Below are 144179 nucleotides of genomic sequence, written 5' to 3'. Positions count from 1 at the left end.
CAAAACATTGAAATGTAGGATCCATGGAAAGGAAACTCCCCAGATTTAAATCTCATTGAAAACCTGTGGTCAATCCTCAAAAAGCAGGTGGACAAATAAAAACACAGAAATAAGCTCCAAGTACTGATTAGACATGAATGGGCTGTCATCACTCAGGATTTGGCCCAGTAGCTGATATTCAGCATGTCAGGGCTAATTACAGACAGTGTCGCAATCTGGTGTCTGGGGCCCACAGGAGGAATTGATCCTCGGGGCCCACCCTACAGCAATATGCAAATACCTGTTAGCCGTTATCCTTGTTATAGTGGAGCGTCGATTGTAAATCACAGACGGCTCCTGCACATCTACTGTGCACATACTATAACTGGGATGTACAATTACGGTAGTTGGCATTAAAGGGGTTCTTTGGTTAAAACAAGTTATCACCAATCCATGGGATCCACAGGATCGGTGATCACTTATTGATCGTTTGGGTCCGAACATAGGAAAACGCACCTACCAGAAGAATGTGGAAGTTTTATCCCTGACAGGACACTTATCCCCATTTTAAAATGCAGAGGCAGGTGGGACGTCTGACCGCAGCTCCATTCATTCTCTTTGGGGCTTCCAGAAAAAAAACAAGAACCGCCACTGAGGGAATGAATGGATCAGTTGTTAAGTTGCACATGAACCTCAGTCTAATGGTGATAAAAGCTCCACATTCTACCAATCGGTGTGGGTCCCAGCAGTCAGACCCCCACTGATCAATAATTTATCACCTATCCTGTGCAGAGGTGATTACTTGTTTTCCCTGGAGAGCCCCTGTAAGTGCATTTGGTTCCAAGTATTTAATCACTAATGGAAATAAAAAATCTTCTCCTAACTAATATCAGAGAGAACAAATGACCGCCATACACAACACAATCCACTATACCAACACCAATAGTACCACATACAAGGGAGAAATACTGCCACACCATGACTGGAGTACATATTACCACCACATAGTGACCGAATAATACTACATACAAGGGAGAAATACCACCACACCATGACCAGACCACATATTACCACCACATAGTGACTGAATAATACTACATAGAAGGGAGAGACTTTGCATAAATTAGATATATATTGTTGATAAACGTGTAAAAACTTATGAAATGCCTATAATTGTATCCAGTAACCATATAAACATCTAACTAAAATAACTAAAAACACCAAAGCAGCAAACTTTGTGAAAACACAAAGTTTGGCGTTGAATGTACATCACACTGCCTCAAGAACTGTCCCTGGTGCTGAAGTGACTTGTTTGAAGGATCTGTTGTGTGTCGTGCACTTCCCATTAAGCAAGCAAATAACTTAAATGATGGCAGGTAATTATATAGTAAACTTGATGACTAGATAGAAAAGTGGTGGTAAGGTAATTACATTATTGTATAATAGATTAATAATAATAAACACAAGAAAGAGATGTAAAGTCGGCCCAACTGGGAAAAAGGATAATGGACTGAATTCCAAGGATAAAGGGCAGAATGTGTGCAAATATAATTAATTCCTCTAATAGTACAGAGGTATATATTGTCCTCTATTGGCTGTACATGTGTAACAATAGGCTGTCATCTTAGTGATCAAGGTGTTCTATGTTGGAAGCAGATATTTTGTATAAATGGTGGAGGTGTTGAAAATACAGTCACTTTAAAGTAATTTTATTGACATTATAGAGGATGTTTATAAGTGCAGGATACAAAGCACAATATAAGTTTGTGTATTGGAAAATATGGTCAATGTAGAGGAAGTTGGGACAAATATTTTAAAGCACCACTCCTGCGTTTTTTTTTATTGCAGCGCTGGAGTGGTGCTACCAACCTAGATCCCTGCCATATTCATCTGTTCTCAACGTCGCTCCGGTCATCTTCTATAGGTTGTGACATGCCGGATTGCTCCAGTGTTTGCTGGGCGAGCCAAAAGTCACTACTCAATGTAAGTCTACGAGAGCAAGAACAAGGCCAGAACAAGGATCTCATAGATTTACATTGAGAGCTTGTGACCGTTACTTCTGACTTCCGGTCACTGAGAAGTTGAGGTTAGAAGATGGCGGCGTGGGACCAGAGTGGCGCCAGGCACATTCCCCAATATTGGACCACATACAAGCAGATAGTATCGGGGGGCAGACCGCTGCTAGCAGGGAGCAGGCCATGCTCCTGATCTGTCACGTAACGTCCCATAAGGGAGAGAGAGCAGTGAGGAGCAGCTGCAGCGTCACACAGAATTTCAGGTAGTATGAGGATGGAAAAAAGCACAATTCATGTTATCCTAATAGTTTTTGAAGGTATGGCCATTACAATAACCTTTTATCTCCCCAGAGTACCCCTTTAAATGCTGCTATCCAGAGGTGTATCTAGCTCTTCTAGCACCTGGGGCAAGAATTCAGCTTGGCGCCCCTTCCCCCTGAGCACATATATGATTTGCACACTTAGTCATGTGCGGACGAGCTGCTCTCCATAATTCGATCAATGTTCAATGAAAAACTTAGAGAAGCAGGGCTTCATTTTATAATTAAAGAGCCTGTCCAAGTTTGAGATGAAAGTCTGCAGTCACTCTATGTGACTGTAGGCCTTTGAATTCTCACAGTGCATGCATTCCACACTTTTAGGATTCTCCCTTGCAGGTGGTAAGAGTGGAGGGTCATGTCAGCACAAGTATGCAATTTGTATACTTCTGGCCACATTCCAACTAGACGTGTCCAGCCCCACTCAATTCATTTTCATTGAGTGAGGCCACGCATGTGTAATCGGCTTATGACCGCATGTAACATACCTGGCGGCGTCCTTGCATAGTGGTCCATCTCCCACTGTGCAAGAGCGCGCACTTGATCTCCTGTCCAGAATGTCTCTCTGGCTTCCCTCCATGCTGTCTGTTTGTGTCTGTTTCTGCTGCTTAAGGGCGGCGCCCGATCACTTCCTGCTTTTTGTACCTGCTGTGGGTCACACCCCTTGTGCGTCCTCAGCCTATTGCTGTCTGTCACCTGGTATATAGCTCAGCTGCTCCAATCAATCCCTGCCTGAGCATAGTGTTTCATTCAGTGTGTGCTTGCACTCTGAAGGTGCCAGGTCCTGTTCTGTGTTCTCTTGTCTGCCTATCCTGGAGGCTGTATTTCCAGGCCTGTCTGAACACGCTCCTAGCCTGTTCCTCCTGCCTTCTAGGGGCCGATTACCTAGACCCGCTCCTGTATCTTGTCTGTCCTGTCTGAACACGCTCCTAGCCTGTTCCTCCCGCCTTCTAGGGGCCGATTACCTAGACCCGCTCCTGTATCTTGTCTGTCCTGTCTGAACTCGCTCCTTGCCTGTTCGTCCTGCCTCTCTGGGGGCCGTATTCCCAGACCCGCTCCTGTATTCCGCTGCAGTGCCGGTCTCCTCCGTACACTCAGTTCCAGTCTGAACTCTCTCCTATCCTTTACCTGTTTTGCCTCTATGTCCGTTCCCTTCCTTTTTCTGCAGAGTCTGAACTCGTACCTAACTCCTGCTTGTTGTCTCTGTACTCCCGTTTGTGAGTTTGTGGTCCACTCGCTACTTCACTGCAAGTACCCTGTGGGTATCTGGCTCTGCCTTTCCCTTCCTGTCTGTTCCATGTGAACAGAGCCCTGTCCCCCCTGCTCAGCCTTGCCTGCTCTGACTCCTTTGCTCACCGCTCCGGCGGTTCTAGCCTGCTCTGACTCCTTTGCTCACCGCTCCGGCGGTTCTAGCCTGCTCTGACTCCTTTGCTCACCGCTCCGGCGGTTCTAGCCTGCTCTGACTCCTTTGCTCACCGCTCCGGCGGTTCTAGCCTGCTCTGACTCCTTTGCTCACCGCTCCGGCGGTTCTAGCCTGCTCTGACTCCTTTGCTCACCGCTCCGGCGGTTCTAGCCTGCTCTGACTCCTTTGCTCACCGCTCTGGCGGTTCTAGCCTGCTCTGACTCCTTTGCTCACCGCTCCGGCGGTTCTAGACTGCTCTGACTCCTTTGCTCACCGCTCCGGCGGTTGTAGCCTGCTCTGACTCCTTTGCTCACCGCTCCGGTGGTTCTAGCCTGCTCTGACTCCTTTGCTCACCGCTCCGGCGGTTCTAGCCTGCTCTGACTCCTTTGCTCACCGCTCCGGCGGTTCTAGCCTGCTCTGACTCCTTTGCTCGCTGCTCTGGCAGCCTTGCTCTGCTCTGACCCTTTTGCTCACTGCTCCGGCAGTCTTGCTCCGCTCTTATCCTTTTGCTCACTGCTCCGGCAGTCTTTCTCCACTTTTGCTCACCGCTCCAGGCGGTCTCGTCCTGCTTTACTCTTGCTCACTGCTCCGGCAGTCTCGCTCAGCTCTGACCCTTTGCTCACCGCTCCTGGCGGCCTTGTCCTGCTCTACTCTTGCTCACCGCTCCACGCGGTCTTGTCCTGCCCTGTTCTCGCTCACCTCTCTGGGCGGCCTCACTCTGCTGTGTTTGTCCGCCACATCTGCGGTTCTGTTCCTGAGTCCCAGTGTGTACTGGGTCCTATCCCGCCAGTGTCCCTACCTGCTAGTGCCTCCCTGTCTGCACTCTAGCTGTGCTTGCCTGTACCCCTCTGCCTGTATTGTTCCTGAGTCCCAGTGTGTACTGGGTCCTATCCCGCCTGTGTTCCTACCTGCTAGTGCCTCCCTGTCTGCACTCTAGCTGTGCTTGCCTGTACCCCCCTGCCTGCATACCCGCCTGCCTGCATACCAGTCGTGCCTGCCTATACCCACCAGTCTGTGCGCCAGCCTAACCAGCCTGTTCCTGTATTCCCCTGTGTGGGTCAACAGCCGTGTCCGGGGTCTGTCCTGGAGTAGCACCTGGTCCCTCTGCTCGGTTCCTCCTTGGTGCACTGGCGTCGTATGCCGTCGTGCGACCCTGGTCGGATCGGGTGAATACCTAGTTACGCCCCTCCAGGCATTCACTCTCCGGCACGGTCCAGTGGAATCACACGCACACGCCGCTCAGCCCGGGCGTGTGCATTACACCGCATGTATGTAAATCGCCGGCACAAGAGAATCCACATTTACCCCTCTGTCCTCATGCTGTCTCCTCTCACGTCCTCCATGCTAACCATATTCTCTCCTCACATATATACCCCCTCACTCTCCATACTTCCTCCTCACACATCCCCCCGACTCCCCATACTGTGTCCACACACATCCCATCACTCTCGCTCCCCATACTGTGTCCGCACACATTCCATCACCCTCGTTCCCTATACTGTGTCCGCATACATTTTTCCCTTCGCTACTCATAGTGTGCCCGCACCCATCTCCCCACTCACCATACTGTGTCTGCAACCACCCTCCACTCGCTCGCCACAGAATAAATATCCCCCCTCCATACAGAATAAACCCCCCCTTCATACAGAATAAATCCCCCTGTCCATACAGAATAAATCCCCTCCTCCACACAGAATAAATCCCCCCTCCACACAAAATAAATCCCCCCTCCACACAGCATAAATCCCCCCTCCACACAGCATAAATCCCCCCTCCACACAGAATAAATCCCCCCTCCTCACAGAATAAATCCCCCCTCCACACAGAAAAAATCCCCCCTCCATACAGAAAAAAATCCCCCCCTCTCCTATGCTAACTCCAAATTTTTGGAGAAAATGGATCATACAATTTGTTGTGCAATTTCACCTGATTTCACCGATACCCCATATGTGTGGTTGAAAACTACTGTTTGGGCACTTGGCAGGGCTCGTACTGTATGTGAAGGAGCACCATTTGACTTTTGGAGTGCAAAATTGGCTGGAATCAATAGCGGGTGACATGTTGCGTTTTCAGAACCCCTGATGTGCCTAAACACTAGAAACCCCCCACAAGTGACCCCATTTTGGAATCTACACCCCTCAAGGAATTTTTCTAGAGGTGTAATGAGCACCTTGAACTCACAGGTGTTTCACAGAATTTTATAATATTGAACCATGAAAAGGGAAAAATACATTTTGCCCACAAAAATGTTGCTTTAGCCCCAGATTGTTCATTTTCACAAGGGTAACAGGAGAAAATGGATCACACAATTTGCTGTGCAATTTCTACTGAGTACACCGATACCCTATATGTGGTGGAAAAGTAATGTTTGGATGCATGACACAGCTCAGAAGGGAAGGAGCACCGTTTGACTTTTGAAGTGCAAAATTACCTAGAATAAATAGGGGACGCCATGTCACGTTTGTAGAGCCCTGATGTGCTTAGACACTGAAAACTCCCCCAAAAGTGACCCCATTTTGGAAACTATGCCCCTCGAGGAATTTATCTAGAGGTGTGGGGAGCACCTTGAACCCACAGATGCTTCACAGAACATAGGACCTTGAAAGTTAAAAATTATGTTTTTTCCCAAAAAAATGTTGTTTTAGCCCCAAATTTTTGCATCTTCACAAGGGTAACAAGAGAAAATGGACCACATAATTAGTTGTGTAATTTCTCCTGAGTACAGCAATACCCTATATGCGGTAAAAAATGGATTTTCAAGCACAGTGCAAAGCTCAGAAGGGAAGGAGCGCCATATCGGAGTGCAGATGAGCCTGAAATGGTTTGCGGGTGCCATGTCACATTGGCAGAGCCTCTGAGGTGTCAGAACAGCAGGACCCTCCATAAGTGACCCCATTTTGCAAAGTACACCTCTTAATGAAATCTTATAGCAGTGCGGTGAGCATATTGACACCACATGTGTTTTGCAAAATTTTATACCATTGCACGGTGAAGAAAAAATAATTACATTTTTATGACTAAAATGTTGTTTTAGCCCCAGATTTTACATTTTCACAAGGGGAAATATGTAAAAATTACCACATAATTTGTTACACAATTTCTTGTGAACATGGCAATATCCCATCTGTGGAAGCACGGTACTGTGTGGCCAGACGGTGAGACTTAAGAGGGAAGAAGCGCTATTTGACTTTTGGAGAATAGATTTTCCTAGAATAGTTTGCAGACTCCATTTGCAGAGCCCCTAAGTGCCAGTAGAGCAGAAAAGTCCTTCAATTGATCCAACTTTGGAAATTACACCCCTCTGAGAATTCATCTACGGGTGTAGTGATGATTTTGACTACATGCATGTTTTTCAGAAACAAGCAGCAATGAATGTTGCAGAGTGAAAATGCAAATATGCCATTGTAGTGCCCAGCTTGTGCTTCTGGAGACACGCACCCTGTAAATTAATTGGGCTCTCCTCGCTACAGTAATGTCAAACATGTGGACGCTAACTGTAGTTTAGGCACACTGTGGGGCTCAGGAGGAGGGGGCATAAGGAATTGGAAGTGTAGATTTCGCTGCATTGCTTTTGGGGTCCGAGGAGCCATGTCACTTTTTCAGAGCCTTTGTGCTACCAGTAATGTGGAAGCCTCCTATATTTGTGATAACAGATGATGAACCTAAGTGGGGACTTGTTTTTTTGTAACTTGATTAGAAGCTTTCATTGGTGGCATTTTGAGGTACAGAACATTTTGGATCAGTTCACATTTATCCCGAGCTCTATGCTGAGCACTTACATCCGCGTTTCTGGAGAGGATATACAGTAGCAACAAGAAACTGCAACTTCAGGAGCTGTGCCAGCTTCAACGGATTGAATACCACGCCACCGACACTCATAGGATTTAATTCAGGAACCACAGGGTGCTGAGGACGACATGTGTGGACGCAATGGAGAAGAGTCAGTTGTCGTCAATTACATGTGGATTTTATTCGCAAAGAAGACATGGAATATGCTCTGAGGAAACTGGATGATGCAAAGTTTTGTTCTTATGAAGGGCTCTTACGTTAATGTCTGTGCTTAAAGACATGCTGATGGACTGCCCCCAATAATAAGTGGAGAAGGATGATGTTAGAACCTTGCTGTTAGGTTTTTTTTCCTTTGCTGGTCACATGACCTTGTTGGCCTATTTAATCCTGCTCCGCCCTTCTGGCTTTGCTGGACTTCATTGTATATCTACTTTCTAGCTAGCCTGTGCTCTGTATCTAACTCTGTTAGTTTGCTTGGTCTACGGACCTCTATGTTCTATCTATTTTGTTTGTTCGTCTGTCTGCTACTATTTCTGTTAGGAGGTGTCCCATATTCCTCCCAGTCCTTAGTACTTGTAGGGATTCCCTCCCCACATCTATAGGTCTCCGTACAGACTAGATTAGGACTTTAGCAGGTCTGATCGCAGGATCAGGTTCCCTGTTACATCGTAGGGATTCAGCTGAGTCCTATAGTAGGGACAGATCTCCTCTCTTTCCTTAGCTTTGGTAGCAGAACATAACAGTAAGTCCAGCCAGCAAATTCTCTAAGGAAAGATTTTTCTGTTCCATCATGGTGTCGGTTCAGGATTTGGCTCATCGCCTGCAGGGACTCTCTCTGGAGGTGGCCGAGCTCCGTCAGCACGTGAGTAACTGTCCTGGAGCACATTTCTTGGAGCCTAAGGTATGTTTGCCGGATTTATTTTTTGGTGAACACCGAGAATTTTTTTCATTTAAAAATGCTTGCTTATTGTATTTTCGTTTGAGACCTAAGTCCTCTGGGGATGAATCCCAGCGCGTAGGGTTCATAATGTCACTTTTGCGCAAAGAGCCTCAGGAGTGGGCCTTTTCTTTGCAACCTAGTGATTCATGCTTCAGATCAGTGGATAGTTTTTTTTCTGCTTTGGGACTATTATATGATGATCCTGACCGTGTCGCATCAGCTGAGACTGAGTTGAGACGTTTAAAACAAGGATCGGGTAATGTGGAAAAATATTGTACACATTTTCGTCGTTGGTCCACTCAAACAGGGTGGAACGATTCTGCTCTGAAAAGTCTATTTCTTGCTGGGCTCAGTGAAAGGGTTAAAGACCTGCTAATTGCTTATCCTACACCTGAGGATTTGCAACAGGCTATGCAATTAGCTATACGGGTGGATAGAAGACTGCGTGCTAGGGTTAATGAGAGCAAATCCTCTGCTATGTCAGTTTCTGGTTATGATAATGTGTGTACTAACAGTGGTGAACCGATGGAGATTGGATCGGTGGCACCTCGCTCTCAAGAAAAAGACCGTCGTTTTTCGGAAGGCTTGTGTTTCTATTGCGGAAAATCTGGTCATTTGATTAAAGGCTGTGAGCTTCGTATGAAGAAAGAAAAAAAATGGTCAGTCACGCCCGTATTGCCTGTTTAAATTCCAAGGGTATATTTTTAGCTGCTTCCACGATTGCTCAGGAAAAATTAATGGAATTTCGGGTGTTTGTTGATTGCGGGTCTACACTAAATGTAATTGATGGGGGATTCGTGGAAAAACTCAATTTAAAACCTGAACCTTTATCATCCCCCATTGCTGTGGTTTCTGTGGATGGCTCCCCTTTGAAGAATATTACTCTCAAGGTCAGTGAATTTCCTCTCACTATTAATGGTGTTCACCATGAGAAATTGGATTTGGTAGTGTTGAATAACTTGCCTTCTCCAGTAATATTGGGTTTGCCCTGGTTAAAATTTCACAATCCTGTACTGGATTGGTCTACCAGTGAAATTAAATCCTGGAGCCATAAATGTTATGACAAGTGTTGTAACGGGCGTATTGCAGCTTTGGATAGGGGAGAATTGCCTGTTCCTATTCAGGATTTTTGGAGAGTTTTTTCTGAGAAAGAATCGCAGGTTTTGCCTCCCCATAGAGACTATGATTGCTCTATTGAATTTGTCCCTGGAGCGACTCTTCCTAAAAGTCGTTTATTTAACCTTACTATTCCTGAGAGGAAGGCTTTGGAGGAATACATACAGACAACTTTGGCCGCCGGTCACATTAGGCCCTCTAAGTCTCCTGTGGCGGTTGGATTTTTTTTTGTAAAAAAAAAGGACGGCGGTTTACGTCCTTGTCTAGATTTTCGTGAGATTAACAAAATTACGGTACGCAATCCTTACCCACTGCCATTGATTCCTGATCTGTTTAACCAGTTATTGGGGGCCAAGTGGTTCTCTAAAATTGACCTTAAGGGGGCATACAATCTGTTGCGCATGAAGGAGGGTGATGAATGGAAGACTGCTTTTAACACTCCTGTGGGTCATTTTGAGAATCTGGTTATGCCTTTTGGTCTTACTAATGCTCCTGCATTTTTTCAGAATCTGATTAATGACATCCTTAGACCTTTGATCGGTAAAAATGTGGTTGTGTATTTGGATGACATTTTGATTTATTCGCCAGATCTGGAGTCTCATTGGCGGAGCGTGCGTGAGGTATTACAGTTATTAATGGACAATTCGCTTTTTGCTAAGCTGGAGAAATGTGAGTTCGCTGTACAGAGAATTAGTTTTTTGGGCTACATTATCTCCAGCAAAGGTTTTGAGATGGATCCGGTTAAGGTTCAGGCTGTGCAGGAATGGCCTAGGCCTATTGGTTTGAAATCGATACAGAGGTTTTTGGGTTTCGCCAATTACTATAGAAAATTCATAAAAAAATTTTCTAGTATTGTCAAACCTCTGACTGATCTCACCAGGAAAGGTGCTGATGCGGTTCAGTGGTCTTCTGAGGCCATTGAAGCTTTTGTGTATCTCAAGGAGAGGTTCACCTCTGCTCCCATCCTTATGCAGCCTGATGTTACTAGGCCGTTTTTGGTTGAGGTTGATGCTTCCTCTGTGGGGGTTGGCGCAGTATTGTCTCAGGATAACGGGGATGGATTACATCCCTGTGCCTTTTTTTCAAAAAAATTTTCGGAGACTGAATTGAATTACGATGTTGGTAATCGGGAATTATTGGCTATTAAACTCGCATTTGAACACTGGCGCCACTTCTTGGAAGGTGCGGAATTTCCCGTTCAGGTTCTTACGGATCATAAAAATCTGATATATCTTGATGCTGCCAAGCGCCTGAATGCCCGTCAGGCTAGGTGGGCACTGTTTTTCTCGCGGTTTAATTTCTCCGTTACTTACATCCCTGGTACTAAGAATGTTAAGGCGGATGCCTTGTCTCGCAGTTTTTCTCCCATAGTCGGTGCTGAGAAAGAGGAAAACATTTTACAAGAAGGTGTTGTGATAGCTGCTTTAGACTCCGTTTTGGAAGATGAGATTCTTAAAGCTCAGGAGAATGCCCCATCTAACACTCCTCATGGGAGGTTGTTTGTGCCTGGGACCTTTAGGAGAGATTTGTTTGTTGAGTGTCACGAATCTCGGTTGGCAGGTCATCCCGGAATCTCTGAGACCAAGAGACTGATGGGTCGCAGTTTTTGGTGGCCTGGATGGCAGAAGGAAGTCATTAAGTGGGTGCGCCAATGTACTATATGTGCTAGATCTAAGTCCTCACATACTCCTGCTGCGGGGTTGCTTTGTCCTTTGGAGGTCCCCAGTGCTCCTTGGACACATTTGGCTATGGACTTTATAACTGACCTTCCCCCCTCTGAGGGTTTTACTGTCATCTGGGTGGTCGTGGACCGTTTTAGCAAGATGTGTCACTTGGTTCCCTTCGTCAAACTGCCCTGCGCTAAAACTCTCGCTAAGACCTTTGTCAAAGAAATTGTCAGACTTCATGGCGTTCCTACTGACATTGTTTCTGATAGGGGTCCTCAGTTCGTGGCTCGTTTTTGGCGTGCCTTTTGTGACAGGTTGGGAATTCATTTGTCGTTTTCGTCCGGATATCATCCTGAATCTAATGGCCAGACAGAAAGGAAAAACCAGGATGTTGAGCAGTTCTTGCGTTGTTTTGTGGCAGACAATCAAGAGGGGTGGTCTGAGTTTCTGCCACTTGCCGAATTTGCTCTGAACAATCATACATCTTCTTCTGCTGGTTGTTCGCCTTTTTTTTGTTGTTCTGGGAGACATCCGTCGTTTGGGTCGTTCTCCAAGTTGGGATCTGCCGTGCCTGAGGAGGAGAATTTTTCCGGTGATTTGGAAAGAGTTTGGACGGATGTGCGTGGTAATCTTCAGGAGGCCAACAGAAAATCTAAAGACTACTTTGATAGGAAACGACAGGAGGTTTTGTTCGCTGTTGGTGACATGGTTTGGTTGTCCTCTAGGAATCTGCGGTTGAGGATTCCTTCTAAGAAATTGGGTCCCAAGTTTGTAGGGCCCTTTAAGGTGCTTCAGGTTGTCAACCAATCTGCTGTTAGGTTGGAGGTTCCTACCTCCTGGAGAATTAATCCGGTCTTTCATGTCTCTCTGTTAAAAAAAGCTGTTGTGTCGGATGGTGACGCCTCTGCCTCTGTTCCTCCGGTGGTGGAGGACGGGGAATATGAAATTTCTCGCATCCTTGACTCTAGACGGTATAGAGGTAGTTTGCAGTATCTTGTGGCCTGGAAAGGTTTCGGACCCGAGGATAACTCTTGGGTGAGGTCAGATGATGTTTCCGCGTCCAGACTTATCAGAGCGTTTCACAGGAGATTTCCTGATAAGCCTGGTCCTAGGGGATCCGGAGGATCCTCTTAGAAGGGGGGGGTACTGTTAGAACCTTGCTGTTAGGTTTTTTTTCCTTTGCTGGTCACATGACCTTGTTGGCCTATTTAATCCTGCTCCGCCCTTCTGGCTTTGCTGGACTTCATTGTATATCTACTTTCTAGCTAGCCTGTGCTCTGTATCTAACTCTGTTAGTTTGCTTGGTCTACGGACCTCTATGTTCTATCTATTTTGTTTGTTCGTCTGTCTGCTACTATTTCTGTTAGGAGGTGTCCCATATTCCTCCCAGTCCTTAGTACTTGTAGGGATTCCCTCCCCACATCTATAGGTCTCCGTACAGACTAGATTAGGACTTTAGCAGGTCTGATCGCAGGATCAGGTTCCCTGTTACATCGTAGGGATTCAGCTGAGTCCTATAGTAGGGACAGATCTCCTCTCTTTCCTTAGCTTTGGTAGCAGAACATAACAGATGATTGGGATCCTATCATGTCTGGCTAATTAAGATGGGGGAGCATTGTGATGAAACAGCTTCTTATCTTAATCAGTCAGATGTCTAAATTTGTTAAGCCAAGAGAAATACACTATTGTGTTTGTGTTGACTTGTGTTAAATATTAATTACGGATATTCATTTTTTTATTCTGAATCATACATTGCATAAGATTGCATCAGCCACCGTGCTAGGGTTTTTAGCTGACATCACAAAGTGCTATTTTTGGCTCAGTGCCATATATGATGAACAGATGCTATGAGAGGGCTACATAACCCCTGTAAGACATAAAGAGGGGCTCGCTGGCCATTTCACAGGACACTGGATGAGGATCTACGCTGGCTGAGGAAACAGCTGCCGATGTAGGCCCAAGGATATACGTGCTTTACCCGGACATGTGCTTGACACAGATGGACGGGAGATATCCTTCAGGACCCAAGGAAAGATGGACACTCATGAATCAATCACTTTGTAACTATTTCACCTATTTTATGTAACTACTGCAATTGTTCTTTTTAACGGATAATCCAAGAATAAACCGCTACATTTTTTTATAAGAATATCGTGATATATATTCTTTAATCAATCACATCTGATAAGAAGTCCTCTATAAAAATATACGTAAATAAGTATTTTTAACAACTTGTGAATGCATGTGTATTTCTGTGGCTGGTCAAGAAGGACATACTATTATGTGTATAAACCTGAATGTTGACCTCTCTTCGTCTGGAAACAATAATGTTTGTTAATATGCTAATTACATATTATACTAATGCCAGCTAGATGTTGATTTACAAGAACCCCCAACTATACTAACTCTCAAACAATGAGACCTGAGCCCTGTAGAATAATACCCTCCCTAATCCTTGACCTGCGGATGTGTGCTTGAAAGAACAACTGTAACTATTTAAGAGACATATGCCTCTGTAGCAGGGAGAATTGAAAGAGAGAATCAAAGAACAGTCAAACTCTTCAGGACATCAGCTTGGTAGCATGGCTCGATCCAGAGAGACCCAGATTTGGAATCTACATGATTCTGGCCTAAGGGTACACGGTCCTGACTGGAAGTATAAGGATCTGCTCCATTTACCATCTGAGAACCCATGGATTCATTTGGGGAGACCAGGTAGGGACGATGACGTCACCTGGCCCTACAGATATGTTGTTTGGGGTTGCCAGGTGGGACCCTCCAGTCGCCTGGAACCCATGGAGACATTCGGAGAAGCCAGATTGGGACCAGCTGGTCATCTGGCCATATGGAAACTCTCAGAGAGACCAGGGTGAGACCCTGGGGTGTCCTGGCCTTTTACCTCAGTGGACTGTCAGCTTCCTAAGCTTGCCACTACCTCCTCTCTGTGGGGGCCCACCAAAAGTGGGGGGGGCCACTGGTTGAGGTAGTTGGCCCTGGAAGTCCCAAAGTCGCAGCTGTTCTATTCTCGGCGGGCCAGCGAAAGGGTGAGACTGTGTAATGTTGTACCATGTTAGGTATTTGCTGGGACTGTTCTAGTTCTATTTGTTTATTGTCCGTTTTGTGGTTCAATAAAGTATTGCCACACTTAGGCTCATGGAAGACCCCAGTTCTTTACATACGTGATTCCAATGAAACCCCGCGAGGGATCCATTCACTAATGAGGCAGCAAAGATACTCTGGACTCTTTGTGGCTTCTGTTCTGCGGTATCCGGCTTTTAAGAGGTGCACAAAACTGTGGCCGACCGCGCTTTTATGAAGACAGAAACCCCCGGATCATAGGTCAGATGGCGTCTAAAGTGTCTCCATCTGCCTCATTAAAGGGAAACTTCTGCTCGGGGTTCCATCTGAATCACGTGTTTCAGAGATTTACACGGAAACCCCGGTGTAAGCGCTCAACGTAGAACGCAGGATAAATGTGAGCTTTGGGAGGCAGAATGAACAAATCAACAGCAGGTGAAGAATTGGTTTTATTTATTTTTAATGCTGTTTTGCGTGCAGTATAAGTGATTAGACAACTTGATTTTTTGGGTCGGTAAGATTACAGCGATACCAGATTTATATAGTTCTTTTAGGTTTTGCTACTATAACATGCTAAAAAAGAACTTTAAAAAAAAAAAAAAAAGTTTTTACATCACCATATTTGGAGAGCTATAATTTTTCTGTATTTCTGCCGACAGTCATGTGAGGGCTTGTTTTTTGCAGGATGAGTTGGGGTTTTTATTGGTACCATTTTTAAGCACATAATATTTTTTGATCACTTTCTATTCAGATTTATGGGAGGCAGAATGGACAAAACCAAGCGATTTAGATTGGGTTTTTTTTTCTTTTCTTTTATGCCGTTCACCATGTGATAAGACGGCTTTATTCTTTGGGTCAGTACAATTACAGCAATAGCACATTTATATAATTTTTTTAATGTTTTGCCGCTTCTACACAATAAAAACTATTTTATAGAAAAAATATTGTTTTTGTATTGCTGTATTCTGAGAGCTATAGATTTTTTATTTTTCTACTGATGGAGGTCTTGTCTGTTTTTAGGAACAAGATGACGTTTTCAGCTATACCATTTTTAATTATATTCGACTTCTTGATCGCGTTTTATTCTACTTTTTTGGTGGTATAATGCAAATGCATAGTTTTTTGCCACTTTTTTTTTTTTTTACACTGTTCACTGTAGGGGTTAACTAGTGTGACAGTAGTTTTATGGATTGGGCTGTTCAGGATGCAGGGATATCAAATATTATATTATATGTTATATTTTTTGTTCTTTATTTTGTGTTTTGTATTGTTTTTTTTTTTATAATTTTTTCAATCTTTCTCTTAACTTTTTTTACTTAGTCCCTCTATGGGATTTTAGCTTTTATTAGTCTGCGCACTGATCTCATGCATTGCAATACACATGTACTGCAATGCATAAGACCTGTGAGATTACACAGGCAGAACACCTGTTAGACCCTGCGTACTTATTTATTTTACTCACTTATATAGCGCCATTAATTCCACAGCGCTTTACTGACATTATCGGCACTGTCCCCATTGTGGCTCACAATCTAAATTCCCTATCAGTATGTCTTTGGAGTGTCGGAGAAAACCGGAGAACCCGGAGGAAACCCACACAAACATGGGGAGAACATACAAACTCCTTGCAGATGTTGTCCTTAGTCGGATTTGAACTCAGGACTCCAGCGCTGCAAGGCTGCAGTGCTAACCACTGAACCACTATGCTGCGTATGGCTGGGTCTAACAGGCCACCATACCTGGCACAAAAGGATGTCATTGTTTGACCTTTGGGTGCCATGACAACCATCGGCTCCCCATAATTTCCTCGCAGGGGTGCCAATGGAATGAGAGAGGGAGCCCCCCTCCCTCTTACAGCCTTCTAAATGCCATGATAGCTATCGATATTTGCATCTGTAGGGTTAATTAGCCAGGGGCCTGCTGTTACAGCAGGGGCTCGGCTGTCAGCTATGCTGAGTTCCCGATGGTGATTTGCTGGGAAGTGCTCATTAAGTGACTGATCACAGCGATCAGAGAGCGGGGACCGCTGTAATTGGTCTCCACATCTCTAGCCAACAGACAAAAAAGCAGTGCTCCACAGTGTAGAAGTATGGGGTAAATAAAATAACTGTCAGAGTAAGCGGACCCTCTCTCCTTAGCGAGAAATACTGATCACAGACAGAACTCTATCTGAAAGCTGGAAAAGAGTGGGTCAACTGCTGCTCCTCCTTGTGCAGGTTATGCACGATGGCAACTGCAGTTAGCGCTGTAGAGTGTAGAAGAAACATTAGGGACCACTGACTGCTGTTGGTAAAGATGATGGCTCATAGGTAGAAGTACAGTTATAAGGCCACTACTCCACTATCAGTATTTGGTAATTATTCGGTCAGTATTTTTTCTCAGGAGGGGGAGCCAAAACCAGGAGTGGAACAATCAGAGAAAAGGTATAATAGAAACAAGTCACCAATTCTGCATTTATCACCCACTACTGGTTTTCGCTCCCACTCCTGAGAAAAAATACTGACCAAATATTGATTATTGGGCCAAGGACTAAGCCGGATGATCATAAGGCCTGATGAAGGCACCCGTATGGTGCTGAAATGTGTAGAATCAATAAAGTGACCATACTTCTTCCTATGAGCCATCATATTTTCCAACAGTGTTCAGTGGTTCTTTGTTTTTTTCTACATTCTTTTGACACCCAAGAAAATATCTTCATTAATTAACATTTTGCCTGTATTTAGTGTCTTCCCTAAAAACATAAAGTACAATTATGTCAATGAGACTAAGCTAAACCAAACCTCACACAACAGATGAAAGGCTAGGGGGCCAATTCATCAAGACTGGCATAGCGCATGCTCGCACTACACCAGTGTTGGTGGAGCAGAAGGTACCAAATTCATTAAGAGGTGCATACCACTTAATAAATTTGGCGCCTCTTCTGAGTGGTGTGCACCTCCCTGAGTCGCGCCAGAAATACTATTCCAGTCTTTGACGCATTTTAATGATACAAAATGCAGGTACGTTTGATGAATTTGATGGGTGGGTGTGACTACTTCTTTGACTGGAGTGAGGTTTCTGGTGTAGTGAACGGAGGCGCACGCCACTTGTCGGATCTCCAGATTTATGAAGAGGCTTGCACCTCTTCATGAATCAGGAGCGTCTCATTCCAGCACACCCCTTCATTAAGACCGGTCGAGAACAACGCTGGTCTTGATGAATCGGGCCCTGATATATACAGAAGTGAATGTAAATAACATCCCTTCTACAGAAGTATACAGCAGTTACAAATGGTTTACTACCTGACTATAAAATGATGTGACGTACCCTGTGTCCACCACAACATTCACAATATTGGAGTCAAGAACAGAATTCCATGTGGTGTATTGGACCATACCACTGGGGATATGTATGGCAATAGTAGTCACATGCGGGAATAGGCATTTTCTCTGCACCGAAGGGGAAATCTCAGCAGGGTGATGGAAAAGATTGGACTGTGTTATCTGTCACACTCTATTGAGGATCTGTGCGCTATTTAGGCAGGTTTCCTTGGCTGGAATACAGAGTTTCTGAAGAAACAGGGTGATTACCAACAGCAGGTAGACTCGGTGGTCTCACAGTGGCGGTCCACAAAGTGTATAATTTGCTGCTTTTCTTCTATAAACAAATAATTATAGAACATACAAGCAACCGAAAGCCTGAATCAAGAATACCTGGATCTGACTGATATTTTAATGTAATGTTTCTTGCAGGCTGAGTGAATTAACTTCTAAAATGCGGTTGTGCCAATTTTCTAGAAAAGGAGCTTCCCAAGATGGAAATGACTTCTTAAATCCCTCCGGTTAACCCTTCAAGTACCATTTCACGTTATGGATTGTAATATTCCATTGATTTGCAAGGTTAGAGAAAAACAACAGATGTGCTGTAAAGTATGCTATGCTGTGAAAAAGGCAGATGGCAAAACAGCGCTCATCATGTATGCAGTGCAATAATCCGCCATCGTTCCTGCTATCTATTAGCCCTCACATTCAGAAGCTGCTTCGTAGGACTGGATCATGTTTGCTCAAAATTCCATCTATATGTGTCCAGCGTCTGAGACAAATATTCTAATGGAGGTTTAGAATATTGTCCAGGCCTCAGTCACTGTCTCCATGCTTTGTATCGACATGAGAATCTAAGCAGGTGGCCACGTGTTCATTTTCTGACTCCCCCACAGTTTTTGCGCAGAACACAAAGTACAAATGATGAAGTGACATATGGCATTAAAATAGGAAATCCTTAGTGATATCATCACATAACGTTATTGAATTTTATTACTAGAAGACAACATAGGATCAGGTCTGCTCTCTCAGGTGAAGGCTGACTATCTCTACTGTTCAGCCGATGGATTGTTCGGTGGGATGGCCCCTTGATTTAGCCATACATCTCATGTCCTGTTTATCTAAATACTAGATGGTGGCCCGATTCTAACGCATCGGGTATTCTAGAATATGTATGCAGCCGACCGGGCGCGACTGAACAGCGAAGCAGTATTTAAATGGGGTGTGCACTACTTTAAATTAACCCCCCAATTTATCCCCCCGGGGCCCCTAATGAATTTTGGAGGACCGGGGAGCGAGGCCGCTGGTCGGGGTACTTTTGCTGCGAGCAGCCGGGAGATGAAAGGCTAGCACAGGGTGAGCGAGTGAGCGTGTGAGGGAGATGACCAGCTAGCACAGGGTGAGCGGGTGAGTGTGTGAGGGTGAGCGTGTGAGGGTGAGCGTGTGAGGGTGTGCGTGAGGGTGAGCGTGTGGAGGTGTGCGTGTGTGCATGTGAGCATGTGAGGGTGACCGTGTGAGGGTGTGAGGGTGAGCGTGTGAGGGTGTGCATGTGAGGGTGTGCATGTGAGGGTGAGCGTGTGAGGGTGAGCGTGTGAGGGTGAGCATGTGAGGGTGAGCGTGTGAGGGTGAGCATGTGAGGGTGTGAGTGTGTGAGGGTGAGCGTGGGAGCGTGTGAGGGTGAGCGTGTGAGGGTGAGCGTGGGAGCGTGTGAGGGTGAGCGGGTGAGAGTGTGAGTGTGTGAGGGTGAGCGTGTGAGGGTGAGCGTGAGCGGGTGAGGGTGAGCGTGTGGTCGTGAGCGTGTGAGGGTGAGCGTGTGAGGGTGAGCGTGTGAGGGAGAGCGTGTGAGGGAGAGCGTGTGAGGGTGAGCGTGTGAGGTGAGATTGTGAGGTTGAGCATGTGAGGGTGAGCGTGTGAGGATGAGGGTGTCAGTGAGAGGATGAGTGTGTGGGGGTGAGGGTGTGAGGGTGAGCGTGTGGTCGTGAGCCTGTGAGGGTGAGCGGGTGAGCACGTGAGGGTGAGCATGTGAGGATGAGCGTGTGAGGGTGACGGTGTGAGCGTCTGAGGGTGTGCGGGTGAGGGTGAGAGTGTGAGCGTCTGTGGGTGTGCGTGTGAGCGGGTGAGGGTGAGTGTGTGAGGGTGAGCATGTGAGAGCGTGTGAGGGTGAGCGTGTGAGGGTGAGCGTGTGAGGGTGAGTGTGTGCGTGTGAGCGTGTGAGGGTGAGCGTGTGAGGGTGTGCATGTGAGGGTGTGCGTGTGAGGGTGTGCATGTGAGGGTGTGCGTGTGAGGGTGTGCGTGTGAGGGTGAGCGTGTGAGGTTGAGCGTGTGAGGGTGAGCGGGTAAGGGTGTGAGGGTGAGCGTGTGAGCGTCTGTGGGTGTGCGTGTGAACGGGTGAGGGTGAGCGTGTGAGAGTCAGCATGTGAGGGTGAGAGCGGCTGAGGGTGTGCGTGTGAGGGGGTGAGGGTGAGCGTGTGAGAGTGAGCGTGTGAGCGTCTGAGGGTGTGCGTGTGAGCGGGTGAGCAGGTGAGGGTGAGCGTGAGAGCGTGAGAGGGTGAGCGTGAGAGGGTGAGCGTGAGAGGGTGAGCGTGAGAGGGTGAGCGTGTGAGGGTGACCGTGTGAGGGTGAGCGTGTGTGCATGTGAGGGTGTGCATGTGAGGGTGAGCGTGTGAGGGTGAGCGTGTGAGGGTGAGCATGTGAGGGTGAGCGTGTGAGGGTGAGCATGTGAGGGTGTGAGTGTGAGCGTGTGAGGGTGAGAGTGGGCGCGTGTGAGGGTGAGGGTGGGAGCGTGTGAGGGTGAGCGTGGGAGCGTGTGAGGGTGAGCGGGTGAGAGTGTGAGTGTGTGAGGGTGAGCATGTGAGGGTGAGAGCGTGTGGTCGTGAACGTGTGAGGGTGAGGGTGAGCGTGTGAGGGTGAGCGTGTGAGGGAGAGCGTGTGAGGGAGAGCGTGTGAGGTGAGATTGTGAAGTTGAGCATGTGAGGGTGAGTGTGTGAGGGTGAGCGTGTGAGGATGAGGGTGTCAGTGAAAGGATGAGTGTGTGGGGGTGAGCGTGTGAGGGTGAGCGTGTGGTCGTGAGCCTGTCAGGGTGAGCGGGTGAGCACGTGAGGGTGAGCATGTGAGGATGAGCGTGTGAGGGTGACGGTGTGAGCGTCTGAGGGTGTGCGGGTGAGGGTGAGAGTGTGAGCGTCTGTGGATGTGCGTGTGAGCGGGTGAGGGTGAGTGTGTGAGGGTGAGCGTGTGACAGCGTCTGAGGGTGAGCGTGTGAGGGTGAGCGTGTGAGAGTGAGGGTGTGCGTGTGAGGGTGAGCGTGTGAGGGTGAGCGTGTGAGGGTGTGCATGTGAGGGTGTGCATGTGAGGGTGTGCATGTGAGGGTGAGCGTGTGAGGGTGAGCATGTGAGGGTGAGCGTGTGAGGGTGAGCATGTGAGGGTGTGAGTGTGAGCATGTGAGGGTGAGCGTGGGCGCGTGTGAGGGTGAGGGTGGGAGCGTGGGAGGGTGAGCGTGGGAGCGTGTGAGGGTGAGCGGGTGAGAGTGTGAGTGTGTGAGGGTGAGCGTGTGAGAGTGAGCGTGAGAGCGTGTGGTCGTGAGCGTGTGAGGGTGAGCGTGTGAGGGAGAGCGTGTGAGGGTGAGCGTGTGAGGTGAGATTGTGAAGTTGAGCATGTGAGGGTGAGGGTGTGAGGGTGAGCGTGTGAGGATGAGGGTGTCCGTGAGAGGATGAGTGTGTGGGGGTGAGCGTGTGAGGGTGAGCGTGTGGTCGTGAGCCTGTGAGGGTGAGCGGGTGAGCACGTGAGGGTGAGCATGTGAGGATGAGCGTGTGAGGGTGACGGTGTGAGCGTCTGAGGGTGTGCGGGTGAGGGTGAGAGTGTGAGCGTCTGTGGGTGTGCGTGTGAGCGGGTGAGTGTGTGAGGGTGAGCGTGTGACAGCGTCTGAGGGTGAGCGTGTGAGGGTGAGCGTGTGAGAGTGAGCGTGTGAGGGTGTGCGTGTGAGGGTGAGCGTGTGAGAGTGAGCGTGTGAGGGTGTGCATGTGAGCGTGTGAGGGTGAGCGTGTGAGGGTGAGCGTGTGAGGGTGAGCATGTGAGGGTGTGAGTGTGAGCGTGTGAGGGTGAGCGTGGGCGCGTGTGAGGGTGGGAGCGTGTGAGGGTGAGCGTGGGAGCGTGTGAGGGTGAGCGGGTGAGAGTGTGAGTGTGTGAGGGTGAGCGTGAGAGCGTGTGGTCGTGAGCGTGTGAGGGTGAGCGTGTGAGGGAGAGCGTGTGAGGGTGAGCGTGTGAGGTGAGATTGTGAAGTTGAGCATGTGAGGGTGAGTGTGTGAGGGTGAGCGTGTGAGGATGAGGGTGTCAGTGAGAGGATGAGTGTGTGGGGGTGAGCGTGTGAGGGTGAGCGTGTGGTCGTGAGCCTGTGAGGGTGAGCGGGTGAGCACGTGAGGGTGAGCATGTGAGGATGAGCGTGTGAGGGTGACGGTGTGAGCGTCTGAGGGTGTGCGGGTGAGGGTGAGAGTGTGAGCGTCTGTGGGTGTGCGTGTGAGCGGGTGAGGGTGAGTGTGTGAGGGTGAGCGTGTGAGAGCGTGTGAGGGTGAGCGTGTGAGGGTGAGCGTGTGAGGGTGAGCATGTGAAGGTGAGCGTGTGAGGGTGAGCGTGTGAGGGTGTGCGTGTGAGGGTGAGCGTGTGAGGGTGAGCGTGTGAGGGTGTGCATGTGAGGGTGTGCGTGTGAGGGTGTGCATGTGAGGGTCTGCGTGTGAGGGTGTGCATGTGAGGGTGAGCGTGTGAGGGTGAGCGTGTGAGGGTGAGCGGGTAAGGGTGTGAGGGTGAGCGTGTGAGAGTGTGAGCGTCTGTGGGTGTGCGTGTGAGCGGGTGAGGGTGAGCGTGTGAGAGTCAGCATGTGAGGGTGAGAGCGGCTGAGGGTGTGCGTGTGAGGGGGTGAGGGTGAGCGTGTGAGGGTGAGCGTGTGAGCGTCTGAGGGTGTGCGTGTGAGTGGGTGAGCAGGTGAGGGTGAGCGTGAGAGCGTGAGAGGGTGAGCGTGAGAGGGTGAGCGTGAGAGGGTGAGCGTGTGAGGGTGAGCGTGTGAGCATGTGAGGGTGACCGTGTGAGGGTGTGAGGGTGAGCGTGTGAGGGTGTGCATGTGAGGGTGTGCATGTGAGGGTGAGCGTGTGAGGGTGAACGTGTGAGGGTGAGCATGTGAGGGTGAGCGTGTGAGGGTGAGCATGTGAGGGTGTGAGTGTGAGTGTGTGAGGGTGAGCGTGTGAGGGTGACCGTGAGAGCGTGTGGTCGTGAGCGTGTGAAGGTGAGCGTGTGAGGGTGAGCGTGTGAGGGTGAGCGTGTGAGGGAGAGCGTGTGAGGGTGAGCGTGTGAGGTGAGATTGTGAAGTTGAGCATGTGAGGGTGAGTGTGTGAGGGTGAGCGTGTGAGGATGAGGGTGTCAGTGAGAGGATGAGTGTGTGGGGGTGAGCGTGTGAGGGTGAGCGTGTGGTCGTGAGCCTGTGAGGGTGAGCGGGTGAGCACGTGAGGGTGAGCATGTGAGGATGAGCGTGTGAGGGTGACGGTGTGAGCGTCTGAGGGTGTGCGGGTGAGGGTGAGAGTGTGAGCGTCTGTGGGTGTGCGTGTGAGCGGGTGAGGGTGTGAGGGTGAGCGTGTGAGAGCGTCTGAGGGTGAGCGTGTGAGGGTGAGCGTGTGAAGGTGAGCGTGTGAGGGTGTGCGTGTGAGGGTGAGCGTGTGAGGGTGTGCATGTGAGGGTGTGTGTGTGAGGGTGTGCATGTGAGGGTGTGCGTGTGAGCGTGTGAGGGTGAGCGTGAGAGGGTGAGCGTGTGAAGGTGAGCGTGTGAGGGTGTGCATGTGAGGGTGAGCGTGTGAGGGTGAGCGTGTGAGGGTGTGCATGTGAGGGTGTGCGTGTGAGGGTGTGCATGTGAGGGTGTGCGTGTGAGGGTGAGCGTGTGAGGGTGAGCGGGTAAGGGTGTGAGGGTGAGCGTGTGAGAGTGTGAGCGTCTGTGGGTGTGCGGGTGAGCGGGTGAGGGTGAGCGTGTGAGAGTCAGCGTGTGAGGGTGAGAGCGGCTGAGGGTGTGCGTGTGAGGGGGTGAGGGTGAGCGTCTGAGGGTGTGCGTGTGAGTGGGTGAGCAGGTGAGGGTGAGCATGAGAGCGTGAGAGGGTGAGTGTGAGCGTGAGAGGGTGAGCGTGTGAGGGTGATCGTGTGAGGGTGTGCGTGTGAGGGTGAGCGTGTGAGGATGAGCGTTGGAGGGTGAGCGTTTGAGGGTGAGCGTGAGCGTGTGAGGGTGATCGTGTGAGAGTGAGGGTGAGCGGGTAAGGGTGAGCGTGTGAGGGTGAGGGTGTGCGTGTGAGGGTGAGCGTGTGAGGGTGATCGTGTGAGGGTGAGAGTGTGAGGGTGAGCGGGTAAGGGTGAGCGTGTGAGGGTGAGAGGGTGAGGGTGTGCGTGTGAGAGTGAGCGTGTGAGGGTGAGCGTGTGAGGGTGAGCGGGTAAGGGTGAGCGTGTGAGGGTGAGAGGGTGAGGGTGTGCGTGTGAGAGTGAGCGTGTGAGGGTGAGCGTGTGAGGGTGATCGCGTGAGGGTGAGCGTGTGAGGGTGATCGTGTGAGGGTGAGCGTGTGAGGGTGAGAGTGAGCGTGTGCGTGTGAGGGTGTGCATGTGAGGGTGTGCATGTGAGTGTGTGCATGTGAGTGTGTGCATGTGAGGGTGAGCGTGTGAGGGTGAGCGTGTGAGGGTGAGCGTGTGAGGGTGAGCGGGTGAGGGTGTGAGGGTGAGCGTGTGAGGGTGAGCATGTGAAGGTGAGCGTGTGAGGGTGAGCGTGTGAGAGGGTGGGAGGGTGAGCGTGTGAGGGTGAGCGGGTGAGGGTGAGCGGGTGAGCATGTGAGGGTGAGCGTTTGAGCGTGAGAGTGTTAGGGTGAGTGTGTGAGGGTGAGGGTATGCGTGTGAGGGTGAGCGTGTGGAGGTGTGTGTGTGAGGGTGAGCGTGTGAGGGTGACGGTGTGAGGATGAGTGTGTGAGGATGAGTGTGTGAGGATGAGTGTGTGAGGGTGTGCGTGTGAGGGTGTGCGTGTGAGCGGGTGTGAGCGTGTGAGGGTGAGCATGGGAGCCTGTGAGGGTGAGTGTGGGAGCGTGTGAGGGTGAGCATGAGCGTCTGAGGGTGAGCGTGGGAGGGTGAGCGTGGGAGAGTGTGAGGGTGAGCGTGTGAGGGTGAGCATGTGAGGGTGAGCGTCTGGGGGTGAGCGTCTGAGGGTGAGCGTGTGAGGATGAGGGTGAGTGTGTGGGCGTGAGCGTGAGCGTGTGAGGGTGAGCGCGTGAGGGTGTGAGGGTGAGCGTGGGAGCGTGTGAGGGTGAGCGTGGGAGCGTGTGAGGGTGAGCGTGGGAGCGGGTGAGGGTGAGCGGGTGAGCATGTGAGGGTGAGCGTTTGAGCGTGAGCGTGTTAGGGTGAGTGTGTGAGGGTGAGGGTATGCGTGTGAGGGTGAGCGTGTGGAGGTGTGCGTGTGAGGGTGAGCGTGTGAGGGTGACGGTGTGAGGATGAGTGTGTGAGGATGAGTGTGTGAGGATGAGTGTGTGAGGGTGTGCGTGTGAGGGTGTGCGTGTGAGCGGGTGCGGGTGTGAGCGTGTGTGCATGTGAGCCTGTGAGGGTGAGTGTGGGAGCGTGTGAGGGTGAGCATGAGCGTCTGAGGGTGAGCGTGGGAGGGTGAGCGTGGGAGCGTGTGAGGGTGAGCGTGTGAGGGTGAGCGTCTGAGGGTGAGCGAGTGAGGGTGAGCGTCTGGGGTGAGCGTCTGAGGGTGAGCGTGTGAGGATGAGGGTGAGTGTGTGGGCGTGAGCGTGAGCGTGTGAGGGTGAGCGCGTGAGGGTGTGAGGGTGAGCGTGGGAGCGTGTGAGGGTGAGCGTGGGAGCGTGTGAGGGTGAGGATGAGCATGTGAGGGTGACAGTGTGAGCATGAGTGGGTGAGGGTGTGAGGGTGAGAGTGTGAGCGTCTGTGGGTGTGCGTGTGAGGGTGAGCGTGTGAGGGCGAGAGTGTAAATTTGGCGCCAATATCGCTGACTGGTCGCAGCCGGCGGCATCGCCGCTGACCTCCATGCGGCTACCGTCGGGAGATCAGCGGCTAGGGCCGCTGATCTCCCAACAGCAAGTGTGAAGGGAGGACCGGGGAGCGGCGATGCCTAGGCCGCCGGTCGGGGTACTTCTGCTGCGAGCAGCCGGGAGTTGACCGGCTAGCGCCGGTCAACTCCCGGCTGCATCGCCGCTGACCTCCCTGCGGCAGATGAGCCGCTAACGGCCGCCATCTTGTTCTGAAATCCCGCATCGCTGATTGGCCGCGGCCGGACCAATCAGCGACGTGGGATTTCCTGGACAGAAGGACAGACAGACAGACAGACAGGATAAGACAATTATATATATTAGATACAGAAGCCATAGCAAAAAACAATAGATTACTGGCCACTTGGTATATTGTAATCCATCCATCCATCCATCCATGCATGTGTAGGTGAGTCTCTTGATTGTGTTTTCACATCACAATGGCCCCTGACAAGACGTCTCCAGAGTCAAGACTCTAAAGCAGGGGTCAGGAACCTTTTTGGCTGAGAGAGCCATGACCACTACATATTTTAAAATGTAATTCAGTGAGAGCCATACAATATTTTGAAAATTAAATACAAGTAAATGTGTGCATTTTATGCAAGACCAACACTTTTAAAGTACAATAAGTCTCTGAATTCTTTTTAATAACATTGTTATGCTGTTGCTAACCAATGATGAATAAAGTACTTCTTACCATTAATGTGACTTCTGGTGCTGCATGGTTTTGCTGATGGCTTTGTAGTCTGGTTGATACGTGGTGAGGTTGAGCTTCTGCAGGCGTTGAGACTTCCATCCGTTAAACGTGATCGTAGGTTGGTCTTAATGTTCTTTAGATGTGAGAAAGACTGCTCACATGCATACGTAGAGCCAAACATTGTCAGTACAGCAATACTCACACGCTGCAGTGTGTGGTATGTGATGGGAAGTGCGTTCCAAGTATTTGACAATCAGCTGGTCCGCGGGTTGAAGTTTTTTCATTTCTCGCCACTTGTGTTTGCTCGCCAACTCTGCTTGCTGTCGTGCAAGTCTTTCCAAATCTTCATTCAGTGACTTGAACTTATTCACTCACATGTCCGAGGCCTTCAGGTCAGCAGCTTGTAGCTCAAAATCTCTGACGGAGACACTGGGGATGTAACTCAGGTCGGCGCTGTCCACTGCACACTCGTGTGGATGGGTGATGAACTTAAAAAGACGAGTGCGGTCACGAAATTCTCCAAGACTCGCTTTGAATGACTGCAGGAGACTAGATGTGAAGCCCGCTAGCTGCTGAAGATCAAGATGTTGAGCAGGGTCACTTGCTGTGCATGAATCTTTAAATTTTCCCAGTTTTTCAAAGTGTAGTAAACGACCTGTTTCAATGTCGGCGATGAAGAGTTCTAGCTTGTTTTCAAATGCAAACACTGCTTGCTGAAGGGATAAGGCTATGTGCCCACGATGCAGAAATGAAGCAGAAAATTTCTGCAGCATTTCTGCATCTCCCTGGCAGAAAAAAATGCATGCAGATTGTGCATGCGTTTTTCCTGCAGAATACATGCGGATCCACATGCGTTTCCGCATGCGGACTGACAAGCACTTTCCAGGCGATAGCATCACTTGGAAAGTGCTTGACAACTAGGTCACACTGTATAAATCCATGCAAACAGCATGGATTTATACAGTGTGAACCGTAAAACTTAAAACAAATAAAGCTATACTCACCCCCCGAGGCCCCGGCGTGGCTGCAGCGCTGCTTCCTGGCTGGCTCCCGGCTGCCGGCATATCGTGAGACAGAGCGGTGAAGGGCCTGCGGTCACATGACTGTGACGTCACCGAAGGTCCTTCAGCGCTGCTGGCATTCAGAGAGAAGACGCCGGACAGGTGAGTATAAACTTTATTTGTTATTTATTTTTTTACAGGTACAATGGTACCCAGGTCTGGATGAGAGTCTCCTCTCCTCCAGAACTGGGTACCATCCGCACATAGAGACGCATAGAAGCCGCTTGTAAAAATGTACAGTCGCGGTTTCTATGCGTTTCAATGCAAGTCAATGGCGGGAGTTCCGCTGCGCTTCCGCAAAATTAAATGACATGCTGCGGATTTTTGTACGCAGCATAAACGCTGCGGAAAAATTTTTCCGCAGCATGTGCATATGACGCGCCCCTGGGCCTGTGTCGCGCTGCGGTGCGCACGCGGGCGCTTACCCGGAGCCGGATCCGTGGAGGGTTGTAATCTCGTGGCGGTGACCCGGTCCGTGCCCAGGGAGTCAAACTAGACGGCAGTCTATTAGTAGTAAATAGTTGATGACTACGCCACCCGTTGAGTGCAGCCAGGAAGCTGCTGCTGCAGGGCAGACCGCTGAGGCCGGTGGTAGGATTGTGCAGCGTGATAGTATAACCCCCAACGGGAGGGGTATGGCCTCAGGGCAGCCGACGTGGATGATGGGGGTAGCAGGAACCACTCAGAGACGGTACGGTGTAGTTCAGGGTCTTTACTGGTAACAACGACAGACCCTCCCGGAGTACTTGCTAGCAAACGGGGCCTGGTCAGTCTTTGAGCAGATGGGATCTCCCCTGGCCAGGCGTAGTTGTAGGCCTCCCAAACTGACTGTACTCTTCTGGCTACCTTGCTAGAAGCTGATGTAAGTAGCCCACGTCCCTGAGTGTACCGTGTGGTGCTCACCCGTATGGCCGGTGACTCGGGGCCTTCTAATGGCTTCCGCTCCACGATGGCGGTGCTGGTCCCACGCGTGTGACCGTGCCTTCGGGCTTCTGGGCCAGAGGACCTGAAATCCCCTGCCCGACGGATTCTGCTGCTGGGTAGGAGTTAGTCCCCACAGCCTCGGACTCCGGGTCCGGTAAAGAATCTTCTTAGTCAGGGCGAGCTCTGTAGCTGCCAGCCCCTGACTCCTTGTAACTCTGCTGTTTCCTATGCTGCTTCTCTTCTCCACTCTCCTTGTCTGACTCACCCTGCCTCAGCCCCGGGTTTATACAGGGGAAGTTCTTCCCCTCCCAAGACTGGGCAGGAGGTGTGGCATGCACAGGATCCCTGACCAAAGGACCTCCCACCTGCTCTCAGACATAATATCTCTATCACTGTGGCAACCAGACCCCTGGGGTGTCACATTCCCCCCTAGTGAAATTTAGTACTCCGGGACTAAACACATTTAGAAAAACATAACAAAGTATAACAATAACAATACTATAAGAAAAACACATAAGATGGTTACGGCGTGTCCACAACCGGATGCAGTCTTTGAAGAAAAGCAAAGGTGTCCATTTCACCAACACAGGGAGACGTAACCAGGTAGGGGTCTGTCCTACCCCGAGTCCTTAACAGTCTCTAGTCCATCCTGGGTTACGCTCCAACTATATACAAGGATTCCCGGTAAATCCACCAAGGTTTCCTAAAAATAACTAGAAACACAAAATTATACACAAGCAACAAGACACAGAAAAACATAAATAAAACAATTTATACACTTTAAATTCTCCAGCGTGCGGGTAACTGGCCTCTAGTGGCCCGAGTGGACCTACGGAGCTGACTGTCTGGCCCTGAACTACAGGGTGTAGGAGCTGTCAAGGGTAAACTGGGCAGCTGTCTACCGGCTCTTTGTCTCACTAGGGGTACGGCAGGCTCACTATAAGCAGAGGGTTGATTCTCCTGTTCTGCTTGTGTGGAGTCTTCTGCCTCCTGGACCGGCTGTTCTTCCAGCTCTACCCGTTGCTCCGTAGGTTCTTGGGATGATGGTTGGAGGAAGGTGAGTACGGGTACCACAACTGCACCATTGACTTGAGTCCAAGACTGAGGAAAGTCCCCGAGCACGGTACTAACCATATCTTCCCTTTCTTCCACGGGTCGATGGTCTTCTTGTTCCTCTTCAGGGTTCCTCAGTTGTTCGGGACACTTCTTCAGGTGGTCCCGGGATACAATGGCTGTGGTTTCCCCTCCGTCTTTACTGATGGTACAGACCTTCGGGTTCTCGTGGCTTGAGGGCAGTACGGTGTACGGGTCCTTCTCCCACTGGTCGTCCAACTTGTGGAGCCGTCTCTTCCTCTTCAAGACCTGCTCTCCGGGTACCAGGGGAACAGCGGGAGCATACTGGTTGTAAGTTTTCTCTTGTCTTTCCCTAGCCTGACAGAGACTTCGCTCCACGCTCTCCTGTACTCTCCGGTACTGCTGCTGCCTCTCTGTGTCCCAGTCTGTTTCTGGTGAAGTGTCCTCGGGGGTCAGGACTCCCATTTCCAGGTCAACAGGTAACTTACCAGGTCTTGCCCTCATTAGGTAAGCCGGGGTACAGTTGGTGGAACCTACCGGGATGTGGTTGTATAGGTCCACCAGATCGGGCAACTTTTCAGGCCATAGACTGCGTTCTTCCAGGGGCAACGTTTTTAGAAGATCCATTACCACCTGGTTCATTTTTTCACAAAGTCCATTAGTCTGCGGATGGTAGGGTGTCGTCCTTATCTTCCGGCAGCCATACAGATTGCAGAATTCCTGAAAGACCTCCGCTTCAAAGGCAGGTCCCTGGTCCGTCAGCACTTGGTCCGGGTACCCGTGTGGACGGCAGAAGTGCTGCTGGAAGGCTCTAGCTGCTGTTTGAGCCGTTAAGTCCTTGACGGGGACGACAACCAAGAACCGGGAGTAATGATCCACGATGGTTAACGCGTAGACGTAGCCACTTCTGCTTGGGGTCAGTTTTACATGATCCAAGGCTACCAGTTCCAACGGTTGCCGGGTGACGATGAACTGCAGGGGAGTCTTCTGGCTGGCTCGGTCCTTCCTTCTCAGGTTGCACGGGCCACAATCTCTGCACCACTTCTCGATGGTTCCCCTCATGCCTACCCAGTGGAACCGCTCGCGCAGCAGGAACTCCAGCTTTTTCCACCCAAAGTGTCCAGCTCCGTCGTGGTATGCCTCCATCACCATGGCTGCGTCTCTTCGTGGCACCACTACTTGCCAGAGTAATTCATGCGTCCGGGAGTTAACCATTCTGCGGCACAACTTCCCTTTGTAAAGGAACAGTCGACTCTTCTCTGCCCATAGTTGTTTGGCTTCCTCCGGAGCGTCTGGTTCAAGGCGAGCCTCCGGCCGAGTCAGCATCTCCTTCACCAGTCGGACGGCAGGGTCGCTGTCTTGCGTTTCCGCCCAGTTGTAGTGGAGTAAGGGGTTCAACGTAGCAGCCTGCTTACTCCTTACCCGGTGGGAATACTGAATAGTCCCATGACGGTGGAACGCAGGGAGTTCAACTTCTTCCAGTCCCTCCGGATCTTCTCCTCCGTCCGGCAGGTTGGGCATCCTGGACAGGGCGTCCGCGTTGGTATTGGAGCGTCCTGCCCGGTATTTAATTGTGAACTCGTAGTTGGACAGACGGGCCATCCACCTCTGCTCCAGGGCACCGAGTCTTGCCGTGTCCAGGTGTGTCAGCGGGTTGTTATCCGTGTACACGGTGAACCGGGAAGAAGCGAGGTAATGCTTAAAGCGCTCAGTGATTGCCCATACTACGGCCAGGAACTCTAACTTAAATGAGCTGTAATTCTCGGGGTTCCTTTCGGTGGGTCGCAGTTTTCGGCTGGCGTAGGCGATTACTCGTTCCTTCCCCTGCTGGATCTGGGACAGTACGGCTCCTAGCCCGATGTTACTGGCGTCGGTGTAGAGGATAAAGGGCTGGCTATAATCCGGGTACGCCAGGATTTCGTCCCCCGTGAGGGCCATCTTCAGCTGGCGGAAGGACTCTTCTTCCAGCTCTTCCCATTTGAAGGGCGGCATCTGGTTCTTGGCCTTCCGGGACTGGCCTATCAGGAGGTCCTGCATAGGTGCTGCCTTTTTGGTGAAACCGGGAATAAACCTTCGGTAGTAGCCTACCAACCCGAGGAACTGCCGCACTTCTTTTACGCTGGAGGGGCTTGGCCATCCCTTAATTGCGGTGATCTTATCGGGGTCGGGAGCCACTCCGTCAGCGCTCACCACGTGTCCCAGGTACTGCACCTTTGGTTTCAGGAGGTGACACTTGGAGGGTTTCACCTTTAGGCCGTAACTCGCCAGAGCCTCGAACACTTCCGCCAGGTGTTTCAGGTGGTCCTCATACGTCTTGGAATATACGATGACATCGTCCAGGTACAACAGGACCGTCTCGAAGTTTCTGTGGCCCAGACAACACTCCATTAGGCGTTGGAAGGTTCCTGGTGCGTTGCAGAGTCCGAACGGCATGCAGGTGAACTCGCTAAGTCCCATCGGGGTGGTGAATGCGGTCTTCTCCCGGTCCGCCTCTGCTACAGGAACCTGCCAGTACCCGCTAGTGAGATCCAAGGTAGAGAAGAAGTTAGCAGATCTTAAAGCAGCCAATGACTCCTCTATCCTTGGTAAGGGGTACGCATCCTTGTGTGTGATACGGTTGATTTTCCGGTAATCTACACACATCCTCATGGTGTTGTCTTTCTTTTTGACTAAAACTAATGGGGCTGCCCAGGGGCTACAACTATCCCGGATTACCCCAGCCTCCTTCATATCTCTAAGCATCCCCTTGGCGTGTTGGTAATGTGCAGGGGGTACGGGTCGATACCTCTCTTTTATGGGAGGATGATCTCCCGTGGGGATGCGATGTTCTACCCCCTTGACTCGCCCGAAGTCTAACGGGTGTTTACTAAACACTCTCTCATACTCTTGAACCACCCGATAGACTCCTTGTTTCTGATGTGAGGGAGTGGAGTCAGTACCCAAATGTAGTTGCTGACACCAGTCCTCCATGTCTTTCTTAGAGCCGTTACCTTCCTCCGGGTGAGATGGAGGCAAGGGTTCCACAGATTGTATAGAACTTTGATTAGTGGTATATAATTTGGCTAGCGTGGCATACCGGGGCAGGTACACTTCCCTCTCCCCGATATTTATTATGCGAATGGGCACCCTCCCATGGCGTACATTGACCACCCCCCGTGCTGTCAAAATGGTGGGCCTACTGTCTGAGTAAACTGGTTCTACCATTGCCTGGTAATCTCTACCTCTCAGACCAATAGCTGCCCGGCACCAAATCATCATTTCACTTTTTGGGGGCATGGCAATAGGAAAAGGGTCACACATTCTTACGCTACCAATCTCACCGCCGGAGAGTTCCACTTGTTGCCGTTGCATCAGTGCCCGGATCTCTTTCTGGAGCACCCGCTGCTCGCCGGAGCTGGCATTCTTGGCAACCTGCTGTAAAAGGAAAATCACCTCTGCAAGACAATTTTCAATTACATTAGTTCCTAGAGTTATTTTTGGGTGACTCTCATGTTTATCGATATCTACAATGATCAGTCCCTGTGCGGCCAGTTCGACTCTACCAATTTTGATGGTCACCTCTTTAAATCCGATCTGTGGCACGGGCTGACCATTGCTGGCGATGATACTCAAGTCGTCGTCGGGGTAGCGGGTAATATCCGAGTCATTCCAGTACTGCTTGAAGAGCACGTACGGGATGGTGGTGACCTGTGACCCGGTGTCCAGTAGGGCACTCATGGGAATGCCATCCAGTACCACAGGCAAGACTGGACGTCCTCCCACATATCTGTCGCGCCAGTTCGATGGGCCTGGTGATCTTTTTCCTGGGGGTTGGCCCTCTACCCCAGGTTGTGCCCGTTTAAAGAACAGTACCTTGCCATATGTCCGGGTTGATTGCAGCGGCGGCAGATGGGTCGTCCGTCCTCACTGTATCGGTCACTGGGTCTTCCTCTGGCCGGTGGGGTCCTCCTTGGTCGACGCCACGGGATGTCCTCCGGTCCGGATGCCAGCTGGATCTTCCCTGGGGTGGAAACCTGTAAAGACTGCACAGTTCGGGTTAGCGCAGCAACGCTCTTAGCTAGCTCTTGGACCTGATGGTGTAGGTCTGGAGCCGGGTCATTGTCCAAAGCCTGCGCATCAGCTCCCACAGGCCCTGCTGACAAGGGCGCCGCCTCCTGGTAGTAAGTGGTAGTGGGGCGTCTGTGGGTCGCAACGCCACCTGGTGCCGGTTCTCGGAGCACCCGGATGGCTCTGTCCTTGAACTGTGCAAAGTCCAGATGAGGATCCTGTAAGGCCATTGCCCGCAACTGGGTTCGGTGGGCATTGCAATATAAACCCTCTATAAATTGTTCAGTCAACAGCCTGTCCTCGTTTCCCACCCCATCAGGGTCGGTCTGCTTTATGGCCCTCAGGGCCTCTTGTAGGTTTAGTGCATAGTCCCTTATACTCTCATGCGCTCGCTGCTTGCACCCGTAGAATCTAAGCTTAATCTCGGCTGAGGTGCGGGTATCAAAGGTGTCCTTCAGCCGGGTTAGTATCCCTGCGACAGTCTTCCTCCCAGGTGGCCAGGATTTTACTTCCCTTTTGGCTGCCCCGGTTAGTTGGGCCACCAGGATGCTCACTTTTTGCTCTTCTGTGAGGGGGTACACCTGGAAGAGGCTATCCAGCTTTTCTCTAAAGTCATGCAGGGTATGTGACTCCCCTGAGTACTGGGGTAGCCAAGCTGCTCCCGGGATATAGGGCATGGTGAAGGACATAACTGCAGCAGCGGTAGCGCTGGCGGGGGTTGAGGCAGTGAAGCTCTCCTCCGTATCCGACATCTTCCTCCCCCCTAGTGGACCGTGGCCTACCTTGCGATGATCCTCTTCCGTAGGCCGCGGCTCCGCAGTGGATCGTCAGGGTTGAGGACCTTCCGTCGCGCTCCTGTGACGTCGGCGTCTGCTGGGCTCCTTCCAGGACCTTACGCAACGTCCGGACGTGAGGCGGGGCTTCAGTTCTCGCGCGCTTTCGGAGTCCACGCCCCTCTTCTTCCCGCGCGGCGTCCTCAAGATGGCGTCCAATGGCGGGAAAACTCCACGGATGGCGGGAAGAAGGTCGAAGATGGCGCCGGATGGCGGGAAAACTTCGCGGATGGCGGGAAGAAGGTAGAAGATGGCGCCGGATGGCGGGAAACCTTCACCACTGGTAAGTTTGAACAGTCTTTGCTTTTCAGGCACGCAGTACCCGGTGGTTGCGGGCACGAAATCCTGCCGACTACGCCAAAGTTGACGCGCCCCTGGGCCTGTGTCGCGCTGCGGTGCGCACGCGGGCGCTTACCCGGAGCCGGATCCGTGGAGGGTTGTAATCTCGTGGCAGTGACCCGGTCCGTGCCCAGGGAGTCAAACTAGACGGCAGTCTATTAGTAGTAAATAGTTGATGACTACGCCACCCGTTGAGTGCAGCCAGGAAGCTGCTGCTGCAGGGCAGACCGCTGAGGCCGGTGGTAGGATTGTGCAGCGTGATAGTATAACCCCCAACGGGAGGGGTATGGCCTCAGGGCAGCCGACGTGGATGATGGGGGTAGCAGGAACCACTCAGAGACGGTACGGTGTAGTTCAGGGTCTTTACTGGTAACAACGACAGACCCTCCCGGAGTACTTGCTAGCAAACGGGGCCTGGTCAGTCTTTGAGCAGATGGGATCTCCCCTGGCCAGGCGTAGTTGTAGGCCTCCCAAACTGACTGTACTCTTCTGGCTACCTTGCTAGAAGCTGATGTAAGTAGCCCACGTCCCTGAGTGTACCGTGTGGTGCTCACCCGTATGGCCGGTGACTCGGGGCCTTCTAATGGCTTCCGCTCCACGATGGCGGTGCTGGTCCCACGCGTGTGACCGTGCCTTCGGGCTTCTGGGCCAGAGGACCTGAAATCCCCTGCCCGACGGATTCTGCTGCTGGGTAGGAGTTAGTCCCCACAGCCTCGGACTCCGGGTCCGGTAAAGAATCTTCTTAGTCAGGGCGAGCTCTGTAGCTGCCAGCCCCTGACTCCTTGTAACTCTGCTGTTTCCTATGCTGCTTCTCTTCTCCACTCTCCTTGTCTGACTCACCCTGCCTCAGCCCCGGGTTTATACAGGGGAAGTTCTTCCCCTCCCAAGACTGGGCAGGAGGTGTGGCATGCACAGGATCCCTGACCAAAGGACCTCCCACCTGCTCTCAGACATAATATCTCTATCACTGTGGCAACCAGACCCCTGGGGTGTCACACATAGAACATGCGGAATCCCCTTGGGGACCATGGGGTGCGGATTACCTAGCGTTTTACAAGCGTTTCCGCTGCAGAAATTCCGCAGCATAAACGCTTGAAAAACGCTACGTGGGCACACAGCCTAAGACTGTATTTCCAACGCCTTGCATTTTCACATTGAGCTGGTTCAGATGTTCAGTCATGTCCACGAGATAGTAGAACTTCAGGAGCCACTCAGTGTTAGCTAACTCAGGATGCTCGACGTTTTTCATTTCAAGAAAAGTCCAGATTTGGCTCAGACAAGCCGCAAAACGGCTGAGCACCTTCCCTCTTGACAACTAAAGCACATTGCTGTGCAGCAGCAGTGTTTTAGGCTATGTGCCCACCATGTAGAAATGAAGCAGAACATTTCTGCAGCATTTCTGCATCTCCCTGGCAGAAAAAACGCATGCAGATTGTGCATGCGTTTTTCCTGCAGAATACATGCGGATCCACATGCGGATTCACATGCGTTTCCGCATGCAGATTGACAAGCGCTTTCCAGGCGATAGCATCACTTGGAAAGTGCTTGACAACTAGGTCACACTGTATAAATCCATGCAAACGGCATGGATTTATACAGTGTGACCGTAAAAATAAAAAAAATAAAGCTATACTCACCCCCGATGCCCCGGCGTGTGCTGCAGCGCTCCTCCTGGCTTCTTCCGGGTTGCCCGCACATCGCGAGACAGCTTGCGGTCACATGACCGCGACGTCATCTCAGGTCCTGGAAGGAGAAGCGCTGCCGGCAAGCAGAGAGAAGCCGCCGGACAGGTGAATATAAACTTTATTTATTATTTTAATTTTTTTTTACAGGTACAATGGTACCCAGGTCTGGATGAGAGTCTCCTCTCCTCCAGAACTGGGTACCATCCGCACATAGAGACGCATAAAATCCGCTTGTACAAATGTACAGACACGGATTCTATGCGTCTCAATACAAGTCAATGGCGGCGCTTCCGCTGCGCTTCGGCAAAATTAATGAACATGCTGCGGATTTATTTGCGCTGCAGAAACGCTGCGGAAAAATCCGCAGCATGTGCATTGACATTGCGGAATGCCATTGGGGACCATGGGGTGCGGATTACCATGCGTTTTTGATGCGTTTCCGCTGCGGAAATTCCGCAGCATAAACGCATGAAAAACGCATCGTGTGCACGCAGCCTGAAACTGGCGATCATTTAAAGCTCGGGCAACAATAAAGTTGACCACCTGAATGGCCAGCGACATCACCTTACCAACCTGCTCGCCACACATCTGAGCACAAAGCGCCTCCTGATGTAGGATGCAGTGAAAACTTAGGATAGGTCTCTTTTCTTATTCACGAAGAAGCGCTACGAATCCTCTGTTTTTCCCCACCATGCATGGAGCACCATAAGTACACACCGAAATAAGTTTATCCATTGGTAGATTTTTTTCTTTAGCGAGCTCAGTGAAAGACTTGAATAAATTCTCCCCTCTTGTTGTCCCTTTCATAGGCAAAACAGCAAGACTTTCCTCACATAGTGTGTCACGGACAGCATACCTTGCAATCACGCTGAACTGGGATAAATGGCTTAAGTCTGTTGACTCATCCAAAGCGAGAGAAAAGAATGGTGCTGCACTTATGTCCTTCACTTGTGTTACCTCAATTTGATTTGCCATCATGATGGTACGATCGTGAACAGTTCTTGCCGACAGAGGCATGTCTTTTATTTGGTTGATTATCTTGTCTTTATCCGAAAAGTCGTCAAAAAGTTCATTGGCAACATCAAGCATGAATGTTTTGGCATACTCTCCATCTGTGAATGGCTTTCCGTTTCTCAGAATTGCTAAAGCACCAGCAAAGCTAGCCGAATTCCAGTCACCTTGTTGGGTCCAAACACGGAGTTGCTGCTGACTAGCTTGCACTCTGCACAGTAGTTCTTGACATGCTTTCTTCCTGCTGTTCCCCGCAGGATATTTCAATGCAAATGTAGTATGGCATGTGTCGAAGTGCCGCTTTATATTTGACGGTTTCATCGGTACAATTTTATCATTGCATATTAGACACACTGCAGAACCTGCTCTCTCCACAAAGGTGAATTCTTCTGTCCATTCCTGCTGAAACGTACGATACTCCTCATCTTTTTTTCTTTTAGCCATCTTCTTCAATAAAAGGGTTTCTGCAATTAGCTAGCCGACTACTTGATTAAAAGGAGGGAAGTTTACTTCCATATGCTGGAGGTGTCCCTGGCTGATTCCATGTGGGGAACAGAGATGGCGTCTTTGCTCTTCAGGCGAAGGGCAAACTGTACCCCCGCAGTACTGTGTATATAGGCAACTGGCATCCCCCTAATTGACTGGTGGTATGAAGTAAGCGTGTTACCTGTATTCAGGCACTCTCTGACTGACTGATGCGGCTGCTGATTCTTGCCAGTGGAGTTTAAAATGGCGCCGCTGCTTCTGATCCACACCACAGGAAGCCGTCACCCCTATAAGGCGCCCGCTCTCCTGACAGCTAGAGCGGCGCTTGAGCGAGCGGAGCTCAGTTGCTGCTACGCTGGGGTGAGGAGAACGATGGCTGACAGCACGGGAACTCCCCATACCTGCTGGTGAGCTCGTCTCCGGTCTGCGCTTAATGATGACTCACCCAAGCATAGCAGCAACTGAGCGCCATTTTAAACTGTCAGTGGCGATGTCAGTGGCAGGTAGAGTGATCACTCATCTGGGAGCCAGATGAAGCCTTCATAAGAGTCACATCTGGCTCGCGAGCTATAGCTTTCGACCCCTGCTCTAAAGGATTGTCTATGTGTTCTTGGATTCAGCGAGTTCACAGCTGACAGCGGTGCTGGATATTTGTCACTTTTATGTATCTAATGTGTCTTGCACTCGGTATTACTTGTCATTCACCGCGTCTCTGGTTCTAACCTTTGTGTTTCTTTACAAGAGTTCGAGATACGGATCAGATCATCTGCATGAGACATTACTGATGACCAAATTATATCTTGTTACTGTCCTACAAATTAATTGTTTTTTTTTAACATAAAAAAAAGAGGGAACTATATATAACAAGTCCCCACTCCCTTTTTAGCTGTTAGTAATCTAAACAATAGGGAGAGGTTTCGTGGCTGCAATAGTGGTAGGGTTTCCCACTGCACCATCATCAGTGATTATACACTAAATACCAAGGCCAAAGAGATAGGAAATATAATTGCATGTGCAGCATTGTCCTCCTTCCCCCCTTTCCCACAATGGCAGCAACATTGCCCCTTTCCATTCCTTCCCACTGGCAGGATTATTTTCCCTATTTACTTCTCCTCCATTGGTAGCAGCACTGTCTCCTTTCTGACTTAAAGGGAACTTGTCACCAGCTTTTGAGTCTCTGAACAAATACCACCCCCTTATCTGCTCCTGTTCTGCAGTCCACAAACATGTATATTATCTCCTGACTCCCCCTGTATATCCCCAAAAATACCATTTTGATTGCAGGACGTGTCATCCACGACAATCAAAGTCTGAGGGCAGCAATTAGGAGCAGAGAGGAGGCACAGACGCCGCATCAATGACCCCCATCGCACCGGACCATCCTCATTTACATACAGTGTGGGAGCAATTACAATGATATTTTTGGGATTATACAAAGGGAGCCAGGAGATGATAGACATGTTTGTGGACTGCGGTACAGGAGCAGATAAAGGGGGTGGCATTTGTTCAGAGACTCAAAAGTTGGTGACAGGTTCCCTTTAATACTTCTGCCCCACAGCAGTAGTGCTGTCCCCCTTTTTACTCCTCCACAACTGGCAGCTTCAATGCCCTCTTTCCCACCCCTTCTCCACTGGCAGCAGCCCCCTTCCCTCACTAACAGTAGCCTTGTTCTTGTAACCACTCATTTGCCTAATAGCAGCTCCCTTCTACACCACTGGCAGCAGCATTTTACCCCCTACCTACCCACTCCTCCCCCACTGGCAGCAGCATTTTACCCCCTACCTACCCACTCCTCCCCCACTGGCAGCAAAATTTTACCCCCTACCTACCCACTCCTCCCCCACTGGCAGCAGCATTTAACCCCCTACCTACCGACTCCTCCCCCACTGGCAGCAGCATTCGCGACCAAACCACCTTTTCTTACTGACAGCAGTGCTTTCCCCCTTCCAGTGCTGGATGTGGAGTAAGGCTATGTTCCCACATGTTGTGTTTTTCAGCATTTTTTGCTGCAGATTTTTATGCAAATTTTCAGCTGCGTTTTGCAGTACCAGCAAAGTCTATGAGAAACCAGAATTCTCTGTTCACACATCTTGTTTTTTTTTTGCAGCGTATTTTGTGGCTTGGTTGGGTTTTTGGAAAATAGAGCATGTCATTTCTTTCAGCGTTTTTTCAGCATTTTTTTAGCGTTTTTTCACCCATAGGAAGTAATGGGTGGTGAAAAAAATGCACCTGCGTTTTTTCAGCGTTTTTGATGGCAAAATAGAATGTTTTTTTTTTATATACAGAACTTTATGTACATGCATAAATACAGAAGGACAGTGAAAAAAACGCTGAAAAAAATGCATGAAAAATGCAACAAAAAACATACCAAACCTGCGTTTTTGACGCAGCTGTTTTCCTGCCAGAGAAAAGTTTGCAGCAGATTTCTGACGTAAAAAAACACGTGTGTGAACATAACTTAGTGTCAGGGTAGCTTTCTAAGCTCTACTCTTAGCTCTTCTGCAGTACATTTATAGCCTCCAGAATCCCGCTGCACTGCTGGCTGAACGGCCTGCGCACTAATGCTGACGGGACCATAATATCCCTGCAGATCCTTCTCCCCTTTTAGTCTTGGAAACAACACTGATAATGCAGGGCATTAGGCTATGTTCACATGCAGCGTATTTTTCTGCAGCTAAACCTGCTCCCTTGGCAGTGAAAATGCTGCGTTCAAAACGCCTGTTTTTGGCAATGTTTTTGTAGCAGGTGAAATGATTTTCTGGCCAGCTTAGGAATGAGTGTTCTCGGCAGCACATCGTCCCTGGTGGGGAGAATCCACTGTGGACCTGCCTCGCACTTGTTGTCCCCAGTCGGCTTTAGGAATGAGTGTTCTCGGCAGCACATCGTCCCTGGTGGGGACCCCACTTCACCACTCAACACTACACCACTCCTGTCCTGTAGGGGGTTTAAATGCACCAGGGTGCTGCCCCGTCCCGGGATAGAGGAGATGGGGGGAACCAAAGATAGGGGGAACCAAGTAGTGGGTGAGGGTGGAGGAAACACTTACAGGAAGCACTTAGAGAATCATATATAATATACGGCCCGCTTTAGTTCAAGGTCCTTGATTGTGGTCTTCTGTCAGGGTCCAGCAAGAGTCTGCAGCTGGCTGAAGATTCACGGTCCTCGTTCTCTGGCCTTGAGACGAGGAGTGGGTCAGAATTAACCAGTGTCTCTACCCGGTCAGGGTCCTGTCCTAAGAAGGCCTTGGAGGGGAGCAGAGGAGATAGGCTCCACAGGCAAAAGGATCCCAGGGGGATACGGATGGAGCGGAGTCGCCACCTGTATTCTTCACTCTGGCTTAGCCAGAGGGATTCCTGCAGCAAGAGGGTTGACCGGCCCCCGATATCTGACTGTGTACTTCACTTCACTGTTGGAAAAGCCCGGTGGCTTAGTGGATCCTAGGAAGGAACACAAGCGGGAGGAGAAAAGAAGGAGAGGAACACACCAGCGAGGTCTTGACAGGTGCTCCCGATCTACCTGGGAAGTGTTGAACCCCCTACCCGGTGGCCGCAGTACGCCGTGTGTAGCAGAGAGAAGCTTTGCGGCTGAAAGTTCATCTAAAGTGAGTAAAGAACCGGATGACTTCATTCACCGCCTCTGCTTGTTTATTCCTGCGCGGCACTGCACCCACCATTCCTCCACACAGTTCATCACTCCCTGCCCTGAGGCCTACTCCGCCTGTGGGGAGTAGTACCAACCGAGCTGCCAGAACATCAGCCTCAGAGGACTGTTGCAGCGCTGGTGGCCTTCACCAGGAACCACAGGTGGCGTAGTCGAACAACCACTCATCCAAAAGCCCATTTTTTATGTGACAGCCCTGGGCACGGAACGGGTCAAGGCCACGACTGCTTTCCCCCACAACATCTGCAAGGCCCGGCTCCGAGTATCCCCCCTAGCTCAGGGAGGGCGTCACAACTTGGCATAGTCGGCAGAGTTGCGTGCCCGCAGCAACGGAAGAAGTTAATCCCCATTGTCGCCGGGTACTGTGCGCCTTTCACAAAAAAACTGTCGTTACACACTCAAGGTGGCGCCCGCCCAAGAAGAACGGACGCCATTATGTGCAAAAACAACAGCAACCTAAGACCTCCCATCGTGGGCCTGGCTCCCCAATGGCGCCAAAAGGGCCGACCACCCCCTCCAGCAGAGACTGTCCGTATAGTAGTGTACGTCAAGACGGATGGGACGTCCCAAGGAATGCCCGTCAGCCAGCTGCCCAGGAGCCGCCCCAAAAGAAGGAGGAGAAACAGACCGCACCCTGCAGCAGAGATGAACGCAGCCAAGGAGATGTCCTCCATCGCTGGCCCACCAGCTGCCACCTCCCTCACTATGGAGGGAATCCACCTGACCGCGGAGGAGGCAGACTTCCTCCGCGGTGAAACGCAGGATCTGACCCGGAGGGTCGAAGAGGCCCAAAGACTGGCCGCCGCAGAATGGAGGGAAGAAGTGCTGCGGAAGATCGAGGCCGGCCGCCAGAGCTCGTCGCGCATGACCATTGCGGCCTCAGCCCAGGCGGAGGAAGCCCAGGAAGCCCTGTGCAGCCCAAGAGCGGGTAAGGACGAAACCCCTATCCCGGGCGCGGGACGCACTGAAGCCCTCCTAGATCTCCTGCCGTGACCGCTGTCCCCGGGCGCCATCGTTAGGGAGCAACTCCTGGCTCCGGAGGCCGAGGCCCAAGCCACCGCCACTCCCGGAAGTCTGCTATGCCTCCCGACTCCCGGTCCAGAAATGCCTGCACTCTCCTGGGTGTACACCTGCCCCAACCCGGACTGGTCCGCACCAATAGAGGGCCCGCAACAACCCCTGCTATTGCTGCTGCCCGCACCTCCGATCACCTGCTCAGCGGCCGAAGAGTTTGCCTGGGACAACCGGGGGGGCGACCTGATGGGCTTCCCCCGGGAGACCCAGTCCGAAGCACGGAGGCGGGAGGAGACTTGCCGTAGGGAGCTCCTCCAGCTCGAGAAGGAGCGGCGAGAGAGGAGGATCCGCTGTGAGCGCCTGGAGGTGCGCACCAAGGCTGCCAAATCACAGGCCAGTCAGGCGGAGGCCACCCGTCCAAGCCCCCGGGAAGAAGGCCTTATCGTGCGCTTCCACCAGGAGGCAGGATGGGGCTTCATTCGTAGCCCACAGTTCAACCGGGACATCTTTATCAACCGGCGGGACGTCGAGCCGCGGCTGGAGCAGGGCCACCCTGGCCGGAACCTCTACCCGGGCGATCTGGTGTCTTACACCTGCCACCACGGGGAGCGTGGCTGGTATGCCCTGGATGTCCACAGGGTATTCAAGGAAGATGCCCCCACGCACCTAGTTACAGAGGACCGGTCAGGCTCCGTCGGAAAGGATGAGCCATTTCCCCGGTGGGGATACCACTGTTAAGCAGCCACGGGAGATGCACCTGCCAATTGTTTGAGCTGTTATTTGTTTTTGAACCCGGTTCATTTAAAACAAACATTTGTCCCTGTGGACGCTGAGCAAGAGACAGACTAACTTTGTATATAGTTTGCACCTATTTAGGTGCCCCCTATTGGTTTTATGTAAAACCATCTCTACCTCTGACCTCAGAAGCAAAACCTGTCTGGTTGTGGCTCTACCGGAGGTCCAACTCGGGATCTCCATGCCCTGCAGCCACCCCAGGGCCTACGTTGAGGGTTTTGGGCAGGTCCCTCATGCTGCTGAACTAGCACTTTTCTACCGGAATAATGTCTCTTTAATGTTTTATATATTTATACTATATATATCCTGCAACGTTAAAAGTATCTGAGCCTCCCATAAAGGGAAGATTGTTTTCTTGTTTGCAAAAGCATTTAAAAAAAAAAATGTTTGAATGTCTGTACCTATACTTTACTCTATTGCAGCCCGCGGACGTGCTGTGTTTCACTGGGGGGGAATGTGGTGCCCCTGAGGGTTCAGTCGCCACAGGGGTACTGCACCTCAGATAGAGGTGTGGTATCTCCTCTCCCAGGTAAGGATGGATCATCACTCAGGACCCCACTTCAAAACTCAACACTACACCACTCCTGTCCTGTAGGGAGTTTAAATGCACCAGGGTGCTGCTGACGCGCCCCCTGGGACATATTCCTTTTTGAGGGGAATACCCGGCACCGGATCAGATGGGGGGTTGTAGTCTCCGAGCGGCTGTGACCCGGCCCCGTGCCCAGGGCGTCAAGCTCAGTGTTATGTGGCAGTCCTACAGATGTTATTAAGAGTTCTTTTGTGTCGACTACGCCACCCGTTGTGATGCGGTCACTGGGGCCGCCGCTGCAGCAGGTTCCGCTGAGGCTGATGGTGGATGCGCAGCTTGGTGGGATAACCCCCAACGGGAGGGGTATAGCCTCAGAGGGGACAGGCGCAGAGGATGGGGGTTGTGGTGGTGTAGTGCGGACGGCAGTGAAGACAGAGTCGGGTTGTGCAGTTAAGGGTGTTTACTTACTGCAGATGTTGTACTGGTCACTCCAGCTGCTAGTGACCACCCGAGCCGTGCTGCGTCCACCAGGTCCTGGATCCAGCCAACCCCCAAACAAGTCCGGAGCGTGGCCCTGAGCTCTCTTTCTGTCCCGTTCTCTGGCCGTCCCCACCAGTAATCCACCTAGGTCCAGCTCCCTCGGGCCTTCTGTCGGGACACCCTTGGCCCTGGGTTCCCTGACCCTTCATGTGGTGTGCCTTCGGGGTGGATGTGATGGGTGACCGTGGCAGACGCTGCCCACGGTCTCCGGTCTCTGGCTGGGGAATGTTTTTACCCCCACCAGCTTGGGTTCCGGTACCCTGATGCCGACTCTTCACCCGGTGCTTTTAGTTGGGATCTCAGAGTCCTTCTCTTCTGTGCTCTGGGTCTCTCTCTTTTCTCCTCTCTCACTCTGGGTCTTTGTCTTTCTTCTCTCCTCTGCTCCTGACTTGTTCTCTGCAGCTGACTGACTCTCTGCATCTGATCCTCTGCATCTGACCCTGATCTTAGTTGGTGCCCACCTTATATACACCCTCTATGTGTGAGCTCAGGTGACCAGCACCCAATGAGCTCCTAACTTTACCCAGGCTGCTCCCCCTATCTGCCCCTACACTACTTGGGATGTACCACCCCCCTCCCACTCCAGCCAGGAACAGACTCGGTCGTACCTGCACATTTCTAAGTGGGAGTACCGTCGGTCTGCTCCTCGGAAATGGGATGTGTGTAGTGCATGCAGCCTACCGAGCTCAGTTCCACACTCCATCCTTGCCCGGGAGTGGAATATCACACCTCTGGGTTGAGGTGCAATACTCCTGTAGCAGCCGAATCCTCAGGGTGCTACATTCCCCCCTGGTAAATCACAGCACGTCCTCGGGCTGTAAAGACAAAAAACATCACCAAAACATACAAATTTTTCATATGAACATATAAAACATACAAAACATTATATATATATAAAACTTTTCATATAAACATTCTCGTCGTCTCTTGTTTCAGGTTCCTCCTCCGGACACTGTGCAACGTGTGTCCTGGAAAAGTGCGACAGTCTCTTAGAAAAACTGGTTTTCCTATAAAACCGGTAGGGGGCGCTTTAGGACGCGCAACTATATACAGGGAAGTTGGCCGCTCTCAATCCTCGGCCAGGTAGAGGGAAGGGAATGGCTGCTCACAGTCCTCAGCCTGTGGGATTAAGGGGTTAACGGGTAAACAGTTCACTCAGCTGGTCCCAACGGGGACTATATATAAGTATCAACAGTTTCTTTGGTACCCGGTCGGGTAACTATTTACATCCACTGCTCTGCCGCCCTCAACGGCGTCTTCCTCCTGCTCTTTCTTTGTGGACAGTTTCAGTTTCAGACCCGTTCGGGCACGTATGCTGGGCAAATAGATTTTCTCCCAGATGCGGCACTCTTGGTTTTATGGGCGCGGTGGTGGCGGCGCCCGGGTTGCCCAGGCCTTGCGGCCAGGCCTGGGGCACCTGGAAGGTGAAGGGCACCGTTAGGACGGCGGCACCCTGGGCTACCTGGCCTTGCGACCAGGCCGGAGGCTCCGCAGAGGTAGGGGGCGCTGTTGGTGTTGCGACGCCCGGGAATTCTAGGCCCTGCGACCAGGCTGGTGGTACTTCCTGCTTGGTCACGCTCGGGGTCGAGGCGTGTGACGTCACAGGGGTCGCGGCGGCGGCTTCCGGTTGGGGCCTAGTCTGCGTCGGTGACATGGCGTTTTCGGGCACAGCAGGGGGACTTTCGGGCTCTGCGACGGGGAGCTGGGGCAGGTAAGCGGTGTCACGGCTTGGGGTATAGGCGTCCCCTTTACCTGCCTCCATGCGTTCGGCTCCCTCCTCGGCGCCGTCTCCGGCCTTGGGTCCTCCCGCGCCATCCTCAGAGGCGGTCTCCTTCCTCATCTCGGCTGGCGTGCTCCGGGTCTTGGTTTCAGCTTGCGTCTTGGTTTCAGCTTGCTGGGCCATCTCCCGGCTCCATTCCGCCAATATCTCGCGCTGTACCCGGGCCATCCTCCGTGCGAGGCCCTCCAGGGCAGTCTGTGCACACTCCCGGTCTCGGGGGAGCTGTGCAAGGACCTCCACTAGGCCTAGTGGGGTCGTGGTGTCCAGCAGGCTCCTGACCAACGGGTCGGTGCTGCTCTGCTCTTCTTCCAGCAGGCTCCTGGCCAGCGGGCCGGTGCTGCTCTGCTCTCCCTCCTCTGTTTCTAGCAGGCTCCTGGCCAACGGGCCGGTGCTGCTCTGCTTTCTCGCCATCTCCGGGTGCGCTCGCTCCAGACTGCTCCAGGCGGCACCCATCTTCGCTCTTTTCTTTCGTCTCCTCCCACTTCGAGGGCGGTCCCGGGGCAACTCGGTGACTGTCAGCTCCAGGGGTAGTTCTTTCACGCTGACAGACACCTCTAGCATCACAGTCTCTGTTGGTGGGGGCGGTTTCCACTTTTGGCGCCATTTTCTGTCCCGGCCCACGATGGGAGGCGGCCTCTCGCCCTCCTTTGGCACGCCCATAATGGCGTCCGCTGCTCTTCCAAGGCGGGAAATCTTCGGATTTGGCGGGAAGCGTCGCCCAGTGGCGGGAAACTCTGCAGATGGCGGGAACAAGCTGGAAATGGCGGACAATCGGCGGGAAACGACCTGTGATGGGGTCCGATGGCGTGGACCCTCCGGAACCGGCGGGAGACTTCTTTCTGAGGTAAACTGGCACTTTTCTTCAGGCACGCAGTACCCGGTTGTTGTGGGCACGTAATCCTGCCGACTACGCCAAAGTTGACGCGCCCCCTGGGACATATTCCTTTTTGAGGGGAATACCCGGCACCGGATCAGATGGGGGGTTGTAGTCTCCGAGCGGCTGTGACCCGGCCCCGTGCCCAGGGCGTCAAGCTCAGTGTTATGTGGCAGTCCTACAGATGTTATTAAGAGTTCTTTTGTGTCGACTACGCCACCCGTTGTGATGCGGTCACTGGGGCCGCCGCTGCAGCAGGTTCCGCTGAGGCTGATGGTGGATGCGCAGCTTGGTGGGATAACCCCCAACGGGAGGGGTATAGCCTCAGAGGGGACAGGCGCAGAGGATGGGGGTTGTGGTGGTGTAGTGCGGACGGCAGTGAAGACAGAGTCGGGTTGTGCAGTTAAGGGTGTTTACTTACTGCAGATGTTGTACTGGTCACTCCAGCTGCTAGTGACCACCCGAGCCGTGCTGCGTCCACCAGGTCCTGGATCCAGCCAACCCCCAAACAAGTCCGGAGCGTGGCCCTGAGCTCTCTTTCTGTCCCGTTCTCTGGCCGTCCCCACCAGTAATCCACCTAGGTCCAGCTCCCTCGGGCCTTCTGTCGGGACACCCTTGGCCCTGGGTTCCCTGACCCTTCATGTGGTGTGCCTTCGGGGTGGATGTGATGGGTGACCGTGGCAGACGCTGCCCACGGTCTCCGGTCTCTGGCTGGGGAATGTTTTTACCCCCACCAGCTTGGGTTCCGGTACCCTGATGCCGACTCTTCACCCGGTGCTTTTAGTTGGGATCTCAGAGTCCTTCTCTTCTGTGCTCTGGGTCTCTCTCTTTTCTCCTCTCTCACTCTGGGTCTTTGTCTTTCTTCTCTCCTCTGCTCCTGACTTGTTCTCTGCAGCTGACTGACTCTCTGCATCTGATCCTCTGCATCTGACCCTGATCTTAGTTGGTGCCCACCTTATATACACCCTCTATGTGTGAGCTCAGGTGACCAGCACCCAATGAGCTCCTAACTTTACCCAGGCTGCTCCCCCTATCTGCCCCTACACTACTTGGGATGTACCACCCCCCTCCCACTCCAGCCAGGAACAGACTCGGTCGTACCTGCACATTTCTAAGTGGGAGTACCGTCGGTCTGCTCCTCGGAAATGGGATGTGTGTAGTGCATGCAGCCTACCGAGCTCAGTTCCACACTCCATCCTTGCCCGGGAGTGGAATATCACACCTCTGGGTTGAGGTGCAATACTCCTGTAGCAGCCGAATCCTCAGGGTGCTACACTGCCCCGTCCCGGGATAGAGGAGATGGGGGGAACCAAAGATAGGGGGAACCAAGTAGTGGGTGAGGGTGGAGGAAACACTTACAGGAAGCACTTAGAGAATCATATATAATATACGGCCATCTTTAGTTCAAGGTCTTTGATTGTGGTCTTCTGTCAGGGTCCAGCAAGAGTCTGCAGCTGGCTGAAGATCAACGGTCCTTGTTCTCTGGCCTTGAGACGAGGAGTGGGTCAGAGTTAACCAGTGTCTCTACCCGGTCAGGGTCCTGTCCTAAGAAGGCCTTGGAGGGGAGCAGAGGAGATAGGCTCCACAGGCAAAAGGATCCCAGGGGGATGCGGACGGAGCGGAGTCGCCACCTGTATTCTTCACTCTGGCTTAGCCAGAGGGATTCCTGCTGCAAGAGGGGTGACCGGCCCCCGATATCTGACTGTGTACTTCACGTCACTGTTGGAAAAGCCCGGCGGCTTAGTGGATCCTAGGAAGGAACACAAGTGGGAGGAGAAAAGAAGGAGAGGAACACACCAGCGAGGTCTTGACAGGTGCTCCTGATCTACCTGGGAAGTGTTGAACCCCCTACCCAGTGGCCGAAGTACGCTGTGTGTAGCAGAGAGAAGCTTTGCGGCTGAAAGTTCATCTAAAGTGAGTAAAGAACCGGATGACTTCATTCACCGCCTCCGCTTGTTTATTCCTGCGCGGCACTGCACCCACCATTCCTCCACACAGTTCATCACTCCCTGCCCTGAGGCCTACTCCGCCTGTGGGGAGTAGTACCAACCGAGCTGCCAGAACATCAGCCTCAGAGGACTGTTGCAGCGCTGGTGGCCTTCACCAGGAACCACAGGTGGCGTAGTCGAACAACCACTCATCCAAAAGCCCATTTTTTATGTGACAGCCCTGGGCACGGAACGGGTCAAGGCCACGACTGCTTTCCCCCACAACATCTGCAAGGCCCGGCTCCGAGTATCCGCCATAGCTCAGGGAGGGCGTCACAGCTCCGCTCACCAAAAAGAGGAGCCGGCTCCTGTAGATCCCAGACGGATCCCCTCTAATATGTGTAATATGGGTGCGTCTGCAGGTAATCACATACGTGTGGTAAAATCACCATAGTCAGATGCCGCTGAAACTCCGCTCACCTACAGGCAGCACAAACCATTAGGGGGCAAGCAGGGCATCCGAACACGTTCATTGTACTGGGGTGCCGGCTCCCATCGTTCACTGACGGGGGGCGTCTCTTTGTGCCAGATTGGTTGCAAACGACCCATCAGTAAAATGTAGCTCACTGTGTTTGTGTGGGTTTCCTCTGAGTTCTAGGAATCTAGATTGTGAGCCCCAATGGGGACAGTGCTGATGATGCCTATGGATTAATGGCGCTTTCCACTCCATTAGTGAGTTATATATAAATATATGATTCCAGGCAGCTGCCTGTACACTTGGACTGTAGCGTGCTACACTGGGACCAGTTTGCTTGTGGTCGGTAACCATGGAAACACATAGCTCTGCATAGGAGTTGTGCACAGTAGGATCTTTGGATTGGGTCTGTGTACAAAGCGTTAACGGGACTGTCCTCCTTTTCGCTAGTGATCACACTCTGCGAGAATAATTGTTCCTCTAAGGATAGTGAGCAGATCCGTTGCTATGGCAATGCCTCCTCTTTTCAAGGCCATTATTCCGGCTCCCCCGGATGTGCAGCCCAGGACATTTGGAGCCCCCCAGGAGCTATGGCACGGGCGCTGATGACGTCACGTCCATACTTAGCATGTGAGGGGCATCGGTGCAGAGGCCTAATGAGCAGTAATGGCGGCTGCTAGAACAATGTCACGTCCGCTGCTGGCAGCAGGTGACATATTGTGTGGAGTGGCGATGTGACAGCCGGGAGCAGCCTCCTCCATCAATTATTCACCCCAGGGGCGGGCTCATCATCCCGTTCACCGAGGCAACCGGCGCCTTCTCATTGGTCAGCCTTCATGGCCAATGAAATCATTCACTTTTCCCCGAAGGGGGGCGGGGAAGCGGCGCTGAAGCCACGCCCAGCAGCATTTTGCAGCTGTCAATCCTCTGACGTCAGCGTGTGCTCTGCAGGTGCAGGGAGAGAGCTGCTGCATTGGTGCAATAAGACCGAGCTACATAAAGAGAGGTAAGAATGGCGGCTTGTCCTGGCGATGGGCTCCAGTGGCGGGGATGCCAGCAGCTGCCCATGGCTGCACCTAACCTTCATTTGTCATGGGAGGATGCTGTGGCATCTGGAGCACTGGCAGCAGTGACACAGGGCTATGGCAGCTCCATGAAGCCGGCTGCCCCCATTCCCTGCTCTGGTGGGGGAGGGGGCAGGATCGGCTGCTGCTAGCCCTAAACATCTGCAGCGAGCCCTCAGGAGACTGGTGCTGGGTGCCCTGTCATTGACGATGCCTCACCCAAGGGTGTATGATATGTGATCTCCCCACTGCTATTTATACCCATAGGTGTTAAAATAATGGCGCTGAATAATTGATGCCTCCATTGAATAGGCTGTGCATTTTTCTAGATTATTTTACACTCGGTGCGGGGGAGGGGTGAGAAGTCTCAGATCAATAGCCGGTTTGGTGTCTGCGGAACGATTGGATATAGGGCATCGGATCTATAAACGGCAGGCGACATAAGGAAGGGTGCCATAAGGGTTTGGGGCTTTATGACAATTGTGCCTTTAAATAGCTTGACCTTCAACATCAAGTGCCGGTCCTCCCTGCATGCTAATGTCTTCTACCCACATGATGTTATATGGCCGATTCTGTGTGTAGGTGCTTACGTGTAACCTCCCGTATCTGCGTGCCGGGTGTATGGACTGGAGGAGACATTCATTCATGTGCTGCTGTGGCCATAGACATCCATCAGAAGTCCTGCCCATAGGGCGGCTTGTTAGAGTATAATGCATTGACGTGTAGGAAATCTGTGTATTATAGGCGGCTTCATCCCGAAATGTCATACAAATGGTGCCCATCTGGCATACGTGTGCCCTAGCAGGCTCGACCTCCATCAGATGACAGGCCGTCCTATTAATGCAGGACACATTTCCCTCCGCTCCTGCGGCTTCTGCTATCTCTGCCTGCAGAATGTGCACATTTCTCCCCAGGAAATTGTGCAGAATTTTAATTTGCCCGTACCCCGTTGTCCCTCCTCCTCTGCAGTAAGGTTTCTGGAGAGGCCCTGGAGCATCTTATATGGTTGGACGTCCTTGCTTTTCTACCAAATTACCGTTTGCCTGTAATGCAGCGCTGTCTTTTCTGGGGCTATAGATAGGAACGTTGTCATTTCATCCACACATGTACGGCTATCTCGTATGTCTGCAGATATTTATTCCCATGGGGTAATCGGAAGACGTGTAGAGAACCCGGTATCTTACCTCCACTGACAGTCCTGGGGAATATATACAGTGCAACAATCTCCCTTGTGTGAAATGCATAGACGTTAAGGCATTGCATATAAGGATGTCTCCGGAATATATATATATATATATATATATATATATATATATATATCTCAAAATATATTCTATATGTGGCATTTGATGATGGTCCGCACAACAAAAAAAATGCTGGAGCTGTTCTAAGTGCCATAATTAAAAGCACCGCTGCCATGGCTATACATTGGCCATAATACTTTTTAATAGGTGGTCAAGCACTCTTGAGAAAAGTGGTAAGCGAGGACGCACAGACTCGCAGGGCTGTCCTCAGAAGTGGAACATGCATGGGCGTTTCGGACAGCACTGCAGACGTAGCGTGGAGCACACAGGATTTGTGGATGATGGGGAGGTGGGTCACTGCTTTCTACCACTCTGTACTGTCCTGACCTGACCATGCCACTATACTGACTTTCCCATCCCCTGCTTCTTCGTATCTAGTCCATAATTCATCCTCTCCACCCCTGGCTTCCTGGTCTTGTGGCTTTCTATAGTTCTCCAGGACAGTCTACAGTCTTTGTTATCTAGTAATTATATTACACCTCCATGTCTTGGCAGTCTTCTCTTTTCCCAGTGAAATGATGCCGTATCTACTATTTTTATTTAAAAATACATTTTTAATCAACTAAAGCAAAACATAAGCCTTTAATTAGATCCTGATACCAAAATAAAGGGGCATCAGATATTTTACTCTAAAGAGGTATGGTGGAGAATGCCACGGTCTCCTCATCCTAGCGATGATTAATGCATACCTGGCATTTCAGGTAACGGTCCAGAATATTTTCTCAGCTATAGGAAATAACTATCATATAAAGTAAATATGTAAGAAAAGGAGAAGCGGCACTGTCAGTCAAGTCTGCAAACCCAATTGAGAACTCGACCAGGTCCACAGTAGCGCTACTATATAATTTTTGGACACTACTATATAATTTTTGGACATTACCATATGTGTACTAAAGAATGTTTTCAAAAATAGAAGTATTTAATAGTTTATTTTTATCAATTAACAAAATGCAAAGTGAATGAACAAAAGAGAAATCTAAATCCAATCAATATTTAGTGTGACCACCCTTTTGCCTTCATAACAGCATCATTTCTTTTACATACACTTAAACACAGTTTTTGAAGGAACTCAGCAGGGAGCTTGTTCCAAACATCTTGGAGGACTAACCACAGATCTGTGGATGTAGTCTTGTGCAAATCCTTCTATCTCTTTATATAATACCATATGGACTATATGATGTTGAGATCAGGGCTCAGTGGAAGCCATAGCATCACTTCCAGGATTCCTTGTTCTTTTTTACGGTGAAGATTGCTCTTAATAACATTGGCTGTATGTTTGAGGTCCTATGTTAAAAATGGCAGAGGCAAATACAAATTAGGATCCAAATATCCCATAATTCAAACAGACCCCAGTGTTAAATCCACATGTTAGATAACATACAAAATGTGACTCAAACAAATATAAGGGTAGTTTGCCAAAATCTGTAGAATATCTGTCCCTACACATGGAAGCGAATATCCTTCTCCAGGCATGTCCTCCCGGCATGCACATAACAGTGCTGTTCTTGAGCCATGATGGGTAAGGAGTGCGGGTACAGGACATAGGTAAAATACTGCCGGCGGTGAGTGGGGAGGTGGACGTGTCCAGGACAGGTTCTCCAACTTTCAATTAAACCTCGTTGTGCAGTATATACTATTAATGGACCACCATAATATTGTACTGTAATTTGCTTTTCAATATTAGACATCTGGTTTGACTTTGGCTAAAAACTACAATTCTCAGAATGCCCTGCCTGAACTAAATAGGACATGCTGTTGTGACACCCCAGGGGTCTGGTTGCCACAGTAATAGAGGTATTACGTCTGAGAGCAGGTGGGAGGTCTCCTGGTCAGGAATCCTATGCATGCCACACCTCCTGCCCAGTCCTGGGAGGGGAAGAACTTCCCCTATATAAAACTGGGGCTGAGGCAGGGTTAGTTAGTTGAGAAGAGGAGAAGCAGCTATAGGAAAGAGAGATCAGGAGCTCTGGGGAAGTCGTGCTAAAAGGAATCAGGGGCTGGCAGCTGTAGAGCTCGCCCTGATTGAAGAGTTACCACCGGACCCGGAGTCCGAGGCTGTGGGGGCTAACCCTTACCCAGCAGCAGAAACCGACCGGCAGGGGATTTCAGGTCCTCTGGCCAAGAAACCTGAAGGCACGGTCACACGCGTGGGACCAGCACCGCCGTCGTGGAGCGGAAGCCACTAGAAGGCCCCGAGTCACCGGCCATACGGGTGAGCACCACACGGTACACTCAGGGACGTGGGCTACTTTTACCCGCCTCTAGCAAGGTAGCCAGAAGAGTACAATTAGTTGGGGAGGCCTACAGCTCCGCCTGGCCAGGGGAAATCCCATCTGCTCAAAGACTGACCAGGCCCCGATCGCTAGCCAGTACTCCGGGAGGGTCTATCTTTATCACCAGTAAAGACCCTGAACTACACCGCATCGTCTCTGAGTGGTTCCTGCTACCCCCATCATCCACGTTGGCTGCCCTGAGGCCATACCCCTCCCGTTGCGGGTTATACCATCTACGCTGCACAATCGTATCACCGGCCTCAGCGGTCTGCCCTGCAGCGGCAGCTCCATAGCTGCATTCAACGGGTGGCGTAGTCGTCCAACATCTACTGCTAATACTCAGCCACACAGTTTGACTCCCTGGGCACGGACCGGGTCACCGCCACGAGACTACTACCCCCAACAGGCCCGGCTCCGGGTAGTCCCCGCGTGCGCAACGCTACACCAAGTAGGCCCAGGGGCGCGTCACTGTCACATGTGTAGGACAACAAAAGCAGGTTAGCTGTGCTGTCCTGACCATAATTACCTGACCAAATGAATGAATATGACACCCTTACCTTGTGTTCAAAAGAAGAGAGTGGTAATAAATAGTGTTGAGCGAGTATGCTCGTGCCGAGCTCCGAGTAGTTACAGCTGCTCGGTGTTATGGTTGAATCACTCCCGTGTGCATCATTTGCAACTGTTTGACAGCTTTATTACATGTGAGGAATGTGTAAGAAATAGACATTCCTCACATGTAATAAAACTGTCAAACAGTTGCAAATCATACACACGGGAGTGATTCAACCATATCACCGAGCAGCTATAAATACTCGGAGCCCGGCCCGAGCATACTCGCCGAAAGGGTTAACAGAACATACTCACTCAACACTGGTAATAAAGTCACGTGACTTCTGTTGAAGCACGATTGCTATTGTGGATGCCTATGGGTGCGATGGATGAAAAGTCAGCTGGGGATGTGATGTAAGTCTATAGTTTGGTTCGGGCTCTATTATATAAGCAGATCCCATTATATACCTTGACTTGGTGCTCCCCTATCGCCCTGTGAAGAGCTCTCCCACGTTGCCATATCTGGTAATCTCACTCAAGCTTGGCATGTATTGTCTAGGCATCTCATGGAGCTTGGTGGTGAGGCCATCTAAGACAATTCTTCCCAAGCCACCAACAGGACAACATGACTATGATGATTGATTCCCTTTTTAAAGCCTGATGCCCACCTGCCCCCCACATTTGACTGATATCTAATGGCAAGATGAAGCCTCTTCTGGACAGAGTTTATGTGATGTAAAGACTTTGCTGTCCTCTGTTAGACGGCAGCAAAACCCTGTTCTGACGATTAACAGCATAACAACCCATCAGATGTGACGAGTTTGTATAGAAAACACTCCAGATACCAGTATCATTGATAAAAACTGGAGCACATTGCGCCAACATTGTAGCTCTCATTTCTGGCACAAGTAACCCACATAGTCGGTGGTGTAAACTTAGACTTGACAATGTTAAAATTAGGTTAATCAAATAGCATGAACCGCTACAAATCTGGCGCATTTTACAACTATCTAGTCTAAGTTTGCATTTTCAGAATTAAGGTCCATTTACGCTATACGATCGACAGAATTAAACGTTTAATAGCCTGTTTAGAGAGGCACACTACATGCTAATATGCGCATGAAATGATCAGGAACATCAGAAATAGATCGTTCAGTGCACATAGCCTGCCATTGTTTCTCGGCAGAGTCTTGTTTACACAGGACAAAGTGTTGCCGAGAACGATAATCTTTTCGGCAAAGCAAAGGATCATTTCACCCAACGATCAAGTGTTTTGATCGTTTTTCGAGTGATAGGCAGCCAGTGTAGGAATGCTCGTTCCCTATAATCATACAGGGTAATTGCACTTTTAGGCAGGTTTGATAAATATTTCCCATTGAGGTTAACAATAAAGGAGGCCACTATAATAGTTCTTCTTCCATTGCAATCAGCTGATTTTCACTAACTGCAAACGAATAGGTGATCATGTAACACGTAGTTGTGCTGAATCCCCAGAGCGGGAGGCATTCTTTGTGTTGTGTTGAAGCCTTAGTTTCCATTCACATTGTTTTGTTTTTAGTTGTTTTTTTTTATATCTGGATTTCGGCAAATATTCCAACCTTATTAGTGGGGAATGGTCATTGCTGGTCATGTAGCTGCCTATTTTCCCCATAATTTGCACCCAGGTGGACAACTAGACAAAATTCATCATTACCTTTTTCTAATTTTGTGACTTTTTTTTGTCTGCCTCAATTCATTATTCTATTCGGGCCTCTTTTAAGTCTATTTTATATTTGTGTGTTCCACTTTGTCTATCAATTCCAGATGTTTTCACAATTTTGTAATTCATCAATTGCGACTTTTTCAAAAGTTGCAAGCTTCACTCCAGTTTGGTGTATTTTTGAGTATATCAGTTCTTTGGCACAATTTTTGCAAATTTTGGCATCAAAAGTCGTAAGAAAAAAAACAGTTCAAGCCAGAGAGTAAGCCCATTTTGACTTTTCTCCAAATTCATGAATTGCGTGCACCATTTTGTTAAAAATGGTAACTAATACTACAGGACAAAAAAGGAAAGTGACTTAAAAAAAACACAAATATGATGAATCAGAGCCTTAGGGCCTGGCCATTTGCACTTTAAGTCCCTTTTCTTTTTTTATCTTGTGGCATTCGTTGACAATATTTCCGTCAAACTTTTTAAACTGGTGTACATTGTTGATGAATTTTGTGCAAAATAAAAATTGCTTTTTATTTTTGTCTTTAACAGTTTTTGTGACTTCATAGCTCAAAAAGTCGTATGTTCTACTAAAATGTTGCAAAGTTTGAACAAAAATATCTATCGTACATAAAGCACTCCAGTGGGGGAGATTTGTGCAAAAATATTGTGACTTAACAAGTTACAATTAAAGGGGTTGTCCACTACTTTATATGATGCCTCAATAGACGGGACGTCAGCGGGGGGTCACGTGATGCCTCTGAGCGGCCAGTGATAGCGCCGCTCAGAGGCAGAAAAAGTACCGCAAGGTATTTACAAAAACACTTCTGGGCCCCGGGGGGGGGGGATACATTGGGGGGTTCATATAAAGTAGTGGACAACTTCTTTAAGGAATCTGCTGAAACCTCAACTCCAATCATAAAACGTAAAAATAAAAAAATAAGTATATAAAAAAGACTTTAAAAAAGGTGCAATTTAAAAGTAGAATAAAGCGCAAATGAAAAACACCAAAAAGTTGCAAGTGCAGTAATGAGTTGTGCCCTTAGTGTCATCATACACCTGATGAGCAAGTTGTGCGTTATGTACCCTTGCTCAGCACTCATTGCCGGGTATGAAATTGGATCCGATATTATGCATTAAGGAAATGTAATTTGTCTGCGTATGTACTAAATAGCTGGTTTCAGAGAATGGAGTCTAACTGCAAAACTGCCCTATGGTGTGTGTTAAATAAGAAGTGAACAAACGGCGTTGAATTAAGAATGAATCAGACTTTATATCTACATAATACCGATATTGAATTATTGACTGGGTCTCTGATTTCTCCAGGCCATTCTGTCTTGTGCGCTAATAACTGGCACGTCTCAACCTCTTGACCTTTTCCTCTTTTGCTCATCTCCCTAAAGATTTCACTTGACTACACTGATTTAATGAGCATGATGAATTTTTCCAGCATACAGTCCTCTAAAGTGACTCATGGGTAAGCGTTACCAGACGCCAATGACCCTTGAAGAAGCTGGGAGTTGTGGCTCGCTGTTCATGTCTGGCCCTTTTTTGGAAAGTTCTTTTACCCAGCTTTTTCTTTTCACTTAACATTTCAATTGTGGATTGTGTAAATGGAATATACCACATTGTTTCTCTGCTACATATTTTATTTTTGTTTCTCCGAGTATATAATTGTTCATTATGTGTGTGTATATACATACTAGCTATTGAACCCGTTCTACGCCCGGGTGGCGACCATTTTTATTGGTATATGGTCTCCCATGCTGGTATGTGCTGCCCCCACCCTGGTATTTGTGCTGCCCACCTCCTGTCCCCACCATCCTATCCTGATATGCATGGCATCCCTCATCCCCAATCCTGATATGCATGGTAACCCTCATCCCTAATCCTGGTATGCATGGCTCCGTCATCCCCAATCCTAGTATGCATGGCTCCGTCATCCCCAATCCTGGTATACATGGTACCCCTCATCCCCAATCCTGTTATGTATGGTACCCCTCATCCCTATTCTAGTATGTTTGGTATCCCTCAGCCTGGAATGCATGGCACCCAACCCCTCATCCTGGTATGCATGGTACCCCACATTCCTATCCTGGTATGCATGGTCCCGTCACCCCCCCCAATCCTGGTATGCTTCGTCCCCTCACCCCACAGTCCTGGTATGTGTGGCCCCCTCATCCCTTTCACGCTGTACACACATACAAAAAAATAAACAGTTATACTCACCTTTCTTCTCTGTGCTGCAGCGCTTCTGTGTCCTGTTCTGCCGGAGGCCGGGATAGGAGTGCGGCGCTGGAGACATACTGAAAGTGTGTCTTCAGTAAAATGGCGCCGGATAGCGCTATGCGTATGCACCGATCCGACGCCTCACTCCTGCCCTGGTCTCCAGCGAAGAGAGGCGCCGCGGCAACGCTTCTCCCGGTCTGGTAAGTATGGCGCCGGAGATCACGGTATGCGTTCAGTGTCTACGCATACCACCATCTCCGGCGCCATACACTCCTCTTATCTGTAACGGCTAGCGGTCTTCTGTCTGGAGCCAGACTGCGCGTCACGCATGCGCAGTCTATAAAGGCTTCAGACAGAGACACGCTTAGCCGATTATATTATAGATTTGATTATATACACTGCTCAAAAAAATAAAGGGAACACTTAAACAACAGAATATAACTCCAAGTAAATCAAACTTCTGTGAAATTAAACTGTCCACTTAGGAAGCAACACTGATTGACAATCAATGCTGTTGTGCAAATGGAATAGACAATAGATGGAAATTATTGGCAATTATCAAGACACCCTCAATAAAGGAGTGGTTCTGCAGGTGGGGACCACAGACCACATCTCAGTACCAATGCTTTCTGGCTGATGTTTTGGTCACTTTTGAATGTTGGTTGTGCTTTCACACTCGTGGTAGCATGAGATGGACTCTACAACCCACAGAAGTTGCTCAGGTAGTGCAGCTCATCCAGGATGGCACATCAATGCGAGCTGTGGCAAGAAGGTTTGCTGTGTCTGTCAGCGTAGTGTCCAGAGGCTGGAGGCGCTACCAGGAGACAGGCCAGTACACCAGGAGACGTGGAGGTGGCCGTAGGAGGGCAACAACCCAGCAGCAGGACCGCTACCTCCGCCTTTGTGCAAGGAGGAACAGGAGGAGCACTGCCAGAGCCCTGCAAAATGACCTCCAGTAGGTCACAAATGTGCATGTGTCTGCACAAACAGTTAGAAACCGACTCCATGAGGGTGGTATGAGGGCCCGACATCCACAGATGGGGGTTGTGCTCACTGCCCAACACCGTGCAGGACGCTTGGCATTTGCCACAGAACACCAGGATTGGCAAAGTCGCCACTGGCGCCCTGTGCTCTTCACAGATGAAAGCAGGTTCACACTGAGCACATGGGACAGACGTGACAGAGTCTGGAGATGCCGTGGAGAGCGATCTGCTGCTTGCGACATCCTTCAGCATGACCGGTTTGGCAGTGGGTCAGTAATGGTGTCAGTAATGGCCCTCCATGTGCTCGCCAGAGGTAGCCTGACTGCCATTAGGTGCCGAGATGAGATCCTCAGACCCCTTGTGAGACCATATGCTGGTGTGGTTGGCCCTAGGTTCCTCCTAATGCTAGACCTCATTTGGCTGTAGTGTGTCAGCAGTTCCTGCAAGATGAGGGCATTGAAGCTATGGACTGGCCTGCCCGTTCCCCAGACCTGAATCCGATTGAGCACATCTGGGACATCATGTCTTGCTCCATCCACCAACGTCACGTTGCACCACAGACTGTCCAGGAGTTGGAGGATGCTTTAGTCCAGGTCTAGGAGGAGATCCCACAGGAGACCATCCTCAACCTCATCAGGACCATGCCCAGGCGTTGTAGGGAGGTCATACAGGCACGTGGAGGCCACACACAATACTGAGCCTCATTTTGACTTGTTTTAAGGACTTTACATCAAAGTTGGATCAACCTGCAGTGTGTTTTTCCACTTTAATTTTGGGGGTGACTCCAAATCCAGGCCTCCATTGGTTAATAAATTTGATTTCCATTGACGATTTTTGTGTGATTTTTGTTGGCAGCAACAGATCGCAAAAAAATATTAAGACTTTAAGGCTGGAAACCTTAGTGGTACTAATGAAAAACAGCTGGAGGGTCAGTTCTTAACTAAATCACATGACTGTATAAAAAGAGCATGTAAGAGAGGCAGAGTCTCTCAGAAGCCAAGATGGTCAGAGGTTTACCAATGTGTGAACAACTGTGTCTAAAAAGTGTGGAACAATTTCAGAAAAATGTTCAACTTAGAACTGCAAATACTTTGAATATCCCACCATCTACAGTACCCTACATCAGAGATTCTGGACAAAATCCGTGTGCACAAGGGACATGGCTGACGGTCAATAATGGATGCTCATGATCTACGAGCCCTCAGGAGGCACTGCATTAAAAACGGGCATGATTCAATTATGCAAATCACTGCATTTGCTCATGAATACTTCCAGAAATCTTTGTCTTTGAACACAGATCGCTGTACAATCCACAAATGCAGGTTAAAGTTGTAACATGACTTTAAGAAGCCGTATATGAACACAATCCAGAAATGCTGCAGTCTTCTCTGGGCCAAAATTCATCTATGGTAGAGGCAAAATGGGAAAACTGTTCTGTGGTCAGATGAATCAAAATGTGAAATTCTTTATGGAAACCATGGATGCCGTGTCTTGTAGAGTCAGGAGGAGAAGGACCATCCAGCTTGTTATCAGCGCACAGTACATAAGCCTGCATCTCTGATGGTCTGGGGTTACATTAGTGATTATGGCATGGGTATACTATACATCTTGAAAGGCGCTGTCAATGCTGAGCATTATATAGAGGTTTTAGAACAATATATGTTCCCATCCAGACACTGGCTATTTCAGGGAAGACCTTGAATACTTTACATTTGGGGTGTGATGAAACAAACAATCCGGAAAACAAGACCCAGGACTGTTGAGCAGCTAGAATCCTACATCAGACAAGAACGGGACAACGTTCCTCTCCCAAAATAGCAATTGGTCCCCTCACTTCCCATAGATTTACAGATTGTTGTAAAAAGAAGGGGTGCTACACGATAGTGAACGTGGCCATATCCCACCTTTTTTTTTTTAGATGTGTTGCTGCCATCAATTTTTAAATGAGTTAATTTATTCAAATGAAATGGGAAAAATGTCCAACTTTCATCTTCTAATATGTGATCTATGTTCTGTTGTGAATAAAATATGGCTATAAGAGATTTCCAAATCATTACATTCTTGTTCTCTGTATATTTTACACAACGTCTGAGTTTTGTTGTTATTGGGGTTGTATGTTCTTATTTAGTTGTCATTCTATAGTTGGACATTACATCACATAACTGTGCAGTGAATCTGCTTCTATCTATCTCAGGGGTCTCAAACTCAGCTTAGTAAATGGGCCGCACGTAAAAAAAAAAAACTTGAATATGAAGGGCCGCGTTCTTTGCGGAAGATTACGTTTTCAGTGATACCATTATGTTTCTATATATCTTCTTGTCATTTTTATTCTTTTTAATGGTGTTTCTCATATGGGTTATGGTACAGGTATTCTTTTACATACATTTTTACATAAAACAGCATTTTTAGTTGCCAGATGTTATTCCATTACTTTTTCATTGTTTAAATTTTACATTTTTTTAAAATGTTTTCCTTTTTCTTACCCCCCAATTGGCCACATACAGTAATATAGTTTTACAATTAGCCCCATATAGTAATTCTGGCCCCAATCCTGTAATAATGTCCCCTGTCCTGTAATAATATCCCCAAGTCTGAAATAATGTACCCAGTCCTGTAATAATGTCCCTCAGCCTATAATAATGTCCCGCAGCCTCTATTAATGTCCCCATCCTTGTCCCATCTTATAGAAATGTCCCCATCCTTGTCCCCGTTTTGTAACAATGTCCCCCAATCTGCTACTCTTTACTGCTCTAAAAAAAAATAATTCTTCTCACCTGACCTCACTCCCTCGGCAAACAACATTCTCTTCCTCCTCCACCTCCTCCACAGCTGGGGCGCGAAATGACTTCATGTGCGCTGACGTCGGCGGCGCCCTGGTTCACTGGACACGATTGTCTAAGGGGCCCGAGGGCCGTACAGCTGCGGGCCGCATATTTGAGACCCCTAATGCATCTCATGTCATCGGAGGATTCCTCCCCTGCCACAGTTCCTCATACATGTGCAGTTACTACTGGCCACCCTGATGCACCTATTCCATTGATTCCCGTCACCCAGTGTCGGACTGGGGTGCCAAGGGCACAACAGTAACCAGCTCCAGTGCTACTTTTCAGCTTCTTGCAAATGTGACATTATCCTCAATAACAAATTTCTATAACAATGAGCTGGGTAGATTGTAAATGTATAAGATGCTGCCTTTGTCTGTACATAGTGATTCAAGGATATTGTGCCAAGTACTGCTCATGTAAGAGGGTGGTGGCCACTCCTACACAGGGCCCACCGGAGGATTCTCCTGTTCTCCTTGGGCCAGTCCAAACTTGCCATCACCCCATGTGATTCAAACATTACTGGCCTCGGCATGTCAGCAACTGAAACACTGATCATTCATTGTTGCTCCTCGCTGATGTACAACCCCAAAACAGAAATCTTTGAAATGTCCATCGCCTTCAGGATTATGCACCAAATACTTTCATTACTAATATGTGACTCCTTTTTGGGGTGAGCCTAACCTTTTATTGTCTAATTCAACATTAACCCTATCTATACCATTTCTAATGTTTCTGATTGTATTAACAGTAGTTTGTACTTCGTATAATACAGTGGCTTGCAAAAATATTCACCCCCTTGGTATTTTTCATATTTTGCTAACTCACAACCTGGAATTTCCCTGTTTTTTTGAGGTTTTGTGACGCGAGTCACTACAGAAATAACAGTCTCAGAAGAGGAGAGAAGAGACTAATATTACTGAAAGAAATATTATGTAAGAGCTACTTACTGGATAAATAGAGGGAGGTCAAACAATCCAAAGTCAAGTCCAGGAAAATGGCGCAGTACAAAGGGAGCAGACAAAAGAGTAGTCAGATAACAAGCAAATGGTCAAAATCCAGGTAAGGGAAAATAGTCAGGCTGGGTCAGGCACAGAGCACAGAGAGATCAGTCCTACACAGGTAATACCAAGTGTACAATTGACACTGGGTGAAGGAGCTAGCATGCTTAAGTAGAAGACTGGGGTGAATAAAGTTAATTTTCTTCCCGCATTCAGCTACATGCAGGAGCCGGGCAGGTTAGTAATCCTATAAACCTGCAGATTAAGCCGATATATGCAAGTTAATAGCGTTTTTGCTGATGACAGGTTCCCTTTAAGTATTTGCAGCAGAAATTTCTGCACCAAAACTGCATCTCTTGGCAGGAAAAATACTGCAGAAAATATACGCGTTTAACTCCTTTTTTTCCCCCCCTCATTCAATTGAATTGCAAAAATGCTGAAAGAACTGACCTGCCTCAGATCTGAAACTGCTTCAAATCCGCAAGGAAAAAGTAAGCAATGTGCGCATGAGACTTCAGAAATCTCCCTCATTTTGCTGGTACTGTAAACTGCAGCGTTTTGGTGCAGAAATTTCTGGGCGGCTGACAACCCTGCTTTGAACCCACTCCCATTTATTGAACAACTGCAAACATTTATCCATAATGTAAAGCTAGAGATTTTGGACAACTAAAAAAACTAATTTAAAACTTAATTACTAAATTACATTAAATTTTCTGTGTGCTCTTTTTGTGATGTTCAATGGCATCTAAAGATGGAAATCTCTAAAAATGAATCTGCCATTTTTTTTAAATTGTGGTGGTATGCAATATTTGAAAAAAGGTTACTGATGCCTAATAACAGATCTTCATCCAAGCCATATTAATTTCAGCATTGAGCAATAAGTAATTTATCAACTTCACCTACTGTATGGTGTTGTTGGACAAATCCACAACCTTCACAAGCCAACCATGAAAAATACCTCGTTCCGAGAATAACCGTCTGAAATCCCTAATTTATGGCCAAGCACTTTTTACAGGCAATCATGTCCACAACAAATCAGTGTGAAAATCCGCATGTGTATCATGACATGAAATTCACAAGCAGAAATACGGCATCCACTGAAAGGGAACCTGTCGACATGATTTTACTGCTAAGTCTCATGATATGCCTATATAGGTCCTAAATCCTAATGCGACAATAAAAATGATAGCTGTTTTGTGGTAATTCAATGTGCCAGCGCTGAGAACCAAGGGCAGACATATTGTTGGTACAAGATGTGCGGCTGCACAGGGGCCCAAGAGGTGAGGGGGACCATTTCCACCTTCAAAGCTGGTGACAGTTTGTATTATGATGAGCTATTAGACTGTAAAGGGCCCACATATTGTCCTTGTAGAGTGGCCCTTTTCAGTCTGTGTCAGCCAGTGTTGAGAACCCAAGGTCTAGGGCAACATACAGATTAGTACTTGGAAACCACTTTTGTAAGGGTCCATTTACATTGCAAGGTAACTGTGAATGAGTGTTCCTCACGATAACCTTTCAGTCTAAACAGGCGGCCAACTACCCGACAACCGCGCTACCCATTTGGGTGAAATGATCTTTTGCCTGCTCGAAAGCTCATCGTCCTGTGCTGCTGAGAACAATGGCAGCCTTTGCGCACTGAACAACCTTACAATTTGTTCAGTGTGCATCTGAAGGGCGGTGTGCATGTGTACATGGACTATTAAAGGACTGCCGATCAGCAAACAAGGTTGGTTAGTGCTGCTGGTCAGTTCGTGTAAGGGAACCTTAACAAAACATGGACTTTCTCACATAAGAGCCCCTGTAAATATAGATGAAGTTAGCACAGATTCTTCTTTTTGTTAAAAGAACAATTTCTTAGATTCCATAGACTGTTGTAATTATAGACGGTATTGAATAACAGCTGTTGATAAGGACAATGTGAGTGGCATAGGCAGCAGAAATGTACGATGAGAAAGTCAAGGAGACGAAGCCTCCAGCGTGAGGAATTCATGCGGCTCGTTTCAATGGCATGTTTTGTGGTGAACACATGGATATAGCTCATAAGTATATTGTTATATGGAGTAATAATAGCATATAGGCATGAGTTATCTAGGGATGTTTCTGAGGACCACACATTTCTCTACAGCGGAACAAGGCCATGCTAACCCACCTTAAAGGTAGGGGCCATCTTTCCAGCAAGCCACCATTCTGGCCAATATAGGGGATGCAGGTGTGGTCATCAATGTGACCTAATCCTAATGAACTGACGCTCTTATTGTTACATTTTAAGTTGATGAACATCTGTACTGATGTTTTGACATAAGGCGTTCTGATAACTTACTGGTCATTGATAGTTCCCTTATTGTCTTACAGTATTATTGGCAGTTTCATTCTACTTGGCTTTCACAACAGAAACATCTGGAGTATAAGCCTAATTAAAGAAGCCCTTCAGAAAAATGTTTTATATTTGCTTCCATTTGTAGTATATCGGGTATTTATTGCTGAATTATCAGCTTTGTTCCCACCATTATATCATATGACCAACACTCTGACTATAGTGTCTTCTGTGGGGACTGGAAGTCAATCTCTATGCGTTCCTTTGAGAACCTCAATGTGAGTCTCATGTTACAAGTCAGACCTAAGTAATTGTCCTATACAGAAGTAGAATACTAGACAAGTAAACGTAAGTTCAACTTACCCCCTTCTCATTTGTAATTTTCCAGTATGGGAACAGTTATAAGGAATGCACACTGGTGAATAATACAATAGAAAAATGTGAATCAACTCTGTCTTCAAGATTAAAATTCACAATTTTATTTTAACATGTTTGAAAACACCAAGTATGCATCCTAGAAAAATCTTAGTCTTTGTCTATCTCTTATTCTATGACTTGGGCTCTGTTCACATGTCCAGTTGATATCCGTTTGTAACAGATCCAGTATTTAAAAAAAAAAAAATGTTGCAAAATAAATACCAATGTATTCATTTTTGCATGGATTCATCTTTAAAAAAAAAAAAAATGGACTCAATGGTCGGCCTATCCAAAAAGGGAATAATCCTGAAACCTTAATATTTAAGAAAGTAAAAGTGAGGTTTTGTCTTCCTTAGGAGAATATCTATGTGTGCAGAATTATTAGGCAACTGTTAGTGTGCAGAATTATGTAACCAAATAAAAAATGGAAATTTTCCCATCTTAATTGCTTTCATCTGTGAAAAGTGATAATAATAACTGAACAACTCAAAATGTACAAAAATACATTTCTGACATTTTACCAAAAAATTAGTGCCCGATATACCCCCCACCTTCTTTTCAATAACAGTCATAAGCTTTCTGTCATGCAGTCCTTCAGTTTCTTAAACTGTTGACGATCAACTTTTTGGGCAGCACCAAACACAGACTCCCAGACACTGTTCAGAGAGGTGTACTGTTTTTCTTCACCATAAATCTCCTGTTTAAGAAGGGCCCACAATGTTCTCAATAGAGTTTAGGTTAGTTGTCGTTATTCTTTCATCATTAAGGCCTTTTCTGTCAGGCAAGCAGTGGAGACTTTGATGCACGTAATGGAACATTGTCCTGCATAAAAATCATGGTTTTCTTGAAAGATGCATCTTTTTCCTGTACCACTGCTTGAAGAAAGTGTCTTCTAAAACTGTCAGTAGGTTTGGGAGCTGATTTTGAGTTCATCTTCAAACCGAAAAGTTCCAACTAGCTCATCTTTGATAATACCAGCCCCTAACAATACTCCACCTTGCTAGAGTCGAAGTGGATGTCTGTTCCCGTTACTGACCAGTCACAGTCCCATCCATCTGGTCCATCAAGAGTCACTTTTATCTCATTAGGCCATAAAACCTTCAGATATTTCTTGACCCACTATTGACATTTAAACTTCTGTGTCTTGTTCAGTGTTGGTGGTTTCAGCCTTCCTTACCTTGGCCATGTCTAAGCGCTGAACACCTTGTACTTCTGGGCCTCCAGGGAGTCTGCAGCGCTGGAATATGACAGCAGGAGGATAATGGCTTCCTGGTCGCTTCACGCGTGATTCTTCTCAAATCTTTAGCAGTTAATGTGCATCTTTTTTCAACAGGTTTTTTATGACCCTGCTGGCTATTTGCAACAAAACGTTTGATGGTTCTGTCATCACGCCCCAATATCTTTAGCAGCTTCTAGAGTTCTGCATCCCTCTGTAAGATGTGTAACAATTTTTGACTTTTCAGAGTCAGAGAAATCTCTTTTTTTGGCCCAGTTTGCTTGAGGAAAACAAGCTGCCTAATAAGGATTCAAGTTTATACAGCGTCGGAGTGGAAAATATACACTGCTCAAAAAAATAAAGGGAACACTTAAACAACACAATGTAACTCCAAGTTATGAAGCTACACTGATTGTGCATCAATTTCTCCTGCTGTTGTGCAAATGGAACAGACAGCTGGTAGAAATGATAGGCAATTTACAAGATTCTGCAGGAGGTGACCACAGACCATTTCTCTGTTCTCATCCTTTTTGGCTGTTGTTTTGGTCACTTTTTCATTTTGCCATTGCTCTCACCCCTAGAGGTACAGTAGCATGAGGTGGTGTCTACAGTACAACCCACAGAAGTTACTCAGGTAGTGCATTCATCCAGGATGGCACATCAGTGCGAGCTGTGACAAGAAGGATAGCTGTGTCTGTCAGCACAGTGTCCAGAGCATGGAGCAGATACCAGGAGATGTGGATGGAGCCATAGGAGGGCAACAACCCAGCAGCAGGACCGTTACCTCCTCCTTTGTGCAAGGAGGAACAGGAGGAGCACTGCCAGAGCCCTGCAAAATGACCTCCAGCAGGCCACAAATGTGCATGTGTCTGCACAAACGGTTAGAAACCGAGTCCATGAGGGTGGTATGAAGGCCCGACGTCCACAGATGGGGGTTGTGCTCACAGCCCAACACCATGCAGGACGCTTGGTATTTGCCACAGAACACCAGGATTGGCAAAGTCGCCACTGGCGCCCTGTGCTCTTCACAGATGAAAGCAGGTTCACACTGAGCACATGTGACAGACGTGACAGAGTCTGGAGACGCCATGGAGAGCGATCTGCTGCCTGCAACATCCTTCAGCATGACCGGTTTGGCAGTGGGTCAGTAATGGTGTGGGGTGGCATTTCTTTGGAGGGCCGCACAGCCCTCCATGTGCTCACCAGAGGTAATATGTCTGCCATTAGGTACCGAGATGAGATCCTCAGACCCCTTGTGAGACCATATGCTGGTGTGGTTGGCCCTGGGTTCCTCCTAATGCAGGACAATGCCAGACCTCATGTGGCTGGAGTGTCAGCAGTTCCTGCAAGATGAAGCCATTGAAGCTATGGACTGGCCCGCCCGTTCCCCAGACCTGAATCCGATTGAGCACATCTGGGACATCATGTCTCGCTCCATCCACCGACGTCACTTGCACCACAGACTGTCCAGGAGTTGGCGGATGATTTAGTCCAGGTCTGGGAGGAGATCCCACAGGAGACCATCCACAACCTCATCTGGAGCATGCCCAGGCGTTGTAGGGAGGTCATACAGGCACGTGGAGGCCACACACAATACTGAGCCTCATTTTGACTTGTTTTTAAGGACATTACATCAAAGTTGGATCAGCCTGTAGTGTGTTTTTCCACTTGGTCCATTGGTTAATAAATTTGATTTCCATTGATGATTTTTGTGTGATTTTGTTGTCAGCACATTCAACTTTGTAGAGAACAAAGTATTCAATGAGAATATTTTATTCATTCATATCTAGGATGTGTTATTTGAGTGTTTCCTTTATTTTTTTGAGCAGTGTATATGAAAATGATATGGTGAAAATACTCACTTGCCTAATAATTGTGCACACCGTGTAGAGGTTGAATGGCTATTAAGAGAAGGATCCTATCTTAATTGTTCAAAACATGTAAGATTTTTTTCTAGGATGCATCTTTGCTGTTTTTCACATATTGAAATAAAATTATGGATTTTAATATTGATTGTCGAGTGCTGGATCTTGCATTTTTCTATTGGATGTTATCAACATGCCCACATTGCATACATATTCCGCGGTAATGACCTGCGTTGGGCAGTACTGCCTTGACATAATATTGGCTTCGGTGCATGGCTCTTTTTATTGCTTCAATTCTACCAATCTGCAATGAGTGGATCAGCCCTGAATAACAAAGAAGTCGAGGTTTGAAGCAGGATAGCCAGTCAGCACTCATCCAAAGTTTAGGTGATCACTTGCTTACCGCGGGTGTTCTCTTCTCTGGAATCCCCACTGATCCAGAAAACTGGGTAAAGCGATACTGGATGCAGGGGAAGAAGACTGTATGCTTTGCCAGAGCAGCATGGCCCCATATACAGTGTAGTGACTATTCTCAGGTGCTGCTGCTCAGTTTCAACTGAAGTGAACAGGAACATATACTTTTCTCTGGCATCGGCGCAGCTCAAGCAATGCCGGTGCGTCGTATCGTGGCAGTCATGTGGCATTTTGTCACGTAACCTCTGCAGCCTTCACTATTTCGTCAGTATACTGAAAGTCTGCGATGGTTGCGTGATATAACGATGTTACATGACCGCCTGCCGGGAGACACAACGCTGACATCGGAGGAGCAGGGCGGGTCCGAGAACTGAGTATATGCTTTTTTTTATCTTGTATGGAGCACTTCAGCTATTAAAAAGGGGTTGATCATTAGTGGACATTCCCGTTATATAATCACAGTAATGGGAGTCCTTGGCTAGGAAAAGAGAGGCAGCCACACCAGCCCAGGTTCCATGTTTCATTATCTGGTATGCGGCCACGTTCCCAATGTGACACTACATGGACTGCGTGGCCATCACATGGACTTGGTGTTGGATTTAGAAGTGGAAGCAATTTATGTAATCGGAGAGAATAGTGAGGAAATCGCAATTCTAGTTCTACCTCTCCCTCGCCATTAATGGCGTCTGTGCCTATGTAGCTGCTGTAAAGCATACCGCTAAATGCTCTTAACAGCATCCATAATTATCTATGGAAAATTTTAAAAAAATTTGAGAGATTGAAAAATAAAAAAAGGTCATTACTTACTGATACTAAAGAATATACAGTAGGTGGTACATTGTTTTTTGTGTATAAGCTCTATTTTATCAACTGACCTGAGCCTCTCTACACATAAACTATGCTCTGGCTCTTACGGCCCCCAAACATGTTAGATAGCTATTATGGATGAGTGGACATGTGGAAGTTCGGGTCTGTCGGGTTTGACTGAACATTGGTCTAAAGTTCGGTTCGGGTACCAGAACTGTACTCAAACTTGAACCAGAACCCAATAAAAATCAATGAGGACCCAAACTTTGGATCTGGAAAATCTTTTTCTCTCTCTTCCCCTTTCCCCTCTCTCTCTCTTCCCCTTTCCCCTCTCTCTCTTCCCCTTTCCCCTCTCTTTCCCTTTCCCCTCTCTCTCTCTTTCCCTTTCCCCTCTCTCTCTCTCTTTCCCTTTCCCCTCTCTCTCTCTCTCTTTCCCTTTCCCCTCTCTCTCTCTCTTTCCCTTTCCCCTCTCTCTCTCTCTTTCCCTTTCCCCTCTCTCTCTCTTCCCCTTTCCCCTCTCTCTCTCTTCCCCTTTCCCCTCTCTCTCTCTTTCCCTTTCCCCTCTCTCTCTCTCTTTCCCTTTCCCCTCTCTCTCTCTTTCCCTGTCTCTCCTCCCCGAACTGTCGGACTTCCGGGAGAAGTCTGTGTTCGCTCATCTCTAATGGCTATCACTCCACCCACCGACACTCCTTTACACAGGAACTTTTTTATTATTTTAAATAAGTAAAATTTCTGCTTTCTAAATAAGATATTATATAGTTGTTTTTTTTTTATTTTTATTTTTTATTTTAGTTACCAATAAAAAATATATATCAAGTATATGGAGAAAATGTGGTGTGAACCGCGACTTATTATTGCAGCTTCCTAGCATGCCTTCTGCCCTCCCACTCATGTACACTGTTCTTCTCTTCCCATACAGATGGCATCAGCTACAGATTCTCGTTATGGGCAGAAAGAATCCTCCGACCAGAACTTTGATTACATGTTCAAGATCTTAATTATTGGGAACAGCAGCGTGGGAAAAACCTCCTTTCTCTTCCGATATGCAGACGACTCTTTCACCCCAGCATTTGTCAGCACGGTCGGAATAGACTTCAAAGTGAAAACTATTTACAGGAATGACAAAAGAATCAAGCTGCAGATCTGGGTAAGGTTGTAATTAGGAACATCTCTATCTGCTGATCTTCATTATTATTAAAGGCGTCACCGCGTGATCTCTCTGTACCTCTTCCAACAATGTAGACATGGGATTGGTTCTCAGTAGGGTTCTCAATAGGTGTTGTGTACCAAAAGTAATATATAATATATTGAGATGCATAACTAATATCCCGACAGAGATAAAGCAAACCGCAACATAAGGTTGTAAAGCAGCTTAAAATGTTGAGGCATTTAGTAAATGCTTTACTTATTTTGTACTGAGATAGGCATGTCATAGGTCATGTTCCTGTACTCCATGCGGGCTACGGCCCTGAGCCTGCATCTTTTCCAGCACATGAAAGCTGATTTGATCAGTTGTCATGTGTCCCTAACAGCCATGGCTGGAATCGGGATTCACCCGCTGCTGTTAACATGTTAAATGCCTCTGTCAATCTCTGACTGCAGCATTTAACACCAAAGCGGTGGAAGCGCGTCACAAACCCTTCCCATCGCCGCCCCGACACATGATCGCGGGGCGCCGATGGGTTTGTATGATAACACAAAGCCCTGCTATGTGTAGCAAAAGCAATCAGAAGATCGCAGCTTCAAGTCTCCTAAGGAGACTATTGAAGCAAGTAAAAAGTAGGAAAAAAATGTTTTTAAAAATATAAAAGTTCAAACCACCCCCCTTTTTACCCATTTAAAATAAAACAATAAAAAAAACACATATTTGGCATCACTGCGTTCAGAAATGCCCAATCCATCAAAATATAAACTAAATGAATCTGATCGGTAAATGGTGTAATAAGAAAAAAAATAAAAACCTCAGAATTGCATTTTTTTTGGTCGCCGCAACATTGCAATAAAATGCAATAATAGGCGATCAAAACATTGTATCTACCCCAAAATGGTATCAATACAAAATGTCAGCTCCGTGCACAAAAAATAAGCCCTCGCTCAGCCGCAGATCACGAAAAATGGAGATGCTATGGGTATCAGAAAATGGCGACTTTTTACATTTTTTTTTTTACAAACTTTGGATTTTTTTTCCATCACTTAAGTAAAAAAGAACCTATACAGTGAAGGAAATAAGTATTTGATCCCTTGCTGTTTTTGTACTTTTGCCCACTGACAAAGACATGAACAGTCTATAATTTTAAGGGTAGGTTAATTTTAACATTGAGAGATAGAATATCCAAAAAAAAAAAATCAAGAAAATCACATTGTATAAATTAGATAAATTTTATTAAATGGCAACCTGAAGAATTTGGAAAGTGGCTCTGTATATGAATGCAAGTAATGCCAATTTCACATCTCCTTGTTTCACGGTCAGAGTACCAATCCAGATGTATGGCCTGGCTTCTGAAATTGTTGAGTTTGGGTCAAGAGAGCTGCAACCAGTTCATACATTGTGGTCCATACTCGGACTTGTGAAACTGGCCTAAAAACATTAAATAACTTACGTATTTTGCGGACTATAAGATGCACCAGACCATAAGACGCACCCCAAATTTTGGGGTGCGAAACCGGAAAAAAATAGTTTACATAAAATGGTGGTGCATCTTATAGTCTGTTTTAATGGTAGCTTACCAGGAAGGGTGGGTGGGGGATGGTGGAATGGGGTCACAGAAGGCAGGGTCGCTGCTCCAGGAGGCCATGCCGCGGGACTTGGGCTGTCAGAAGATGTCGGTGCCGGTGAGCGGAGTCCCCTTTCTTGTAGATTTCCCTGCGGTGGGCTTTGGGAAAATGGCCGCCGGAGGCGGAGCATGCACAGATTGAGATCTCGTCTCAACCAAATTCTCCATATTTTAAAGGGAACCAACCACGAGCAGCATGAATCGCAGCCTGTATATAGTTCTCTGAACTTCTTTGGCATTTCTGAGAAACCTGAGAGAAGATGTAGGTGGCATCAGACTAATCTGTTCCCTGGCCGGCTCTTACCAGCACCACTGAAAGTCCTTTACAGTCACCTCTAGCAGCAGTGGGAAGATCCAGCCACGGACTGCGATTGATGCTGCTTGCGGTTTGTACAGCGTGAATTGCCTGATAGGTTCCCTTTAATAATGAAATGTTGTGCAAGGTAAATGGAGAGATAAAGCACATTATTGGCTGACACTCAAAAAATGTCAGTTCGGTTTCAGGTGGTATTTTGTGCAATCTCCCTCAGAGAGAAATATATAGACTTTCATTAACCCTACAGGACTTATATTTGAGCCAGTACTAACGGCCCTTATACATAGACCAATGAAAACTGTATGGTCATGAATTATGGTTTACATAATTATTTGGTACACATACAGTTTAACTTTGCAGAACATTTCCTGTTTACATGGAGAGATGTGTAATATATATAGTCATCCCCTGCTCATTAGTCAGCTGATTGCTGTCATGGTTAGGCCTCATTCAGACTATGAGTTGGATGTTATATCTGTGAAAAAGGACATCTGAATGAGGCTTTACAAAGAAAAATGAGGCACTCTTGCAAATGTGTGTATTTGACCAAATAAAGGACCCTGTCAAAGTGCCTCAAGGCAATGCGGTTACACCAGAATTCTGGCGTAAATTACTTTAACCCGTTCACGCCAGAACCTGTTTTCACCTTCCTGATAAGGCCAATTTTTTTCAATTCTGACCACTGTCACTTTATGAGGTGATTACTCGGGAACGCTTCAACGGATCCCACTGATTCTGAGACTGTTTTTTCGTGACATGTTGTACTTCATGTTAGTGGTAAATTTAGGATGATATTTTTTGCGTTTGTGAAAATATTAGAAATTTAGCTAAATATTTAAAAAAATTTGCAATTTTTAAACTTTTAATTTTTATGCCCTTTAAATCAGAGTTATGTCACACAAAATAATTAATACATAACATTTACCACATGTCTATTTTACATCAACATCATTTTTGAGCTGTATTTTACTTTTATTTTGTTAGGAAGTTATAACGGTTAAAAGTTGATTAGCAATTTCTCATTTTTCCAACATTTACAAAACCACTTTTTTAGGGACCACATCACATTTGTAGTGACTTTGAGGGGCCTATGTGACAGAAAATACCCAAAAGTGACACTGTTCCAAAAACTGCACCCTCAAAGTGCTCAAAACCAAATTAAAGAAGTTTATTAATCCTTCAGGTTCCTCACAGGAACGAAAGCAATGTGGAATGAAAAAATGAAAATGTTACTATTTCCCACGAAAATGTTACTTTAGCCCAAAATTTTTTTGTTTCACAAGGGTAACAGGAGAAAATCCACAAACTTTTCTTGTGCAATTTCTCCCGAGTATGCTGCTCCCCATATGTAGGGGAAAACTACTCCTTGGGCGCACAGCAGGGTTTGGAAGGGATGGAGCATCATTTGACTTTTGGAATGCAAAATTGTCTTGAATCAATAACGGATGCCAAGTCATGTTTGCAGGGCCCCTGATGTGCCTAAACAGTGTAAACCCCCCACAAGTGCCACCATTTTGTAAACTAGGCCCCTTGAGGAATTCACTTGCTGGTGTGATGAACATCTTGATACCATAGGTGTCCCACAGAATTTTAATATACTGGGATGTGAAAATTAAATATTATGTTTTTTTCACTAAAAAGTTAATTTAGCCTCAAATTTCCCATTTTCACAAGGTTAAAACGAGAAAATGGACCCCACAATCAATTGTGCAATTTCTCCTGAGTATGCTGATACCCCATATGTGGTTGGAAACTACATTTCAGCCATGGTGCAAAGCTCAGAAGAAGGGCCATATTAGCAGATTTTGCTGGAATGGTTTGTGGGTGACATGCCACATTGGCAAAATTCCTAAGATGCTAAAACAGCAGGACCCCCTCAACAGGAGAACCTTTACAACCTACTCCCTTGAATGAATTAATCTAGTGGTGCAGTGAGCAAACTGACACCACAGCTGTTTCATAGAATTTTATACTGTTGAGCGGTGAAGAAAGATAATTAAATTTTTACCGCTAAAGTGTTGTTTTAGCCCAGGATTTTACATTTTAACATAGAAAAATAGGTAAACGTGGCCCCTTAAGTTGTCTCACATTTTTTGGAATATCCCATATGTGGCTGTGCAGTACTGTTTGGCAACACAGCAGGACTAAGGAAGTAAGAAGCGCTATTTGACTATTGGAGTACAAATTTTCCTGGAATAGTTTGCAGACTCCATTTGCAGAGCACCTAAGTACCAGAACAGCAGAATACCCCCCCGTAATGACACCATTTTGGAAATTACACCCCTCTGGGAATTCATCTATGTGTGTAGTGGCGATTTTTCACTCCATGGATGATTTCCAGAAACAAGTATGCAGTGGACAGTGGATGTTTTTAGAGCAAAAATTGCAAATATGCCATTGTAGTGCCCAATCTATTGTGCCCAACTTGTGTCTCTGGAGACATTCACCCCGGAAACTGTTAAGCGAGCACTACATGAATGTGTAATTCGCTAAATAAATTAATACAGGTTCCTTGTGGAAGATTTTAAAACAGTCAGTGAGGCATAAGGCTGGTAATGATAGGCAATGTTGGCAATAATAGCGGGTATCACGCCTAATTTCTCTCTTGGTACATACATGACATCTTCTCTGGGTTTTTTTTTTCTTTTTTTCTGTTGCTGGAATGAGTCCAATAAAATGTCGCTCAGTGAATTTTTTCACATCTTCAGATTCTAATGGATGAGCAGGGACAACATTTGCAAAAACAAGATTTTCAATGACCTTTTCCTGATAATCAAAAAAAGTATCTGAATTTCCTGATTTTTTTGAATAACACAAAATAATTATGTGTGACCACCTGAAACAAGTAAATGACTAACTTTGTATACCAGGTATATGATTTTCTTGATACCTGGTGTGGCTGTAGAACCTGGTCTGCAAGGTCCACCCCCCCCCCCCATGTGTTTGTTATAGTCAATGACTGACAAAGGTTTTTGCTTTGGAGTAGTGGATCCTTGTTCTACAATGGCCCTTGTGGCATCTGTGTGGATCGAGCTGAGGATAATAATATATTTCTTACCCTTTATACTTGAGTGCAAGCAGCTCTCCATTGTGTACAGCCCCTGACTACTCTTTTTGGAACTTTTCGTTGACCAATGATTGTGAAAACCGCTGACTGTTTTTACGAATGGTCCCACAAGCTCCGAAGTTGTGTTCAACCAGACTTTTAAATAGGGGTATGCTGGTGTAGTAATTGTCCACATACAGATTGTAGCCTTTTTGTAAAAATGGGCTTATCAGCTCCCAAACGATTTTTCCAGATGTCCCTAGATAAATAGGGCATCCTGGTGGGTTTAGTTGGCTATCTTTCCCCTCATAAATGCGAAAAGCGGATGTGTATCCGGTTGAACTTTCGCACATTTTATAGAGCTTTATTCCAAACCTTGCCCTTTTAGATGGGATAAATTGCTTGAGGTGCAGTCTTCCTTTGAATTTTACAAGGGACTCATCTATAGAAATATTTTGTGTTGGGGTGTAGAGCCTTAAGAACTTTTGTGTCAAGTCTTCAATCATGGGTCTGATTTTATATAATCTGTCATGTTCTGGGGCATTTCCAAGTAGGCATTGACTGTCATTTAAATGCCAAAATCTCACGAGCATTTCATAACGGGTCCTAGGCAGAACGACTGAAAACAAAGGGGTGGCTTGAAATGGGTGGTTGGACCAGTAGGATCGAATGCTTGGTTTTTTAGCAAGCCCCATGGCAAATGTAAGTCCTAAACATTTTTTCTTTTCAGGAAGATTAGCTGGCATCCATAAATTGTATCTAGCATAATAGGATCGTGGATTCTGACAAATAAATTGGGAAGCGTATAAATTTGTTGGCAGGACAATATCCTCTAGCAAGCTATCTGTCATAAACAAATTTAAAAAAATTAACTGGTCCAAAATCTTCCACCTCCACATTTATACCAGGAGTGGCGTTAAAATCAGGGCTGAATGGAGTAGTCGAATCCGAAGCTTCCCATCTGGGAAATGCTACATCACGTGGCAAAATTCACTAGCACCAGGGACAGCGCTTTTACTGGGCAGTGTTCCCTGATTTGGAGACGTTTCTCCAGTAGCGCTATTTGCCCCTATTGCTGTACTGGCCCTTGGGCTTGAGGATGGACCAGAATCACTGCTCATTTCTGAGCCATCGCTGTCACCGCTAATAAAGCCCTCGAAATCCTCATCTCCATCTGACATTACACTTTCTTCATTGTTAGAAATAAAAGGGCATACGCCTCCTCTGCAGTATAAGGCTGATGTGCCATTTTATTACTTTTTGTATTTTTTTTATATATCAATGTACACTCTACAGTATTAGTTATAGCAGTTCTACTTTGGTTTCATCTGACCATATGACATTCTCCCAATACTCTTCTGGGTCATCCAAATGGTCTCTAGCAAACTTCAGACGGGCCCAGACATATAATGGCTTAAGCAGGGGGACACGTCTGGCACTGCAGGATCTGAGTCCCTAGCGGCGTAGCGTGTTACTGATGGTAGCCTGTGTAACGTTGGTCCCAGCTCTCTGCAGGTCATTCATTAGGTCCCCCCGTGTGGTTCTGGGATTTTTGCTCACCGTTCTTGAGATCATTTTGACCCCACGGGGTGAGATCTTGTGTGGAGCCCCAGATCGAGGGAGATTATCAGTGGTCTTGTATGTCTTCCATTTTCTAATTATTGTTCCACAGTTGATTTGTTCACACCAAGCTGCTTGCCTATTGCAGATTCAGTCTTCCCAGCCTGGTGCAGGGCTACAGTTTTGTTTCTGGTGTCCTTCGACAGCTCTTTGGTCTTCACCATAGTGGAGTTTGGAGTGTGACTGTTTGAGGTTGCGGACAGGTGTCTTTTTTATATTGATAACAAGTTCAAACTGGTAATGAGTGGAGGATAGAGGAGCCTCTTAAAGAAGAAGTTATAGGTCTGTGAGAGCCAGAAATCTTGCTTGTTTATAATTGACCAAATACTTACCGTATTTTTCGGTCTATAAGACACACCGGACCATAAGACGCACCTAGGTTTTAGAGGAGGAAAATAAAAAAATAAAAATTTAAGCAAAAAATGTGGTCATGATGCACTTTTAAGGGGAAGGGGGTCTTCTGCTGACACAGGTATAGGGGTAATGTTCCCCAATTCTGACAATATCCCCCATCCTGGTATATATGCCGCCCCCCTTCCTTTTATATGTGGTCCCCATCCCCATCCTGGTATGCATGGCACCCCTCATCCTTATCCTGGTATGCATGGCACCCCTCATCCTTGTCCTGGTATGCATGGCACCCCTCATCCCTGTCCTGGTATGCATGACACCCCTCATCCCTGTCCTGGTATGCATGACACCCCTCATCCTTGTCCTGGTATGCATGGCACCCCTCATCCCTGTCCTGGTATGCATGGCACCCCTCATCCCTGTCCTGGTATGCATGGCACCCCTCATCCCTGTCCTGGTATGCATGGCACCCCTCATCCCTGTCCTGGTATGCATGGCACCCCTCATCCCTGTCCTGGTATGCATGGCACCCCTCATCCCTGTCCTGGTATGCATGGCACCCCTCATCCCTGTCCTGGTATGCATGGCACCCCTCATCCCTGTCCTGGTATGCATGGCACCCCTCATCCCTGTCCTGGTATGCATGGCACCCCTCATCCCTGTCCTGGTATGCAGGCACCCGTAATCACGATCCTGGTATGCATGGCACCCCTAATCCCTGTCCTAGTATGCATGGTCCCCCTAATCCCCATCAGGCTACACATTAAAAAAAAATAAACACTCCTACTCGCCTCTCTTCTCTCTCCTCCAGCGCTGCGTCCGGTCTGCCTGCACTGATCTCTCCATGTGAGCCGCACATGACGTCACTGCCATGTGCGGCTCACAAGGAGAGATCAGCTGCCGGAAGTCACTGCTCCCCACGCCGGGTCTGTGTGCGCGGGGAGCAGTGACTTCACTCTCCTTCATAGCCAGCACACAGCGGAGCCGCGCTGCGGCTGCTGCTGCTGCCACCGGGTATCTCCTGTGCCCGCTCATTAAAGGGCATGAATATTCACCCCCTCCCCACGCCCATGGGTGTGGAGAGAGGTTGAATATTCATGCCCTTTAACAGCGGGCACAGGAGATAGCCGGCAGCAGCCGCAGCACGACTACACTGTATACCGCTATTAAGGAGCATGAATATTCAGGGCTACCCACGCCCCATGGGCGTGGGAAGCAGTGAATATTCATTTTCTTTAGCAGCGGGGACAGTGTAGGCTGCAGTACGTGGCTGCTGCCTCCTGTTCCCCGCTCCCCCACCGATACCGATACCCCCACACCACACATAAATATACACCCCCCCCCCCTCCAACATTCGGACTGTAAGACGCACCCCCCATTTTCCTCCAAAATTTTGGAGAAAAAAGTGCGTCTTATGGTCCAAAAAATACGGTGTTTTCTCATTTTGTCTCTCATAGTTGAGGTCTACCTATGATGTTAATTACAGACCTCTCTCATCTTTTTAAGTGGGAGAACTTGCACAATTGGTGGCTGACTAAATACTTTTTTTTCCCACTGTATTTGGGGATCCTGATCTCTGCAAGGCCACCAACCGTAGACAAACGTTGGCGCTGCACAAAGCTCAGCTAGCGCCGACGTCTATCTACCATCGATGGTCGAGAAGCGGTTAAAAAGTAGCACAATTTTTGTGCAACGCAGTGCTATGCAAAAATGTTGGCGTATTCACATAGCTTCGCCCAGCTCCGCCAAAATGGACTGAGCTGGGGTGGGACGGGGGCGCAATGACACAGCACATCTAGTTTATCTTAAGGTGTGGATATCTTTATAGGTATTTTTCCAGTCCCTGACTGGAGTATGATTTGTGGCGAGGTGCAGACCACACGTGTGACACTCGTGACTCATTACGAGGCGTGCAACTCTTCATGAATCAGGTGCCTCTGACTCCAGTACGCTCCCTAATTTGTTAGCTGCTAAGCCCAGTGATTGATCACCGGTGATTTAACTGTCACAATATTGCTTTTATCTAGAGTCACTTCAATCTTAATGAATAACTAGGTATTTTGTAAACGTTTGTGGATACTTCTAAGTCATGGTTCAACATTGTTAAACCTTTCCTTCATTTGTTGTAAAGCTGTGTGAATTGTTTCAAATTTTTGACTATTTAACGTTGGCTACTATTTTCCAAAAATGACAACAGAACTGTTAACAGGTTGGTTGTTGTATTGCAGCTGAGTCTCATTCACTTCAGTGAAACTAAGATGCAATACCTGACACAACCTATGTACTGATATGGCACTATTTCTGAAATTACGCAGCCTTCCACTTTTAATCCTGTACAACCAAAAAGTCTTTTTTTAGGAAATTCAAACATATTGGCCTCGATTCATTAAGACTGATGTTGTAATAAATAAATAAATAATCTTTTTATTTATATAGCGCCAACATATTCCGCAAGGCTTTTCAATTCAAACAATTTACAGACATTATCTGCACTGTCCCCATTGGGGCTCACAATCTACATTCCATATCAGTATGTCTTTGGAGTGTGGGAGGAAAGCGGAGGAAACCCACGTAAATATGAGGAGAACATAGAAACTCTGTACACGCCAATCTTAATGAAGGAGCATGATGGAGTAAGAGGCGACAAGTTCATTAATAGGCGCACACCACTTAAAAAATCAGGCACATCTTACAAGTGGTGTGTGCCCCCATACTTCTCACAAAATCTCACTCCATTCAGAGACTGGAGTAAGATTCCTGGCTTAGGCTATGTGCCCACGATGCAGAAATGCTCAGGATTTTTTCCTGAGCGTTTCTGCATCTCCCTGGCAGAAAAAACGCATGCGGATTGTACATGCGTTTTCCTGCCAGGGACAAGTGGATGTGAAGAGTTCTTCACTTGCATTTCCGCATGCGGGTTGACAAGCACTTTCCAAGCGATTTTAGCATCACTTGGAAAGTGCTTGACAACTTGGTCACACTATATAAATCCATGCAAACGGCATGGATTTATATACTGTGACCGAAAGAATGGTATAAAATAAAAAATAAATCTATACTTACCTTCCGATGGCCCCCGCAGTCTTGCTTCGCTCCGTCCTCCCTTGCCGGCAGCTCGCGGTACACTGAAGGACCTGCTGTCACCTGACTATGAAGTCAGCGCAGGTCCTTCAGTCCACCGCGATCTGCCAGCATGGGAGGACGAGCGCAGCGGCGCCCGTCAGAAGGTAAGTATAATATTTATTTTATTCTTTTTTTTACAGGTACTATGGTACCCGCGTCCGGAGGAGAGTCTCCTCTTCTCCAAACCCGGGTACCATCCGCACATTGAAACGCATGTAATCCGCATGTGCATATACAGTAATGCGGAATCCATGCTTTCCAATGCAAGTCAATGTCGGCGAAAACGCTGCACTTCTGCAAAATAATTGGTTGTGCTGCGTTTTTTTCCGCAATGATAATCCGCCGCGGAAATTTCCGCAGCATGTGCACAGCACATGCGGATTATCATTGGGGACCATGGGAGGCCTTCTACCATGCGTTTAAGCGTTTCTGCAGCTGCGGAAACGCTTAAAAAACGCATCGTGGGCACACAGCCTTAAGGTACCCCACAACCGAACATGAATTGGACAGGCAGGCATTCATAAGCCTCTGTCCCTCCCATGATTTTCCTACTTTGGTGAAGTTTGGCCTAGACTTGCGTGAAAATGAGAAAAATCGCAACATTTTTATGGCAGAAAACTGGCTTAAACACTTTTAATTGGCCTCATTGTTTCCTGACTATTTATTTTATCAGATATTATAGTTTCATAGTTTTTAAAGGGGTATTCCAGGAACACAGATTATTAAAACATTGTAAAGTCTATGAGAAATAATGAAACTTCATCATTTACTTGTTAAAATTCTCTCTTTTTGAGCACATGTGGTCATGTGACCTGCAGCTCTTTACTTCCTGCTACAGTCCATTCAAAGCACAGAGTACTGAAATTTTCTGTCTGTGCTTTGAACTGAACCTAGCCTGTAAGTTAAAGGCGTTGTCCGGTCAAAACTTATAAGTCTGCAGTCACTATGTGTAACTGCAGACTTATGAATCCCCCCAGCGCAGGCACTGTGCGTTGAGGAGATTCGCCGGTTTCAGACCCAGGACTGGAGGGTATGTATGAGTTAAACATACTCCTGGCCAGTGGGCGCGGCCTTGCTCTCAATACACTTGAATGGAGTGAGGCTGCACCCACTAGACGGCCACGTCACTAGACGGGGTGCGACCTTGGCTCAATATACTTGAAAGGAGCGAGGCCACGCCCACCGCCCGGGAATATCTATAACTCATACATACCCTCCGCTCCCGGGTCAGAAACCAGCGAATCCCCACAGTGCACAGTACATGTGCTGGAGGGATTCATAAGTTAGAGTGACTGCAGACTTATCGGTTTTGACTGGACAATCCCTTTAAGCACAGCGCTGCATGCAGGATACGGGGCTCAGCCAGTGTGGTCTGAGCAGTGATATCACGATGAACATTGCCAGCAAGTTGTGAGTGACTGGGGATGTGTACACGAAGAGAGAGCACAAGCCACCGAAGGAAGATACAGCTCCACAGAAAAGAATTGTAATCTTACTAACTAGTGATTTTGGAGATAAGCAGATCGTTTTGCGCAACCTCGGTCCAGGTCTGTGTTCTCTGGCATTGGACAGTGACAGTAGTTGTGCATTTGATTCGCCAGTTTGGTGTGATGTCATCTGTGCGGCGCACAGGCGACCTCTCCGCACCCCGTCTAATAATAAGGGGGGTAAGGAAATTTGCACAGTTCCTGTCCACAGCCAAAAACCTGGACTGTGAACCGGGATTGCGTGACGCGATCCACTCACCTCTATTAGTAATGTGACCACGTCACGTTGAATATAGAAGTTTTGTTTTTGACGAAATTTGTGATGCCTAAATAGCAGACCTGGGCAAAATGCAGACCGAAAAGCTGAAAACAGTGGATCATGGGCTGCACTATCCTGCCACCATCCCTCACCGGCGTCCCGAATTCAACGCTATTTGCATCCTCAAGATACAGGTAGAGATTAATATAGTGGTGGAGGAAGGAACCACCAGCTCCTTCTTCCTCCAGTCAGTGTGTGCGACAGAGACAGCAGACGCGATGAAGTCACTACATCGCGTCAGCTGTGCGGAGTCTCAGTGCACACAGCAAAGACTGGAGAAGAGCACCGAGAGAACCGGAGTAAGGTAAGTATGTTATTTTTATTTTTTCTATTAGTGAAGGGGCTCATACTGTGTATATAGGGGCTGTGTGGGAGCTCATACTGTATATATGGGGGTTGTGTGGGGCTCATACTGTATATAGGGGCTATGGGGATTCATACTGTGTGGGGGGGCTCATGCTGAATATAGTGGGCTGTGTTTGGGATTATACTGTATATAGGTGGCTGTGTGGGGGCTCATACTGTATATAGGGAGCTGTGCGTGGGGCTCATACTGTACAGTATATAATGGGACTGTTTGGTATACTGTATATAGGGCTGTGTGTGGGGGCTCATGCTGTATATAGGGGATGTGTGTGGGGGGCTCCTACTGTATATAGGGGGGATATGTGTGTACTCATTCTGTGTACAGGGTAGCTGTCTGTGGGCTTATATGGTAGTATATGGGGGTGTCGGCATACTTAATTCTGCTCAATATTAAGTGATACAAGTACAGTAATACATAATTAATATATTACTATTAATATTGAGCAGAATTAATTTCAGCCTACTGGTTCGGCCCTCCACAACAGTCACGGTCTCTCATGTGGCCCCTCAGGAAAATTAATTACCCACCCCTGCTATATAGGATGGCTATATTAATGTAGAATCCTAATTTACTGTGAGTGGGTTGATACCAATATGTTTAAAAATCATATACATGAGATGAAAAAGGAAGATTAACGTCTATAAAGGGTGAAAGAAAAAAGTATAACAACATTTATATTTTGGCTGTCTTTTTTATATAAAGAGTCTGGTCTGTGAATTTATAAAGGATTAAAATATCCTTTTTTCAGCAAAAGGAATGACAGTCTTAATTACATATATCAAACAGTTCTGATAAAGACTATGGAAGCAGCAGCTGTTTCTACATCCCGGTTCCCCTCCCGCCTTCTCCATGGAGAATATACCAATTAATAAGGATCTGAAGAGAAACTCGCGTGATATCTATCTTCAATACATACTGTGCAGAACAAAGGTTGCTAACTCATTTTTCCTCTAAAAATGAGATTCACTGAAGTTAGGACTCTTTATATTTAACCCCTGATATGACAGTCAAACTGTTGTGGTGGTTATAGTTTTAAAAGAAAACCCAATTGGCTTTGCCCACAGATGTCAATCATAACATTAGTCATATACCGCACATTAGATTAAGGTTGTCGAAATTCAAGGCACATTTATCTTCAGAGATGTGATCTATTGCTGATTGTCTGGGAATTACACGGCTTTATGTTCTCTTAAGGGGGTCACAAGTTCCTGTGTTATGAAATTGCCTGGGCTCTATCACTGAACTTCTCCAAAAATTTCTATCAGAGTTGTTGATGATGACTGCACAGCTCTTGTCGCAAACTTATAATGTAGTAAATGACAGTTTAGCCTCCTGACTCTATATTTATATTTGCTCAGGAGAATATAGTGGGGAGGATAATCTGTGTCCTAGTAGATGGAAATGGCACTGGCTCTAGCTAGTCATATGATGCTGTAGTGATGCATGATGGGATTAATAGCTCTGAAATAAAATGCAGGTTGAAACCTAGATATCAAGATGAAGGGAAAAAAATAGAGGGTTGAACTGCATGAAACTAAGTAGACTAAGTTCTAAGTCTAAGTGCAGACTGTGACAGACAATCGGGGTGAGGTTATAGTACAAAAAAATAAGAGTATATAGATAGTGGCGCTCGTATCTGTAATATAAGCAAGCAGCAAATAGGACAATAACCAAAAATTTGATCCGCTAGGATGAATGTCAATGCAGTTTATGGAGTATAAGGATACTTGGGCAGCAATACATAATAATCTATGAGTTCAAATACTGGCCGCGGTATAATTAAATATATGATTTGGAGGCAATTTGTGTTAATCACAGTTCATAATTGGAACAATAAAAGCTTGGTCATTGTTCCAAGCTTGAGGTAGTATGTTGTAATTTAACCATACAGTCGTGCTTGGAGACAGTGCTTTAAAATGGTGCATGTTGGAACTTGTATGTAGGGAGATAGTAAACTTCTTCCATCTACTCAGGTAGTGTGATGCGTGCGAACCTGGTCCTCTGGCAACGGTTTATAGATGACGTTTTATTTATATGGTCTGGCGGCCAAGACTCATTATCTTAAATTTTCATTGAAATGAATAAAAATGACTTTTATTTAAATTTTATTTCCACAACCAGTAATGAGGAAATTAATTTTTTAGATTAGAATATACAGTTGTGCTCAAAAGTTTACATACCCCGGCTGAATTTTTCCTTTCTTGGCCTTGTTTCAGAGAATATGAATGATAACAAAAAAACTTTTTCTCCACTCATGGTTATTGGTTTGGTGAAGCCATTTATTGTCAAACTACTGTGTTTTCTCTTTTTAAATCTTAATGACAACCAAAAACATCCAAATGACCCTGATCAAAAGTTCACATACCCCAGTTCTTAATATCGTGTATTGCCCCCTCTAACATCAATGACAGCTTGAAGTCTTTTGTGGTAGTTGTGGATGAGGTTCTTTAATTTCTCAGATGGTAAAGCTGCCCATTCTTCTTGGCAAAAAGCCTCCAGTTCCTGTAAATTCCTGGGCTGTCTAGCATGAACTGCGCGCTTGAGATCTCCCCAGAGTGGCTCAATGATATTGAGGTCAGGAGACTGAGATGGCCACTCCAGAACCTTCACTTTGTTCTGCTGTAGTCATTAACAGGTCGACTTGGCCTTGTGTTTTGGATCGTTATCATGTTGGAACGTCCAAGTATGTCCCATGCGCAGTTTCCGGGCTGATGAGTGCAAATTTGCCTATAGTATTTGCTGATAACGTGCTGCATTCATCTTTCCTTCAACTTTTACCAAGTTTCCTGTGCTTTTGTGGCTCACATATGCCCAAAACATCAGCGATCCACCTCTGTGCTTTATTGTAGGAATGGTGTTCCTTTCATCAAAGGCCTTGTTGACTTCTCTCCAAATGTAACGTTTATGGTGGTGGCTAAAAAGTTCAATTTTGGTCTCATCACTCCAAATTACCTAGTTCCCGAAGTTTTGAGGCTTGTCTCTGTGCTGTTTGGCGTATTGTAGGCGAGATATTTTGTGGCATTTGCGCAGTAATGGCTTTCTTCTGGCGACTCAACCATACAGCCCATTTTTCTTCAAGTGCCTCCTTATTGTGCATCTTGAAACGGCCACACCGCTAGTTTTCCGAGAGTCCTGAATTTCAGCTGATGTTATTTGTGGGTTTTTCTTTGAATCCCAAACCATTTTCCTGGCAGTTGTGGCTGAAATTTTTGTTGGTCTACCTGACCGTGGTTTGGTTTTTACAGAGCCCCTGATTTTCTATTTGTTAATCACAGTTTGAACGCTGCTGACTGGCATTATCAATTCCTTGGATATTTTTTTTTGGATCCCTTTCCTGTGTTATACAGTTCAACTACCTTTTCTTGTATATCTGTTGACAATTCTTTTGCTTTCCCCATGACTCACAGTCCAGAAATGTCAGTGGCTGGATGAAAGATTCAAGAGTCTGTCTGGATCCCAGAAACTCACTCAGCTTTTATGCACACACACTGATTACAAGCAAACGGGTCACAGGTGAGGATGTTGCCTTTAGTAGCCATTCAAACCCGTTTGTGTCAAATTAAGAGCATGTTATCGGGCCAAAATCACCAGGGTATGTGAACTTTTGATCAGGGTAATTTGGATGTTTTTGGTTGTCATTAAGATTTAAAAAGAGAAAACACAGTAGTTTGACAATAAATGGCTTCACCCAACCAATAACCATGAGTGGAGAAAAAGTTTTTTTGTTATCATTCATATTCTCTGAAACAAGGCCAAGAAAGCAAAAATTCTGCCAGGGTATGTAAACTTTTGAACACAACTGTATATATCAACAAAAGGACAATTATACACTCGTACCTACAGTAAGCCCACTGACTCCAACAGTTGCATCTCTATGGATAGCTGTCACCTACCAAGCTGGCTTCTTAGTATTCCCATACATGTATTCAATACATGAGGTTATATTGTTATATTGTTCTAAACCCCAAGATTTCGAGAAAGAGGCGCAATCACTTACTAAAAATGTAGTGGGTCCACAAAAAAATGACAGACATATCTCTGAAGCACGGATCAATATCACTCATACAAGCCTATGGGTCCGTCATAAATCACTGACAACACAAATTGCCATCTGCGTACAGTCGGTGTGCCGTCTGATTATTATTATTGCAATGGGTAGTAGAAGCTTTGCAGTTTATTTATTATTTCTTCGTACAAGAAAATCACTGATGAAACACTCATGGTAAAAATTTTCAGAAGTTTCCTTATAAAATCCACAGTAAGTGACTCTACCTTAAGGGCTCGCTCAGATGGACGGTTTCGGTTGAGACTCGCCTATTTAAGAGCATCGAAAAAATCGGAGCCTAAACAGATGTCATATGGATGTAGAAAAAAAAAAAAATGGAAACACAATAGGAAACCTAAGGCCCCCGATTCTTCAAGACAAGTATTTTGCACGCCAGTCTTAATGAATAGTGTGCTGGAGTAAGATGCGCCAAATTGTTTAAGAGGCTTTTGCTTCCCGCAAGACATGTACTCCAGTCATAGGCCAAGATTCATCAGGACCGATGTTGTTCACGCTAGAGTCAGACTCTCCTGATTCATGAAGAGGCATTCAAGGTCACCATGCCCCTGTCTCTCTTCAGCCTCGCCCACTTTGATGGCGCTGGGTGAAAATTAGCTTGAGAACGTCAAAAGTCGTTAAATTTTAGCAGTGCATTGACCTGCGCCAAAATGATATGACTTTAATACTGGTGTAAAAGTTTTGATGAACCGTGCCCATAGACTGGAGGACACTTCCATCATAATTTATGCCACTTTTGTGGTTAATATTATGATGAATTTGTCGGTCGTGCTCAGCCACACTCTCCGAGCGAAGTTCCACCCACTGCCGAGACGGACTTAAAAATACCAAAAGTTGCTACATTTTTGTGCAACTACATAACAGTTTAACAAACTGGGCTCTATGTTTTTGATATTGCATCTAAATAAAAAGAATGGAATTGCAAGATCAGGCGTTATTTAAAAAAAATTAAAACAGAAAAAAATTCCCTAAAAAATGAAGATAATGTAAATGGGATGTTTCTCACATCTTCATATTTACGGTATAGGACATCAGGCCAATGTGGTTTTCCCTGCTGCAAAAAAAAATAAAATAATGTATGGACTGCCCATTTGTTCTTGCACCTTTTGTAAAATGAGAAAATTGGTGCCAAATCCCAGGTAATTACATTGATGGACTGTGCTGGTTTGTCTGTGAACAGATCACTGTGGTTAACAGTTTTTCCTGAAACTGAAGCTTGCAGATACTGTGCTTGTGCGGATAACAAGCCTGGACAGTGTGATGTTCCATCTGGAGAAAGCCGCACATCCTTTACCAAAAACATGTCCTGTGAAAACTCCACAAAGCAGCATGTTGTTTGTGGGAGGTTCAGCGGCGTCATTGGCAGCTATGTCTGGTTCACAGAAAACATGGACTTGGAAGAAAAGAGCTAGGAAGCTATCGTTTCTTAGCAACTTTTAGCAAGATTGGAATCTGTGCAAAAAAAAACAGTTATAAACCTTAACTGGACAACCCGCTTTTAAATGAAGTACCCTCACTTGTAAAATAAAAATAACAGATACTCCCCTCCCGCACCAGCACTGTTCCACCGATCTCGGCGATGAGTCTCATGGGGCTCGGGTGACCTAGTTTGGCTGCAGGGCTCGCTTGACCTAAAAATGTCACGGGAGCCCTGGCGCCGATATCACTGGAACTGCGTCGGAGTGTGAGGTGAGAATGTGTTTATTTGACAAAGGGGCTACTTAATTTAGAAAGGGATTGTGCAAGTAGCGGACCACCGGTAGAAATCTACACTATGACTCACAATATACAATATATATAAAAAGGTATGGGCACAATATATAAATAAATGTATAAGTACTGCACACGCACACACACACACACACACACACACACACACAGATATACACTGCTCAAAAAAATAAAGGGAACACTCAAATAACACATCCTAGATCTGAATGAAATATTCTCATTGAATACTTTGTTCTGTACAAAGTTGAATGTGCTGACACAAAAATCATCAATGGAAATCAAATTTATTAACCAATGGAAGCCTGGATTTGGAGTCACCCCCAAAATTAAAGTGGAAAAACACACTACAGGCTGATCCAACTTTGATGTAATGTCCTTAAAACAAGTCAAAATGAGGCTCAGTATTGTGTGTGGCCTCCACATGCCTGTATGACCTCCCTACAACGTCTGGGCATGCTCCTGATGAGGTTGCGGATGGTCTCCTGTGGGATCACCTCCCAGACCTGGACAGTCTGTGGTGCAACGTGACGTTGGTAGATGGAGCGAGACATGATGTCCAAGATGTGCTCAATCGGATTCAGGTCTAGGGAACGGGCGGGCCAGTCCATAGCTTCAATGCCCTCATCTTGCAGGAACTGCTGACACACTCCAGCCACATGAGGTCTGGCATTGTCCTGCATTAAGAGGAACCCAGGGCCAACCGCACCAGCATATGGTCTCACAAGGGGTCTGAGGATGTCATCTCGGTACCTAATGGCAGTCAGGCTACCTCTGGCGAGCACATGGAGGGCTGTGCGGCCCTCCAAAGAAATGCCACCCCACACCATTACTGACCCACTGCCAAACCGGTCATGCTGAAGGATATTGCAGCCAACAGATCGCTCTCCACGGCGTCTCCAGACTCTGTCACGCCTGTCACATGTGCTCAGTGTGAACCTGCTTTCATCTGTGAAGAGCACAGGGCGCCAGTGGCGACTTTGCCAATCCTGGTGTTCTGTGGTAAATGCCAAGCGTCCTGCACGGTGTTGGGCTGTACTGTGTGTGTGTGTGTATATATATATATATATATATATATATATATATATATATATATATATATATATATATATATATATATATATATATATATATATATATATATATATATATATAAATTACAGACCAAAAGTTTTGACACACCTTCTCATTTCAAGATTTTTCTGTATTTTCATGACTATGAAAATTGTACATTCACACTGAAGGCATCAAAATTATGAATTAGCACATGTGGAATTCTATACTTAACAAAAAAAGTGTGAAACAACTGAAAATATGTCTTATATTCTAGGTTCTTCAAAGTAGCCACCTTTTGCTTTGATGACTGCTTTGCACACTCTTGGCATTCTCTTGATGAGCTTCAAGAGGTAGTCACCGGAAATGGTTTTCACTTCACAGGTGTGCCCTTTCAGGTTTAATAAGTGGGATTTCTTGCCTTATAAATGGGGTTGGGACCATCAGTTGTGTTGTGCAGAAGTCTGTTGGATACACAGCTGATAGTCCTACTGAATTGACTGTTAGCTGCTTTTTTCTTGCCATAATACAAATTCTAAGTAAAGAAAAACGAGTGGCCATCATTACTTTAAGAAATGAAGGTCAGTCAGTGCGAAAAATTGGGCAAACTTTGAAAGTGTCCCCAAGTGCAGTTGCAAAAACCATCAACCGCTACAAAGAAACTGGCTCACATGAGGACCGCCCCAGGAAAGAAAGACCAAGAGTCACCTCTGCTTCTGAGGATTAGTTTATCAGAGTCACCAGCCTCAGAAATCGCAGGTTAACAGCAGCTCAGATTAGAGACCAGGTCAATGCCACACAGAGTTCTAGCAGCAGACACATCTCTACAACAACTGTTAAGAGGAGACTTTGTGCAGCAGGCCTTCATGGTAAAATAGCTGCTAGGAAACCACTGCTAAGGACAGGCAACAAGCAGAAGAGACTTGTTTGGCCTAAAGAACACAAGGAATAGACATTAGACCAGTGGAAATCTGTGCTTTGGTCTGATGAGTCCAAATTTGAGATCTTTGGTTCCAACCACCGTGTCTTTGTGCGACGCAGAAAAGGTGAACGGATGGACTCTACATGCCTGGTTCCCACCGTGAAGCATGGAGGAGGAGGTGTGATGGTGTGGGGGTGCTTTGCTGGTGACACTGTTGGGGATTTATTCAAAATTGAAGGCATACTGAACGTATGAATGTAGATATTGCAATAAAAACAAGACGTTTGCAGCTAGAATAGTCATTTACCACATTAACAATGTATAGAGTGTATTTCTAATTCATTTAATGTTAGCTTCATTGAAAAAAAATGTGCTTTTCCTTCAAAAATAATGAAATTTCTAAATGACCCCAAACTTTTGAACGGTAGTGTATGCATAATAATATACAGTATAGGTACTAATATACTATACTAATTCTCAATGGGAGACATATAGAAACATATAGCATTACATTACATAGCGAATAACCCAACAGTTAACCGGTTCCCGACCGCCCACTGTGCATAAACGTCCGCGCTGCTTGGGCTCTGTGCAGCGCGGACGTTTAAAAACGGTGGGTGGTCTCGCAGCGCTCAGGACCTCCAGGGTCCTGCAAGCGCTGCGATTCCGGTGCAGAGCGTTAGCTCTGACAGGGAACATCATTGGGACCTGATTGGATCAGGTCCCAGTGATGTTAACCCTTTGCTGTCTTCTATATGCTGCGATCTATAGTGATCGCGGCATATAGGAGACAGCAGGAGGAGAGGGGGTCGTCTTACTTACCTCCGATGACCTCCGATTCCTTCGAGGACCTGGGGTTGCTATGGCAGCTGAAGGTCACATGACCGCCTCCAGCTCAGCCATATATGGTGTCCTGTCTGGCTCAGCCTACAGGAGACTCTGACTGAAACAGAGAAGATCTCATGTAATGTAATATATGTCTATTACATTACATGAGATCAGTGATCAGAAAAATAAAAATTAATGTCCCATACAGGGACTAAGTAAAAATGTAAAAAAAAGTAAAAAAGTTTTTAAACTGTTAAAAAAAAAAAAATCACAAAATAAAAAGATAAATAAATAAAATATTAAACCAATAAATCCGTATATTTTTACAAAACCAAAAAAAGAACACATATTTGGTATCGCCGCGTCCAAAACAACCCGAGCTATAAAACTGTCACACTAATTAACTCCTTCTGTGCACACCGTAATAAAAATAAATAAAAAACGGAGCAAAAAAATATGCTTTTTCATCATATCGCCAAACAAAAAGTGGAAAAAAATGCGATCAAAAAGCAAAATAGAAAAAAAAAAGGTACCGCTGAAAACGTCATCTTGTTCCGCAAAAAACAAGCCGCCATACAGCTCCATCAGTCGAAAAATAAAAAAGTTATAGTGCTCAGAATAAAGCAATGCAAAAAAAATATTTTTTTCTATAAATGTTTTATTGTGTAAAAGCGCCAAAACATAAAAAAAAAATACAGTAAGTGTAGTATCGCTGTAAACGTACTGACCCGAAGAATAATGCTGCCTGATCACTTTTACCACACGCAGAACGGCATAAAAAAAACAACTCAAAGAACAATTCCTGAATTGTTAGTTTGTTAATTTTACCTCCCAAAAAACGGAATAGAAAGCGATCAAAAAATGTCACGTACCCAAAAATGGTACCAATAAAAATGTCAACTCGTCCCGCAAAAAACAAGCCATCACATGACTGTCGGCCGAAATATGGAAAAATTATAGCTCTCAAAATATAGTGATGCAAAAACTAGATTTTGCAAAAAAAAGCGTCTTTTAGTGTGTGACAGCTGTCAGTCATAAAAACCCGATATAAATCTGGTATCTCTGTAATCGCACCGTCCTGAAGAATAAAGTAATCTCATCACTTATACCGCACGAGGAGCGGCGTAAAAAATAAATAAAACCAATTCTTCACCTGCTACTGATTTGTTTATTATGTCTCCGAAAGATCGCAGTAAGGCTCTGCTCACATTTATCCTGCGCTCTGCGCTGAGCACTTTACACCAGAGTTTCCGTGTAAATCTCTGAAATACGTGATTCAGCCAGAACCCATGACGGAAGATTCCCTGTAATGAGGCAGATATAGACCACTGTGGACGCCGTCTAGCCTGGGATCCCACGGTGTCATTTGTTTTAGGCGTGCATAAAAGTGCGGTTGGCCCGTTTTGTGCACTTCTGAAAAAAAGGACACCGCTAAACAGAGGCCAGACGGAGTCCAGAGTAACTCTGCTGCCTCATTACAGTGAATGGATCCCGCAGGGGTTTTATCTGAATTACATCACTTGGAAATTTAGATGGAAACCCCGATGTAAGTGCTCAGCCTAGAGCGCCGGATAAATGTTACGTAAAATGTTCCCAATAAAAGCTTCAACTCAGTCCTCAAAAAAAGCTAGTCCCCACTCAGGTCCGTCATCTGTTAAAAATATAAGGGACTTCCAAGTTACTGGTAGCAGAAAGGCTCTGGAAAAGCAAAATGGCCCTTGCCCCCCAAAAGCAATTCAGAAAATTTTGTGTTCCGAAATCCAAATGCCTATTCTACAATAATTTGTTCTCCAATTGTCAAATAGCACTCCGTCCCCCCCAGATCTCGCCATATGGCTGAGTGGTACGATGCAGCCACATATGGGGTATTGCCACTTTTAGAAGAAATTGTGTGACACATTTCGGCACCATTTTTACCCATTGCCCTGTGTGAAAATGTAAAATCTGAGGGTAAAACATTTTTTTGTGGTAAAAATATAATTATGCTTTTTTCACTGCCCAATGGTATAAATTTAAAAATTAAAAAATACTCACTACTTCCCTAGATGAATTCCTTGAGAGGTGTAGTTTACAAAATGGGGTCACTTGTGGGGGTTTCTGCTGTTTCGGCATGTCAGCGACTCTTCAAATGTGACATGGTGTCTGCTGCCTATCCCAGCCAACATAGCGCTCCTTTCTCTTCCGAACCCTGCCGTACACCAAAGCAGTGGTTTTCCCCCACATATGGGGTATCGGCGTGTTCAGGAGAAATTGCACAACAAATTTCATGGTGCAATTTATCCTATTACCCTTATGATAATGCAAAATTAAGGGATGAAAAACGTTTTTGTGGGAAAAATGAGAAAATTTTATTTTTACAGCTCAATATTATAAACTTCTGTGAAGCACCTTAGGGTTCAAGGTGCTCACCACACATCTAGATAAGTTCCCTAAGGGGTCTAGTTTCCAAAATGGTGTCACTTGTGGGGGGTTTCCACTGTTTAGGCACATCAGGAGCTCTCCAAACGCAACATGGCGTCTGCTAATTATTCAGACAAATTTTATATTCAAAAAGTCTAATGGCGCTCCTTCCCTTCCGAACCCTGCAGTGCGCCCAAACAGTGGTTTTCCCTCACATATGGGGTATCAGCACGCTCAAGAGAAATTGCACAAAAAAAATTGGGGTCCATTTTTTCCTGTTACCCCTGTGAAAATAGAAAAAATTGGGTCTAAAGTAACATTTTTGTGAAAAAAGTTAAATGTTCATTTTTTTCTTCCACATTCCAAAAATTCCTGTGAAGCACCTGAAGGGTTAATAAAGTTCTTGAATGTGGTTTTGAGCACCTTGAGGGGTGCAGTTTTTAGAATGGTGTCACTTTTTGGTATTTTCTGTCATAAAGACCCCTCAAAGTGACTTCAAATGTGATGTGGTCCCTAAAAAAATGGTTTTGTAAATTTTGTTGGAAAAATGAGAAATTGCTGGTCAACTTTTAACCCTTATAGCTCCCTAACAAAAAAAAATTTTGGTTCCAAAATTGTGCTGATGTAAAGTAGACATGTGGGAAATGTTATTTATTAACTCTTTTGTGTGACATATCGCTCTGATTTCAGGGCTTAAAAATTCAAAGTTAGAAAATTGCAAAATTTTCAAAATTTTTGCCAAATTTCCGATTTTTTCACAAATAAACGTAAGTTATATCGAAGAAATTTTACCACAATCATGAAGTACAATATGTCACGAAAAAACAATCTCTCAGAATCAGGGGAATACGTTGAAGCATTCCAGAGTAATTACCTCATAAAGTGACAGTGGTCAGAATTGAAAAAATTGGCCCGGTCACGAAGGCAAAAACAGGCTCTGGTGCGAAGTGGTTAAACTTATACTGACCACTGATCTTTAATTACGCTGTCATACTTATGTCTCTTTATTCATTGATGTGTATTGGCATTTTTCCCTTTATTAAAGGGATTGTCTGGCCTTAGGCTACAAGTTTGCAGTCACTCTATGTACCCGATGCCAGGAGCGGTGGGTACGTGACCGCAAGTATGTGATTTGCATACATGCGACCATGTGCGGACTAGACGTGTGCGTGCTCAATGCAAGTGTATTGAAAAAGGCCGGAGACGTCTAGTCAGAATGTGGCCGGAATTATGCAAACTGCATGACATAGATGACATATATGTCAGAATTCAGACGCTTGTATACGATTTTGACAAATCCGTCTTTTTCATGCGTGTGCAGACGTACAAGTGAACCTAGCCTTAAATGACAGTGACTCGCTATTTAAATTGCACAAGATCAATATAAGATTGGAAGTTTGATCAATTATAGTTCCTACTGTCCTGCTCCCATACAAGGTGGCAGTAAGTAATTTCTATAAAATGTTATACCCAGTTTAAGACGTTGGATTTTTTTTTTAGCCTTTATCAGGTAGAAAAGATGTAAATCTATGAAGCTGATCTTTTTAGTATGTCTCTTATTTTGAGGTTTAGGATGAACACATACATACTCCATGAATTTGCAGACGTTGCTGGAGTCAGTATGGAGGAGCTCATCAGTTGGAGCTGTTGTGACACTTTCCATTAGAATTCAATTATCGTGCATTAGTCACGATCTCGCAGCAGACAGTGTGGGTTACTGTTAGAAATCCTTGCTTTAGTAACAACCTGTATACAGGATAAAGTAACTGTTTAACTGCCTGCAAATTTGAGAATGTACAGAAGGTGCGGTACAATTAAAAGGGTTTTTTCAGGAGTATAATGTACATGGAAAATGTATTAATAAACATTTATTCTACATTCATTTACAGTGTAAGGACATGAATATGGGTGGTCTGCTGCAGGTGGGATCATTCTGCATAGTCCTGCACTAGGAGAACATTTAGAATATCTACCACCAGATTTTACACAACGAACAAACGTTATAGAAGCACTCCTCCTCCCATCAAAATTTGTATCCTCTTATTAATACATTGCAATCATCATATAGCACTGTACTTACAATTGCTCATTTTGTCCCAGCTAATTTGTCTCTTTTCCATTAGGTCCATGATATCACATGATTAAACAGACTAGCCTAACCTGTCTAAGCTCTGTGTAGTAACAGGAGGTTTATTTTCCCTGTGTGAGTCATAAGTCACTGCAAAAGTCCCTGGCATGTAGAGGAAAAGAGCAGCTGGGTCAGGAGTTGAAGAGGGGAATGATAAATGCAGGGACAAGAGACTTCCTGTTTCTACATAGAGCAGAGAAAAGAGAAGAATTATCTGGGTAGAAAGGCAAAATGAGCAATTATAAGTACACAGTGCTATGTAATATGATGACTGCAATATATTAAGATGATTAAAAACTTTGAAGGGAGTGCTTCATTAAATAGTTGCCCTTGACCTAATGAAACTGGTGTAGTTATTTTGAAAATCAACATCAAGATGGCTGTTAAAACCTAATAAATAGAGCATTTTAGGAGTCTGTCTCTGCCCAGCTTGCCTGACTTACAGCTGCAGCTTGTACTGAGCAGTGTGAGATAGCAGGAAGAGTGACACTGAGGAGCTGTCAATCATGGTTGGTGGGTGAAGATTACATAGGACTTATTAGCTCTTTCTGTGTCTGGCCATAGATTTTCAAAGTAGACCAAGCTCATTAGGTCTAAGATCTATTTATGAATATTTGCAGTTTAGATTGTGAATTTCTGTGACATGTCAGCATCTCAACAAATCATATTCTGCTTTTAAAGAGCTCCTGAAATGTAGTTGATGTAGCCTTTTACTTCAGATTTCCCTTGCATCAGAAACTTTTTAGGCTGAACTTTTCAGTACTATAAAATAATGATCATAATTTTTCACAAAAATGCTGTTTTTAAGTCAATTTAGCTAACATGTTTTAACCCCTTCCTGCATTAGGGTGTAAATTAATGCCACACACGGCAGATATTGGCTATATTACATAGCCGGCATCTGTCTCTAACTGCCGAGTTCCCACTGTGATGTTAACCGTTTAAATGTCAATCTCTTACACACCTGGCACTCGCACCAGTAACACGACACTGCAACGCGATCGTAGAGGACCGATTGGTTACTGTGACAGCCAGATTGGCTACGCGGTCATCATCTTCATCCTTCTGTGGAGCTCAACCATAGGCTGCGCTCTACAGGGGACCCAGATTTTTACTATATGCTGCAATATTGTGGTATTGCAGTATATAGTATAAGCGATCAAACAATTGCAGGTGCAATTTCCCTAAGGGAATTAAAAACTAATGTTAAAAAAGAACAAGATTTTAAGAACATAAAACATTTTAAAAATTATAAAGATTCAAATCACCTCTCTTTTACCCCATTAAAAATAAAGGAAAAAAAAAAAAATTTTGGTATCGCTGGGTTTGTAAAAATCTGATCTATTAAAATATAGAATTAATCCGATTGATAAACGCCGCCAACAGAAATAAAATCAAAACTCCAGATTTGCGTTTTTTTTTTTTTGGTGACCTTTAATCTTCTTAAAAAAATTTGATAGGAAGAAATTAAAATATTGGTGTCAATAAAAATATCAGCTCACTGCACAAAATGTAAGCCTTCATTCGGCCCCATCAGCAGGAAAATAAAAATGTTCTAGGTCTCGGAAAATGGCAACACAAAGCAAAAAATATATTTTTTATTTTTATTCTTTTTTACAATATTCAGATTTTTTTTTAGCACATAAACCTGACCTGGAGAATCATATTTCCAGGTCAATTTTTACCGCACAATTTCTTCCTACTTGGAATTTATTTCTTGTTTTTTAATACATAGTATGGTGGAATGAATGGTGTCATTCAAAAGTACAACTTGTCCCCCAAAAAACAAGCCCTCATACGTCTTTCTACAAAAATCTAAAAAAGTTATGGCTTGTAAGAAGGGGAATAAAAATATGAAAGCGCAAAAACAGAAGATTCCCCGGTCCTGTAAAATGCCTCTCGGCATATGTAATCAAGCGGAAGTGTAACTAGAGGGGAAAAGTTGCAGTTGTCCTAAAGCCTCAAAGGTGAATTCACACACTGCAGATTTTGTTGCAGAAGTTTCTGCAGTGGAAATCTGTTCTGTTCTTTGATTTGGATTATTTCAGAAGACTAGAACAGCTGCCAAACTTCCTGGAACAAAATCCCCAGCAATACTTCATGTGAACATACCCTTAAGCGGTTCTGTCGCCAGATTTCACAGTAAAACTTCAATACAATGTTACATAGATATTTTAGACCTGATGATGATGGTGAAGTGACCGCGGGCAAGGCCGCGCATTGGTATCTATAATCTGGCCCAGCAAGATCCCCACACACAGACTCTATCTTGATAACCGTATCTTTACTCGTATACATTTTTAACAGCAAAGAAAAACAATAAATGACAACCGTAAATGTTCACAGTAATAACGTGTACTTATAAGCTGACCCTCACTGTCCCTACTCACACGTTACCAGTCCTTTACTCCAGAAGGATGTGTCCCCCGTCGCAGGCCTGTCTGTCTTTGCAGGAAGGGGTCCCAGCCGGAGAAAAAAAAACAGGAACAACAAATTACGCTGAAAGGAGGGAATACTTCGGCCTCTCGCCAGAGGACCCGCTTACAGTCTCTCTGATCCGGATAGCAGCTTTGGTGGATCCCTTATGTAGTCCACACTCCAGTAGCAGGGAGTGTAATAGCTGTATCCCTCAGCAGTGAAGAAGCTGGGGAAGGCCCCGAGGATATGGTGTCAGGTAAAAGAAATCCCGTTGAGAGTCTCTCCTGCGCCACGCACGAGGGCCTGCACACAGTCCTGGCTCTTTTCACAGCCCACAGCAAACTCCTCGCGCGCTTTTTTCTGCTTCCCACTTTGGTCACGTGACTCTCTAGGGCCGGACACAGGAGGCTCAGTCTTTTTCTCTGTCATCACACCCTGCGCAGGTGCAACCTCTGGCCACAAGGTGGCAACATCATCCTGTGTAATCACTTCTGTAACAGGCTCTATATCAATAATCACCGAACAGCCAGAGCCTGCCAGCTCACTACACGCCCCCCCACTCAAAGGTTGGCAGTCCCTGTCAACGACCGGCTCCAGGGCGGCGATGGCTGTGGATGTGACAGGGGGCGGCTGGGAAGAGGGCCACACATATTGGTCTCTGTAGGACTGTCCTGGAGGTACCCCTGCAGTGGTCCTCGTTGTCCGCCTAACGGGTTGGATCCCCTCTCTCCTATCAGTCACCCCACTCTCTTTCTTTCCCAGTCGACATGTCAGTAGAGGAGGTAATCGGTTCAAGTGCGTCAGTCGGACGGACAGGGGTAGGCATGCATTCAGTCTCTACATCCCCGGGGTCAGTGTCTCCGACAGTATTAGTGATATCCATCTCTCTAGGTATCACAGTAGGGGAGTCAGGCTGGGAACGGCAGGGGCGCAACATATTACGGTGCAAAGTTCGGATGCTGCCGCTGTCTTCGCCCTGCACTCGATAGACGGGGCCACCGGGGTACGGCTGTCCAATTACTCGATAGACTTCGGTCTCCCACTTGGGCCGGAGTTTCCCTTGCGGCTTCTTTATTCGGACTAGGACCACTTGACCTACATTCAGTGGGTCTTCTTGTACCGGAAGTGGGTCAGCGTGTACTTGATCCTGAATTTGTCGGCCTACTAGCCGGTAGACAGTCTCCATTCTCTGGCGGTGTGTTTGTAGCCAGGAAGGATAGGTACCACAGGTATCTTCTTCGGAGCTAGACAGTTGCAACTCATGGATGTCTTTGCCTGGACGGCCAAAGAGAAGGGTGTATGGGGTGTATCCGGTGACGGAATGGACCTGATTATTATAGGCCCACAGCAGTTCCGGGAGGAATCGAGGCCAGTCGGGCTTTTTGTCTTCAGCCAAAGTCCGGATCAGTTGTAAGAGGGTCCGGTTAAAGCGTTCACACGCGCCATTCCCTTGTGGATGGTAAGGGGTGGTCCTGGACTTCTTGATTCCATACATCCGTTGGAGTTCTTCAATGACTCGCCCTTCGAAACAAGCCCCCTGATCAGAGTGTAGCCGCTCCGGACACCCGTAGACCCGAACGAATTGCTGACAGATAGCCTGTGCAGCTGATTCAGCAGTCTGATCCTTCGTAGCAACAGCGACAGCGAATTTCGTGAAGTGGTCCACCATCACCAGACAGTACTGGTAGCCACTATTCGCCGTTCCGATCAATAGATAGTCCACCATCAACAGCTCGAGGGGCCTCGACGTCTTAATAGTCTGGACGGGGGCACGCTGCTCCGCGGACTTGTGGAATTCACAGGTACGGCATGCTTGACAGACGTTTTCAACTAACTTACGGAGCCCCGGACAAAAAATGAACTGCTGGGTCCACCGGAGGGTCTTGTCTATGCCGAAGTGGCCGTTCCTTCTGTGAGCTTCGCCCACCATCTCATGGGCCAACTGCACCGGGACGACAATCTGCAAACACTCCTCCAGCATATGGGATAAAAGGGCCCTGCGACACAGGACTCCATCTTTCACGATCAGCCGATCCCACTGGGCAAGCAGAGCCAAGGCTCCGGTCGATAGTCGGGCTCTCACTTCGGAGGGCGGTTTCTCTTGTTTATTCACATACTGTTTCAGTAAGACGTGCTCGGGATCTCGATCTTGAAGCTTGGCCCATTCTTGCTGGGACAGGGGAGATCCCACTACGGCTTCAATCCCTCCTACCGCATACTGGCGGCTATCTTCTATTTGCTTTGCGAGCCGGGCAAAGTCAGGCATCTCATCTTCCTCCAACTCTTCATCCCGGTCCCCCACTGGCGGGGATCATGTCACTCTAGACAGGCTGTCAGCATTCTGATTCTCATTCCCCGCTCTGTATTTAATTTTGTACTGGAATCTAGAGAGCCTGGCCATCCAGCGCTGTTCCATTGCCCCTAGTTTGGCATTCTCTAGGTGGGCAAGAGGATTGTTGTCCGTCATGACCAGCACTTCCGCTCCTGTCAGATAGCCAGCAAATTTCTCCGTCATAGCCCAAGTCAGAGCCAGGAGTTCCAAGCGGAAGGAGCTGTAGTTGACGGGATTCTTTTCGGTGTCACGGAGAGACCTACTGGCATAGGCTATCACGCGTTCTTTATTATCTTGAACTTGAGAGAGGACCGCCCCTAGACCTTGAAGGCTGGCGTCGGTGTGCAACTGAAACGGTAATGTGTAGTCTGCATATGCCAGAACAGGGGGTGATGTTAGAGCAGCCTTAAGTGCCTGAAAGGATTTTTCTCGATCAGGCCCCCAAGTGATGCGTCGCCCTCTGGGACTGTTCGCGGTCCCTCGAAGAACCTCATGCAGTGGTTCAGCAAGCCGAGCAAAGTCCTTGACAAACAGACGGTAGTAGCCTGCTAGCCCCAGAAAAGCCCGGACTTCCTTGACGGTAGTTGGCTGCGGCCACTCTTGAACGGCTGCTATCTTCTCCGGAGAGGGCTGGACGCCTTCGGCCGAGATCCGGTGACCCAAGTAGTCGATTTCCTGTTGGAACAGACGGCACTTGCTGGGCTTCAGCTTCAAGCCGTGTCGCCTCAAGCGCTGGAACACTTGGCCAAGCTTGTGAAGATGATCTTTAAAGGTGGCGGAGTATACCACGATGTCGTCAAGGTATATCAGCGTAAACTCAAAGTTAAAGTCTCCCAGACAGCGTTCCATTAGTCTCTGAAAGGTCCCCGGTGCGTTATTCAAGCCGAACGGCATCCGGTCGAACTCATACAGGCCCATGGGAAGGATGAAGGCGGTCTTTTCCCTGTCCTTCTCGCTCATTGGAACCTGCCAATATCCACTGGCCAGGTCTAGGGACGAAAAATATTTGGCCTTCTTCAGGGCGGTTAGTGACTCTTCGATCCGGGGAAGTGGATATGAGTCCCGGATAGTGCAAGCGTTCAGCCTACGGTAGTCCACGCAAAACCTTAGGGAACCATCTTTCTTTTTGAATATCACCACGGGTGCAGCCCACGGGCTCTGGCTTTCACGTACCACTCCGGCGTGTAGCATAGATTCTAACAGGCTTTTCACCTCCTGGTATTGCTGAGGTGGTATCTGCCGGTACCTCTCGCGGATAGGGGGGGTATCGCCCGTGGGTATCTCGTGCTGGATACTGGTGGTACACCCAAAGTCTGTGTCATGCTTTGCAAAGGAGTCTTGGTGTTCCCGCAGGAGTTCCTCCACTTGAAACACTTCTTGTTTGGTGTACTGAGACGTGTCTAGCTGCACTTTTTCCCGTAGTTTTCGCCCAATGTCTTCATCGTCTACTTGAGCGTTTATGGCTGAGACGGTTACCGTCCAGTCGCCTTCTGTAGACGGGGTGAAGTCTAGGGGTCCAATGGGATTCACTTCCGTGGGTAGAGCATATACCTGGGCAAGTTGAGTGCCGGCTTCAAGGGCTAGGCCTACGTCTGCGGTGTTGTTTAACCTGACAGGGACTCTCCCGTTCCTCACGATGGCTAGAGTGCGAGCAACTAGTGGGTTTAGCTTACCCCCACTTGGGGTCCTCGGCTCGATCAACACTTCAACCCCCTCAAGTTGTCGGTGAGTGTTAAGGGGTAAAGAAATAACTGTCTCTTTTTTAGCGGGCAAAGTAATCCGGGTACGGCGTGGCACCGTAATGGCGGCTAGGGGTAGTTGTTCCTCTGCCATCTGTTGAAGTCCAACGGTCCGGATTACGCGCTGGAACGCCAGACGAGTAGGCTTATGTTTGGTGACTTTCTGCCAGTATTTGGTTCCTTTTCTTGTCAACAGCATAAGATCCAGGTCTTTCAAAATGTTCATTCCAACTATCACTGGGGTCTCGGAGCCGAAACCTTCCTTGACTATGACAATCCCTCGTTTCCCTAAGTCCTGTCCGCAGGCCTTTGTGTCCATCCAAGCAACTCCGGTCACTGGAATGGGTAGATTATTAGCCGCAATAATCTTAATGGCGGTGTCTGGGTCACGAGCAGTTCTTGGTTTGAGGTAATTTTCGTAAAACTGTTCAGAGATCGTGGTCACTTGTGACCCAGTGTCCATCAGTCCCTGTATGGCAATTCCCTCCAGGACAACGTCAAGTGTCGGGCTATTCGAGGCAAGAGCACCCCGCCATCGGCTCTGTTTTTCCACACCCCTCTCCTTGGCCTCCCCTGCTGCGCGAGCCTCAGCTGCAGGGGTGTCTAGTTTAACGGCGACCATTGTGGTGAGGCCCGGCGTGGTAGCTCTGCTTGTGGATATGGCTGGGGTTCAATTCGCTGGTCTGATCGAAATTCCCTTCGCTGGGGTGACTGAGGGTTTGTTCGTTGGTGCGACGGAGGTTGTTGCGGAGGAAAGTGTTGAGGACAACGATTTGCCCTATGGCGAGGATCACCGCATGACCAACACTGTCCCACGGGACGACTAGGCTGTCTTCGCTGGTCTCCCTGTCGGTCTAATGTTAACTGTAATATCTGTTTCTGTAAGTCTGCTACCATCTGTTTCAGGTCTTCCGTGTCACTGTTCGGATTTTTAATGTCAGATATGGATCTGCACGCAGCACCTTGAATCCCCACATCCATGACGGGTCCCCTTGAACGTTCTATGGCTTCCTGTTTGACTTCAGCAAAAGTAAGAGCCAGCATCATCCGGATCAAGTCCTGTAACGTGCGGTTAAGATACTGGTCTCTCAGTCCTATTACAAATTGGTCTCTCAGTACCAGGTCACGAGAAGCCATACCAGCTAGCTGCTCCCCTTTTCCACAGGTTTGTTCAAGGAGTACCTGAAGGGCGTTCGCATATTGGGGAATATCCTCCCATTCAAGCTGCATCCGTCTAAAGAACATGTGTCGCAGTGTTCCTTGGTATGTGGTCGGCCCATAGGTGTTCTCCAGCACCCGCACCAAATCATCTACTGTACGCTGGCCCCTGACCGTCTCCAGTCTGACTGTCGTCCATGCCTCCCCCTCTAGCGTCAGTACCGCCATTTCTGCCAAGGTCTTAGGGTCAATATTATACATTTCCCCCAGTATCCGGACTTGTTCCGCCCACTCTGGTACAGGGTAGTTTCGTCCGCCAAATTTCCTGACCTGATTCACAATAGACACCGGCGGGGGTTTCTGACTGTACACATGGCCTGGGTGGGAATCTTGTTGGTCACAGATCCTGCCGACTACGCCAGATGAAGTGACCGCGGGCAAGGCCGCGCATTGGTATCTATAATCTGGCCCAGCAAGATCCCCACACACAGACTCTATCTTGATAACCGTATCTTTACTTGTATACATTTTTAACAGCAAAGAAAAACAATAAATGACAACCGTAAATGTTCACAGTAATAACGTGTACTGATAAGCTGCCCCTCACTGTCCCTACTCACACGTTACCAGTCCTTTACTCCAGAAGGATGTGTCCCCCGTCGCAGGCCTGTCTGTCTTTGCAGGAAGGGGTCCCAGCCGGAGAAAAAAAAACAGGAACAACAAATTACGCTGAAAGGAGGGAATACTTCGGCCTCTCGCCAGAGGACCCGCTTACAGTCTCTCTGATCTGGATAGCAGCTTTGGTGGATCCCTTATGTAGTCCACACTCCAGTAGCAGGGAGTGTAATAGCTGTATCCCTCAGCAGTGAAGAAGCTGGGGAAGGCCCCGAGGATATGGTGTCAGGTAAAAGAAATCCCGTTGAGAGTCTCTCCTGCGCCACACACGAGGGCCTGCACACAGTCCTGGCTCTTTTCACAGCCCACAGCAAACTCCTCGCGCGCTTTTTTTCTGCTTCCCACTTTGGTCACGTGACTCTCTAGGGCCGGACACAGGAGGCTCAGTCTTTTTCTCTGTCATCACACCCTGCGCAGGTGCAACCTCTGGCCACAAGGTGGCAACATCATCCTGTGTAATCACTTCTGTAACAGGCTCTATATCAATAATCACCGAACAGCCAGAGCCTGCCAGCTCACTACAATGGTGTATGGACTTTAACCCCTTAAAGGGAACATCTCACATCTAGAAATGCAATTTAACTGCATATATTGCATTGCATGGTGACAGTTCAATGCAAACTCCTTTCCAGTACCGGACACCAGAGACATGCAGCTAGCCAGTCCGAGACCAATCCACTTTGGTCCCACTCATAGATTGGTCTGCCAGTACAGACTGACACCAGTCACAGTGAAGCAGGCTGTTCAGACTCAGCTGCCAGACACTGTAGGACGGTGTTATATACCTCCCTGCCTCTGTCATAATCGGTGTTATCACTGATCGTGGCCTCTTAAACTCCTTGATACTGCTGTCAATAGTGAGAGAGCCAAGTGACGGAGTAAAACTTACAGCTCTCGTTCTCTGTACTACATGAGACCTGCAATAAACTTGTAAAATCTTATAATAGGACTCAGTATAAATGTTAAAAAAAAAAAGAATAAAATATGCAAAAACAAATCACAATCGCCCCCCCCCCCCCAAAAAAAAAGTTACGTTATTAACAATGCACAGTTTTTGTGTAAAAACAAAAAAGCCCCATACATAATTTGTGTCACTGTGTCTGGGACAATCCGGACTATAATACTATCACAATAATTGTCCTGTATTGTGAAAACTGTAAGGGTATGTGCACACTATCCGTGCTGTCAGCGCTTTGAATGCTGTATACTTTACGCTGCGTCCAAAGTGCTGCACGCAGGTGACCCCGCATGTGTTCATTGAACCGTGCGGAGTCACCGCATCCTATACATCTATCCGCAGCGTTTCTTGACCGTGTGCATTTATCCTTAAAAGAAGAAAAATGTAACTTTTTTATTAGACACCCAAGAAATGGAATAAAGAGTATGTAAAAAAATAATTGTATTGATGAAAATGTTATCTCTTATAGCTCTGTATAAAAACAAGTTATGGTTCTAAGAATATGGTAAAAAAAATAGTTTTTAGTGTGTTAAAGGGGTTGTCCATTTCTAGGACAACCCCCTTCTTGACCTAAAAGTTTGGCCCCGATAAAATAAAAAAGCAGGCGGAGACAATGACGCCAGCGCTGATTGGGCGCCGGGGTCACATGTTATAACAGCACGAGAGCCCCAGGACCATGAGTGCCGACACCGCTGGAATGGCGCCAGCACGGGAGGTGAGTATAGGGTTTTTTATTTTACCAGGGCCAAACATTTAGATCAAGAAGGGGTTGTCCTAGTAGAGGACAACTCCTTTAACCCTTTCATGACATGCGCCGTACATGTACAGCGCATGGTTTGTCTCTCCTTTGATGCGGGCTCCAGCGATTGAGCTCGCACCTTTCCAGGGACATGACAGCTGATCTGATTAGCTGACATGTGCCCCTAAAAGCCGCATGTGGAATCGCAATCCACCCGCGACTGTCAATCTCTGACAGCTGCATTTAACATTTCCGTGTCGGAAGTGCGTCATAAGGCCCACCTATCGGCGCCCATACCACATGACCGATGGGTTGGCATGACAACCCGGAGTCTGCAGGAGACCCCTGTGGTTGTCATAGCCGATCTGCTATGAGCGCTGCCCAGCGGTCGGCGTTCATAGCAGATGAGCACTTTTGTTCAGCCCTGCTATGTGTAACACAGGCGATCGGATAATCGCAGCTTCTAGTCTCCCATGTTGACTATTGAGCATGTAAAAAGTAGAAAAAAAAGTTTTTTAAAAAATTGAAAATGATAAAAGTTCAAATCACGCCCCATTCAAAATAAAACAATAAAAAAAAAATCAAATATGCACATATTTGGTATCGCAGTGTTCAGAATCGCCCGATCGATCAATATATCAAAAGAAGTAATCTGATCGGTAAACAGAGTAATGAGAAAAAAATCTAAATGGCAGAATTACATTTTTTGGGTCACCGCAACATTGCAATAAAATGCAATAACAGGCGATCAAAACATTGTATCTTCCCCAAAATCGTATCAATAGAACATTAGCTCGGCGCTCAAAAAATAAGCCCTCGCCCGGCCCCAGATCCCGAAAAATGGAGACGCTACGGGTCTCGGAAAATGGTGCCAGTTTTTTTTTTTTTTGTTTTTTTTTTAAACTTTAGATTTTTTTTTTACCACTTAAATAAAAATTAACCTATACATGTTTGGTATTTATGAACTCATAATGACCTGGGGAATTATAATGACAGGTCATTTTTTGCATTTAGTGAACATGGTAAAAAAAAAAAGCAAAAATAAACTTTTTTTTTGCAATTTCACCACACTTTGAAATTGTTTCCCGTTTTCCAGTACACGATATGGTAAAACAAATGGTGTCGTTCAAAAGTACAACTTGTCCTGCAAAAAACAAGCCCTCACATGGCCATATTGACCGAAAAATAAAGTTATGGCTCAGGGAAGAAGGAGAGCAAAAAACAAAAGAACAAAAAAATAGAAAAGGGCCACAGCGTGAAGGGGTTAAAGTAGCAAAGCACAAAAATATATAAATCTGGTATCACTGGAATTGTAGTAACCCAAAGAATAAAACTGCGTTCACACAATCTGTATTCGGTGAGTTTTTGACATTGCTGAATTTCCGCACCATTTCTGCACCTATTATGTAAATTGGGTCACGCACGTTTTTTTTATTGCGTTTTTGGCACTCTGTTTTTCGTCTCTTGTTGGTGTGTCATGTTTTAAATAAAGCTGCTTTGTTTTTGAAACTTCCTGGTGTTTGACATTCTTAGATGTGGATTACATGCGTTTTTTTATACATTTCCGTCGCATCTAATGCGATCTATGGGGAAATTCTGCACAGAAAACTCAGCGTATCCTTCCAGAGAAATTGACATGTTGGAAAAACACACCACATGTGAAGTTACGCAGAATAAAAGAGAAGCTCACTGGACTTCAGATTTCTATAAATCTCTTCCACTTTATAAAAGCTCATTGTGGGTACACAACCTTATTGTACGATGTATGACGTAAAAAAAATATATAATAAAATAAAACAAATTTTTGTACTTGTTTGTTCATTCTGCCCCCCAAAAATCAGTATAATGCTCAGTTGACATTTATACTGTGCTCTACCCTCAGCATTTATGTTGGGTAACACCGTAACAGAGGCCAGACAAGAGTCCAAAGTGACTCCATCTGCCTCATTATAGTGAGTGGTTTTGTCTGGGGTTTCACATTTTTGTTGGATTGAGACGGAAACCCCTATGTAAGTGCTCAACGTAGAGCACAGGATTAATGTGAAGTGAGCATTACTTAAAGTGATCAAAAAATGTTATGTACCCCAAAATGTAACCAATAAAAACTTCAAATAAATCCTCAAAAAACAAGTCCCCACTCAGGTCTGTCAGATGACCCAGGAGGTCCCTTCCAACTCTACCATTCTATGATCTGTCACTGGAAAATTGGAATTTTCACATGGCAAGGACAAAGGCTCTGGAAAAGTGATATAGCACCAGTCCAGCAGAATCTGCGGCTGAGCCCCACAGTGTGCCTAAGGGAAGAGTCTGATCGCCGTATAACTCGGACGGTGATCGAACCGCAATGCAGGGTCTGGCCGGCAGCTCTCCCAACCTGAGCGTGACAACATGTATTTCTATGCAGCTGTCACACTCGGATCGGGAGAGCCGCCGGACAGTCTGTGCATTCTTCCCTAAACCGCAGCTAGTGTCCAAATACAGTTAGGTCCATATATATTTGGACAGAGACAACATTTTTCTAATTTTGGTTCTAGACATTACCACAATGAATTTTAAACAAAACAATTCAGAAGCAGTTGAAGTTCAGACTTTCAGCTTTCATTTGAGGGTATCCACATTAAAATTGGATGAAGGGTTTAGGAGTTTTAGCTCCTTAACATGTGCCACCCTGTTTTTAAAGGGACCAAAAGTAATTGGACAAATTAAATAATTGTAAATAAAATGTTCATTTCTAGTACTTGGTTGAAAACCCTTTGTTGGCAATGACTGCCTGAAGTCTTGAACTCATGGACATCACCAGACGCTGTGTTTCCTCATTTTTGATGCTCTGCCAGGCCTTCACTGCGGTGGTTTTCAGTTGCTGTTTGTTTGTGGGCCTTTCTGTCTGAAGTTTAGTCTTTAACAAGTGAAATGCATGCTCAATTGGGTTGAGATCAGGTGACTGACTTGGCCATTCAAGAATATTCCACTTCTTTGCTTTAATAAACTCCTGGGTTGCTTTGGCTTCATGTTTTGGGTCATTGTCCATCTGTAGTATGAAACGACGACCAATCAGTTTGGCGGCATTTGGCTGGATCTGAGCACACAGTATGGCTCTGAATACATCAGAATTTATTCGGCTGCTTCTGTCCTGTGTCACATCATCAATAAACACTAGTGACCCAGTGCCACTGGCAGCCCTGCATGCCCAAGCCATCACACTGCCTCCGCCGTGTTTTACAGATGATGTGGTATGCTTTGGATCATGAGCTGTACCACGCCTTCGCCATACTTTTCTTTCCATCATTCTGGTAGAGGTTGATCTTGGTTTCATCTGTCCAAAGAATGTTCTTCCAGAACTGTGCTGTCTTTTTTTAGATGTTTTTTTTAGCAAAGTCCAGTCTAGCCTTTTTATTCTTGATGCTTATGAGTGGCTTGCACCGTGCAGTGAACCCTCTGTATTTACTTTCATGCAGTCTTCTCTTTATGGTAGATTTGGATATTGATACGCTTACCTCCTGGAGAGTGTTGTTCACTTGGTTGGCTGTTGTGAAGGGGTTTCTCTTCACCATGGAGATTATTCTGCGATCATCCACCACTGTTGTCTTCCGTGGGCGCCCAGGTCTTTTTGCATTGATGAGTTCACCAGTGCTTTCTTTCTTTCTCAGGATGTACCAAACTGTAGATTTTACCACTCCTAATATTGTAGCAATTTCTCGGATGGGTTTTTTCTTTTTTTGCAGCTTAAGGATGGCTCCTTTGACCGCATGTTTAATTCACAGCAAAACCTTCCAAATGCAAGCAGCACACCTCAAATCAACTCCAGGCCTTTTATCTGCTTAATTGAGAATGACATAACGAAGGGATTGCCCACACCAGTCCATGAAATAGCCTTAGAGTCAATTGTCCAATTACTTTTGGTCCCTTTAAAAACAGGGTGGCACATGTTAAGGAGCTGAAACTCCTAAACCCTTCATCCAATTTTAATGTTGATTCCCTCAAATGAAAGCTGAAAGTCTGAACTTCTTCAACTGCATCTGAATTGTTTTGTTTAAAATTCATTGTGGTAATGTCTAGAACCAAAATTAGAAAAATGTTGTCTCAGTCCAAATATATATGGACCTAACTGTACATACAGTGGCTTGCACAAATATTCACCACCCTTCGCATTTTTCGCGTTTTACTAACTCACAACCTGGCATTTCACAGGTTTTTTTAGGGTTTGCATCAGTTCATGTAAAGAACATGCCTACAACTGTGAGCATTTAGGTTTCTTTTTATTGTGAAGCAAGCAACAAACAGGACAAAAGTGTGTGTAACTATTCACCTTCCTAAAGTCAGTACTTTGTAGAGCCTCCTTTTGTGGCAATTACAGCTGCAAATCACTTTGGATAAGTCTCTGAGCTTTCCACGTCTTGCAACTGGGATTTTTGCCCATTCCTCAAGGCAAAACTACTACAGCTCCTTCAAGTTAGATGCTTTCCTCAGGTGATCAGCAATCTTCAAGTCTGACCCCAGGTTCTCAGTTGGATTAAGGTCTGGGCTTTGACTAGGCCAATCGGCTTATTGTGATTGTATGGAGAGAGACTCCAGTCTCTCCTTGGGAACTCTGTAGCTCCTTCGGGGTTACCTTTTGGTTTCTGTGCTGCTTCTCTGATTAATGCTCTCCTTACCAGGGCTGAGAGTTTTGGTGGGCAGCCCTCTCGGCAGGATTGTTGTGGTACCATGTTCTTTCCATTTGATGATAATGGATTTGATGGTGCTTCGGGGGATCATCAGAGATTGGGATATTTTTTTTTATAACCCAACCCTGACTTGTACTTCTCAACAACTTTGTCCCTGACTTGTTTGGAGATCTTTTTGGTCTTCATGGTGTTGTTAGGTTATTGGTGCCTAATGGTGTTGCAGCCTCTGTGGCCTTTCAGGAAAGGTGTGTATATACTGATAAACCATGTGACACTTAGATAGCACACAGGTGGACTTCCTTTCACTAAGCATGTGACTTATGAAGGTAACTGCTTGCACCAGAAATTTTTAGGGGCTTCATGGCGAAAGGGGTAAAAACATATGCACATGCCAATTTTTAGTTATGTGATCCCTTGAAATTAATCTATGCCTATATTTTTCTGACATTCGACTTCACCAACTTAGACTATTTAGTGCTGATACATCAAACACAAATCAGATTACAAAAATATTTAAACACAGGTCGTAATGTAACAAAATAAGTAAAATGCCAAGGGGGTGAATACTTTCGCAAGCCACTGTATAATACTTGTTTGCCATTACTGTAGCCTGAAGAACCCACCTAACAATGTACAGGGTGCGTGTCCCCAGAAGCACAAGCTGGGCAGAAAGCTGGCATATTTGCACTTTTCACAATGCAACATCCAGCCATACGGTTCTGGAAACACACGTGAAGACCGAAACAGTCCCTGCATCCATAGATCAATTTATTGAGGGGTGTAATTTCCAAAATGGGGTTACTTTTTCTGCTGTATTAATATGTCAGGGCTCTGCAAATCTGACTCCAGATATGGTTGGCTGAATTTGCTTCTTTATTTTCTGTTTTGCCTCTGGGTTGATGCCACTTTTATTTACAGCGTTTCTTTATCATGGTTTTTCTATCTTGACCAATATCTCTGTTGCTGCTACATACCTCTGTAGTGGTTTCTTCTTTTCTTATTCTCTCATCACCCCTTTTAGGCTCTGAACCATCATATTTATTACACACCCGTTCTACAAATATGTTTTTAATTGTATTACATTATCATTATTGGGGGTATTGTTTTGTTTTTTGTTTTTTTTGTGTGTGTTCCAACGTCATATCTGTACCTATTGGTCTATTCTTGCTCATTATCTTGGACTGAGATATGTTAACATTCACACCTTTGGTGTTTTTAATAGCTATCATTATATTTTTTTCACTTTTTTCCATAATAAAGGTTCATTTTTTTGGATGTGCAGGCCTCCTTTTGCATATACTATTTGTTTTCAACCAGGAGCTCTGCAAATGGCACCCACAATCTATTCCAGCAAAAATCTGCATTCCAAAGTAGATGGCACTGCTTCCCTTCCGAACCCTAACTTTAGTTTCCAACCACATATGCGAAATTGCAACAAATTGTGGGGTCCATTTTCAACCATTACCCCTTGTTGAAATGAAAAGTTTGCAGCGCTTTACATACATTATCATTGCTGTCCCCATTGAGGCTCACAATCTAGATTCCCTATCAGTATGTCTTTAGCCTGTGGGAGGAAACCAGAGAACTTGCAGATGTTGTCCCTGGTGGGATTTGAACCCAGGGACATGGTGTCGGCAATCTTATTCCAGCCAACATTGCACTACAAAACTCAAATAGTGCTCCTTTTTATCCAAGCCCTGCTGCAAGACCAAAAAGTAGTATCCAGCCACTTATAGGGTGGCACTGTGTTCGGGAAAATTGTATAACAAATTTGTTAGGCAAGGGAAACATTTTTGTGGAAAAAATGTCATTTTTAATTTTTGTGTCCCAATGTTATAAACATTTGTGAAGCACCTAGTGTCCAAAATGATCACTGCTCCCCTGGATTAATTTCTTGTGGGGTGTAGTTTCCAAAATGGGGACACTTGTAAAGTGGGGGGTTTGCCTTTTATATCCTGACATAGTAGAGCCATCCCTATTTTCCTGTGGTGGACTTTTTAAAATAGGGTGATTTGTGTGAGGCTTCTAATATACCGGCTTCTCAAATGCTCCGGAGACCATAATCAACTCCTTAAAAAAAAAGGAGGTTTCTGAAATTTTCTTGAAAATTTGTATGATGTACAATACAAAGTTATATTGTGGTACTGTGTTAGCCAGAAAAATCAATGTAAATACTTTTATGCCCAAAAATTACACAAGTATTTTCGGAGTGATACCTTTATTGGCTAACCCCCAAAAATATATATATGCAAGCTTTCAGAGCACAGAGGCTTCTTCGTCAGCCAATATTACAAATGAATTCATAAGACACAAGGCACAACATTTAAGACAGGGGTCCTCAAACTGCGGCCCGCGGAGGACTTTTATCTGGCCCACCGATCTGTGGGCAGAGGAGAGCGGTGTCAGCGCCCGCCCTTCCCCCCGCTTTCTCAGAGCCCCGGCAGCCCGATACTTACCTCTCCCCGTGCCTCCGCAGATCAGCTGTCTTCCTGCTCTGCGCTCCCTGTGACGTCTCAGGTCAGAGGGTGCGGTGACGTCTTTACACCGCGCCTTCCCCTGAGCCGTCACAGGGAGCGCTGAGCGGGAAGACGCCGACAACGCTGGAGTCCGGACCCGAGCAGCGGGCAGCAGGTGCGGAGGAGGGAGGTGAGTATTGTTTTTTTTTTTTTTTTTTTAAATGTATGGAGGCATGGGACATAATATTAGGGGTGACATCCTGAATGGGGCATTATAAAGACAGGGGAGTGATATCCTGCATGTGTCATTATATGGGGGGGGGTGACATCCTGAATGGGGCATTATATGGGGGGGTGACATCCTGAATGGGGCATTATAAAGACAGGGGAGTGATATCCTGCATGTGTCATTATATGGGGGGGGTGACATCCAGCATGGGGCATTATATGGGGGGGGTGACATCCTGAATGGGGCATTATAAAGACAGGGGAGTGATATCCTGCATGTGTCATTATATGGGGGGGGGGGGGGGGGGACATCCTGAATGGGGCATTATATGGGGGGGTGACATCCTGAATGGGGCATTATAAAGACAGGGGAGTGATATCTTGCACGGGGCATTATATGGTGGGAGAAAGGGAAATCCTGCATGGGGCATAATAAGGGGGGGACAGCCTGCATAGGGCATTATACAGCCTGCCTGTTGAGGACCTATGCTGCCTATTTGGGACATTTACCTGCCTATTGGGGACCTATGCTGCCTATTGGGGACATTTACCTGCCTATTGGGGACATTTACCTGCCTATTGGGGACCTATGCTGCCTATTGGGAACATTTACCTGCCTATTGAGGACCTATGCTGCCTATTGGGTACAGTTACCTACCTATTGAAATACCGGTTGATTTAACTTTACTTGTTCTTCATTTTAAATATTGTATTTGTTCCTGTATTGTTTTTTTAACTGCAAAATAAGATATGTGCAGTGTGCATAGGAATTTGTTCATATTTTTTTTTAAAAACTATATTCCGGCCCTCCAATGGTCTGAGGGACTGTGAACTGGCCCCCTGTTTAAAAAGTTTGAGGACCCCTGATTTAAGAGATGTTACAGCAAGATATTAGTTCATGAGGTGTAAGGGGTGATGCCTACTATTGATAGGTCAAGGAGATTAAATTAGGGTTTTTTGTTGCAAATGGCCGTGGGAATGTTTAATTATCTAGAGGTGTACACAGACACACAGTTAAGGCCCCGTCACACATAACGAGATCGCTAGCGAGATCGTTAGTGCGTCACGGTTTTGGGATCGCTGGAGAGTCGTTTCGTGATCGCTGGGGAGCTGTCAAACATGCAGAACTTCCCAACGATTTCGGCCGCCCCAGCGATCTAACTAACGATCTCGGTGGTCGTTGGGACGCTTTCACACAGCAGCTATTTCAACGATCCACACCTTGATAGGGACTGTACTGTGTCACAAAGGCGTGCATAAAATTACTTTTCCGCGCCCCCTCATCTCCGATTGGTGGACGCTACTGCGTTCTGATTGGGCGGCCTTAGTCGCTACAACGATCCGCAAAATCAGGACTCAGTCGAATGAACGGATATCAACAGCCCGGAGAATTCTGCTAGGATCTGCAATCCAGCACGAGGTCAGAAACAAAGGATGGAATCGCTATTCTATTGCCTTCTTTATGCACGGCGGAAAATGAGAACGCTGTAGCGACCACCAATCGGGGACGAGGGGCGCGGAAAAGTCCAATTTATGCATGCCTACCTGTCTCGGTTCTGAATCGCTAACGAGGTCGTTGATAAGCTGTCAAATACAGCGATGCACACTGCCCAGCGGGAGCGCAACGACCCAGGAATGGTCCAGGAAGCTTTGTAACGATCAGCGATCTCACAGCAGGGGCCTGATCGTTGCTACCTGTCAGACATAACGAGATCGCTAGCGAGATCGCTATTGCGTCACAAAAACCGTGACGTATCAACGATCTCACTAGCGATCTCGTTATGTGTGACGGGGCCTTAAAGAATGAACTGGACACGCCTGTGGGAAAACATCTCTCTGGTCCAGAAATACTGAAAGGTCATTTCAAGGGCGACAGGGAGAGAAGAATCTGGGAATTCAAATTGATAAAGATGTTCAATTCCTTGTCAACAGGACTCAATCTAACACCTGGATTTATGACTCACTACATGGACACAATTCACACCTCCAGATAATTAAACAATCCCAAGGTCTTTCCATTTGCAACAAAAACCCCTAATTTAATCTCCTTGATTTATCAATAGGCGGTATTACCCCTTACACCTCATGAACAAATGTCATTGCTGTAACATCTCTTAAATGTTGTGCCTTTTGTCTTATCAATTCATTTGTAATATTGCCTGAAGAAGGACCCTCTGTGCTCTGAAAGCTTGCATATATTTTTTTCTCTGGTTAGTCAATAAAGGTATCACTCCGAGAATACTTGTGTCATTTTTGGGCATAAAAGTATTTTACATTGAACATTTGTAAGATTGTTACTAAGCTTATCAAAGTCTCAAAAAAATAAATGGACATGTACAAAACTATGTCGATGTAAAGTAGATGTATAAGAAATGTTAATTAAAGGGGGTTATCTAGGACTAAATTATTTTTCTATTTTGACCCGAACAACTAACAGGCAGATAGTTGCTAACTAGTTAACAGAGCGGTCACGGACTGCTCCTGCCGACGATTCAACTGCTCCATGTCAACAGAGCAACTCTTCTTCTTCTGGGCCGCTCTGTCCACGAGGCGTGATGCTGATTGACAGCCGGCTTCCCCAAGTCATGCAGCGGGGAGCCAGTTGACAATCAGCAAGACATCGGCAGTCACGCTTCTTCAACAGAACTGAAGAGAAGCCGCTTCTCTGTCGATGTAACCTCTTCAGAAGCTGCAGAATCGCCTGCAGATGCGGTCTGTGACCACTCTATGCCTGCAGAGATTTGTGCTGGGCAAATCAGGCAGATATTTAACAACTACCTGCCTGTTAGTTCTTAGGCCCATAATAAAAAATTAATACAGTCTTGGAAAAAACCTTTAACTAATTTGTGTGGTATAAATTATCTGTTTTACAGATAGATACATTAAATTTGAAAAGTGCACATTTTTTTTGTAAATTTCAGGTTCTTTTTAAATAACATCAATCTACGTTAACTATTAATGTAATGTACAATGTGTCACGAAAAGCCTTAATCCTTCTGGGATACATAAAAGCATTCTAAAGTTGTTATGCAAAGTGACATGCCAGATTTGAGTTTTCCAGCCTATTTTTAGTTTCTCCAGGTCTCCTGATTTTACGAGGATACATAATACCTAGACTTAAGTCTACATTTTATATATGAACTCTGCACATGTTGAACTTTTATTTTAAGGAGGCATTTTAGATTTAAAGAACTTGTCCACTACTTTGAGAACTTTGTCATACCTCACGCTTGGCCTTATATTCATCTCCCATACTGGCACTGTTCCCGTGGTGTCGGCACTCGCTCTCCCCGGGGCTCCCATGCGGTTGTTGTGACACGTGAAACCGGTGCCCAATCAGCGCTGGCATTACTGTCCTCGCATGAAGAGGAAGTCTGAGATCAGCCGCAGCCCGGACTTCCTCTTCATGTTCGATTTGTCTGAAGGGGGCGGACAGTGATGCCAGCGCTGATTGGGCAGTGGGGTCACATGTCACAACAACAGTACGGCAGCCCCCGGACCGCGAGTACTGACACCACTGGAACGGCGCCAGCACGGGAGGAGTATAGGCTTTATTATTTTATCGGGGCCAAACATTTAGATCAAGAAGTGGTTGTCCTAGTAGTGGACAAGCCCTTTAATTTTCAGTTTGGATCTCACTTTTAGCCATCAATTTGCAATTTTTATGAAAGAAAAAAAAAAAAAGCATAAAAATTGATAAGATGCCTGAATGTATAAAGGGGAGTGGCATTTTAACAACGTGCCAGAAATCTACTTTCGGAAAAATTGATAGGTTTGGAAGTTTAGAATTTTTTTGATTTTGTAATGTAGATTTTATTTGCGCATGTCAAGAGTGTGAAAATTGTCTTCGCTACCATATGCACAAAATGTTAAAGTAAAACAAAAACCCGGCAAAGGAATGGTTAAAGAATGTTATAAAGTATATGAATGTATTGTAGCTCTATATCCTGTCCTTCACGGAATCTGTGGGTGTACTGTTTTGTGGTATTATTGTATATCTACACTTACAAGGCTCTAACCACTTTGTTGTGTAGGACACTGCTGGACAGGAAAGGTACAGGACAATTACCACCGCCTACTACCGGGGGGCTATGGGCTTTATCCTGATGTATGACATAACCAATGAAGAATCGTTCAATGCTGTACAGGACTGGTGAGTAGTGCTATGTACTAATTCCTAAGGTGCCAGCAGAAAAGGGGTCTCTACAAATCTCAATTTACTTTAGATGTACTAGCTCCTTAGAATTATTGTGAGTGCTAGCTTTTAGTATCCTCGCTAAAGCCGAAATTGTTGAAAAAGAAAAAAAAAAAGTAAAATGTTAACACCTGTGATTTTATTTTTTGCATTGTTTAATGAAGCACTCCTAACTATAATTTTATTCCTAAAACCTTTCTAAATATGTTTGTACTTAAGATGGGTTAGAATATTTATTGATCGCCATCTGCTCCTGTCCTCCAGTCTCGCGAGCCTTTAGTTCGACCTTATGAGATCACACTGGAGTTTGTGTGAACCGGAATCCTTTTATAATGTAAGCCTCGTTCTGACCCTCCATAGACTTACAGTGTAAGGGTAGGTTCACACAAGCGTACAAAAAGTTGTGTGAAAGGTCACTTATAAACTGCTGTGTGATCCAACACGTTGGAATTGTTGTAAGAAGAGGACCGGACGGCGATTGATATTTTAATGCACCTACACTACACACCACACATATTTAGAAAGGTGTAGGGGATAAAAGGTTTGTTGGGAGTGCTTTACATGACATCATAGTGACCCTCCCAGGTGTTCTGTGTAATTCTCTTGGGGTGAAAAATGTTTTGGCATGCTCTTATCTTAGACAAATAAGCCCGTGAACATTTCATGGTTCAGGTAACTTCAGGTGGAAACTGTAGGTATACTTGCCCACTTGACCTAACTAAGTCAGATTATGTTCTTCATTTATTAAAATTTTCTAACAGTAAAACAAACCTTGTTCTAACTAGATACATGACCAACAAGGCCGCATGTATAAAGTGCATTAAAGGGGTTTTCCCACAAACAAAAGTTGATTTTAATCAATAGAGCTTGGAATAATAATAACTTCCACAATTGGATGTGTTTAAATAGAATGTTCCTGTGCTGAGATAATCTTATAAATGTGCCCCTGCTGTGTACTGTGTAATGGCTGTGTCTGTGCAGGGCATGGTCTGATCATACCACAGCTCCTGGCCAGGAGACGCAAGAGTATACAGACATTACAGCAGGCGATCATAGATAATTCTTTATTTGAAGTAAAACATTGTTTAAAAACAGGAAGATAAATGTTTTATCTCACAGAAAGAATCTGCTGTAATGTCTGTATACTCTTTTGCTTCCCTGCCCAGGAGCTGTGGTATGATCAGACCATGTTGCCTTGATAAGATCATATGATTATTGTAGAGGTGGGTCTTCCTTCTACCACATGTAATACTGCATGTGCTCTGGACTACATTCAGACAAGCATTAATAATCCACTATTAATGGCGCTATTTTGCTTATTTGACCATTAGCTAATGTCTATAGTGAAACTTTGTAATTGCACTTACCTTGCTAGGTCAACTCAGATCAAAACATATTCTTGGGACAATGCTCAAGTTTTATTGGTTGGTAACAAATGTGACATGGAAGACGAAAGAGTGGTGTCTTCAGAGCGGGGAAGACAGCTGGCAGATCATCTTGGTAAGACACGTCATTATTCTAAGCCTGTCCCCAATGAAAGGTTAGGAGTAGGTTTAGATATTGTTACTCCCTTTTATGCTTATGGCTATTGTCATTTAAAGGGAATCTGTCACCACTTTGGAGATATCAGACCTCTATTATGGCCATACAGTGTATAGAAAAGTAAATCTATACTTACCCGTATGGCCTATAGTAGAGGTCTGATTGCAGAGAAAAGCGCTTTAATCAATTCTATTTTGTACAGGCTTGGCGTCCGGGAGACACCAAGCAATCCCGCCTATGTGCTTATTATTCCCCAAAATCCCCACGTATATGCTTAATTATCATATCCCCCCCCCCCTCCCCTGCACGTCACAGGGCTGTCACGTGCACTGTGCCCCCTGACCTCCCGGGCATGCGCAATGTGCCACTCACATAGAGCACGCTTTGCTTCATCCCAGCCCCGTCTGCCTGTGCACTGCGCCGCAGGTTTCTATTGCGCAGGCGTTGGGGGGGGTCACTGTCACTTCCCAGCGCCTGCGCAATATAACCCTGCAACGCACAGAGACGGGCCGAGAGGAAGAAAAGCACGCTCTGTGAGCTCTATGTGAGCGGCGCTTTGCGCATGCCCGGAAAGTCAGGGAGCACCGCGCACGTCACAGGGCCCTGTGACGTACAGGGGAGATCTGATAATTAAGCATACAGGCGGGGATTTTGGGGGAATAATAAGCACATAGGCGGGGATTGCTTGGTGTCCCCCGGACGCCAAGCCTGTACAAAGTAAAATTGATTAAAGCGCTTTTCTCTGCAATCAAATCTCTACTATGGGCCATACAGGTAAGTATAGATTTACTTTTCTATACCCTGTATGGCCATAATAGAGGTCTGATAACGCCAAAGTGGTGACAGATTCCCTTTAATACTGACACGATGGCCATTATTCAGTCAGTATCTTTTATAGCGAATGGCAATCTCCTTGCATATTTTTAAATACAATTTTTATTTATTTTACTCACTTATATAGCACCATTAATTCCACAATGCTTTATGGACATTATCGGCACTGTCTCCACTGGGGCTCACAACCTAGATTCCCCATCTGTCGTTGGAGTGTGGGAGGAAACCCACACAAACACAGGGAGAACATACAAACCCTTGCATATGTTGTCCTTGGTGGCATTTGAACCCAGGACCCCAGCACTCCAAAACAGAGCTAACCACTGAGACACCATGTGGTCCATTCGAAGAACCTGGGCTCTGTAGGTTACACATGAGTTTAATGTTTGCTCCTGATTCTCCTCTAATGGGAGCTTCAGCAGGAAAAAAAATGGCTGGACTGCTGTATTTCAACATGCTCAATTGATTCACTCCTGGGAGATGGGGAAAAAGAATTCTTGGCAGAAGAAGAATTTGGCAATCTTTGTCTTCAAGGGGTTGTCCCTATTCAGAAAAGTGTTTCTTATAAATTCCTTTTTAGTAGTAAAACCTAATTTTGCTATACTTACCCTGCCCAGGTCCAACACTGGGTCTCAGACGCTGCTCACTTTGTGCCGGTAGCACCGATGTCGAATCAACAGCATTGGCAACAACTGAGCTTTGCCTGTGTAGATGGTTCTAGTCACTGATTGGCTGACATGACAGTGAGGCAACCAATCAGTGAGCTCAATGGTTTGTGACATCTAAACAGTAAGCTCTCCTGAGCTCAGTTGTCTGCAGCACATGTGATGTGATGTTAGTGCTGCAGCAATCACGCCAATTGAGAAGAACTGTTAAAGAACATGCTAACCTTCCATTGTTACGTTACAGGTTTTGAATTCTTTGAAGCCAGCGCAAAAGACAACATTAATGTGAAGCAGACATTTGAACGTTTGGTGGACATAATCTGTGAAAAGATGTCCGAAAGCTTGGATACGGCTGATCCAGCTGTTACCGGAGCCAAACAGGGACCTCAGCTCACCGACCAGCAGGCTCCACCACACCAGGACTGTGCCTGCTAAACCTTTCCTTCTCCACAAACCCACACAGCATTCCACCCCCCGCCCCTATCGGCTGTAAAATGGTGACCTCTCCCTCACTCACCTTTAAAACTTGCATATCATCAGAAGATGACTTTGTCTGTTACAACCTTTATAGTTAGATTGATGTAGCAAAGAGAGAGTTAAAAACTGAGTGGTTTAATAATTTAAAAAAAGTTTAAAAATAAATTATATATAAATATATATATATATATATATATATATATGTATAGAGAGAGTGAGTTAATAATAGTAATGAGAAGGAAACGACTAGGAAAATGCCATCTTTGTACAGCGTCTTTCTCCTGGAAAGTAAAACACTAAAGATCGCTCTGACTTTGTACAAAATGGATTTTTCAAGCGTTTCAATGGCAATATCCATCCGAAATAAGAGATCCTATAAATGTGTTCGCATGAAACATGAATGTTCTATCAGTTCACCCCGAATTGCTTTTTTTGTGTGTGCATTGAACACTTCCATGTCGTACCTCTTGCCACTCTTTTGTGTTAAGATTATTTATATATATACAGTATATATTTTATTATACTTTTTGTTTTCCTGTGTCCAATTTTGCAATATGTATGTGAGAATCTATCTTCCTACTTTAATGGAGTGCCGTTCCAGGTTCCCGCCACAAGGAGGCAGCTGCTTATAGAGGAGTACTGTGGCCTGTAAGAGTCCTTTTTCATGTCCTGACTTTAGGCGGTGATAGAATATTATCCTTTTCCTAAATATTCTAGTCCTATTTAATTTATTGATCTTCCTAGAGTATATAGTCACAAATATATAGCAAATTGTATGTTAAATATTACCGGCTTTTTAAAACTGCATTTGAGTGCTGTGAATCTCCTCTGCAATTTTGTTGACGTAGTTACAATACAGTAAGTGAAAGAGGATCATTTTGTTTTAATAAATGTATTTCTAAAGAGTCAGCTCTTAAAAAAAACAACAAAAAAAAATACACAAACCTCTTTAAAGGTGCAACATCTCCATTTTTTCAGCACATGACATCCAGTGGAATAAGAAGGTGCCCACTCCCAGTACTTTAGATCTATCCGCCAGTATCGCTGCAAACTGGATACCTGCCAAAACAACTTTTTGGGCTACTAACTCCTATATTTTATTGCCACAGCCCCTGACACTACTCCTTTTTTCACAGCCATACATTTTCATTATTTAATCCATTTTATCGTAACATCCAGAAATTAATGATCTAGATAAAGTAAAATCTGATGACAAACCACTTGCAGATTTTCCTGGAGTGGCTCCGGGGTGACTAAATGGAGGATTGTGCATGCATTAGTGACATTGATGTGCGGGACTGGCGGGGGGATAAGTTGTTAGTTGCACCTTTAACAGAAATGGTTTACTTGATTTTTCCAAGTTAAGAATAAAGTCTTCAGTCTGCTGTTCACCTGTTTTTCTCCTTCTTTCATTAATGGTCATGTTACCACTGTTACCTTCCTTCAAATATAAGGCCATGTTGTTCCGCAGGTGTCTGTGCCAAAATGCACATTTTTCCCTATTTATTTATGCTTTTTTTGGTACAGAGTGGGCATGAGTTTTCATGAAATTCCATCCACTTTGCTTTTTTTTCAGCTGCGTTTGACAGCAAGCAGAGTAGCCGAACATTTAGGGTATGTGCACTAGACTTTTTTTTTTTTTTTTTTTAGATGGGTCCATTCCAAAATCTCGCTTGAAAAAGTGCCCGAAAAACACTCCAAAGAATGAACAAACCACAGCCTGCTGTTTATATGTTCGGTCCTTTGAGCGTCTTAACAGTTTCAGGTTTCTAAACATGCCAAGCGTCCAGAAAACGTTAAAAAAAAAAAAAAAACAGCCGTTAAAAACATTGAGAAAATGCTAAGGAAACAACAAAAGCTTCAGGGAAAAAAACCCACTGGTGTTTCCTGAAGCATCTTCCTCTTGACTGGTACACCCACCTAAAAAAGCAAATCTGTGTGGGTCTAGGTCAGGGTGCACAGGATTTTATTGTCCAACGGCTGCAATGTCATACTGAACCAATCCCAAGGGCCGCAAAAATGTAAAAGGGTACTTACATGACTACATCACTAGAACCAAGTTTTGAGTATTTGAGGAGGATTCTGCTTCAAAAAATAGTCTACCGCGAGCTGCCGGCAAGCCAAGACAAAGACACCGGGGGCCATCAGAAGGAAGTATAATATTTATTTATTTATTTTACAGGTTCTATGGTACCCGGGGCTGGATGAGAGTCTCATCTTCTTCAGACCCGGGTACCATCCACACATTGAAACGCATGTAATCCGCATGTACAGATGCAGTGATGTGGATTAGATGCGTTCCAATGCAAGTCAATGGCGGCCAAAACGCAGCACTTCCGCAAAATAATTGGTAGTGCTGCGGATTTTTCCGCAATGATGATCCGCAGCGGAAATCTCCGCAGCATCTGCACAGCACATGCGGATTATCATTGGGGAACATGGCAGACCTTCTACCAAGCGTTTTTTAAGCGTTTCTGCAGCAGAATTGCCGCTGCTTAAACGCTTAAAAAACGCATAGTGGGCACACAGCCTTAAAGTTATCTATACAAATATAACGTTCTACAGCTTTGGAAAGTCCCCGTACACACACCACAGATGACTATCGGCCAGAAGCTATCTGTCCCATACACAGGAGCGCTCCTGTCTTCTCTTTGAGAGAGCCACTGCCAGACATCTCTGGTACAGAAGTATCTCAGGGAGAACAAAAGGATTGGAAGTCCAGAATCGAACATGTATCCTTAACTCTCCAACAATCATCTGTCTGGGGACCCCTTACATATTAGACTGCTGGCCATCATTAACAGCATTGGGTTTGGATGAACTTAGTGTCATGTGGGCCAAGGCTGAATTCAGTGTCTGGTGTATATGCCAGCATATAATGGGCCCACTATTGGCCCAACAGAGGTCAAAGGCAACCCCCAATGTATACTGCAATACACCACTTAGGCTATGTTCATGTCCAGTAATCATCCCTTTGAAACAGACTGCACAGTCTACAGTTGACGGAACCCACCGACAGTCTAATATGTATTGGGGCCTCTGACATGAGAGATGTCAGGGGAGAGAATGGCCTACTGAATTTTAGCAGCCGATCCTTTGGGGCTCCCCGGAGAGGACTCCCTCCATGAAATCACCAGAACACTCCTTTCAATGGTGGGGAAGCTATTGTCTGAACAGCTGTCTAATATGTACAGAGACCTTTAACGTGTTCTCATTCAACGACCGCACACAATTGTTGTAAATGGGATTGCTTAAGCAGTCAAACATGACAATAAATATTAAAGGAAAGAGAAGGATTTTAAACAATAAAAATATTTGATTCCATATGGTATTTAATGCATTCAAATAAAAAAACCTGAGGGTAAAGTGTATCATATAAGGCATTTTGCAAAGCTGCTTTTCCCAGACAGGTGGGCGCTATCTTTTTCCATCTATTGACTTCCAATCGATCAGCATTGGTCAAGAATTACATATTTGCTCACCAGGCACCTGATTTAACAAAAAGATCAGTCAATAACAACTTAGATTTTTTTCTATTCAATGTTTTTTCAAATAGTCACAGGACAAACTTGAAACTCCTTTCCATATATTCAATGTGGATTCTGTTATACTAGCATGAGACAAGATCACTGGAGGGATACTGGGATCTGTGCATTTAAGGTAGTTTCCACTGCTTATATACTTAGAATAGGTCATAAATATCAGATCAATAGGGGTCTGACACCCAGCAACCCACCAATCAGTTGTTACCAGATATAAAATAGTGAGACAGATAAGACATGCAAGACACTCAAACTTCGTTACAAGTCAACTGAATCGCAAAAAGTATTCACCATATTTATTTGTGCCATTTATGTTCTGACTGCTGCAATCACTCACATCTACCGCCCTTTCACAAACTTTGTGCACTCCATCGATATCAGCCTCTCTCTTCTCCTATGTACAGCTCTCATCACAATGTTAAACTGCACAGATCTATTCACTCCCACCGTACAACAAGAGACGCTTTAACAAATCATTCAACCATCTGCTCACGCTCTATTCTCCATGTCACAGGAAATCTCTCTCCTAATCCTGGCCCTTCTTGTAATAACAAGATTATCACCTTCCCTGCTACACTCTGTGAATCTCATTAATATTCCTTGCATGCCTTAAGTCTCTTTTAATTGTGCCCTCTGGAACGCACGGTCAGCGTGTAACAAACTCTCCAGCACCCATAACTTTTTCCTTTCAAATTCCCTTAACCTTCTGGCTCTTACTGAAACCTGGATCCAGCAGTCGAACACCACCGCCACTCTCTCATATGGTGGTCTACATTTTTTGTATACCCCAAGACCTGACAACAGATCAGGTGGAGGTGTTGGTCTGTTCCTTTCAACAAAATGTACTTTTCAGGTCACCCCCCCCCCCCAGTACGCTCACTTATGTTACCTTCTTTTGAGGGCCACACTGTCAGACTCTACCAGCCCTTCTCCCTGCGAGTGGCGGTTGTGTATCGCCCTCAGAGCTCCTCCCAGCAGTTCCTGGATCACTTTGCCACCTGACTTCCAAACTTTCTATCCTGTGACTTACCCACTCTCATCATGGGGGACAACCCTGGCACACGCTGTAAGCACGTTTTCTCCAGCGGTGCTCCAGGTGTACCGAACGTCTGTGGAGAAAATCCAATCTGGCCGAAGATTTCATCCATTATAAGTTTACGCTTAACACATACAACTCCGCCCTTCACCTCTCCAAACAAACCTACTTCAACACCCTCATCACCTCACTATCCTAAAACGACTGACACTTTTCACTCTCCCCTCAATCCAAGAGTGCAGGCCCCAACCACCAACCTCAGCGCTGATGATCTGGCCAATTATTTCAAAGAAAAAACTGACCATGTGTGACAGGAAATTTTCTCCCAATCCTCTAACATTATGCATTCTCCTAGCCCATGCACTTCATCTAGCCAACTTTCTGTCTTTGAACCAGTCATCACGGAAGAAGAAGTGACCAGGCTCCTTGCATCTTCTCATCTTACTACCTGCACCAGTAACCCTATTCCCTCACATCTCCTCCAGTTCCTTTCCCCAGCAGTCACCACACACCTAACTAAAATATTTAATCTCTCTCTCATCTGGTATCTTTCCTCCTCATTTAAACACGCCAGCATACATCCATTACTTAAACATCCCTCGACCAGAACTGCGCTGCTAACAGACCTGTCTCCAACCTTCCCTTCATCTTAAACTCTTGGAACTCACTCCCATCTAATCTGTTATCTCTCAGACCACTCTCTTCTTAACCCTTTATAATCTGGTTTCCGCTCTTTACACTGTACAGAAACAGCCCTTACTAAAGTCTCTAATGATCTACTAACAGCTAAATCTAATGGTCACAACTCCCTGCAGCATTCGACACCTTGAATCACCAGTTCCACCTCACCATGCTGTCTGCCTCAAGGACACTGCTTTCTCCTGGTTCTCCTCCTACCTCTCTAAACGCTTTCACTGCATCTTTTGCTGGTTCCTCAAAGTTCAGTCCTAGGCCCCCTTTTGTCCTTATACACTGCCCCTATTGGACAAACAATCAGCAGATTCGGTTTTCAGTACCATCAATATGCTGAGGACACCCAATTATACACCTCGTCTCCTGACAAACCCTGCATTACTACAAAATACCAGGGACTGTGTTTCCGCTGTCTCTAACATTGTCCTCCCTCTATCTAACATTGAATCTGTCAAACTGAACTCCTTGTGTTTCCTCCCTCCACTAACCTACCTGTGCCCGATATTTCCATTTCCGTGGGTGATTCCACCATTACTCCCCAGCAACATGCACACTGTCTTTTTGTGTCATTTAAATGAGATCTTTCCTTCACTCCCCACATATGATCACGCGCCCGCTCATGTCACTACACCTCAAATACATCTCCAGAATTCAACCTTTTCTTACCTTTGACTTGGAAAAAACTCTGTCGCTCTGATTCATTCACGTCTGGACTATAGCAACTCTCTACTTATTGGTCTCCCTCTTACTAAACCCTCCCCTCTCCAATCTGTCCTGAATGCAGCAGCCAGGATCCTATTCCTCTCCAACCGCTACACCGATGCTTCTACCCTGTGCCAGTCGTTGCACTGGTTGCCCATCCACTACAGAGTCTAATACAAACTTATCACTGTCACCCACAAAGCGCTCCATGGTTCAGCATCATCTCCTCCCTCGTCTCAGTCTACCACCCTACCTGTGCCCTCCGTTCTGCTAATGACCTAAAACTAAAATCCTCAATAATCTGAACCTCCCACTCCCGTCTCAAAGACTTCTCGTGTGCTGCGCCAATTCTCTGCAATGCACTACCCAGGACAATTTGATTAATTCTCAATACGTACAGTTTTAAACATGGCCTAAAAACGCATATCTTTAGACTGGCCTATCACCTCACTATCTAACTATTCCTGTTTTGCCAATACAAAATTTTCTTCAAAATCAGGACCCACGTAGCATCTGTTCACACCCTCCATGCATTTAATAGCCCTCTGTGTCCGTACACATGCTGGCTGGTAACCGGCTCATGCAGTGTTATGTGAATATCCTATTTATTATATTATGGCTGTAGTGTATAATATAAGCACATTTTACCATTTACCCCTATTTCCTCATAGACTGTAAGCTTAGGAGCAGGGCCCTCACTCAACTTGATATCGGAGTTATGTGTTACTCTGTAATGTCTACATTGTCTGTACAAGTCCCCCCTAAAATTGTAAAGTGCTGCGGAATATGTTGGCGCTATAGAAATAAAAATTTCTATTTGTCACACTAGGCTGACCTCCAGTAACTGGGAGTGGCTACTTAAATAATGTGATGTGGGTGGGGTTCCACTTTGAACGCTGTTTGCTGCTGGAGCTGGTAACAGCCGATTGGTAGTAGTGCCAGGGCTTGGACCCCCACCGATCTAATATTGTTAACCTTTACTAAATTACAGAACATTAATATAGTAGTGGCCAATCCATTTAATGCTGCTCGGAGCATTATTAATTAAAAGGAAATTACAAGGAGAAACGTTACCCCTTGGACCTCAGTCCAGAGCCTCTCATCTAGCCAAATCAGTTCTCATACTTTGCACTGATGAGGGGCAATACCCCAAAACACCGTGCCTGCAAATTGAGATTCTGATTTGGTTTTTGTCCTAAGTCATATTGCAAGAATCGTTAAAGGGCTGATTGTGACTTGTAGGATTGCTGCTTCCAATAGGTGGCGCTATAGTGTTCAAGTCCTCTTTCTCTCTGAAGAGGCAATTTGCATATTAATTAAAGAGAGTCATTAAGCACTGATGGCATGTTAGTTGGTTTAACATTAAGTGCTATTTAGTTAAATTGAGCTTTCTCCGTGAAAGGGCTCGTTCACAAGACTGTATTTTCAGTCCAAGTGCTGTCCGTTAAAGAAAACCAGACAGCACTCTCACCAATATTATTCTATGGGGCCGTGTAAATCAGTGATTTTTTTCACTGGCTAAATCTGCATGTGCAAAAAAAATTGCAGAGTGCACTAGTTTCTTCAGTAAATCAGATGGAACTCTGCTATTCAAGTCTATGGGTGCACAAAATTAAAAAAAACAGATGCCATATGGAGCCACAGTACAGCATTTTTATGGATACATTACAATTCTGTAAGATAGGAAGCTGTGAATGGTCCTGTAAATGAATAATAGCTGCTGCTGTAAAAACGGATTATATACAGATTGCACATGCATGACGAGTGAGAAAAAAATAAATAAATAAATAAATCGGCCGACTTTTCTGCATGAAACTGAACGCTTTTTATACAGTGGTGGGAACCTACCCTAAAGAGCATCTTACCCTGTGTTTAAGGTAGGAGAGGTAGACATCCCAGCCCAGTGTGAGGACATTCACATACATTACACGGTACTTAGTCGGCAAGTAGTAGAAATTTATCAGCTGAGCAGGTGGCCATACACACCATTCTGTCTGAAAAAGACAAAAAACAGTTATAGGGCATAACCCCTGAAAACTACAGTATGTCATTAAACAGATCTGAACTCACCTTATACATTTCCCAAAATTTGCCTTGAAATTCTGCCCAACTGTTCCTGATACTTTGCCCTTCCATCGAGCCAACTCCTGTGATGGGAAATGGAAGATTTTTATTAAAGGTGTTGTCTGGTCTAAAATGACAAGTCTGCAGTCACTCTGTGCGACTGCATTAATTAGCACTATAAGGATATACAGATCCATTAGTAATACACAATGAGTAACCAAACTTAATCAAAAAACTCCAGTTCAATCTATCAAAAAGAGTCATAATATGACAGTCATATGATAATCAAATACATCCAATTCTTTATTAAACACAGAAAGCAAAGACAATTAAAATCTTGCCCCTAAAATCCCAATTAAAAACGATGGGCAGTATGGTATACACATGGAACTATGCCATACAGGTAAGTAAATATACATACACATTGTAGTAAACAAATCAATAGCCGTGTCATAGATATACACAGTAAAGGTGGGCTATGCAGTCTAATAAACACGACAATAAAGCAAGTAATAACTAGCTATATCTATAGAAAGTACAAACCATGTGCCATATTGACAATACCACACTGCCCAGTACCCCTACGCGTGTTGCTTCCTCAGGGGCTCACTATGTGACTGCAGACTTGTGAATCCTCACGGTGCGCAGTGTGTGCACTGGGAGTATTCACAAATCTGCAGTCACACAGAATGACTGCAGACTTGTCATTTTAGACTGCCCTTTAAGACCCATCATAAAGTTCACCAACACAACATTTCCATTTTCTTCATCTCCTTTATGCTGGTTTCACATAAGCATAACGGGGAGGTATTTTTATCCCCTAATAAGCATCAAATCCCGATTGGGGTTCAATGACTCGAATTTTCAGCATCATAGGCCCCTGGGAAGCACTAAGAAAGTAGACTGAACACAGAATGTATTAAGACTGATGTTTCATACACCTTAATTATCAGGTTAGCACGAAAACAATGCCTCCAAATTTATTAGGAGGCAAAAAACTCAAATCTACACTAGCCCCTAATTTGTGATTTTTTTAATACATTCCCCTATGTAAGCGCAGCTATAATATTTTTTATGGTGTGTAAGGCAAATTATGTGTCTATGAACACACATTTTTATTGCCCACTACAGTTTTGAAAACCTATAGCTCATAACCAACAAAAGGAGAAAAAAAGGCTGTATATAAAAACCAGTTGGCTACCATCCCATTGTGGGGGGAGAAAAGGAAATAAGTGTGCTGTCGCCTTTTATTTTTATAACAAAGGACCATAAAATACATTTAAAGATGAGTTCCCCATTCTGTAACTATTTTTATTTATCAAATACATTTTTTTATTTAAATGGTGGCCGGGCTAGTAACAAAATTTAATTTTTTAATTTATCATTTATTTCACATACTGTGTCATAAAAGACCTTTGGGGGCATTTCAATATTTAAATACAGGGGAAATAGGATAGGAAAAAAAGTAACAGGTATAGTAGCCCCAGTTACAGTGGAAATGCAGCCTTCTGGCTACATAGGAGACCCAGTCAGCTCTGCTAGGACCCAGCAGCAGGTGCTTCCTCCCTACACCAAGCAATCACATGACTGCTGAGTCTGGTTTAGACAGCGCCGACAGCTTTTGCCATTACTGTATAAACAGTAACTGTTTGAGAAGGCAGAAATGGTAATAAACCATCTGTGCCTTTTTTATGGAGTGCTCAGCTGTGCCAAACAGCTGGCTTCCCACTCCGCTACAATCGTCACTACAAAGTAGAAAGTGGATCACCTTGAAGTCTATGGGAGGCTCAAAACTGGTTACTGAAGATAGCATCATGATTGCATTTTTTTTAAGTTATGTTCATTTGAATAACCAACATGTTCATGCAGGTTACTTGATCAGTCTGAATTTGCACTTTATGTCTTAACCACTTCCAGACCGCCACTGTACATAAACGTCAGCGCTGCCTGGGCTCTGTACAGCGCAGACGTTTATGAACGGTCGGTGGTCCCGCAGCCCTCAGGACCCCCAGGGTCCTGCAAGTGCTACGGTTGCGGTTCAGAGCGACAGCTCTGACAGGGGACATCATCGGAACCTGATTGGATCAGGTCCCAATGATGTTAACCCTTTGCCATCTTCTATATGCTGTGATCTATAGTGATCGTGACATTTAGAAGATAGTGAGAAGAGAGGGGGTCGTCCACTTACCTCTCCGACGGCCCACTGATGTCTTACAGGACCTGCCGTTGTCATGGCAGTCGGAGGTCACATGACCGCCTCCAGATCTGCCATATATGGTGTCCTGCTAGGCTCAGCCTGCAGCTGAAGTCTACCAGGAGACAGACAGTGTAAAACTGTCAGCAGAGCTCTCATGCAATGCAATACATGTCTATTGCATTGCATGAGAACAGTGATTAGAAAAATAAAAATTAATGTCCCATACAGGGACTAAGTAAAAATGTAAAAAAAAGTTTTCAAACTGTTAAAAAAAAATAAATAAAAAATCACAAAATAAAAATAAATAAAATATTAAACCAATAAATCCATATATTTATACAAAAACAAAAAAAAGTACACATATTTGGTATCGCCGCGTCCGAAACAACCCAATCTATAAAACTGTCACACTAAATAACTCCTTCTGTGCACACCGTAATAAAACTAAATAAAAAACGGAGCAAAAAAACTGCTTTTTCGTCATATCGCCAAACAAAAAGTGGAAAAAATGCAATCAAAAAGCAAAATGGAAATAAAAATGGTACCGCTGAAAAAGTCATCTTGTTCCGCAAAAAAAAAGCCGCCATACAGCTCCATCAGCCGAAAAATAAAAAAGTTATAGCTCTAAGAATAAAGCGATGCAAAAAAAATATTTTTCTATAAGATTGTTTTATTGTGTAAAAGCGCCAAAACATAAAAAAAATACAGTAAGTGTAGTATCGCTGTAAACTTACTGACCCGAAGAATAACGCTGCCTGATCACTTTTACCACACGCAGAACTGCATAAAAAAAAAAAAAAAAATCAAAAAACAATTCCTGAATTGTTAGTTTGTTAATTTTACCTCCCAAAAAACGGAATAGAAAGCGATCAAAAAATGTCACGTACCCAAAAATGGTACCAATAAAAATGTCAACTCGTCCCGCAAAAAACAAGCCGTCACATGACTGTCGGCCGAAATATGGAAAAATTATAGCTCTCAAAATATGGTGATGCAAAAACTAGATTTTGCAAAAAAAGCATCTCAGTGTGTGACAGCTGTCAATCATAAAAACCCGATATGAATCTGGTATCGCTGTAATCGCACCGACCCGAAGAATAAAGTAATCTCATCACTTATACCGCACCAGGAACGGCGTAAAAAATAAATAAAACCAATTCTTCACCTGCTACTGATTTGTTTATTATGTCTCCCAAAGATCGCAGTAAGGCTCCGCCCATTTATCCTGCGCTCTGCGCTGAGCACTTTACACCAGAGTTTCCGTGTAAATCTCTGAAATACGTGATTCAAACAGAACCCATGACGGAAGATTCCCTGTAATGAGGCAGATATAGGCCACTGTGGATGCCGTCTGCCCGTGATCCCACGGTGTCAGTTTTTTTAGGCGTGCATAAAAGTGCGGTTGGCCCGTTTTGTGCACTTCTGAAAAAAAGGACACCGCTAAACAGAGGCCAGACGGAGTCCAGAGTAACTCTGCTGCCTCATTACAGTGAATGGATCCCACAGGAGTTTCATCTGAATTACATCACTTGGAAATTTAGATGGAAACCCCGATGTAAGTGCTCAGCCTAGAGCGCCGGATAAATGTTACGTAAAATGTTCCCAATAAAAGCTTCAACTCAGTCCTCAAAAAAAGCTAGTCCCCACTCAGGTCCGTCATCTGTTAAAAATATAAGGGACTTCCAAGTTACTGGTAGCAGAAAGGCTCTGGAAAAGCGAAATGGCCCTTGCCCCCGAAAAGAAATTCAGAAAATTTTGTGCTCCCAAATCCAAATGCCTATTCTACAATAATTTGATCTCCAATTGTCAAATAGCGCTCCGTCCCCCCCAGATCTCGCCGTATGGCTGAGCGGTATGATACAGCCACATATGGGGTATTGCCACTTTTAGAAGAAATTGTGTGACACATTTCGGCACCATTTTTACCCATTGCCCTGTGTGAAAATGTAAAATCTGAGGGTAAAACATTTTTTTGTGTTAAAAATATAATTATGCTTTTTTGACTGCCCAATGGTATAAATTTAAAAATTAAAAAATACTCACTACTTCCCTAGATGAATTCCTTGAGAGGTGTAGTTTACAAAATGGGGTCACTTGTGGGGGGTTTCTGCTGCTTTGGCATGTCAGCGACTCTTCAAATGTGACATGGTGTCTGCAACCTATCCCAGCCAACATAGCGCTCCTTTCGCTTCCGAACCCTGCCGTACACCAAAGCAGTGGTTTTCCCCCACATATGGGGTATCGGCGTACTCAGGAGAAATTGCACAACAAATTTCATCTGTTTCCCTTATGATAATGCAAAATCAGGGAATGAAAAACATTTTTTGTGAGAAAAATGTGAAAATTTTATTTTTACGGCTCAATGTTATAAACTTCTGTGAAGCACCTGGGGGTGCAAGGTGCTCACCACACATCTAGATAAATTCCCTAAGGGGTCTAGTTTCTAAAATGGTGTCACTTGTGGGGGTTTCCACTGTTTAGGAACATCAGGGGCTCCCCAAATGCAACATGGCGTCCGCTAATTATTCAAGCAAATTTTACATTCAAAAAGTCAAATGGCGCTCCTTCCCTTTCAAACCCTGCCGTGCGCCCAAACAGTGGTTTTCCCTCACATATGGGGTATCAGCGCGCTCATGAGAAATTGCACTACAAATTGTGTAGTCCATTTTTTCCTGCTACTCTTGTGAAAATAAAAAAAATTGGGTCTAAATTAACATTTTTGTGAAAAAAAGTTAAATGTTCATTGTTTTCTTCCACATTCCAAAAATTCCTGTGAAACACCTGAAGGGTTAATAAACTTCTTGAATGTGGTTTTGAGCACCTTGAGGGGTGCAGTTTTTAGAATGGTGTCACTTTTGGGTATTTTCTGTCATAAAGGCCCCTCAAAGTCACTTCAAATAAGATGTGGTCCCTAAAAAAATGTTTATGTAAATTTTGTTGGAAAAATTAGAAATTGCTGGACAACTTTTAACCCTTATAGCTTCCTAACAAAAAAAAAAATTTTGGTTACAAAATTGTGCTGATGTAAAGTAGACATGTGGGAAATGTTATTTATTAACTATTTTGTGTGACATCTCTCTCTGATTTAAGGGCATGAAAATTCAAAGTTTGAAAATTGAAAAATTTTCGCCAAATTTCCAATTTTTTCACAAATAAACGCAAGTGATATCGAAGAAATTTTTCCACTGTCATGAAGTACAATATGTCACGAAAAAAACAATCTCAGAATCAGGGGGATCCGTTGAAGCGTTCCAGAGTAATTACCTCATAAAGTGACAGTGGTCAGAATTGTAAAAATAGGCCTGGTCACAAAGGCAAAAACAGGCTCTGGCGCAAAGTGGTTAAAGGGAACTTATGTTGGATAATGCTATTATCCTGCAGTGCCTTTTTCTCTTGATAGTTATGATCGATCGCTCCCCGCTTACTCTTTACTAAGGCCTTTAGGTGACATTCAAGTTAGTATACTCTAATTAGTTTTAAAGCCCTGCTGCAGTTTCCTTGAAAGTATAATGTTTTCTCACCAACAAAAAACAGCACTCCCAGAATAGGGGACACCAGGATTTGTTCAAGCAGAACTTTCTTCACTACCACTTGTACTGTTGCTCTCGGTAAAAGGCGATCCAGCCAGATGTACCAGTAGTGATCCAGTGGGCCAAGGCAGTTGCCAATGATAAACATCCTACCTGCGTACACAGGAATAGGAAGCAGAAGAGTACAAATATAAAGAGAAAAATAATTGCTAATGACAAATCCAATAATACAAAAGGAATTTAACGGGCGGTATAGAAATCTACAAAGTGATAACCGGAGAAAAAGGAATTCTGTATTACCATGTTAAGTGGTTTGTCCAGCTTAAAAAAAGAAATAATCTTACGATGCGTTTATGACTTTGATCACATCTGCGTTGGAGTGTTCATCACAAATTCCATAGAAAATTCTGGACAAACAGTGCCACCCTATTTTATCTGGATGGACACCATGATAGATACCCGTTGAACCCCATTATAGTCGTTGGGTTTATTGGGTGCAGTAGATGTTCGTCATGGGACGGATCCTGCAATTTGGTCATTTTCATTGTCCTGCTCCTATGACAGGGCAGGAGAACACAGATGTGAACACAGACAGGAATTGAAATATATGCAGCTTGCTAATATACTTTCAGGGTGCCATCAGTGTTCCCCCATCAGCTCCACTTCTGCATTGGAATAAACACAGGAGAGAGCATGCTGGCAAGTGACCAGGAATTTATCTGCAGGCTGGCGCGATCATCTTAATAACCAAGCCAGGTTATTTCTCTATTAACTAGCCCTGGCAGAAAAGAGCTCCCTTCCCAGGGCTAAGGAGTCAGTAAGCCAAACCTCCGACTCCCTCATACATGGCTCATGTTTAAGTGATCCATTTACGGTAGTAAAACGGTAACATCAGGCTTTTCATCACCATTAGGAACAGAGAAATGCATTTGAAGTGGAAAAACGCTATATCACTAAATGGATGCAAATGGAAGCAGAAGAGCCCTTATTCAGGTTCTGCCTGGTTTTCATGTTTTTTTCAAACAGAACAAAAAGTGCAACATGCAGAACTTTTTGTGTCAAAAGAAAAAAAAGATGAAAAACAGAACCTGTTATAGTGAACAGGGCCCTTCTGCTTCCATTTGCATCCGTTCTGTAACATAGCCTTTTTCCACATGAAATCCATTTCTCTGTTCTTATAACGGAACCCAAGGGAAGGTGTGAACGGAGCCGAACGCCTTGTGTAGACCCTGTATGGCAGGATGAGCAGGCATTCTAGTACACAATGGTGCATTGCTCTGTACCTACCTGTCCGCAGCCAGTCTCGCCTTCTATCCGGGTCTTTCCTGACCTCTCGAGTCTGCTGAATGATGTCCCCGATGCTGAGAAGTATCCCAGCGCTCACTGTGTTAGTCACCAGCAAATTGTGGGGCTTAAACATCTTTCGCCAGCAGCCTGTAACACAGTTCAATATAACCCTACCCTGGAGAGACATGACCGTTTGCACCAGACTGCAGCCAGCAGGAGGCAGGCATGGAGGAAGAGGCGGCACAGTGCACCTGGAGGAAGAAAGAGCAGTCCTATTACCCTGGAGTCCAAGGTGCGGAAGAAAAATACACGGTCTTAGCAAGTGCTGAGAAAACAGCACTGGGACGGAGCCCCCTGCAGAATATGATGAGAAGTGGGGGCAGTGTGATACCCTCCTCTCCTTATAATAGCCATGTCTGACCGTCATCACTAGTCCCCAAATCTGGATGTGGAGGTAAGGCAGAGTGTCTACCCCCAAAGTCCTACTCTAATGAATATACCTGCATCTCCCTCCACCCAATGTCATAATTGCAGGTAAGCAGCAAACATGGAGACTAGGTTGCTTTAAAAAGTGGTTGTCCAACTTAAGTGACACCTTGCTGATCGATGGGGGTCCTACATACCAAGTAATATCTATCCCCAATACAGAACACACAGCAGGGCGGACACCTGACCACTGCTCCATCTCTATGGAACCACCAGAAAAAGCGGATAGTAATGGAGGAGTGTGCGCACTACCACCCCACTGCTAGGGGGACAGGAGCTTGTTGTTCTGCTGATCAGTGTCCCAGCGGCCGGACCCCCACAATCAGCGAGCGATCCCCTGTGGAAAAGCGATAACTCACGTTCACGAGGTAACCCCCATAAGGCCATGGCGTATAGGGCAGATTGTGTGGCCGTATCCAGACAGAAGCCGCTGCTCTGTAAATGCAGGCTGACAGCGCAGGTTTCCCCAACATATTCACAGGGAACAGGGGGGGAATCAGCTGTGGATGTGCATTGGAGCCAATGTGCAAGTGACCAGCGGATTTCTGCTGTGGACTGGCGGTCATAGCCCCGTGGGCTGCCAGCTGCTGTGGGTTCAGTGGGGCTGTAGAAATGATTTCCCATAGAAACAATGGCAGGGCCTGGATAGCACTGTCCACACTGATCTCTGTGCGGCAAATCCACGGTCAGCTGCGCATGCTCCTGCACATACAGGCAGCGTGGACGGAGGCCCGTGGGTCAGAGTGGGAATCACGTGCCAGCGGTCCCCATCCCAGCTCAGCGCTCACCTGTGTGACTGTGACACACGGTTACTAATCACGTGGTAGCGTCTAGATTGGAGTTGATTTCTTGAGGGGGAGGAGTGATTTCATGTAATCATGACGTCACCGGAAGGGGCGGGGCCTTCTCAGCCCAGTGAACACTATTCCATCCTGCAGCTGCAGCCAGTGCGCACATTGTGCCGGGACAGGAGGATGGTGATGAGGAGCTCGTGTTCAGCGTTGTGCTGTGAGGACTGAGGTGGGGAGAACTGACCATGTGAATAAATGCTGTGGAGGCATAAAGGGGGCTGGTGTGAGTAGGCATGGGGTATGTAGAGGGGCATCCAGGGGACTGCGTGGCTGGTGTGAGGAGGCATGGGCTATGTAGAGGGGCATCCAGGGGGCTGCGTGGCTGGTGTGAGGAGGCATGGGATATGTAGAGGGGCATCCAGGGGGCTGCGTGGCTGGTGTGAGGAGGCATGGGATATGTAGAGGGGCATCCAGGGGGCTGCGTGGCTGGTGTGAGGAGGCATGGGATATGTAGAGGGGCATCCAGGGGGCTGCGTGGCTGGTGTGAGGAGGCATGGGATATGTAGAGGGGCATCCAGGGGGCTGTGTGGCTGGTGTGAGGAGGCATGGGATATGTAGAGGGGCATCCAGGGGGCTGCGTGGCTGGTGTGAGGAGGCATGGGATATGTAGAGGGGCATCCAGGTGGCTGGTGTGAGGAGGCATGGGATATGTAGAGGGGCATCCAGGGGGCAGAGTGGCTGGTGTGAGGAGGCATGGGATATGTAGAGGGGCATCCAGGGGGCTGTGTGGCTGGTGTGAGGAGGCATGGGATATGTAGAGGGGCATCCAGGGGGCTGCGTGGCTGGTGTGAGGAGGCATGGGATATGTAGAGGGGCATCCAGGGGGCTGCGTGGCTGGTGTGAGGAGGCATGGGATATGTAGAGGGGCATCCAGGGGGCTGCGTGGCTGGTGTGAGGAGGCATGGGGTATGTAGAGGGGCATCCAGGGGGCTGCGTGGCTGGTGTGAGGAGGCATGGGGTATGTAGAGGGACATCCAGGGGGCTGCGTGGCTGGTGTGAGGAGGCATGGGATATGTAGAGGGGCATCCAGGGGGCTGCGTGGCTGGTGTGAGGAGGCATGGGATATGTAGAGGGGCTGCGTGGCTGGTGTGAGGAGGCATGGGATATGTAGAGGGGCATCCAGGGGGCTGCGTGGCTGGTGTGAGGAGGCATGGGATATGTAGAGGGGCATCCAGGGGGCTGCGTGGCTGGTGTGAGGAGGCATGGGATATGTAGAGGGGCATCCAGGGGGCTGCGTGGCTGGTGTGAGGAGGCATGGGATATGTAGAGGGGCATCCAGGGGGCTGCGTGGCTGGTGTGAGGAGGCATGGGATATGTAGAGCGGCATCCAGGGGGCTGCGTGGCTGGTGTGAGGAGGCATGGGATATGTAGAGGGGCATCCAGGGGGCTGCGTGGCTGGTGTGAGGAGGCATGGGATATGTAGAGGGGCATCCAGGGGGCTGCGTGGCTGGTGTGAGGAGGCATGGGATATGTAGAGGGGCATCCAGGGGGCTGCGTGGCTGGTGTGAGGAGGCATGGGATATGTAGAGGGGCATCCAGGGGGCTGCGTGGCTGGTGTGAGGAGGCATGGGATATGTAGAGGGGCATCCAGGGGGCTGCGTGGCTGGTGTGAGGGGGCATGGGATATGTAGAGGGGCATCCAGGGGGCTGCGTGGCTGGTGTGAGGGGGCATGGGATATGTAGAGGGGCATCCAGGGGGCTGCGTGGCTGGTGTGAGGAGGCATGGGATATGTAGAGGGGCATCCAGGGGGCTGCGTGGCTGGTGTGAGGAGGCATGGGATATGTAGAGGGGCATCCAGGGGGCTGCGTGGCTGGTGTGAGGGGCATGGGATATGTAGAGGGGCATCCAGGGGGCTGCGTGGCTGGTGTGAGGGGGCATGGGATATGTAGAGGGGCATCCAGGGGGCTGCGTGGCTGGTGTGAGGGGGCATGGGATATGTAGAGGGGCATCCAGGGGGCTGCGTGGCTGGTGTGAGGAGGCATGGGATATGTAGAGGGGCATCCAGGGGGCTGCGTGGCTGGTGTGAGGAGGCATGGGATATGTAGAGGGGCATCCAGGGGGCTGCGTGGCTGGTGTGAGGAGGCATGGGATATGTAGAGGGGCATCCAGGGGGCTGCGTGGCTGGTGTGAGGAGGCATGGGATATGTAGAGGGGCATCCAGGTGGCTGCGTGGCTGGTGTGAGGAGGCATGGGATATGTAGAGGGGCATCCAGGGGGCTGTGTGGCTGGTGTGAGGGGGCATGGGATATGTAGAGGGGCATGGGGTATGTAGAGGGACATCCAGGGGACTGTGTGGCTGGTGTGAGGAAGCATGGGGTATGTAGAGGGGCATCCAGGGGACTGAGTGGCTGGTGTGAGTAGGCATGGAATATGTAGAGGGGCATCCAGGGGCTGGTGTGAGGAGGCATGGGGTATGTAGAGGGACATCCAGGGGGCTGCATGGCTGGTGTGAGGAAGCATGGGGTATGTAGAGGGGCATCCAGGGGACTGAGTGGCTGGTGTGAGGGGGCATGGGATATGTAGAGGGGCATCCAGGGGGCTGCGTGGCTGGTGTGAGGAGGCATGGGATATGTAGAGGGGCATCCAGGGGGCTGCGTGGCTGGTGTGAGGAGGCATGGGATATGTAGAGGGGCATCCAGGGGGCTGCATGGCTGGTGTGAGGAAGCATGGGGTATGTAGAGGGGCATCCAGGGGCTGGTGTGAGGAGGCATGGGGTATGTAGAGGGGCATCCAGGGGACTGAGTGGCTGGTGTGAGTAGGCATGGAATATGTAGAGGGGCATCCAGGGGCTGGTGTGAGGAGGCATGGGGTATGTAGAGGGGCATCCAGGGGGCTGCATGGCTGGTGTGAGGAAGCATGGGGTATGTAGAGGGGCATCCAGGGGCTGGTGTGAGGAGGCATGGGGTATGTAGAGGGGCATCCAGGGGACTGAGTGGCTGGTGTGAGTAGGCATGGAATATGTAGAGGGGCATCCAGGGGGCTGCGTGGCTGGTGTGAGTAGGCATGGGTTATGTAGAGGGGCATCCAGGGGGCTGCGTGGCTGGTGTGAGGAGGCATGGGATATGTAGAGGGGCATCCAGGGGACTGGGTGGCTGGTGTGAGGAGGCATGGGATATGTAGAGGGGCATCCAGGGGGCTGTGTGGCTGGTGTGAGGGGGCATGGGATATGTAGAGGGGCATCCAGGGGGCTGTGTGGCTGGTGTGAGGGGGCATGGGATATGTAGAGGGGCATCCAGGGGGCTGTGTGGCTGGTATGAGGAGGCATTGGATATGTAGAGGGGCATCCAGGGGGCTGTGTGGTTGGTGTGAGGGGGCATGGGATATGTAGAGGGAGATCCAGGGGGCTGTGTGGCTGGTGTGAGGGGCATGGGGTATGTAGAGGGACATCCAGGGGACTGTATGGCTGGTATGAGGGGCATGGGGTATGTAGAGGGGCATCCAGGCAGCTGATGTGAGGGGGCATGGGGTATGTAGTGGGACATCCAGGGGGCTGTGTGGGTGGTGTGAGGGGGCATGGGGTATGTAGTGGGACATCCAGGGGGCTGTGTGGGTGGTGTGAGGGGCATGGGGTATGTAGTGGGACATCCAGGGGGCTGTGTGGGTGGTGTGAGGGGCATGGGGTATGTAGTGGGACATCAAGGGGGCTGTGTGGGTGGTGTGAGGGGCATGGGGTATGTAGTGGGACATCCAGGGGGTGGTGTGAGGGGGCATGGGATATGTAGTGGGACATCCAGGGGGCTGCGTGGGTGGTGTGAGGGGCATGGGGTATGTAGTGGGACATCCAGGGGGCTACGTGGCTGGTGTGAGGGGCATGGGGTATGTAGTGGGACATCCAGGGGGCTGCGTGGCTGGTGTGAGGAGGCATGGGTTATGTAGAGGGGCATCCAGGGGCTGGTGTGAGGAGGCATGGGTTATGTAGAGGGGCATCCAGGGGGCTGCGTGGCTGGTGTTAGGGGCATGGGGTATGTAGAGGGGCATCCAGGGGCTGGTGTGAGGAGGCATGGGGTATGTAGAGGGGCATCCATGGGGCTGCGTGGCTGGTGTGAGGAGGCATGGGGTATGTAGAGGGGCATCCAGGGGCTGGTGTGAGGAGGCATGGGGTATGTAGAGGGGCTGCGTGGCTGGTGTGAGGGGCATGGGGTATGTAGAGGGGCATCCAGGGGCTGGTGTGAGGAGGCATGGGGTATGTAGAGGGGCATCCAGGGGGCTGCGGGGCTGGTGTGAGGAGGCATGGGGTATGTAGAGGGGCATCCAGGGGGCTGCGTGGCTGGTGTGAGGGGCATGGGGTATGTAGAGGGGCATCCAGGGGCTGGTGTGAGGAGGCATGGGGTATGTAGAGGGGCATCCAGGGGGCTGCGTGGCTGGTCTGAAGGGCATGGGGTATGTAGAGGGGCATCCAGGGGGCTGTGTGGCTGGTGTGAGGGGCATGGGGTATGTAGAGGGGCATCCAGGGGCTGGTGAGGAGGCATGGGGTATGTAGAGGGGCATCCAGGGGGCTGCGTGGCTCGTGTGAGGGGCATGGGGTATGTAGAGGGGCATCCAGGGGGCTGCGTGGCTGGTGTGAGGGGCATGGGGTATGTAGTGGTACATCCAGGGGGCTGTGTGGCTGGTGTGAGGAGGCATGGGGTATGTAGAGGGGCATCCAGGGGGCTGGTGTGAGGGGCATGGGATATGTAGAGGGGCATCCAGGGGGCTGCGTGTCTGGTGTGAGGGGCATGGGGTATGTAGAAGGGCATCCAGGGGGCTGTGTGGGTGGTGTGAGGAGGCATGGGATATGTAGAGGGGCATCCAGGGGGCTCTGTGACTGGTTTGAGGGGCATGGGGTATGTAGAAGGGTATCCAGGAGACTGCGTGGCTGGTGTGAGGGGGCATGGGGTATGTAGAGGGGCATCCAGGGCACTGGTGTGGGGAGGCATGGGATATGTAGAGGGGCATCCAGGGGACTGGTGTGAGGAGTCATGGGATATGTAGAGGGGCATCCAGGGGGCTGGTGTGAGGGGCATGGGGTATGTAGAGGGGCATCCAGGGGGCTGTGTGGCTGGTGTGAGGGGCATGTAAAAGGGTATCCAGAAGACTGCGTGGCTGGTGTGAGAGGGGCATCCAGGAGACTGCGTGGCTGGTGAGGGGGCATGGGGTATAAATAGGGGCATCCAGGGGACTGTGTGGCTGGTGTGAGGGGGCATGGGGAATGTAGAAGGGCATCTAGAGGGCTGTGTGGCTGGTGTGAGGGGCATGGGGAATGTAGAAGGGCATCCAGGGGGCTGGTGTGAGGGGGCATGGGGTATGAGGACGGTGGCCGACACAACCTCCTTAAAGACGATAGCACGCCTTTTTAAAATCTGTCATGGGAGAAATCCTAAAACATTTATGGTACGTGGTATTGATGTAATCTATAGTGGCATTAGGAGTGGAAATGTTAAAAAAAACTTCTGGCTCAAAGGGAAACCAAATGGATAGTGGAACTGGGAACAATGACGCCAAATGGCCTTAATGAGGCCCTGAGCTTCACCCATTTCTTTAATAGATATATTCTTTGTGGTATTTTTATACAATTGTATGTATTGATTTTAATTTGTTTTCTTTGTCATTTGTAACGTTCTCCCTCCGTAGTCTATATGTACCATCTATATGGATCACCTACATATGGTTAATATGAGGATACTACGAGCAACAATTAAATTGGACCAAGAAAATTGATTTTCGTACTGACAGAATCGTGTTGCAATTATAGGAAAGTGATACTTCTTACTCTAACACATTTTTGCATTAAGTAGTTGCGTTACTATACTTGTCTAAATGCGTTGCTGTGTTGTTCTCTTTGGCAAGCACGTGGGTGCTGTG

At 46.6% G+C, this 144179-nt stretch overlaps 2 protein-coding genes across 2 annotated transcripts; one reads left to right on the top strand and one right to left on the bottom strand.

The window, feature by feature from the left end:
- The first annotated feature begins 50242 nt into the window (after window positions 1-50242).
- RAB3A (RAB3A, member RAS oncogene family) lies at window positions 50243-123340 on the top strand. The gene is made up of 5 exons (XM_073636879.1): window positions 50243-50402; window positions 71264-71491; window positions 118271-118389; window positions 119807-119931; window positions 121717-123340. Exons 2-5 carry the CDS (start codon window positions 71264-71266, stop codon window positions 121905-121907), a joined length of 663 nt encoding a protein of 220 aa, XP_073492980.1. The 5' UTR covers window positions 50243-50402; the 3' UTR covers window positions 121908-123340.
- A 1923-nt stretch (window positions 123341-125263) lies between these two features.
- On the bottom strand, window positions 125264-138395 carry LOC141149281 (mpv17-like protein 2). The gene is made up of 6 exons (XM_073636880.1): window positions 138275-138395; window positions 137001-137251; window positions 135705-135866; window positions 129993-130069; window positions 129788-129916; window positions 125264-125438 (listed from the first exon to the last, which is right to left on the bottom strand). Exons 2-6 carry the CDS (start codon window positions 137185-137187, stop codon window positions 125409-125411), a joined length of 585 nt encoding a protein of 194 aa, XP_073492981.1. The 5' UTR covers window positions 137188-137251; window positions 138275-138395; the 3' UTR covers window positions 125264-125408.
- Window positions 138396-144179: the final 5784 nt, after the last annotated feature.

The sequence above is a fragment of the Phyllobates terribilis genome, unplaced genomic scaffold (genome assembly GCF_046119375.1).
Source record: "Phyllobates terribilis strain yellow unplaced genomic scaffold, ASM4611937v1 Scaffold_1__5_contigs__length_1240528914, whole genome shotgun sequence".
Taxonomy (NCBI): domain Eukaryota; kingdom Metazoa; phylum Chordata; class Amphibia; order Anura; family Dendrobatidae; genus Phyllobates; species Phyllobates terribilis.
This window is presented reverse-complemented; position numbering and strand designations above follow the sequence as displayed.

Bases quoted from the DNA above. Each gene is read 5' to 3' on its own strand.
- LOC141149281 (XM_073636880.1), bottom strand. From the start codon at position 137,187: ATGTCTCTCCAGGGTAGGGTTATATTGAACTGTGTTACAGGCTGCTGG. The intron at 135,867-137,000 runs GTAGGTACAGAG...CTGTGTACGCAG, and splicing joins GCGAGACTGGCTGCGGACAG to GTAGGATGTTTATCATTGGC. The intron at 130,070-135,704 runs GTGAGAAAACAT...TTCCCATCACAG, and splicing joins GGGAGTGCTGTTTTTTGTTG to GAGTTGGCTCGATGGAAGGG.
- RAB3A (XM_073636879.1), top strand. From the start codon at position 71,264: ATGGCATCAGCTACAGATTCTCGTTATGGGCAGAAAGAATCCTCCGAC. The intron at 118,390-119,806 runs GTGAGTAGTGCT...TTACCTTGCTAG, and splicing joins TTCAATGCTGTACAGGACTG to GTCAACTCAGATCAAAACAT. The intron at 119,932-121,716 runs GTAAGACACGTC...GTTACGTTACAG, and splicing joins ACAGCTGGCAGATCATCTTG to GTTTTGAATTCTTTGAAGCC.